This window comes from Cervus canadensis, chromosome 21, assembly GCF_019320065.1.
Source record: "Cervus canadensis isolate Bull #8, Minnesota chromosome 21, ASM1932006v1, whole genome shotgun sequence".
In the NCBI taxonomy this organism is placed as follows: Eukaryota; Metazoa; Chordata; class Mammalia; order Artiodactyla; family Cervidae; genus Cervus; species Cervus canadensis.
Window position 1 is genome coordinate 48,057,536 of NC_057406.1, and position 144,179 is coordinate 48,201,714.

The window sequence follows — 144,179 nt, forward strand, 5'->3', positions numbered from 1 at the left end:
GAAGCTGGACAAGAAACATGGCCCTGCCAACACCTTGACTGCACTTTTCTAACCTCCAGAACTCTGAGACAATACATTTCTGTTATTTTAAAGTACTAAGTTTATGGTACTTTGTTACAAAATTCCTATTTTAAACTAATATACCAGGTTAAACTATATATGGTCAGATAATGACATTATGATAAAAGGTATTAAATGGCAAAATGATAAAATCATCCCCATGTATACTCTCTGAATTAATTCCCTGGTCTTTCTCTTACTTTATTGTACTTAGCTAAACAATAAACACTGATTAAATTCCATTTTCAGCTTTCTTCATGACTACACTACACTTGCACAGTAAAGCCTGGTTTAAGAAAAATACACAATATTGACTGATCTTACTTAAAATACATGGTTATTAAATGCAATTGGACTCAAATGGTGCTTGGCAATTATACTGTATTTCTCTACTCCACTCATTTCTCCTTTCTCCTATTTCATATATTTAATATTTTTATATTTTATATTCCATATTTTATATATTTTCATATATTTCACATATTTCATGTATTTCATATATTTCATATTTTAATATATTTAATATATTTCACATATTTCCATATATTTCATTTTTCATATATTTTCATATATTTCATATTTTCATATATTTTCATATTTTTCATATATTTCTTATTTTTCATATATTTCATATATTTTCATATATTTCATATTTTTCACATATTTCCATATTTTTAATATATTTTTATATACTTCATATATTTTATATATTTTCATATATTTCATATTTTTTCATATATTTTCCTATATTTCATATATTTCCCTATATTTCATTTTTCATATATTTCATATATTTCTTATAGTATCATATATTTCATATTTTCATATATTTTCATATATGAAATATTTTCATATATTTCATATATTTCCTATTTCATATATTCTCATATATTTCATATATTTCATTTTTTCATATATTTCATATTTCATATATCTCTCTCTTAAAATCTCCAAAAACTCTTCCCTAATCCGTATAGTAATTGTCCTACTTCGATAACCTTTCTAAAAAAATTTCCACAAGCTCCCAGGAGATCATTTTATCTAAAAGTCCTCATGTTATCTACATGTCCATCATCTTATCTACAGGTCCTCATGTTCTTTGCCTTCCACCTGTGTTCTTAGCCCTCCCCTTTACACAATACACTATCCCCTCTTCTCTACCCAAAGAAATTGCTCTAAAAATGTCCTTTCCTTCCTCCACCATAAAACTTTCCTTCCCTACCAGATCATTTCTCCAATTATTTCTCCCTTCTTAAAAAAAACAAAGCAAAACAAATCAACACTTTGTCTTCCACTTCACTTCCAGCCATAGCCCTCTCTTCTTTTCTTCATAAAATAACATCTACTTCAGTTTACCATGACAGTTGCAGTTTATATTTTATTATTAACAATGCCCTTTTCAAATGCATTCCAGTTTGGATTGTAAATTACATAGCTAGCTTACCTTTTGGTGTAAAACTCCCTAAAACTGTTGTATGTATTCATTCTCTCCAATGTTTCACCTTTTAATCTCTCTTGTGCTCCAACACAAACAGATCTTGCCCCCACAATCCCATTGCAACTTTCTCAAGGTCAACAGCCATGTTCTTATTGTTAGATCTGTCAGTTTTCACTCATCTTTTTTACCTCTGAGCAGCATTTAACAGTCAACCATTCCCTTCTTCTTAAACAATGTCATTAGGCTAAATTTTAGGGCACCACTGTCTGATTTTCCTTCCATCACCACTTTATGGCCTCCTGTCCTAATTTTTCCTCACCTTTCTGGCCTCTGAACACTGGATTGGCAAAGAGCTCATTCTTTAAACTTCTGCTTTCTATCTATATCCATTCTCTCCTTACTATTCTCCCAAGCTATTTAGGGATGGAACTAAAATCCATCATACCTCCCCAACAACACACACTCAGAGTAAAGAGATGCTAAAACAACAATAGATGGTTCTTAGTTTTGTCTAAGGAAGAGAGTTATCTTCAAGGATTTTGCTTTGCTGAAGATGGGTGTACATCACAGCTTAGTGGTTCAGATGCAAAGGCTGAACATTCTACTAGGCATTTCAGTAAGTTGCTCAGGTTAGTAACCATGGATTGAGAGAGTCATTTCCTAGGCAGGTTTATAAGAAGTCTAGGGATCCCCAAGGAGAGAGGTCTGGAATTCTCAAGGAGGAAGAAAGGACAAACTTTTTTTTTCCCCTCTACATTCCTTAGGATTATATAACAATAATGTATCCTGCCTGAGGACAGTCTCTGGATTAACCTTTTAGCTAATCCTGTTATCTTAAAATGTAAATTATGGGAGTAGGTCTGGTCTTTACAAGGATTATATAACAATAATGTATCCTGCCTGAGGACAGTCTCTGGATTAAACCTTCTGGCTAATCCTGCTGTCTTAAAATTAAATTATGGGAGTAGGTCTGGTGAGGGCTTTACAACCTCCAGACATTCTTTGGATTCACTGGAGAGTATATAACTCCATTGCTAACACTAGCAAGCGGATACTCTGTCTACCCCCTTCTGATGTCTATGTCAGAAGCTTTCTCTATCTCTTTTATACTTTAATAAAACTTTATTACACAAAAGCTCTGAGCGATCAAGCCTCGTCTCTGGCCCCAAATTGAATTCTTTTCCTCTGGAGGCCAAGAATCCGTCTTTTCATCTTTTCGAGGTTCAGCAACAACCTTTCAGGATCAACCCGAGACTCTTAGCTTTCATACACCATGTCCAAACTAACAGCAAATTCCCTACAGCTGCACCTTCAAAATGTATCTAGGCTCCAACCACTTCTTACCACTTCTGTTCCTTTAATACCTTTGATCCTGTATCTTTCAGGTGCTAATGTCACACAAAATTAACATCATTATACACTGTGTCCAAAAACAAAACCTAATAATTTTTTAATGCATTCTCAAACTATACAGAAAATAAAATCTGGAGTTACAAACCAAATTTACAATACTAGCTATTGGACTAATACTTTTTTTTAACGTATTAGTCTCTTAAATCTTGTATAAAACAAAGAGTGGAGTTACACACCATTGTTACAATCATACTAGCTTTTATAACTGTCTGTATGTTTACTTTTACTGAAACTTTCATGCCTTCATATGACTTCTAGTTACTATCTAATGTCCTTTCATCTCAAACTTTGTATCCTTTGCTTTTAATGATGACAGTCTCTACTGGTGAGAGTGCTTCTGAGGATTCAAACTTTGTTCAAGCCTTTTGGAAAGTAGTTTCTATCTTGGAAAATTCATGGTCTTTGATGCAGTTATTCCACTTTTGGAAATCTATCCTAAGAAAATAATCCCAAAATACAGGCAATCTTTTAGAACAAAAATGTTCGTTAGAGTTACTTACATTAGTGAAACACTGGGGAAGACCCAAATGATTAATAATAGAGCAATTGTTACATAAATTTAGTATATATACTCAGTAAGTCTTATATAATAATAAAATTATATCTATAAAGCATTCAAAGTGACATGGGGAAATGGTTCATTGTATGTTAAGAAGAAAAACTATTGCATGATTACACAAATGTAAATGCCAGGCAATTTGTGTAATTACAAAATAAAATAATGAGATGTAACATTGATGAAAACATACTTAGTATACTCATAAGATATTATTAAGATACTTTAGAAGTGGACAATCCAAGCAATTATGCTAAAAAAAAATACAATGAGGTTGTGATAGGTAGAATAATGCCCCCTCCCCCACCAAATTCATCTCCCTAGAACTTTTTGTTGTTTTACATGCAAAAGGAACTTTGCAAATATAATTTAGACTTTCAAACATGGAGATTATTCTGGATTATCCAAGTAGCTAAGATCTAATCACATGAGGAGTCCTTAAAAGCTGTGAATGTTTTCTAGGTAGAAACAGAAGAGATGAGACAGAACGGGAAGGTCAGAGAGATGTGAAGTGTGAAAAGGACTCAACCTACTGTTGCTCACTTGGAAGATGGCAGAAGGAAGTCTCAAGCTAAAGGATATGGGTGGGCCTTGGATGCCAAGAACAATTTCCAGTTAGGAATGACAACCAGCAAAGAAATGGAACCTCCAAACCGCAAGGAACTGACGTTGGCCAACTGAATGACTTCAAAGCATTCACCGAGAGCCTCCAGAAAAGAAGGCAACCCGACTAACACCTTGATTTCAGATTCTTGTGACTCTCAGAAGTGTGAACTCCCAACTAAACCACACTGTACCTACTGAACTGTGAAATAACGTGTAGCTTCTTATGGCAACAGTGGGAAACTAATGCAGAGGGTGAAACAGAAGGTCAGCGTAATAACAGACGACATCAGCAAACTATAAAGAGGAAAGGAGTACATAACTTTCACTTTTTTTTTTGCCATGCCACACAGTATACGGGATCTTAAGTTCCCTGACCAGGGATCCAACCTGTGCCCCCTGCAGTGAAATGCAGAGTCTTAACTACTGAACCACCAGACAAGTCCCAGCTTTCATATATTTTTGATCATGGAGACAACATGCGTACTATAAAAGGAAGCTTAATAGTATTCCTGGATGGACTGAGAGAGTATTGTGCTTAATAAAATATGATAAAATAAGTAAAACAAAGAAAAATACTTTGTTATTGCTAATATGTGGAATCTAAAAAATAAATGAACATATTTTATATAACAAACAGACTCACCGATACAGAGAACAAACTAGTGGTTATCAGTTGGGAGAGGGAACGGGGTATGGAAAAGACAGGGGTATATTATAGAATACATTGTACAGCACAGCCATTATTTTATAGTAAATTTAAATGGAGTAAAATCTATAAAATTATTTAATCATTATACTGTACACCTAAAATATTGTAAATCAATTACACTTTGGTAAAAAAAAAAAAGTATTAATAGGCTATCACCAAAAAAAGGGTTAGAAAGAGAAAAAACAAAGTTGTCAAGGGTGTCAAACCACTCTAATACAGTGATTTGATAATGAAAAGATCAAACGGTCTGGTCATTCAAGGCAGTTTGGGAATTTGGGTGCAATTAAAGGTAACTAAGCAGTGGATTGTTAAATACAAATGTTGAACCAACCTGTGAGCTTGGATATTTGGAAGTAAATGTGCTGACTCTGATCAAGTCATATGTTAATAAAATAATTTAATTATACTTGATCTTAGCCAAAAGGCCGAGAAGCGGTATTAAAATCATCTAATTATAGATCCACGTTGTGTCACTCTTCTCTCAAGTCAGCACCTCTAGATGGAAGACTGACTGGGAAGACATGGAACTCATTTCCTGGTGCTGCGTTCAAGTTACCTGGGACTAGAATAACACAGGTAGTCTAGGTTTAGATAGGAACTGGCAGGCTACGGCCAACTGCCTATTTTCGTAAAGTTTTACTGAAACATTGCCCCATCCATTCCTCCTCATATCATCTGCAGCTGTTTTCACTCGGCAATGGCAGAACTGAGTACCTGTAACAGATACCACATTGTCCACAAGATACCACTTGGCCCTTTACAGGAAAAAAAAAAAAATAACCCACCTGCTGACTCCTGGACTAATGAATACAGGGCTTACATGAAGTGAGGTAAATGGAAAAATGTACACTGAGGTTTAAAAAAACAAATTACAAATATAAAGGACAGGAGAGACCTGACTCAGCAATAACACACATGCACGAAAAAGTCCTAATGGTTACAAACCAGCACGTATTATGCATGGACAGGAAGAAGTCCTTAAAAACCAAGTAGACAAGACAAAACTCTTGTGCTGTGCTGAGTCGCTTCAGCCACGTCCGACTCTTTGCGACCCCATGGACTGTAGCCGCCAGGCTCCTCTGCCCATGGGATTCTCCAGGCAAGAATACTGGAGTGGGTTGCCATGCCCTCCTCCAGGGAATCTTCCTATCCCAGGGACTGAACCCATGTCTTCTGTGTCTCCTGCATTGCAGGTGGATTCTTTACCCACTGAGCCACCTGGGAAGCCCCAAACATACCCTTAGGTTATCCCAAAAGAAACAGTATCTGGACCAGTAGTTGCAGTTCTTCTGGCATTAACCATGCTCCAATACATACTCTTCTCTCCAACCTGTTCTCTGCCAAGAACCTTATCATTCTGGTTAATGAACACATCTTTCAGACTTTAGCTTAGATATCATCTCCTCTGCAAAGCCTTTGATTCCCCAACAGTAGGTTACATGTACTTACCTATCGTGGCATTTAACTCATCATATTAAAATTGAAATTTACTTGTCTAGCTCCCTGTGTGGGAGATTTAATCCATGTGGGCAAGGACAGGTAGCTGGTATCCCAATACCAGACTCAATGCCTGCCATGTAATAGTTTTAAACATGTTTTGGGTTAATAAACCCCATTATAGTTCTCACCAGTCAGACCACATGGTATTAAGTATTCAGTTGAGTAAACTGCTGGTTCCCCACTCAAATCTACCATTTCCCGGCAGGCAGAGTCCTAATGTTAACCAGTGGTGGTTTTGACAGGAATATGATATACTTCAGCAAGAGACATGAGGGCACATCTGATGAGGAATTTCTGAAAAGGAATTTTACTTTTATAAATAAATAAAGTCATCAGTGTACATTTTTATATTATTTGTGCTTCAGTTTCTAAAATGGTCACACAAATGGCCTCTGGGCATATTAATGGAACTGCACAAAAAGTGAATCAGAACAAAATCAAAGCAGAAGCTGACTCAGCAAAATATATTAACAAGACACTGAATTCTGAAGGCAAAAAGTGGGGTAGATGACTTAATAAGCATGTAAGAACTGTGAAGTATTAACTGGACCCCCACTAAAATTATAGGAAAGGCTTACACATATGATTACAGTTACTCTTAAATATCTGTGTTAATGCAGCAAATATCTACCACTTTTAAAAGATATACTTGGCATTGGCATGTTTTTATACTTAGAACACAGCAATGCCTGAAGTTCTGTAAATTTACAGAAAAAGGAAACTAAAGAGTTGCTTAGCTTGCTTATTGTTTCCCTCTTCAGAACTCTTTTGCCTTGCCTTCATAGTTCTAATGCATCATACAGAAAACCTCTTATTCAACAGCAAGGAATGGAGAAAGTGAAAATAAACCCAAGTGAAGAAAGCACCAAATGATTATCACAATGCTACATACACTATTAAGAATTATGAAGCAAACGTACTGTATTTAAGACAAAATGCTAAGATGCCACAATATTATTGCTGTGCCAATAAAATTTCTCCAATAGCAGCAAGCTATTGGGAAAGTCCTGACTCACTTTTCCGTGGAAATTGGAATCTTAAGCTCCCTACAGATATACATTTGTGGGTAAATCATTTACAGAAGAACTGAACTTCTGTGAGTATGTGCCAATCTTCGCAGGCTGAGTTGAAGACTGTCCGTTTTCATTTTGTTCTTTAGACTTCAGTTCATATGACACACCAAGTGAATTTCTTGTCATAGATTTCTTTCTTAGTGACTGGAATTCTGTTGAACATTTTTTTTTTTCAACCATGAATCTTATTGGTCATTTATATGCCAGGTAGCAGCATCACCAAAAAAAAACAGCTGTCTCCACCTGAAAGTGCTCCCTGTCTCTTCATTTGCCTTTTTGTTTCTCTCCCAACTCTGTAGATCCACACAGACGAAGACAGCTTTACTGGCAACAGGTCTTATTCTGAAAGCGTGGCTCCAGCGACAAGCTGGGATTTTCAGTTACTTCAGTATGAAGCACTGCCAGTTAAAAAACGGGGCAACCAGGCCTTGAGGCTTGTGTTCCATCACTGTCATGACCTCTTCACTCACCAGAAAGGTCAACTTCAGTCATCCTGGAATCTTCTTCTGGCACAACCATATCTGCATCTCCATACTGGTTCTTGGTCTCTGCAAGCCACTTCTCAAAAACCTTATTCTTGCATGTAAGATCCCACCAATGGAACATTTCTGGTGGCCTCAGAAAACGTTGTTAGTTCTAATAAAGATCTCTGGTTGTACCTGAGAAATGGCAAGTACAATGGGAACTGCCTTTTCCTGAAAAGTTGCAGATCAGTTACAGCAAACAGAACGGCGACCGTCAAGGAAAACTGTCACTTTGGGCTCCTTTGTGACCACAGCAGCTATATGGAAGCAGCTGCAGCTTCGATAAGGGCCACCAACATTATTTCCTTACACTGAATTTGCTCCCTATGGTTACTTTTAAAACTTCTGCCCTGATTGTACTATGTATATTTTAATTGGAGTTATTTTAAGTATTGTGAAAAGAAATTTGACTTTGATCAGATCCCTAATGCATTTATTTCACCTATATCCTTCAGGGGTAATTTTGATCTGTACTTATTCTTTAGTCATGTGCCCTCTTATTTTTGCAATTCTTAAGTCTTGATAGTTGTGATTCAGTATCTTGAGTTTTTTGTTACCATCAATAAAACAATTCTCCTAAGTGGCTGAAAGAAGGTTAATCACCTCACTGTATAATCCTAACCTCCAAAATGCTCAAGTATATTCCTTCACCTAAACCATCAAATATGTCTTCACATAAAAGTGAAGAATTAAAGTCAAGAATGAGAAATTTCACTTACCATTGAATAAAATGGAAAAAAAATCTAATGTATAAGTTATTTAGTATCATCTTTTTATTTAAATGGTTTCAAAATCTTTTAAAACCTATTACGCCTCTTGCTGACTCAGTGATACTTTTTCTTCTAAGACCAAAAAACTATCACATTATACAAATGGGAAAAAAAGACATTTAGTTGATTTCATATTAATATTTCTTAAAATTATTCTCCTAAAAGAGTTTCAAATTCTCAGACCTACCAAAACTACACAGGAGTGTTGGCAACACTTATGCCGAATTTTAATGCTGTGACAACGTGAATTTCCCTCCACTGTACAATGATCCATTGGATAATACCTAACGGTTTCTAAAAACCACCACACATACATTTTTGCTTCATATTACCTTAATTTGTGTACTTCTCAAAAAAGCAGCAGAATTTTTTCAAATGTCAAGTATCATAATTTAATGAAATTGGTGTTTCAAAAACACTACTGCTTTAGTATTTCTATGCATCCTGTATGATCCCAACTTTTCATATTTTACCCTAAAAGGAAATTGAAATATAGCTCAAAATTTACTCTCTTCAGTATCCCTGGGTGCAAGGTCAAATGAGACTGTTCCTACCTTAAGAAATAAGGCACAACTGATCTTAGGTAACAATTTCTAAAAACTGAAAACTATTTCAGCCACTACTCTTTTGGCCTTACTTCCATTCTGTTTAGCTAACAGGACTGGCAGATCTCAACAGCCACAACACCATAGGCTACAATCAAAGCCAAGTGACATCCTGGCACTGGCAGCTGTATGAAGTGATGATGCGCTAATTTTCAGTTCTGTGATGATTTGTGATAAATTAAGTAGAATTTCAGATACTCAAAACTCAGAAGGGCGTAAAAGAGCAAACTTCTCCATTCTCCATCTTTTTTCTTCTCTATGGACACAAGGAGTCTGCCACTTTTAATAACTACCACCTCCTACTCTTATGCCTAATGTTTCCTCTCCCCTCAATCCAACTGAGAGGAAGAACTCAATACCTGAAAAACATCCTCGATACCTCATCCATTATTTTATTATTTCAACAAGTTTATTGAGAACGACCACGTGCAGGGCACTGCATGAGGGACAAAGAATACAAAGCTGAACAACGACACAAACACACAATTCCTGTCTGCATGGAGTTTACAGTCTAGAGCGTCTACGTCAACCAAACAAATGCATATAAAGTTACAAAGGTGTTCAACATTAAGTAGAGGTCACATGATAATGCAATTTTTTTCTTACTCTGAAAAAAATTAGGGAATGCTTCCCTGAGGAAGTGATGAATGAGCTGAGATCTGAAAGACAAATAGTAGTTAACTAAGTGATGAAGGTATTTCAAGAAGAGAAGAAAAAAAAAAAAGAAAAAAAAAAAAAGAAGAGAAGAGCATGAACAAAGGTTCCTTTGGTGGAAGAAGCGCTTTAATTCTCACCAATTTCAGATATTTAAAGTGCAATAAGAGTCAAATACAAAGTAAGTGAAACAAGGAGCTCAATGAACCTAAGAAGTAGTAGTAACTAACCTCTCTTAAATGCTTTTAAGGTGATGTGCCAGTCACTGCTTTAATGTTTTTGAGATACTCACTCTTTCAATGTTCAGAATTATAAACAGCAGCCCTAATAACTGATCTCATAGGTAACATAAAATATTTTTGTTTCCATCTAGGGTTAGGTGAGTTACCTTGACTAAAACTGCACTTAAAAAAAAAAGAGAGAGAACTCTGCCTGCAGTATAAAAATGAATCAGAAAGGTCAGAGTAACTTAGGAAGACCAATTAGGAGGCTACCGAAGTAACTACAGGCAAAGAATGCTAATGTTAGCTTAGATTAGAAAGGTGGTAAATGAAGAGAAGTAGACAAATTTACTAGGTAAAATGAAAGGATGTGGTAATGAATTGATTGGGGGGGCTGGTTAAAGAGAGGAAGTTCTAGGTTACTAACTTGGGAACCACTATGATGGTGGAACCTTAGATTGGATACATTAATAAAAACAAAGAGGAATATTTAACCCTTGTATTGACAAGTACTGAATAAAAATAACTACAATAAAAACCCAAAAGAAGTTTCTGATTAATTTTGTCACATATATTTGCCTGCAATCATATAAAGCTATTCTTACATGGCTTAAATAATGTTTCATTACAACTAGTGTCACATGGTGATCTTTTGAACTCTATAATGAGAAAAGATAAAAATACAATACCAAGAATATGTTTTTTGCATATATGAAATTTAAAAGAAAAACACTAATATAATTTTCTTCCCCTGATTACTAACATCTCTGCTAGGGATTTAGCAAAGACAAGGCAACTTTAATTTTAATTTATGGTCATTTAAAAACTCTGATAAGGCGGGGAGGGCCAGCGCCACCCGGCCGGCTCCGGAGGACCGGCGCTCTCCGCCTAAAAAAAAAAAAAAAAAACTCTGATAAGTTTATTACAGGTTGATTCTTATATTTCTCATACAGCAAAAAAGATTGAGACTAACTTAAACAAAATTCTCCCCTTATTTTTCAAGTAGTTTTTATATACACACACATCTTTTAAAAGCATTATATTCATCTTAAAAAGATAAATGACCAATAAGTGATTCCTTTCCCTACCTCTGGAAAAATATGTGAAATAAGGAATAAGGTAAAATAAAAACATATAATTGGGATTTCAGTGAAAAGAGCAGGTTATTAATTGTGATTTCAGTCAAGTCATTTGTTCTTTCTGAGCCATAAGATCTTTATTAAACTTTTAAAATGTAAATGACACCTACCTCCCAGGCTTGTTGTGGGAATTATACAATGTTTTTGGAAATGATTTATGAATTTTAAATCTCTATAAAAATAGTAATCACTATAAATTTTAAAAAATCTAACAAAGCATATAGAATATTCAGCTTCATATTAATTATTATCTCTACCGTTTATATGATTTTCTTGAGATGGCCAAATAAATTGAAAATAAGAAAAACATTCAGGATCTATAACAGTAAGTAATTATAATACATCATAAATTTAAAGTTCACATGGAGCAAATATGTCAAATCTGAAAAACACTGCAAGTTCTGGAGAAGTTCATGTACCATCAATCCTGCTTTTCTATAATAGAGACTGCTTTTGTTGAATATATACCTGTAGATCAAAAGTACTCTACTAAGGATATAAACTATACATTCAAAATATTTAATTAGACCTTTGCTTTTAATCTAAAACTATACAACAGTCTTAGATTAAAATGGTTTAACATGATTTCTAAAATACTCTGAGGTAAAATAATAACAATTTAACTTGTTCTTTGCTATATCCTTAGCTCCCAAAGCATGGCCTGTATTTTTAAACAATGTTAAAGAAAATGGACATTAAAGAGAAAAAAAAAAAAGCCAGTACCATTTTCAATAAAATCTAAAATCACTCTCACTTAACATAAAATGAAACATGTTTCCAAGTATTTAGATACAGGGATGGCTATATAAGTCATGCCGAACAAGCAAAGCACCATGAAGTACCCTAATGTGGCTGAAAACCTGAACATTTTCAAGTAACTTAAATAAAGAGCAGTACAGCTGTTTCAGTTCTATCTTGAATATATTTATGTTTAAGAATGTGAATTTTAAAATAGACCCCACTTAGTTTAATTCTACCAGAAATATATTTTAAATTGTTAAAAGCCTCTGTTTCTTAAATACTCATAAACTTTTATTTCATAATGCATGATTGAGACTCTCTCTCATGTTGGTTTCAACCTTAACAATCCCTAGAAAACAGAATTCAAAATTTACCAGTTATTCTTATTTCAATATATAAGTTAATCAAAACTAGCACTATAAATTTGACATGTGCAAACAACCACCTGTTAAGATACTGTAGGAATGGTATGAAATCATTTTATGTATGTGAAAAGAAAGTTCTCTGAAAACATTCCCCTCCTTAAATAGAGGAAAGATGAAGATAAAGAATAATATAAATAGTATTAATTAAAATTCTTATAGTTACAAATGCTGCCAAATTTAGCAGGATAGTTAAATTACTCTTTGACTTCTAACAATACATGTTTAAAGGAATGTACAAGTAATGTTTTTTAAATCAGTTGGCCATATACGCTAGTGCTTTGCTTTTTCACAGTTTGTGCTTTTTATTTTAACATTTGTGCCATCTTCTTTGTTGAAAACTATAGCTTCAACTTATACAGCTTACCCATCACTTAAAATGATTCTTTTTCACATTTTAAAGTTACCGCCTGTGTTCCGTAGGGTGATGATTTTCCAGAATTTTCAAACCCAGCAATTAGATAATTTATTAATTTGATTGGACTGTTTTTTTACAGTAACAGATGTAGCTTTAAGTACATAATTTTAGTAATACTTAAAATGTAAGCCTCCTTTTATTTTACATTAGCCCTAAAAGCATCTGAATCTCTAAATAATAGCAAATTATTAATAAAGTGATAAATAAATTCAGCAATCTGTGAGAACACAATAGATTTTCATTTTTCTTTTTAAAAAATGTCTATAATGTAATATCAAAATTAGGAAATGACATGAGGCATAGAATTATCTTAACAGTAAGCACTGACTTCCCCTATATCACACCAGTTTAAAAGAGGGTTAAACCCTAAAACACAAAACAACCAACAGATTGTAATGCCTGTACCTAGTATTTTCTAAACTGGTTTTGGAATAGTCACCACTTCATCACATTCTATTTCATTTTATTGTCTTTTCATGAAAAGGAAAGTTTCCCATTAATTGGTAACATCACATTATAAATATAACCTCCACACTCCAAAGCTATAACTTGAGTTTCTGGCTGCCACTCCTGATATTCAACTGATGGAGAAGAGCATCTTTTTCTAAGTGAGCCTCTGCAAGAGCCGTTTTAGCTTTAGCCAATTCTTGTTTAAGTGATTCATTCTCTTCCATGAGCTGAAATGATAAATTTGGAAAAATAAGAAAATGTAACCATTTTCAGGAAATACAGACTATTTATACAGTATCTAAAAGTGCAACCCACAAGTCAGCAACATTATTCAATGCTAGTGAGGGTGCACTTAAGCTGAAAATTGCTCTGAGAAGTTATTAGGAAACACAAACCAAGAACTCACAAATGTCTGTACGTTTTGACCCAGCAATTTAAAACACGAATTAACTCCTAAGTTCCAAATCTAATAGTGATTTTGTTTAATTTCAATTTCCCTTAAGATGCTGCTAACCTCACTCCTCCTTGCTAAGCCTCTCTCCTCTTTCACCTTTTATGTCACAGAAATTTCTTGTTTATCCCGCTCTACCTATGGACTTTTCATCTTTCCCTCTGATGCTTAAGAACTCTTTAAATTTTTTGCATTCTATTAAAATCCATAATTGGCTGTCTTCTCTTATCACTTGAGTCACTCTCTTAGATGTTCTCTTCTACTCCTGCGGCTCCAACAATTATGTATAGTCTGATATAGGGCAAGCCTCTCTTGAGCTCCAGACCCACATTCTGAAGATCTCACTGGACATTTTCATCTAGATGTCAATAGATCTTCTCTCATTAAGACTCAGTTCAATCCTCTTAGAACCATTCCCTAATCCCTAATCAGGAAAATGTGATAAAACGTTCTCCACAGGAAAAAGTATTCACACAGATACATTAAAATATATGCATTAAACTTCAAAGAGTTCTCAGATTTCTTGTAGCTGCAGCTTAAGAATGCCTGCCTCACAGACCAAATTTTACCATACTTCCCTAAACTCTAGTCCATATAACACATGTATGCTGTGACTACTGTTTACACACTTCTACTTTCCCATTCAATTTTGAGTTTCTCAATAGATAGGGAGTGGTATTCTCTTCCAATTCTATATCCTTAGCTTAAAGCTGACATCTAACAAATCCTGCTAAATAGATGAATAAACTCTTTCTGTAGTTTCATCATAGAGGATTAAAATTCTGCTGGATAGAATTATATAACAGCAAAAAATAAGAAGCAGCTCAAATATTAACAAATATTAAGCTGTGACTATACTTCAATAAATATAAAATAAAATAGACGAAGCATACGCAGCAATATGAAAAACATTCGTTAAACAACGTTAAGCAAAAAGTACAGTATAAATAAGTGTGAAAGTGTTAGTCCATCAGTCGTATCAGACTCTGCGACCCCATGGACTATAGCCCGCCAGGCTCCTCTATCCATGGAGCTCTCCAGGCAAGAATACTGCAGTGGGTTGTTATTTCCTTCTCCAGGGGATCTTCCCAACCCAGGGATTAAACCTGGGTCTCCCCCACTGCATGCAGATTCTCTACCGTCTGAGTCACCAGGGAAGCCCCACAGTATATATACTAGGATAGCAACTGTTTAGAAAAATTATGGAAAGAGACTGAGAGGAAAAATCTAAAAAAATCCTTATAGCACTATAGGAGGTTACAATCTGTCAGAGCTGTTTTAAAATATTTTTCCAAAGTTCTGAAATATTACAATACTTTTGTAACTTAAAAATAAGACATCAAGATGTACATATCCTCCAGTTAGCCTTCGCAGATGCCAGAAATGGCACTCTCCCACTTTCCCTCCTTTATCTCCTATTAGACAACATCTGCGAAGGCTGGGAATGGCCACACCTTGCTCGACACTATATCAACTAACTGCCTAGTACATAACAAGCACTCAACAGTGATTTAAACAAGTAAATAAATAATGCCTAATAATTATGTTAATTGCTGGACTGAGTATGAACTAGGTCTCCCATTACCTGTTCCCTAGTAAAGTCAAAGGAGCACTCGGGAAAGCTGGCTGACTGCGAAGGCCAAGGAGCTCCTGGGCTCGTCTGAGTGGCTTGAGTGACACTGTGATGTTTCTTCAGATCGCACTCTCCACTGGTGAGCAGCATGGAATCACTTTTGACACTTTCTTTCAAATCATTTCTAGTGTTAAGCATCTGAGAATCTAATCAAACAAATAAAATATTCAGATAACATTTCTAAATACTTGATAAATCTTAAGTTCTCTTGTGAAAACCTTATTTAAAATGAGTATGTCATATAGTATGAAGACACTATTATGAAACAAAAAACAATGAAGTCAAATAAAGAAAAACCTCATTCATGGGAGAGATTAACAAACCCCAAATCAAAAGCTCATCTGTTGAAAAGAAGAATAAAATTGAAAAAAACCTTAGTTATATAGACCAAAAAATAAAAGATATAAAAAGAAAAAAATTACTAGAATCAGAAATGAAAGAAGGGACATTACTATTGTCCCTTTCACAGAAATAAAAATAATTATATAGGAATACTGTGAAGAATTGTATACCAATAAATTAGATAACTTAGATGAGGTAGAAAAACTTCTACACAGACACAAACTACCCAAACAGACTCAATAAGAAACAGACTAAATCAGTAATCAAAAACAAAACAAAAAACTATTCACAGAAAAGCCCAGGCCCAGATATGGCTTCAACAGTGAATTATACCAAACATTAAAAGAATTAATACCAAATCTTTACAAACTCTTCCAAAAAATAGAAGAGGAGGAGCATTTTTCAACTCACTCTATAAAACCAGTATTACCCTGATTCAAAAAAAAAAAAGTAAACTAAAATCAATATACTTATACAAATGAATATAAAAACCCTCAATAAACATTAGCAAACTGAACCCAGCAATATAATAAAAATAATTATAGGTCATGGCCAGGTGAGATTTACCCCAGAAGTGCAAGATTGATTTAACATTCAAGAAATAAATTAATGTAGTACATCACATCAACAAAACAGAATAAAACAAAAGCCACATGGTCATTTCAATAGATGCAGAAAGAAATTTTTGACAAAATCCAGTACTTTCTCATGATAAAAAGAGCAAACCAGGAATAGAAGTTCCTCAATCTGTTAAAGGAAATTTTCAAAAGTTCCACAGCTAATATCACACTTAATGGTAAAAGACCGGATGTCTTTCCCCTAATATTGAGAATAAGACAAGGACGTTTGCTCTCAATACTTTTACTCGACACTGTCCCAGAGGTCCCAGGCAAGGTAATTAGGCAAGAAAAGGAAATAAAAGGCATCCAGGTTAGCAAGGAAGAAGTAAAACTATCTCCATTCACAGATGACATGATCTTGTACATAGGAAAAAAAAAAATTGAGAATCCACTAAAAACTTGCAGAGCTAAAGAACAAGCTTAGCAAATCTGCAGGATATATGATCAATATACAAAAATCAATTGTTTTTCTAAGCACTTGCAATGAATAATTCAAAATTAAGAAAACAGTTCCATTTAAAATGTTATCCAAAAGATGAAATATTTTTACAAATCAACATTTTTTTCTAACTTTTTGGATCACAGAGAGTCAGAGCATTTAGGCTGCAAGTGAACAGAAGCCCGAGTCAAACTTGTTTTTAAACAAGGAAACGTATTTGTTTCCATAATAGCAGAGTCAAAGTGACGGTGCTTCAGGTATGGACAGACATTGGAATTCATCTGATGTTCCCAGGAGTGCCATTTTAGGACCCTGACTCTATCTACTTCTCAGATCCCCTTCTCTCTTCTGTGTTAGTCCCGTCATATGATGGCAAAGGTAACCTCTGGTGACCAAACAAGTAAGTTTTACGCCTGCGACCCCTTTGTGCTCAGTGTCATTTTCAATTCACACACAGAAGACTCAGAATGCTTAGTTCACAGTCCATTCATGTTATCGTTCAGTGTCCCAAGGGCTGAAATCTTCTGACTGGCCCACCTGGGTCCCTTCCCCACTTTAGTGATAGGGTCATATGATAGTCAGGTTCAACAAAAACCACACTGAACTGTCATGACGGAGAGGGAGTTCATCAAACCAAATCATATTAAGAAGACAGCAGAGTAATATCTGTTCAACATAATTTTTCCCCTTAAAAACATTCCCAGAAGGTGTCAGCTAGGTCAAAGAACAAAAATACTTTTTAAAGCTTTTGTTCATATTGCCAAATTACCTTTCATTATGACTCTAATAATTTTACCCCAATTTTTTATGTATCAAAATAGTTTTATCTACATGGGTAAATGTCACTGAATTGAGTTTTGGTCTGTTCTTGAAGTCTCAACTCAGAAACTACTTGTTACAATATTGTCCTGTACTGATTATGTTTTTAGTAATATTAGTTAGAAAAAATACACAAGAACTGTTATACTGGGTCAGACTAGCATACCATTCAGCTTGGTAGAGACTGTAAGGGAAATCCTAAAATACTACGCCATGGAAAAGTCAAATCCTCTACTCTTTCAAACTCAAAAAACTAGTAACACCCCTAAAATTTGACTTGATTATGAGTTTATCATATACTTTTGGCTTTCAAACTCAGAAGAGCAAGACCCTTCTTTTAAATGAAATGTGATATAGAATGCTAATATAAAGTAAAAACAAAACACACAAAAAAGCTGTTACATAGACTGTAGCGAGGAAAACAGGGTCCAGAGCCCATTCTATTTAGCTTATGTATCTCACCACTCACAGGATCCTAAGAATAATGAAAAACCACTGACCAAAACAACTCTCAAATCCATTTTATTTCAAACATTGGGAGGTGAAATGAGGAGAGAAAAGGGGAGGGGAGAGAAAGAAGAGAAGAGGAAGAAATATGGAAAGAGGAAAAAAAATGAGATGGAGAAAAAGGGAGGAGAGATTTAGAGAGTGGAGAAGAAAGAACGAGCATGGGGAAAAAAGAGAGGGAGGCAGATGTAACTGGAGATAAAAAGGGAGAGTTAACTGTGACTGTTTCTGTTCTGCACATCCACTCACTTGTAGTACCATTTAGGTTCCACATGTAAGTTAAATCAGATAGTATTTCTTTTTCTCTGACTTACTTCACTAAGCTTAATATTCTCCAAGTCCATCCATGTGGCTGCAGATAGCAAAATTCATTCATGGGTATCTGAAATCACCTGTTTGCTAAATTCAAATTTATACTTACATATATATATGTGTGTGTATATATAGATATTGGATTGACTAAAAAGTTCATTCAGGTTTTTCCATAACATCTTACACACACAGAGAGAGAGAGAGAGGTATGTTAAAGTTTCTCTATGACAGTAGTATCTCGATATGCTATGATTCCATTTCTCTTTATTTCAAACAGCTTTCTTTTATACATTTTCAGTTATGCTGTTACATGGATATATACATTTCTTATGACTACGCTACGTTTTGGGAGATCTTTTATCAATATAAAATTTCTCTCTGAGGTCAATGACTTTAACAGGCACCTCACAAAAGAAAATAAACAGATGGCAAATCAGCATATGAAAAGATGCTGTACATAATCTGTCATCAGGGAAATGCAAATCAAAACAACAGCATACCACTACACACCTATTTAGAATGGCCAAAATACAGAACATTGACAACACCAAATGTAAACACAGACACAGAGCAACAAGAATTCTCATTTACTGCTGGTGAGAATGTAAAATGGTACAGTCACTTTCTTCCAAAACTAAACATACTTTTGACCATGAGACCCAGCAATCACACTCCTTTGTATTTAGCCATAAGGTGCTGAAAACTTATGTCCACACAATTCTTTACAGCAATTTTATTCTGATTGCCAAAATAAGGAAGCAACCAAGATGTCCTACAGTAGGTGAAATAAATTGTTCTACATCAGACAATGGAATATTATTCAGCAGTAAGAGGAAATGAGCTAGTGAGGCTCAAAAAGACATGGAGAAACCTTAAATCATCTTACTCAGTAAAAGAAGCCAATCTGAGAAGGCAATATACCGTATGACTCAGATCTGACTCTGGGTGTCTCTTGAAGGCAGAGCTGATAAGATTTTAGGTAACCTATTATTTTTTACTTCAAAGATGAGGTTTTTAATTTTTAATGATTTCTAAGTAGTTATTTTCCATAAAAGCTTGTTCCTGTTTTGAGTTCAAAATCCTATCATCTCTCTGAGGATATTAATTATATTTCTTTAAAAGCCTCAACTTTTCTTCAGTACTCTGAAGTACTAAAACACTTTGTTTTGCTTTCTTACAAGATAAGACTTGAAGTTTGGAGATCTTAAAGCATCTGGGACCAACAGCCATACAGCAAGCCGATCTTCTCACACCGAAGCTATCTTTGCCTGAGCTTTTATCAGTAATGACGCTGCCATTTTGATCTTTTTTGGTCTGACTTCTATATTTGCTGTAGCTGTTCCCCAACTCCAGAGAGGAAGACTCTTCAATCAAGAGTTCCCCACAAACTGATTCCACCTCAGCAATAGTTCTCTCATGGTTTCTGGCTACAGAGTTTTCTAGTTTGCCGTTTTTCAGTCCCTCACATTTCACCCTCAATTAATAAAGTGAAACTTAGAACACCTAAGTCTACCAACTCAAGCTCTTTCCACACTACGTCATAAGACATAGTCCTGACATTAGAGACCCAAAATCCTATTAGGACGGAGATACAAAAGTTAAGCAGAACTAAATACACAGCAATATACTATAAAGTAACTAATGTATGGCAAATCAGTACTCAAGAGTTTTAAGAAGTCACATTAGGATATGTGGAAGGGTTCACTGAAAAGTAGAAGCGTGAATTAACCCAGGAAGGATTTCATTCAAAACACATTTGTAGAATAGATACTAAATCAATTGTAGATGTGTTATTTCTGAGGTAGAGGTTCATACATGGATGATATTTTATCACAAGGTACTAAGGGTCCCTCAATCATCTACTACTACATATGTACATAAATATAAAATAGTATATAAAAAGTATGAGTTCAAAAAATAATCAGCATGTAAATAATTTCAAATTTCAGTAGGTGTTCACTTAAACTGTTTTTGTATATACCTCTGATATGAAAAGAGCCATCATCATTTCTCTCTACCACAAGATGATCAATATGAACAGTCACAGGAGCTGGTTCAAGGGATATTGTACTACTACGAGGACTGTCATCCTACGGGAAAGAGAAATAGTATTGGCATGTTGCTGTTGAAGTAAAAGATAAAATCAATCATTTTCAATTAATCATTTTCTTAAATACTACTTCTGCCAAAAATATTTTTAATGAGTTAGAAATATATCTTTAATATGCTTTAGTTGATACAGTGAGAAAACTGCTCATTCTATTTTGATATTTTCTAATGTCTAAGAAGAATCTCTATACCATCACCACAAGGACCAACAAGTTCATATTGTTAGGCATGAATTGAAGTCCAGTAGGTTAAATGAACAGTTATAAAATGAAAATATAAAAATATTTGTTAACATACTTTTAAATTTATTTTTGTGTTAGAAACTTGTATTTTCATTGGCATCACTGTTGCGACTGTTTCATCTTCCAAAAAATGCTGAATATTCATAAGAGAAGACACAAGAAACTCAGTGCTAAAGTTGTCTATATGGCATTGCAGAAATCCATTCTTTTCTGCAAGCAAAGAGTGTATTACAGCACCAGGCCCACTTTCAAATCTCAGAGTAATCTCAGGAGAGGATTTAGAATGAACTACAGCTTTATGATCCGAACCTACGAAAAAAGAACAAATAAAAATTGTAACTTTGTATTACAACTCAAAAGTCACTCTCAATTATTTGTCATTAAGAGGCCACTGTCACTTTGAATAGCATTAAAGCAATAATAGATTAAAATTTTAATATGTATTTTTAAATTATATTTACAGTTCACACGTAACACATGGCTTCCCAGGTCACTGAGTGCTAAAGACTCCACCTGCCAATGCAGGAGCCATAGGAGATGAGAGTTAGATCCCTGGAAGGGATCAAGAAGATCCCCTGGAAAAGAACATGGCAACCCCTACCAACATTCTTGCTGGGATAATTCCATGAACAGAGGAGTCTGGCAGGTTACAGTCCATTTGGGTTGCAAAGAGTTGGACATAACTGAGTAATATAACACATATTCAACCCTAGTTTCCCTAATTTCCATTTTTATAGACAATCTTCTACTGCAATAATGCTGTCTATATTTTTTATTTGTTTGTAAATACAAAACATACAAAAACATGCCACAGTATAAATCTGACATGATTCACAACTCAGGTATTTTGAGTGTGTTTGAGTGTGTACATATCTATACATTTATAATATAACAGACAACTGCTATGGAGAAATAGTCATGGCATTTAAAGTGATCCAAACCACTTTTCAAGAAGTGATAAAAGTCTGAAGTTTTGTTTGTTCTTTATTATAATTGAGCCCTTAAATAACTGGAAAGAAAAATAGAGAAGACCTCATTAAAATGTTACTGTTGAATTACAATCTTAAAACTACAATTATACCAAAGGAAATACAGATATGTTTATGTTTATATTTATATTTACTTATGCCTTGCCCTTTTTCCCAAAAAGAATTTGAGGTGGTTTACAGAGCTATAAGGACTCAAGTTCAAAAAGTGCTGTTTACAAGCATCACCCTCAATGGTGAAAAATTGAAAGCATTTCCCCTGAAATCAGGAACAAGACAAGGGTGCCCACTCTCACCACTACTATTCAACATAGTGCTGGAAGTTTTGGCCACAGCAATCAGAGCAGAAAAAGAAGTAAAAGGAATCCAGATAGGAAAAGAAGAAGTGAAACTCTCACTGTTTGCAGATGACATGATCCTCTACATGGAAAACCCTAAAGACTCTACCAGAAAATTACTAGAACTAATCAATGAATATAGTAAAGTTGCAGGATATAAAATTAACACACAGAAATCCCTTGCATACCTATATACTAACAATGAAAAAACAGAAAGAGAAATTAAGGAAACAATACCATTCACCATTGCAACAAAAAGAATAAAATACTTAGGAGTATATCTACCTAAAGAAACAAAAGACCTAGACATAGAAAACTATAAAACACTGATGAAAGAAATCAAAGAGGACACAAACAGATGGAGAAACATACCGTGTTCATGGATTGGAAGAATCAATATTGTCAAAATGGCTATCTACCCAAAGCAACCTATAGATTCAGTGCAATCCCTATCAAGCTACCAACAGTATTTTTCACAGAACTAGAACAAATAATTTCACAATTTGTATGGAAATACAAAAAACCTCGAATAACCAAAGTAATCTTGAGAAAGAAGAATGGAACTGGAGGAATCAACCTGCCTGACTTCAAGCTCTACTACAAAGCCACAGTCATCAAGACAGTATGGTACTGGCACAAAGACAGAAATATAGATCAATGGAACAGAATAGAAAGCCCAGAGATAAATCCACGAACCTATGGACACCTTATCTTTGACAAAGGAGGCAAGGATATACAATGGAAAAAAGGACAACCTCTTTAACAAGTGGTGCTGGGAAAACTGGTCAACCACTTGTAAAAGAATGAAACTAGAACACTTTCTAACACCATACACAAAAATAAACTCAAAATGGATTAAAGATCTAAATGTAAGACTAGAAACTATAAACTCCTAGAGGAGAACATAGGCAAAACACTCCGACATAAATCACAGCAAGATCCTCTATGACCCACCTCCCAGAATATTGGAAATAAAAGCAAAACTAAACAAATGGACCTAATGAAACTTAAAAGCTTTTGCACAACAAAGGAAACTATAAGTAAGGTGAAAAGACAGCCCTCAGATTGGGAGAAAATAATAGCAAATGAAGAAACAGACAAAGGATTAATCTCAAAAATATACAAGCAACTCCTGAAGCTCAATTCCAGAAAAATAAATGACCCAATCAAAAAATGGGCCAAAGAACTAAACAGACATTTCTCCAAAGAAGACATACAGATGGCTAACAAACACATGAAAAGATGCTCAACATCACTCATTATTAGAGAAATGCAAATCAAAACCACAATGAGGTACCATTACACGCCAGTCAGGATGGCTGCTATCCAAAAGTCTACAAGCAATAAATGCTGGAGAGGGTGTGGAGAAAAGGGAACCCTCTTACACTGTTGGTGGGAATGCAAACTAGTACAGCCGCTATGGAAAACAGTGTGGAGATTTCTTAAAAAACTGGAAATAGAACTGCCATATGACCCAGCAATCCCACTTCTGGGCATACACACTGAGGAAACCAGATCTGAAAGAGACACGTGCACCCCCAATGTTCATCGCAGCACTGTTTATAATAGCCAGGACATGGAAGCAACCTAGATGCCCATCAGCAGATGAATGGATAGGGAAGCTGTGGTACATATACACCATGGAATATTACTCAGCCGTTAAAAAGAATTCATTTGAATCAGTCCTAATGAGATGGATGAAACTGGAGCACCTTATACAGAGTGAAGTAAGCCAGAAAGATAAAGAACATTACAGCATACTAACACATATATATGGAATTTAGAAAGATGGTAACGATAACCCTATATGCAAAACAGAAAAAGAGACACAGAAATACAGAACAGACTTTTGAACTCTGTGGGAGAAGGTGAGGGTGGGATATTTCAAAAGAACAGCATGTATACTATCTATGGTGAAACAGATCACCAGCCCAGGTGGGATGCATGAGACAAGTGCTCGGGCCTGGTGCACTGGGAAGACCCAGAGGAATCGGGTGGAGAGGGAGGTGGGAGGGGGGATTGGGATGGGAATACGTGTAAATCTATGGCTGATTCATATCAATGTATGACAAAACCCACTGAAATGTTGTGAAGTAATTAGCCTCCAACTAATAAAAAAAAAAAAAAAGTGCTGTTTAATTTCAATAAAGCACCCATAGAATAGCTTTATTTATTTATTTTTTTTCTATAGAATAGCTTTAAAAATAAAAGTTCGTAGTGGAACTTCTTAAGAGAATTGGCCCTCATGGTAAGTAAATATTTTTCTTTATTTTACATTATCCAGCTCCAAAAAGAATAAGAGGCACCAGCCACGTGGCACCATCAGAATTAAAAATAAGCAGGGAACGGAAAAGTAAGACAGGTAGTAAGGCTGTTAACTCAAAATACGTTATCTAAATTTCTGTGCCAAAGGTAGACCAAAAACAGCTTTCTAATAGCAAAGGGAAAATACAATCAGTTTCACAATTCATACAACCCATGAGATAAAAACAAACTGTTCTGGAAAGGTGAAACTATTTCATTTATTGAGATTATCTGTCCCATGGACCCTTATAAGAAGGCCCCACTAATGAAATTCATGATGAAAAGATGTTTATTTTCCCTCAGTATGTATGTGAATACTTTAGTCTTACAGAAGTCAAACGTATACATATTTATGAAAGGGAGAAGGGTGCGAGAAATTAAAGATATGTATATCTATGCACCAAGGATAGATCTCCTTACACAACACAAAGTGGAGAGTTGTTTTAAAACTTTTATTTCAGATAAAAAATGACATTTCATTAATGTTAGCACTAATTGCTAAGATTCAAAATAAATAGTATAGATATCAGAAGAATTCAAAAAGACTCCCAGGGAATTCTGGTGGTCCACTTAATAACACTTGCCAGGGGCCAGGTTCCATCCCAGATCAGAGAATATGAGCCACATGGTGTGGACAAAAAGAAAAAAATAACAAAACTTTCTAAGAATTCTTTAAACAATTAAGAAATCACGTATTTTTAATTTTTAAAAATAGAAAGTAAAAAAAAAAAAAAATAGAAAGTAAAAGAAATGGCCACAAACTCACAGTGGTTAATGTTCTTTCCTGTACCAAGAAAACCAAGAGTTAACTAACTTTTCTATTTAACAGTAAGAACAATTCAAAACAAATAACTTGGTAAGTGTGATTTTATTTTGCCTTTTATCTATCTATATTATAACTACATATGTCTATCTACACACACACACAGATATACTCACTCCAGGGCCCTGAGAGTCATAAATCATTTCGAATAAAAAGAGTATTTAGAGCAGAATTAAAACAAAATCACTTCTCCCTACTACCTCTTATGCCATGAAACTTTAAAAAGGCTTCCCATGAAAGGGATCCAAACTCTACACATTATTATAGAAAAACTGAAACAAAACCAAAAACAACTTTATAATTTTAACTGTTCATGTCAGAGTGACAGTGTATATAAACTGTAGATCAAATTACAATCTTTGTTCATATGGCTTATTAATGTCTTAAATGTTCAAGCTAAACTTTTTTTTTCTCCTTTTCCCTTTATTCTCTTTCCCTTTCCTTTCTTGTTATTTTGTTTATTTTTAAACCAAGACAGCTGTAAAAAAATATATATATATATTAAGGTATTAGACAGTACTGCCTGTATAACCCATACATACAAGGTATTTCAAAATAATTTCTACAGTTAGAAACAAGATGAAGCAAAGCAATAGGACATGGTAATAAGTGGGGTATAAAGCAAAAAACTGTGCAAAAAAGTGTCTGGTTGGGTATAGAACAGGGTTTAGCTTTTGAAATTTTACATTCCATCTTTTTTTGTTGTTTTTTCATCTACTATAAAATCTTTCCAACTACATATATTGAATACTTAGCTTCTTTCATTTTGTATGCTATTGGGATTGACATTTCCTAATACGAAATTCTTGAATTTCTTTTTAGGAGATACATTGTAAACTGCAAGGCCTACACATAGAAAAAATCAGGAGGTAACTTTCTTCTATGATGCTGGTTTGTAGACAAATACACATTTACCTGCGATTCCCAGGATGTGAGGTGATAGCATGTTTGTTTGATATCATGCAGGATTGCATGTATTTCAACATGTATTATATCAGATATAGCATTCTGTACATGTAGCAAAGAAAAATATTACAGCTAAGTGACTTTTCAAAAGATTAAAAAAACTGAACACTGTCATTTAAATTTCTCAGCATAATTATTTTAATAAATTCAGGTCTTTAAATGACTGAAAACTATGAGTGATAATTCCATATAAAGCTTGAAAAAGGAATGATTTAATGTATCATTCCTCGTCATACACGACATGTTTTTTTGCTTATATCCCTCTGTACTTAGGAGAATGTGTTGATCTTAGAATGAAAACCCAAAAGAACAGGATACATGATTTTACCAAGTATCAAGTATAACACCAGACTCAGGAAATACTTGCTTATAAGCAAGATAACGGAAAATAAAGCAAGATAATTCAACATTCAAAAAACTAAGATCATGGCATCTGGTCCCATCATTTCACGGAAAACAGATGGGGAAACAATGGAAACAGTGACAGACTTTATTTTCTTGGGTTCCAAAATCACTATGGATGGTGACTGCAGCCATGAAATTAAAAGACACTTGCTTCTTGGAAGAAAAGCTATGACAAACATAGTGCACTGAAAAGCAGACACATTACTTTGCCAACAAAGGTCCATCTAGTCAAAGCTATGGTTTTCCCAGTGGTCATGTATGGATGTGAGAGTTGGACTATAAAGAAGGCTGAGCACTGAAGAACTGATGCTTTTGAACTGTGGTGTTGGAGAAGACTCTTGAGTGTCCCTTGGACTGCGAGGAGATCCAACCAGTCCATCCTAAAGGAGATCAGTCCTGAATATTCATTGGAAGGACTATGCTGAAGTTGAAATTCCAATACTTCGGCCACTTGATGCAAAGAGCCGACTCATTAGAAAAGACCCTGTGATGCTGGGAGACATTGAAGGCAGGAGGAGAAGGGGACAACAGAGGATGAGATGGTTGGATGGCATCACCGACTCAGTGGACATGAGTTTGAGCAAGCTGCAGGAGATGGTGAAGAACAGGGAAGCCTGGCTTGCTGTAGTGCATAGGGTCACAAAGAGTCAGACGTGACCAAGCAACTTAACAACAACAAGACAATGGAATACAAAAATTGACACTTATTCTGGTGTTGAACTAACTTTGACCTTTCAGGATTACCATCCAGTGTGTTAGGGTTAGGGTTAGGGTTAGGGTTACTCTTGTCATGTAGAAAAAATCTTAGTTTTCTCAAATCTATCATTTCAAAGAATGGGAAGACTCAAAAAATTAAAGACGGAACTTAGCAGAAACAAAAAGAAATTAGAGAGTACCTCTTCAATAGATTGTGTTTCTAATAACTTAAAGTACTTTATGGAAATATGATAATCTAAAAAAATAAATCTTTTGCATCATTATAAATAAATATCATTTTCCTTGAATTTATTTACATCAAAGGTAGAAATGCTGCTGACATATATATTAAAAAAGAAAACAAGCTTAAATCACATTAAAGTCTTACCTATTGGACGATGACTAAGGTAATGCCGTAAACTGATATTGCCTAACTGATCTGGTATCACTTGGTCCACTTGAAGACAGATTTCCGTATCTTCACCTCGGATGTCAATTTCCCCATTAACACCAGTAATTTTAAATACCACAACTGACATCTAAAAAGGATTGCATAAATAATATTAGTATACCAAATAATTCAAAACAAAATTTAGGAAAAACACAGGAAACTACTATAACCTCTAAAAATACAACTGTGACTTAATAAAATAAAAATATATTTGTGACCAACAGAAAGCAGTTATTATATTACGGTTATAAACTTCCACTTCCTTTCTTTCTGCTCAGTCAAGAGAATTGTTTTGGGTCACAAAGATTAAATATATGACAGTTTTGTTATATATTTTTCATTAGCTTTTCATTAAAAGCTGAACACATTTTCTAAGGCATCTATAAGAATACTTCATTAGGTGAAGAGGGCTTGAAATAAACCAGTAACATTTCTTTTGTAGACAGCCCCTCATAAGGACTGACTACCATCCTTACTATCAAACTTTTTCACAGTAGATTTAATCAAATTAAAATAAAGGTCAAAACACAAAGAATGGAAAAAAGATAGAATCTTTCCTCTTCAACACAATTTTTTAAAAAAATTTAGAAAAATGAAATTCAGAGAATAACAATTCAGTAAGAGTGAAGGAAAAATGTCAAGAGGAGGAAGAACAAAGTAAATTACCCACAATCTCAGTCAATTATTTTTACATATCAGTGCCCATAAATGGGTACACATTGAATATGAGATAAAGTTGGTGGCAGTTCTCTTCATAGAATGTCTCTGAAAAGATTACCAGGTCATCATGACTTTCTTGAACACCCTCTGAATTTGTACTGATGGCATCTGGAGAGGTTTCACCGTAATTCTGTAGGTTTGCACTGGCATTTGTCTGATCTGCTGGGCTCGGGTAATTTGTAGTTGAATTCTTTTTAATACCTGAAATAAGATAAAAATAAACTGATAAATTAAAATCAGTTTATACATGATCCAATAATGTTACATTTATCTAACCAAAATGGACTGTTCCTTCAACTCTTTCTTAAGCATAGTCTTATTTAAGAAGACAAGAAGCAAAGAAAAATTAAATTGCAGTTAGTCAGCAAAAAGTAAGAAATAACTTTCCACAATAAGGTGTTAGAGATATTAAACCCTAAACTTAGTATTAAAGAAGTCCACCGCAGCTAGCCAGTCTGTGTTCTTCCCACTGCAGGGGTGGTGCTGGCGTTACTGGCCGCTCCTGGTCAGCCAGCTTTGCCTCCTCTGTTCTATCCAACATTCAGTGATCCCAGTCTGCCCATTTCATTTCCCTTTTCAGTACCCTACAGTTCTTCTACATGAAGTTAATACTACTATTGTCAATGTGATTGTTTTCCATCCTTACCAACCTGCCTTAATTCCTCAATGAGCTCTTTTTTAATATATCTCAAACTCCCTATGGTAAAAGATAATTTTTAAAAATTTGTGTTCATAACAGATCAACACTTTTTAGAAATACCATAAAAAAGAAATATTGAAATGAAAATGAATCTAGAAAAATGAGACGGGCCAAAGACACAAAACAAAGCCTCTTTTTTTTTTTTCACTTCAATCATGCCTGGATTCTGACTTTATATTAAAAAAAAAAAAGAAAAGCTAGTAATTCTAAAAATGATTTCAAGGATTAATTCACTGAATGACAAAACAATCAAGTCAGTCATTCTCTAAACCCTTTTGCTTACATGACAGCATTTTACAAAGCTTTACTTTGCTGTTGTTATAAACATCTTGATCTTAAGTCTTCATAACACTTCACTAAATGCATTATAGAATGAGTATCACTTTCATTCACTGAAAGAACATTCTTCTGAATGTAGCTTGCAAGCAGCTTGTTAAAAATTTCTTTTTTTCAGATGTACATTATAATTTGACATCTGTGTACACTACAAAGTGCACCATCAAAAGACTAGTTTACTATCCATAATGATAAAATTGATCTCCTCCATCCATTTTGACCATTTCCCCATCCCCTTGCCCTCTGGTAACAACCAATCTGCTTTCTCTATCTATAAACTTGTTTTTGCTCTGTTTTCATTTTGTTCTTTAAAAAATATAACCCACAATATGAGTGAAATCATATAGTATTTGTCTTTCTTTGTAATAATTTTTTTTGGTAATAATTTTTATTATTATATTTACTACTATATATAATCAGGTTCTAATTCAGTGCCTAACAAAGCAAGTAGGTGTTCAATAAATTACCTATTGAATGGATAAATAAAATGATTTTTAGGTTGGAGAAATGCATATAAATAAAAATTGTAGTATGAATAAATTCCCACATTTCACAGGGAGTTCCTAACACTGCCAGAGGTTAAGAAAGTAATATTTAAGATAAAATAAAAAGAAAGAAAAAAGAATATTCCAGGCACAGGTACAAAGACTGAGGAAGTCTGTCCTAGTAAAGAGACTGACAGAAAGACTGACATATACTATACAGTAAATATTACGGTACAACTTAAGGGTAGTAAGCACACGGGAAACAGCAGAAATGCAAGCTGGGGCCAGGTCACACAGAGCACTGTCAGCAACATTAGGCTTCTTTTTAAATCAACAGCCTTACAGCAGTTAAAACGTATCAGGACTAAAATGGAAACTGACATGATAATACACACATTTTAAAAGAATATTCTGCCTATGAAATGAAAAAAAACTGGGGAGACTAGTTTGAAGTCTGTGGTGGGCTGGCAGTCTAGCTATAGGTTTGTTCATTTATAAATATGCATATATGTTCAAAAATACAAATTCACAATATATATGTGTATGTAAATGTGTGTGTGTGTGTGTGTGTGTGTATGTTAGTGTTCATATGTGGAAACATACATGAAAGTGAAGTGAAAGAGTTAGTCACTCAGTCATGTCCGACTTTTTGTGACGCCATGGACTGTAGCCTGCCAGGTTCCTCTGTCCATAGAATTCTCTAGGCAAGAATACTGGAGTGGTTAGCCATTCCCTTCTCCAGGGATCTTCCCAACCTAGAGATCGAACCTGGGTCTCCTACACTGAGGCAGATTCATTATCATCTGAGCCACCAGGAAGCCACGTAAACATACCAACATGTACATAAAAACACAAAGGAAAATGTCTGGAATTATATATACCAAAAGTCAACGGTAGCTATTTCCAGAATGGGGAACGGTATCAAGGGCAGAGTAACAGTGGTATTACAGTGATACCTTAAATTTTTACTCTAGATATTTCCATGACATCTGATGCTTTCTTAAGTGAGAAAGAACTCATATATTTCTTATAAAACTAAAACAAAACACAGAAAAAATAAGTCCTTTCCTAATGAGAATAATTCCTTTAACAGAAAGAAACTTATTACAGTTAAAGAGAACTATGAATACATAGTCATATGTCATTTAAGCATTACACATAAAATCAAATGCCCTTGTATTTTTCAAGATCCTAAAAACAGTCTATAGATAGAATGTATTCTAAGGCAGTTATTAGAAATAAAACTGATAAAAATTAATGAACAATGATACTAATTATAGCATCTTATAGCTGTGAAAAAAACTAAAAACAATCTAAACATCCAATATCAGGGAAACAATTAAAAGGTCAGGGTACATTCTTATGACAATTTAATAACTTAATACTGGTTAAAAAAAACAGGCTGAAAACCATATATATGGAGTGATACTATATATACATGTATGGAAATATATATATACATTTACAAGATAAATTATAATTGGTATCTCTAGATTGTGGGACTTTGGGGTTATTCTCCAAATTGTAGTAGTTTATATTTTCCAAATTTTCCACATTGAGAGGTAGTCACTTTTATTATTTAATTTTCAGAAATAAAAAAATCACTGATACTTTCTAAGAATAAATGGAGATGTTTTCTACAGGAACACTGTTTTTGAAGCATCATTTGATCACAAAACAGAAATCTTCTATTGAAGTAGAATCTTAAGCCTTGACGGGGGCAAGAGAACTAGGCAATAGAGCTATCTGAATCAAGAATACATTTCTATGACCCCTATCAGCACCTCATCTATATTTAACTGGTAAAGTATGCTGGGAAGAAGATTACTGTGAATGGCCTATAAAAGGGCTTTTTGTTTACATACAGTAACCATTTCCCAAGTCTGGGGTGCTGGCATAGCATACTGGTTGGTTAAAAGCTTAGGTTCCTGAGTCAGACCAACTGAGATCCAAATTTGCCTCTATTACTTCTTACCTGGACAGGAATTTCTCCACGCTTCAGTTTCTAAAGCTATGAGCCTTTCCTAACCTAAGCCGTTTTCAACTGTATCAACAGGCTTTTACTATTCACATGCAAAGTAATTCCTAAGACCTGGCGTGCCGCGGTTCATGGGGTCGCAAAGAGTCAGACACGACTGAGCGACTGAACTGAACTGAAACTTTAAGGTCTGTACAGGCAACTATTCTCTGGCTACAGTCCACAGTTTTATTCCTGTTCACAAAGTCCCCAATGTCTTAGTGATGGGGATGTCTAATACTAAGTCATTCCTAATGGTCTGTACTGGGGCATTCGTTGCTTCTGAATAAAATAGGGGAATCATGTAGTTCCATCATACACTATCACGTATGAAGGAGAATTCTGGTTATAGCAATCAACAGATCCGTTCTGGAAAAATTACAGTCATAGAACCACATAGACTGGAAAAATTACAGTCATAGTTGAGAATTCATCATGCAAAATTAAGCCAATCTAATCAAATTCCAGATACAGGGGCCCCTGTGATAGAGGCTAGCAGCATTAATGATCTAAATGATTTTATGATCTAAATGATTATATATAAATAACTTTATGATCTAAATGACTATATATAAATAACTGCTAAACATCGACCATAAAAAGGAAGGAGTATGTGGTCAAAAGAAGCACTAGAACAACTATTAGGAAGTTAGGTACAATGTTCTTTGTATTGTGTGTGTATGTGTGTATAAATAAATCTTTTTAGGCTATAACTGACTGCTCAGTATAACTAAAAAAACCTTAAATGCCACTTCTAGGATTTTTGTGTATATAAATTCTTAAATTGTATTGCTTTACCTTTTTCCAAAAATATATGACTATCACTTCCATCACTTTCTAATAACTGTTCTTCCAACATCATGCTGTCAAGTGAAATGGTGTCCAGGGAGGTTTGTGAGGGGCTTCTTCTCATGTTCTTACAAGAAACAGTGAGTGGAGCCAAGTTGGGTGGGCAACGGTCCTTAGGCTTTCCACTGTTAACAAACAACAACACCAGAAGAACATCACGTAAAAGGACAAGGATACTTTCTAAACAATATGTCAAACAAACAAAAAAATATATATATATAATATACACAAAGTTTTAAAATCATATTATCAAAAAAAAAAAAAAAACAAAAAAAATCATATTATCTAAGGATAAGCTCAAAGTATTTTCATGTTCTTAAAAACTTATTTTTCCATGTGCTAATTTTAACAATGCCTCATTTACCATGGTTTTCTGTCCAAAGCACATGCACATGCTTGTGTGTTGTGCGTGCATATGCACACACACACACACACACACACACACACACAATTAAATAAACTCCCAATCCAAATCCAACAGTAAGTCATTACCTTAAGGATGACTGCGATTTGAGTGTTCTGATGGTGGGTGCTTCTTCTTTACTGATTTCCACATTCTCAGACAGTGATGCTGTTTCTGGAAGCAAATCTTCAGCCTTAAAGATTGACTCTATGGTTTCACTTCTTTTACTAGTTAAACTATTTGAAAGTATGTTCTGATTACCACCATCATCAAATGACAGTATACTTGAATCCTCTCTGTAGTTTAAGACACTATTTGAATCTGTGTAAGATGAATCCTTTTTGCCATTTGTTTCTGATCCAATTTCTCCTGAGCCACTTTGGCAAACAATTCCACTACTTTCATCTTCGCTTATTTTCCCTAAATTTTTATCTGATAAATAATCCAGAAAAGAAGTATCTTTTTGCAGATTTGTATCACTAGCTGATTTAAAAAGCAAAGGATCCTTCAAAGGGCCATGGCTAAGGTCAACACTCATAGATCTGTTGTCTGACATATGATTAAGAGTTATACTTCTAATCTGATTTATTCCACTACTAACTTGTTTTCTTTTTGAAGACAAAAATTCTCCATTTTCTGCAGGCAAATAATCCGGAACCATTGGGCTCACACTTTCAGAAACAGGAGACTTAAGAGTATTTGCTTGATCCACAGGATGTAGCAAAAGAGCCACTTCTGCACTTTTAAGTAAAATTCCGATGCAAACAGATGTCTGACTAGCTGGACTACCAGTCACAGCTTCTACATCTTTCCTTAAATTCTCTGAAAGCAAAATAAGTGACTCGTGGAGGAAAAGCAAGAGCAAATACTGGTAGTGATTGATTTGCATACTGACATGTTTATGAACGTGAACCAGGACATGAATATCTGCATCTGATGATGGTGAAGAAAATCTTAAAAATGTATCTGAAGAAGGTTTCTGACCACCATTGGTCAAGGGATCAGATTCTGTACTGTAATACTCCTTCAAGAGCTTTTTTCGCTTCCATCGGCCAGTCAGGTCACTAGATTCACTTTGTGATGTATTTAGAGAGGTTTGATTACAAGTCTGCAGTGATTTTCGTGACACTGCATACCTTTTTGGTTGACAAATCCAGATGGAAAGAGGGAAGGAATCTACGAAATTGATTGGTCGTCCTTTTCCACTTTTTATCCCTTCATAATCTATCCAAAATTGAGAAAAGTACACAGCCCAAACATCCGTGGCAGCCGAGGTTTTAAGAGTGTGTTTATTCAACTTGGGGGTAACATTGCCTTTATAAACTTCATGCAGTTTGGTATCCTGTTCATGAGCATGTCTCTGGAAGATTGGATGCAGAATATTAAAATTGTCACCAGATTTGGGGAAACTGGTATATGTTTTACTGAAAAAATCACAGTCTTTGAAGTCTTGAAATAAAGCTTCTAAATCAGAATGTCGACAGTTTGGACAGTGTCTTGTATTTGTAGCAATCATTTCAGAACTCTGAATAGAAATTGCACGTGGTTGATCTTGATGGCATTCAGATTTCATTTCAGAAGGAATGACAAACTAGAAGAGAAAAAAAAAAAAACTAATCTAGGCTGACTTACAAATCCACCCAGCTTGAAGGTAAAGTAATGTGACAGCATAGAAATCCTTTTTTGACATTTCTCCCCCAAAACAGTATTTTTCTATCCTGACATAAAATATTCTCTCCCCCCAAATCTTATTAAACCAAATAAAAAAGGCTTAAATGATTAACAACTAAGAAAAGAACCAAAGGGGGAAAAAACCACAATGAAAGATGTACATAACACAGATATTTGTAGACTATCACAAAATAAAAGGGACAAAACTGAATTAAATCAAGTAAATAAATTATTAAATGTTTAGTATGCCCTGAGTGTGTGTATATATACTATGCCCTGAGTATCTAAGTGCCAAGTTTGGAAAAGAGAATTTTTTGTCATGGTATTTTAAATTCAAGTGATCTAGAGGATCACTAGATAAGTAAATGGAATGACTGGATAATTGTCATTTGAGTAATTTATTTGGGAGAAAACTATTAAGAAAATAAACATAGGAGTATAGGTCAAACTATTTACCAAAATTATTTTCTACAGATAATAAAGCCCAGTCTTCAAAATATTTACAACAAAGAGTTCAAACTATACTATTGTTTTTTTTAGCTTCCTTCCTTTAAAGTTCAAATATCCATGGAATTCTGATTATCAACTACCTGGTGGCAATAAAAAGGAACTTTCCATTACCTCTAGACGTTAATAACAGAATAAATGCAACAACTAAAGCCCAGACACAATTTAAAAACTTCACTGTATTATTTACCCTTATTAAAAAAATTTTTATCAGCTCTAGTAAGAAGCAGGGGGAAAAAATGACATTTAGGACTTCCCTGGTGGTGTGGTAGCTAAGAATCCACCTGTCAATGCAGGGTACACAGGTTCAAACCCTGGTCCAGGAAGATTCCACATGCTGCCAGGCAACTAAGCCCATGCGCCGCAAGCACTGAAGCCCACGCTGGAGAGTCTGTGAGCCACAACCACGGAGCCCACACGCTGCAACTACTGCAGCCCAGGCGCCTACAAACCACCCTCTGGACAGGAGAAGCCGCCACGCTGGGAAGCCTGCAACCTCAATAAGAGTAGGCCCCCCTCACGGCAGCTGGAGAAAGCCTGAGCACAGCAACGAAGACCCAGTGTAGTCAAAAATAAAACAAAGTACAAAGAAAAAACAACTGATCTCTACTGCTCACCTCCAAATGGATGAGCAGTGGAAAAAATAAAAAAAGAAGAAAAGCAGAGAAAGAAGGAATGGGGAAGAGAGAGGAAGCAGTCCCTTAAAGCTTCTATAATTGGAAACAGATTAAAATTAAAATTAAGATTGCAATGAAGTTGACTTATATTTGAGTACCCATCTTAAATCCTGGAAATGACAATGCTGTTAACTTTTCTTCTGTAAAAATGGTTTTATTCTCACAGCCACTTGTTTATATGGTACCTTTAGCATTAAGCCATCGATTCGAATATCAACATGCTCATCAGATTTTGAATTGTCATTCAACTTGTACACAGCCATAAATTGATTAAGACTTTGTTTTAAATCCAACACAAACTGATTTAACCATAAAATACTTCTTTCATCCACAGTAAACTGTAGTGCATTCAGCTGGCTATAAAGGTTGGGAGATGGAACTGCGGAGAAAAAAAATTTAGAAAGATTTTCAATAAACCGATAGTTCTAAATCTTCCCTGAGAACAGAAAATACATGTTTAAGCTTCATTCTTCCCACACTGACATTAAAATATTTTACAGTGTTATTTACAAAATTTAAGTGATACTATATCTGGAAGGGGATGGTAGCAAACATGTCTGGAGAGACAGGAAACCTCTTCAATGCTTCACTAATAGAAAAATATACAGTTTGATCTAAATCTGACTGCACAAATAAGAGGTATTGTTTGGATTTCTTTCCCTAATATTTTGAAGCAAACTTCAAAAATTTTACCTTCTTGCTCAAAGTATCACATCAAAGTTGTGATCCTCAGTCACGTATTTCTACAACGATTTACTACCTGACTTAATCTGAATTCTCTAAAATGAAAGAACCAAGCCTAATGACTAATTTCTTATGAAAGTGCTAAGTGAGACAGTTCTCCTTGAGGAGGGACAATTCACAAGTTCTATTCTCCACTTAATCTTAAGCCTAGAACAGTATCTGGTACCAAGTAAAAAATTAAGTATATCTTGAATAATCAAACAAATACACTCATAGATCCTCCAAAACATTGGACTCTTATGGGTTGAATAAATGCTTTAGTGCTAATTTATGTTAAACTAATATTCATAATTAGAGTGTATCACTCCCTGAAATCTGTATCTATTGCTTCATAAAAGCCATTATCATTTTCAGAGTATTTTGATGAAGATCTTTTATTCCAAAATTTCAGGCCTATTTACTTTTACCAAAGCAAACAGTATGAATATCTAGAACTTTTAAAGTATGCTAATTTAAGGAAAATAAACACACGGTGTGAGATACCAGTAGAGAAATGACATTGTAACAATGTCTTGAAGAGGATTTGTTTTCTTTCATTCATTTACTTTCTTTCAGCAGATTTAAAGAAGCCAACTACATTTACTGTATTGTATTAGGCACAAAGAATATAAAAAAGGTCACAGATCTTTCCTTTAAAAGTTCAGGGGTGATTACAAGAGACATATATGAAAGTAGAAAAATTAAAGTACAACAGAGACATCTTATCGGGGATGTGGACGTGCTTATCTTCAAGGATAGTAAGGAGGTGAGCTGCTGAGGTAATCACATTGGGGAAAAAAGAAGAGGGAATCTCAAATATAGATTAGTGATAATGGCAGTCACAGAGAGAACTAGAGAGTAAATGTAGTCCAGAAGAACAGAAGAACTCTGACCGCAGATCTGGGACAGAGGAAGAAACTCAGTACACTAAACAGTGAAAAGAGCTATATGCAGTCTCTAACAGGGCTCTGTTAGAACTAGAACTAGGTTATCACATAGCTATTAAAGATATTTAAAATAAACTTGTAGAAAACTAGGATCATTAAAGGGAAAGGTCAGAACGTAAATCAAGTATGTTAAACAAATGCATACATTCAAAAACAGGACTAACAACACTATACTTATTGTCATGGTCTGAAATGCATCCCCTCAAATAGATAAGCTGAAGTTCTAACTCCAAATACCTCAGGAATAACTGTATTTGGAGATAGGCCTTTTAAAAACTCAATTAAGGTCAAAATGAGTTTATAGGGGTGGGCCCTAGTCCAGTATGACAGGTGTGATAATGAGAGACTAGAAAATGGACACACACAGGAAAGACCATGTGTGGAGATAACCATCTAGAAGCCAAGAAGAGAGGTCTCCGAGGAAACAACCATGCCCGACACTTCGACCTAGAATTCCAGCCTCTAGAACTGTGAGGAAACAGATTTCTGTTATTTAAACCACGGTCTGTAGTATTCTATTATGGTAGCCTTAGCAAACTGATACACTTTTATTAGCAGAAGTTCTCTCTCAACTGTAGGTTCCAGGGCATTTTTTTGGGGGGGGGGGTTTCTTTATATACAATATATAATGAATGCATGTAATATTTACAATCATTAAGAAAAGATCATACATTTTTAAAGGTGGAGCACTTAACAGAAAGATGAAATGTGAGAACTGCAAACAAATCCCTGTACATAGGGATTCAATATGTCATGCTCTTTATTTCTGTATATGTTTGAAATTTTCCATAATAAAAAGTTAAAAGTAGCTAAACATAACCAACCAGTTTCACTCCTAAATATTAAGGAGCTCAGATTCAAATTGCTGTGAAGGAATTTTATATTTTTATCAAAAGAAAATGTATAGATTATAGAATATTTTAATTTCCTTGGTGCACATTAACAAAACTGATAAAAATAAACCTAGATTAGAAGTCAGAAATCTTGGAAACTATAGGCTTTACTCTGAAGAAAAATTACTAGTTCAATGAATGAGACATTATTTAAGGAAAACAATGGGGGGTGTTGGAAACAAAGGGATTATCCAATTACAGATAAATGACTGTAAACAACTGGAGGGCAGTGAAATACAATTTGGGGGTGAGGATGGGATGGGGTGGGAAGAATTTTGATTTAGAAAACCTATACTTGAGTTTCAGCTGTGCCACTTTATTCTTTATGAGGTGCTGAACAAATGCCTTAACCTATCTTAATTTTCAGTTTCTGTCAAGAAGGTAGAAGAGAAAACACATTTGAAACATACAAAAAGACCACTGAAAAGCATGAAGATGGTAAGGATTAGATCCTAGACAATTGGTACAAATGAGGATTGAAATAAAATAGTCTGATTTTTTTTTCAAAGTAATTTCCAGGCTATCTTCTTTTTTACAAAAAAGACATGAGCATCAGAAATTCCCTTTGAAACTAAAAACCTATATTAAGTGAATAGTAAACAAATGGGCTAAGTAGCCCAGAGAATTTGGAGTTCCACTTAAAAACTAACCCATTTAAAATTAAAAATAACATAAGCCATTTCATTTAAACACCTTTTTTCAACTATGATTTTCAACCAAAATAATGAAAAAGGTACTACATGAACAAAGGCAAATTTTTGTTTGAAGAATCAGATGAACTGAGACAACAGCAAAGAATACAAATGTATAGTCATAAAGTAGCTTACAAATAAAAATTCATGTAATTCAATGTTTCTAACTAAAGACAAGTGCTAAAAGTTGTCCAAGGTATACATTTGGGTATCAAAATCCAGCCTCCCAAATTCTCTATAGCTAAACGGGTAACTTCATTCAGTTTACAATGAATGATTACATTACATTATAGTTTACTATGTAATGATTACATTACAGTTTACTATATTTAGTTTTATATAAATGAAATATAAATGAGTTTTACTAAAGAAAAAACATTGATCTTATTCTACAAATAATCTAACTTTCATTCATTCTTTCATTTAACAACAGCTGCTAAGAACAAAAACTGAGTCAAACCTCAGGAATAAAATTAAGCATGAATAGTACACAGTTCTTGATATGAAGGATGCTACAAGCTAGTAAGGAAAAAGAACACAGAAACAAATAAGTATGTAAAAATGCTCTACTAGAGTTATATACAAAACACAATGATTATAAGGGTAAAGAACAATAGACTTGTTTTTCTTTTTTCACATTTATAAAACTCAAAAACTTAGCAAGGAAAAATAAAACTTCATGAGTAATGAACAAACAAAAACCAAACAGGGAATGCTCTTACTTGGAAAATCCTTCCCATCTGGATAGTAATACTCTGTGAACTCTATATAGACAGCTGACATTTCTTGTGGAAGATACAGGGATTTTTTATTGCAAGAAATCATACTTTTAGGGGAAGATCGACATTGTTCTGCTGTAGAGACCTAAAAAAAGAAATTAAGTTTATTGAAGTAACATGAAACAAAGCCCTTTCCACCAAAGGTTTATGCAACACAAACATCACTTCAAATTCTTAAAACTATTTCCAATAATTAACTGCCACTGTAATCTTTATTATATATTTAATTTCACATTAAACTGTTTTAAAATAATACAAATCAACTTGTAAAACCAAAACCTCTTTGGATTCTCATCAATTACAAACTCAATTCTGTACAAATTTCTTTGCAAATTTACTACTCTGAGGCTTACAACAAAAAATATTTCTGTAAGATAGTACAAATATATAAATGGCAGAGTCAGGACAAGATTCAAGTTTTAAAGACTAGACTACTTCCCAACTACGCATTTCATAATAATTCTTTACTATAATTCATTATTATGAAAAATAATATAACTAAATACAGACCTTTAGTTTAGAATAATAAAAAAATTATGGAGATGGACAGTGGTGATAATCACACAATAATGTGAATATACTTAATGTCAATGAACTGTACATTTAAAAATGGCTATAATGATAAATGTTATATATATTTTACCACAATAAAAATTTAAAAACAAGAGTACAACTATAAATGCACCTGTCAAACAGTCTGAGCTTTCTTCCAAAAAAACTATTAGTTTTAAGATTCACGTTACACATCTTTCACTCTCCACAAAACAGCTAATTATAATTATATCAAAAGCATGTATACAAATCTCTCCAAAGTTCAACAGATAGCATCTTATCAATTCATTTATTTATGCTTGCTTATTAGCAGACCCAGGGATGTATCTCAAAGTTTTTTTTTTTGTTGTTCATTCAACAAACATGTATATTTCTCACACAAAGTAGATACTCTTCACTGGTTTGTTTCCCTTTTATAAACTGCTAATCACAAGATGACTTTTGATTATCTGTATAGTCTTCTTAAATTTAAGTCAGTCCGTTATATTATCTAATAAGTTTTTCTATGTACTCATGGAAACAAATTCTTTTCAACTCTAGAGTGTCAAGTTATTTTAGTAGATAATAGTTTTTTTCCTTTTTAATAGTTAAAAAGTTTTCCAAACTGGGATGAACATACTATCTTATTTTCTTCCAGTTACTTTTGCTCTGTTTTGGTTCTCTGTGTATGTGGGATTTCTTTATTGTCCTTCATCCTTAATCATACAGGACTACAGGTGATCCTCCTTCCCCATTTCCATATGAACTTATTCAAATATAATGCATTACATATAGAATATTAAGAAAGGGACAATTGTACAATAAGAAAATAACTCTTACATCAATGCATCTCCAAAATGGTATCATTGATATCTGGGCCAGATAATTCTTTGCTGTGGGGGCTGTAGAATGTTCAGCAGCATCACTCTCTACCCACTAGACATCAGCAGCAACCCCCTCCAGATGTGACAACCTCCCCCCAGCTGTGACAACTGTCCTCAGACATCACCAAGTGTCCCCTGCAGGACATAACTGGCCCCAGTCAAAAATTACTAAGTAAAATGAAAACTTTTCAGATAAAGCCAAGTTTCAAAGACATAGATTTATCAAAATATACCAGAATAATTCATAAATGATAATATATACTTGAAATCCTTTATTTAAAAAAAAAAAAAGGGTCATGTCCCTATTGTGTTGGTCTCAACGATTGGGATATCAGACCATGTTGTATAATTATAGCCTGAATAAGACTGTTAGTATAAATGGGACAGAGTCCTTAGCTATAATGTTCACAGGATAGCCAATACTTAGTCTGATTAAGCAAAAACTGTATTTTAGTTTCCTCCATGAAAACCTTTGTGTAATATGGAATCCGGCCTCCAAAGAGAGGTCTGGTCTTTGTTCCTGCTCCTGGGAGCTAATTCTAAACTCTTGGAATTTCCTATTCATGGAAGACCTCTGAGACCACAACTGATAGTATATGCTTCACAAGATGACTCAGAATGGGACTGACCACACTTGATAGTCTTAGTGGTATTTAGAGGGTGAAGGCTGTGTCATCTGGAATCAAGTTCACCCATAGAGACTGTATTCAACTACATGGGCAATATGTCACGCAAATTATTAAATGTTCATCCTGGGAGGCAAGGATATTCCGAACTTGGAGCCCTCTCGAACTTCACTCTGGGCTCTCTTCCTATTGTCTAATTCATATCCCTCCCCTGTAATGAATGAGATGCTGAGCATGACTGATTTGAGTGAGTTCTGTGAGTTTTTCTAGTGAATTCTCCAATCTGTGGGCCATTCAGGGAAATCCAAAAACCTACGGTTGGTGTCAGAAGTCTTGTACAGGCTTAGCAGTATGGGAAACTGAGCACTTAACCTCACATTTTGCCCAATTCTGGGTAACCATGCAAACAAAAATTAATGAACTGGTGTTTCCTATTCTAATTTAGTCATTTCACAAAGCTGGTCAAGATATTTATAAATAAAATGGTGGCACAGTTAATAAGAGCTGCTTGCAGGAGATACTAAAGGTGTTTATCAGAAGATTTAATTTAAAAAATAAAACATACCTGGTATATATTGAAATCAGCAAGTCTAACCACAACAGAACTAGACATTAACTTCACTTTGGATTGTTGAGATAACGCTGAAGGCTTTTTGGAAGCCCCTTTCAGAGCTGAATCTTTCTCTGTGGGAAACAAAAATTCCTTTCAATTTAGAGTAAAATTATTTTTAACAGTCACTCTTTTATTGTTAATCAGCTACTAGAAATATACATGAGCCCTAACTTCTCAAACAAGATAACATATGTGGAAACACTTTACATATAAACTGATATAAGAATGTAAGTTACTATGATGATTAGTTTCTTATTTGTGAGGATTATTCTTCAAACGGGAATCATACTTATATCACACTTAAGAAACTCTCATACAATAACTTTTGGTAAAACTCCTGTTAAAAAGAGAAACCTACCTGTCACTTAAGAGTCTGTAATATTCTACAGGGGTATTACTTCTATTAGTCATATTAATTTATAAAGCGCTTCTATCTATAATCCTATGATCTGAATGAGGTACAGGTTTCTTAGACATTAATTAAACACAATACTTATTTACAGAAAATATCATATGGTGAACATACACATACATCCTCACATATACACATACACAATTAGTATTAGGGGAGTGACATAATGTTGTTAAGGTAAAATACCTGTTTGTGTGTGCTGGGGAGAGGCATGTGTTGGGGATTTAGGAGGTGAACCTACATTATGATCCTTCACAGCCTGTTTAAGCATTTCCACGTTGCACTCAAATTCATGTAATAATTCGTTGGCCCATCCATTTTTTGTTTTGGTTGCATCACTAAAACACATCCAATGATTACAACTATCTCCTGTAAAATGAATAACAAGTATTTCACTGAAAAATGCACTTTTCACATATTCCATTATAGCAAAGCTTCTGATGCTCAAGCTGAAACTCCAATACTTTGGCCACCTGATGCAAAGAACTGATCACTGGGAAAGACCCTGATGCCTGGAAAGACTCAAGGTGGGAGGGGAAGGGGATGACAGAGGATAAGATAGTTAGATAGCATCACCGACTCGATGGACATGAGTCTGAGCAAGCTCTGGGAGTTGGTGATGGAGAGGGAGCCTGGCGTGCTGCAGTCCATGGGGTCACAGAGAGTCAGACACGACTGAGCAACTGAACTGAACTGAACTGAAAGCTTCTAGTAATATATTCATTTTCTCAAGGGATTCTTTAATCTTCCAATAAATTTGAAGCTTTCACCGACTACAGACATTAATCTTCCCACAAAATATGAGTAAAATATTTAGAACTGAGGGAGAGTATCAAAAGAAAATCATCAGGGAGGATTTGTATCTAGAACCCAGGCTTAGCAGACCATCACTCAAGTTTCGATAAGCAGCAGCACTGGCGGTCAAGCTTCATTAAATGCTCACCCACCTGGCCTAACCCATTAGACAGAATCCTGGAAAATACCTCACAGAAAAAAAGGTTCTTCACCACAGACATGTGGTAAAGTAACTGCTGATATACTGGTATGTATATATCTTTGGAGGAAAAATTTTATATCAGGATTATTAAGTCTGTCTGTAGCAACTAAGAGAAGTAATATCTACGTAAAAGGGTTAAGAAAATAAAATCTACTTTATGACTACAAGTTTTACCTTGCAAATAAGAAAGATTTCTATGGTAAAAATTATATTCAATATATGTAAGTAACCAATGAATCAGGAGGACAGACAAAGTAACACAAAGTCCTTCAAACAAAACTCTAAATATCACAATCTTTAAATTCTATCAGGTACTAACACAGAAATGAACAATACTGGGAGATTGAAATTTGTGAAGAGAAAAATTTGATCATGTTTTAAAAGCCCTAGAAAACTCTTTATAGCTATCTGTTTTTCCTTATTTGTATGAATTAAAAAATAAAAGTCATATACCACCAAAATGCAAAAATGGATATAAGGTCAAATTACTTAATTTGGCCATAAACATACATGTTTTCATTTTCATTATTTGGGGAGGGGGAATACCTATCAATATTTGATTATTAAAGAATCTATTAAATCTTACCTATTGATGAAATTTAGAAAGTACAGAAAAGTTTCAAAAAAGGTACCTGGAATCCTACAACTTAACTAAAATCACTGTTACCCTTTTGCTTTCTTTCTTTTTTGATTTTTGAATATATATAATTTAAAATGCAAAACATATTAATAACTTTCTTTTGTCACAGCTAACAAAATACAATACAGTACAAATGTAGTCTTCTATATTCTCATCTTTCTCAATTTCTAACAATTATATTTGCTAATAATCTACATAAACCTCAACATAAACTACATGAATGTTTTCTATGGCAATTATATTTTCTTTATAAGATACTGGCCAGGGGAAAAAATATTGATCTCTTTTCTCCTTAAAAAATTAAATAAAAACAAATGCAATAGATTGGCTATATAATTTAAAAGCAAGAGTTATGTAATTTAAAGAAACTGTTACACAAACCTGCTTTGTGATAAGGATAGTAGTCTATAGTCAGCTGTGTAAAGGACAGCTGCATAGCCCCTCCAGTGACACGCCTGTTTGACTCTGGGGAGAAAAAAAAAAATGAAATTGAAAGAGAGAGAGAGAAAGAAGGATTAAGGAAATATCAGAAACATTTCATTTACCACACTGGCAGTCCAAGCAGTGACAACTGTCTCTGTTACCAAGGTTAATACAATAAGGATTTTAGGAAATGCATTCAATCCAGTAAATATTACTGAGTCCTTATCATATGCAAGTACTAAGCTAAAAGGTGAAGATACAAGAATAGCAGAACTTTTATATTTACAGCCCTAGCCAGATGCCAAGTACTGTTTTAAAAATTTTAAGTGTACTTATTTGTTCTTCATGACGAACCTATAAAACAGGTAACATTAATCTGTTTACTTAACAAAATTAAATAGGTCAAGGTTGTACAACCAGTAAGTGCAGAGCTGGTTTTGAAACCAGGAAATCTTAACCACTACATTACACCATCTTGCCTCCTACTGAAGAAGCAACTGAATCTCCTAGTTTAGGTGAATTATCTAAAGTCACATGGCTACATTAAGATTGGAAGTATCTAAAACTGTTTCTATTTTGTTATGTCTGTTCATGTATTTTGTGTTTTAGATTCCACATGTACATTAGTAATAGACAGGGTAAGGGAGAACAGGATAAAGGCAGTCAAAAGGTATAAACTTCCATAGTTATCAGATAAGTACTAGGAATATAATGTACAACATGATACATATAATTAACACTGCTGTATGTTCTATATGAAAGTTGTTAAGAAAATAAATCCTACGAGTTCTCATCACAAGGAAAAATTTTTTAAATTTCTTTAATTTTGTGTCTATATGAGATGACGGATGGGCACTACATTTACTATGATGGTCATTTCATAACGTATGTAAGTCAAATCAATATGTTGTATGCCTTAAACTTATACAGTGTTACATGACAATTATATCTTGATAAAACTAGAAGGAAAAAAATAAAAAGGTTTAAAAAAAAATCCAAAGGTAAACAGTGTAACTCCAACATAAAAATCAAATATTAAAACAGCCTGGACAGTATTTCCCTAGTGGTGCAGTAGCTAAGAATCTGTCTGCCAATGCAGGGGACAAGGGTTCGATCCCTGATCCAGGAAGATTTCACATGCTGTGGAGCAGCTGAGGCCATGAGCCACAATTATTGAGCCTATGCTCTAGAGCCCGTGGGCCACAACCATCAAGCTCATGCGCTGCAGCGACTGAAATCGTGTGCCGAGAGCGTGAGCTCTACAACAGAGGCCACTGCAGTGAGAAGTCTGGGCACCACAATGGAGACCCAGCACAGGCAAAAACAAAAGTAATAAAAAATAAAACAACCCAGCATGGACTAAACAAATACAAGTTAGTATAAAGCTATGTACATACTCTCTATATTAATTTAACTCCAATTTATCTCACCTGGCAGAATTTCTAGCACAGAACTACAATTCCTTATCTAAAACACTTGGAGCCAAGTGTTTCAGAACTGCTTCAGCTTTTTAGTAAAGTAATATGGTATGTGTGTAAAGTAATACGGTATGGTATGGTATTTAGTAAAGTAATATGGTATGTGTACAAACACACACACACCACTGCCAGCAGGTTCTGAGGCAGCACCAAGCCATGCGTGCTAAGTCGCTCAGCCACGTCCTACTCTGTGCGACCCTATAGACCACAGCCCGCCAGGCTCCTCCGTCCATGGGGTTCTCCAGGCAAGAGTACTGGAGTGGGTTACCATGTCCTCCTCCAGGAGGTCTTCCCAAACCAGGAACTGAACCCGTGTCTCTTAAGGTCTCCTGCACTGGCAGGCGGGTTCTTTTACCACTAGCACCACGTGGAAAGTCCACACAAAGTAATGAAAGACAGTAATTCTTCAGCAAAACTCAAGTATTTACACTAAATGGGTAAAATAAAGATGATAAATAGCAACATGCTCCATGGATAAACTTGTGCCAGAAAATAAACTCTTTACAAACTTATGAAAAAGAATTTCGGGCCCTTCTGGATTTTAGAAGAGCAGAGAACTGATTATAGATCTGTAGTGTGAGAAAGCTATTTTGGCAGAGGGGTTTTCTCCTTAAATAACAGCTTTTATATTATTCTATAAGGGACCAACCTAGACAGCTTATTAAAAAGCAGAGACATTACTTTGCCAACAAAGGTCCGTCTAGTCAAAGCTATGGTTTTTCCAGTGGTCATGTATGCATGTGAGAGTGGACTATAAAGAAAACTGAGTGCTGAAGAATTGATGCGTTTGAACTGTGGTGGTCAAAAAGACTCTTGGGAGCCCCATGGACTGCAAGGAGATCCAACCAGTCCATCCTAAAGGAGATCAGTCCTGGGTGTTCACTGGAAGGACTGATGCTGAGGCTGAAACTCCAATACTTTGGCCACCTGATGAGAAGAACTGACTCGTTTGAAAAGACCCTGATGCTGGGAAAGATTGAAGACAGGAGGAGATGGGGATGACAGAGGATGAGATGGTTGGATGGCATCACCCACTCAATGGACATGAGTTTGAGTGGACTCCGGGAGTTGGTGGTGGACAGGGAGGCCTGGCGTGCTGCAGTCCATGGGGTCGCAAAGTCCACGGGGTCGGACATAACTGAGCGACTGAACTGAACTGAACTGAACAGATAAGGGAATATAGAATGAGGAATGTAAAAGAGCTTAGAAAACACTTTTCTCTGTTTTTTGGCTTATCACTTAACCTTGACCCCTCATTTTGATATTTTGGTTTGTTTTTTTTTTATTTGCCTTTCAAATCACTAAAGCAGAAGATGTCACCTATAAGCTGAATGACACAAAGGTAGACAAACAAAAGACAACAAATTTCTCCAAACTTCAAATCTTCTTTAACCTTTTCTGCTCTTTATCTGGCAGCTGATATCTGGCTGCCCTGAGAAGGCAGGATAACTTCTATGGCTAAGTATCAGGGACTGGTCTCAATATTCACTCTCAACGGTTATAAAAATTCACAGCAACAAATTTCATAGACATAGTTTTTGATTCAGGTCTGAGGCCCACAGGTTAGATACCTCCATTTAAAAGAGTCTCAGCCTGGACTTCCCTGGTGGCAGAGCAGACAAGAATCCACCTGCAATGCAGAGGACACAGGTTCAATCCCCAGTCTGCGAAGACTCCACACGCTGTGAGGCAACTAAGTCCGTGTCCCACAACTGCTCAGTGTTTCAGAGCCTACAAGTCGCAACTATGAGCCCAAGTGCCACAACTTCTGAAGCTTGTGTCCTCTCAGGCCCACGAACGGCAACTGCCGAGCCCACGTGCTGCCACTCCTGAAGCCGGGGCACCTACAGCCTGTGCGCCACAAGAGAAGCCACTAAAATGAGCAGCGTGCACGATGACAGACAGCAACCCCCGCCTGCTGCAACCAGAAACAGCCACACAAAGCAACGAAGACTCGACACAGCAAAACATAAAAGAAAAACATTTAACAAATGAAAATAAATAAAAGAGTCTCAGCATGATTCTCGTGCTCATCAAGGTTTGAGAACCAATGTCTTAGAAGCAGGACACTGAAACCTTCAAACAATTATGGGCCAGGGACGCTCTGAAGGATATACAGAAATGCCTAGCACCTAGAGTACAGATTTTCAAAGTGACCAAGGGCACCTCCCTGTTAACCCATTACCTGTGTTCATTAAATAAGGAAAAATAAGAGAAGCTAAAGCTAAAAGAAAACACTTTCCTAATTGGAATTTGGCTTCCTGACCAAATTTAGGGAAGATCTGGAGTAAGGAGACAGAAAAAATTTAAACAGTCACATAGTTGTGTTTATATGCACATGGGGGTGGAAAATAGTATGTCAACTATAATGCTGAAAACATACATGTATCACTTCTCAGTCTTTGGGCTAAAATCAAGTGAAAATACATATGCAAATAATTATGACTTGAGTATGGACTAAAATTTAATTTATGAACAATTTCAAAATTATGAAAAAGCTAATTCAAAGGCAAGTCTAATTTTTCATTATCTTCTAAAGATGTCAGTCTTTTAAAAAAAAAAAAGTAATTTTACCATTAGCATTGACAGCTAACAATTAATTATGTCGAGGCACTAACTATCAAAGCAAAATAAAATTTTATACCAATATATAATCCTTAAAATTATACCTTTCATCTATGTATCTCAATGAATGATAAAATTACGACCAGTTATTTTAAGAGTACAGACTACTTATTACATATGAAAAACAATCCAGATGTGCAGTAAATTTTAGAGAAAACCAAAATAGTTTCAAATAGCAGTTTTTATTACCTTTTTCTTTAGCATGAATATCATCACATATATGTAGATCTAGATGAGAAATCACTAAATGATGGGAGGTTTCTTTAACATCAAAGTCACTGAACAGTTTCACAATTGCGTCATTTAGATCAGGAGCATTTGAAGTCTGTGGTGTCTTCGCATGCTGGGTAGATGGTGCTACCGCAGAGCTCTAAAAGATTTAAAGCTGCCTTGTCACTGCAAGTTAAATATTTGTCATTCCCCACTCAAGAAAACTTAAATATTTTTAATAATAAAGTCATAAAGTAAGCAAATACATTTTATTTTGCATCAGTAACTAAGTTTCCCCAAAATATTTTCTAAATTATGTAGGAATAAAACTAAAACCTAAAAACTAGAGAACTATAAACAATCTGAATATGAACCTAATATGTTTTAGTAAATATCTGAATAGCTATATTTACATATTTATAGCCCTCCCTGTTTGAGAAAATATACTTATTAACTATTAAAGGCAGCTTATTTAAATATTATTAGTTCTATATATAAAAAATGAAAACAAATGTAAGCCCTGTATACATTAGCTACATACACTATTATATGCCCTGAAGAAATAATTACTTTGTAAAACCACCTGTAATATTATTTAGTACCATAGGTACTCTTAAGAGGTATGGCATGTCTTCTGAACTTGAAGAAGCCAGAAAACAGCACAGGTTTATAACAGTTTGTGAGTTCACATTCTTTTCTCCCCGAAGAAAGAAAACATAGTATACTGTTGAAGTATAAAGACATCTGTGAACTTTCAATAGCTTAAAGTAACTCTACATACATAAGTATACTATGAGATGATCTGTATATCTGTTAACCATAAAACTATACATGAGACTTTGGTAACAATTAAAAGAAGACCAGACTTGTTATTTAAAATATTTTTAAACTTTCTAAGAACAATTCGTTAACAAAAGTATAGTTATTTACAGAAAATTAAAGTACTATATATACAGCTTATATACAGTATATACCTTCTTCGTAGTAAGAACTATAATCATACTGTAAAAAGAATTTCAAAGTGTACTCAGTAAATGAGAATCTCTCAATAAAAATGACTGGGGTCCACATTATTTAAAGGAAAGCAAAGATGAAACAGTTGTGAAGCCTTAAATTCCAGGGGTCCAAGTAAGCTTTTTTACTAATTATTAAACTGATTTTCATCAGAAAAATCACTTTTTCTTATGTTTTCCCCCATCCACTTTTAAAGCCTTACAGACTATTACTTATGTCTATGATGGTATTATTTTGGAAGAAAACACTCTCCTGTATTGCTTTAATTATGTTTCCTGTCTTTCATCAAGATAAATATTGATACAAATAAAAACATAAGCATTAATCTCCCTACAAACTCTTTTCTTCGTACTAAGGTACATTCAGGCTTTTGAATGCTATTTGTAGGGGGGAAAGTGGGCCACTATAAACTCTTGCCTCATGAATAATCTTTTAAAAATTCTTAATTTTCAAGTTCGTAAAGCTCGCAAGTTGTAAGGTGAGCAAAGGAACACAACTACTTCACTCTCTAATGCACACTCTTGGTACCTCAGATGACACCTAAAATAGCGATGTGACAACTACCACTGAAGGAAGACATCCCACAGCAATGTGAGTGGCTCAGTGTAACTACTATAAAACATTAAGGAGTGATAAAAAAGACTAACTAAATACTAATGGCATGGAAGAAAACTACAGCCATTTGCTACTACATCCTTTCTAAACTATGAAATAATGCAGATGCTTAGGCAAAAAAAAAATCTGTAAGGAAATACCTCAAAATGCTAACACTGGTTTTGTTATGGTAGTAGCATTATAGAATTTTGTCCTTGTTTCTCATTTCCTAACCTGTATCTTTATATAGCTTCCTAATCTATATTCTATTTTACATAAAGACATCTATCTACATATTGCATAAATAAGCTATAGTAACATCAACACTTTGTCTATTGATCTTTCAATTATCATCTCTGTTAATGACATCCTAAATTATAATACACGAATCGTCATTGTAAGCTTTAACAGGCTAGTGTTTATGATGGTAATACTGCAAAATATTACCTCCTGTACTTTCTTAATTATTTTTTTCCACTCTAAAATGGAACTCATTATTACCTTTTCTCAGCCTTACATCCCCTAATCAAACCTGCTTCCTTCTGGACTTATTCTTCTGGCTAATGGAATTACTAATTATTCAAGAAGTTTTCAACTTTTCTCTCTTCTCTATCCTCAACTGATAAAACACTCAAATATCTTTCCCCAATTTGGCTTGTTTTTTCTTCTTTCAAACTATTGCTAGAGATCCAAGTCTACCCCTTCCCTAGAGTGGCAGCCTTCCTACTCTTCAATCTACCCTCTTATAATACCACCATGTCATACTTAACTTTTGTTTCCATTGACTTCTGTATGCCCATGGGAAAAGTAAACATATAATGCCCATCATGTCTAGTGGCCAACTTTGCTTGAACTCAGGCTACTTCCCTGGGAAAACCCTATTCTATGCTATGATCCAATACTCTGTTCATCAAACTTTTAACATTAGATCCCCACACAGAATTATATACGAAGACATCTGATTGGATAAATATTAATTATTTGGTAGAATGATACAGGATTCACCATCAATTCTCTACAGGTTCACCATCAATTCTGTTTTTATAGCTTAAAGCTCTGGGAAACTTTGTTTACCTCAATAGGTAGGCTGGAACGAAGTCAATTTTGTTTTAGCAAAAGCAACATGATTCTTTGAACTCTTTCAAGTTAATGCCAGGATTCACAAACTGATCTACTGTAAAAAAAATTATTTTTAATAGTCTAGCAGCAGACATTTATTAAATCTTCCTTCAAACATGTTGAAAGCAAAGAAGTGGAAATCACCTAATGTGTTAGTTTGTCACTGGTCCTTCACATCCAACATGGACAGCAATATTTCAAATTGCCTGTCATTTCCCAGAGATTTTTGAGTCAAAACCCTCCTGCCCACCTCACCATCCACCCCTGACAAATCTATCACAGTAAGAACCAGGATGAGTAAGAAGAATGCCTTTCATTTGTAAAGTAGGATACTAGGATAGGAGTAACTACGGAACTGGAGAACCAGACTGACATCTTAACACAACAAAGAGTATACATCAAAATGGAAGATGTGAAACAATTTTCTTAAAACTTGGAAAGTTGTCACATATTCACAAGGCATGTGTACGTCACTCTCAAAAAATAATGCTCTAGTAACCCTAAGCCCCTCATCTTTATCAGAAAATACCATGCTCTCTATCACCATCATACTTTTGTAGACTCTGTTTCCTCATCTGAAACACCCTTCCTCTCACCTGTGAACTCCTACTCATTTTTCAGACTTAACTTCATTATCCTCTTTGTGAAACCTTTCCAAAGTCCATCCACAAGCAGTTGATTAAAACTTCTCTGTCCTTCTGTAATCTCCTCATCCCTCGTTTCATTGGCGGCTCTGAGTCTTCACTGCTGTGTGCGGGCTTTCTCTAGCTGCAGTGAGCAGGGGGCTGCGCACTGCTGCGGCGTCCGGGCCTCTCACTACAGGGCCTCTCCGGTGGCGGGGCCAGGCTCCAGGCACGTGTGCTGCGGTGGTTGTGGCTCACGAGCTGCGGCCGCACTGCGTGTGGAATCTTCCCAGCTGTTCTGGTTGTTGTTCAGTGGCTCAGTCGGGTCCGACTCTACAGACTGAAGTCCGCCAGGCTTCTCCAGCCATGAGATTTACCAGGCAAGAATACTAGAGTGAGCTGCCATTTCCTCCTGGACCAGGGATCAAACCCACATCTACTGCACTGGCAGGCAAATTCTTATCCACTGTACCACCAGGCAAGTCCCTCATCCCCATTTTTAATTCTGCACTCTGGCATTTATGCTGGACTGCAATGATCTGTTTTACATTTGATTCCCCATTACATTCTGAGGTCCTTGAGGGCAGGTTCAGACAATATTTATTTCTACATCAGCAGCATCTAGCCCTGCACCTGATGACAAAGCAGGCAGGCAGTAAACAATGCCGATGTGACAGTCACAGTAAAGCCTAAATTCCCACATATCAGTCAGGTTACCAACAAAGTACAGGGATTACTCTATTTCCAACGAAATAATTCAAGAAGTATGATTTCACAATATCCATTAAGTTTTTATTGGATAGATATAAAAAGTCAATCGTACTCATAAAATTATCAAAAGACAGTACACGCTGGGATTTCCAATTTCCCTTCTACAAAAATCTTCATGTTAAATTCTCAGTATTTAGTGCTAGGGAAGGTTAGAAAACTTTCTTTTTAGGAAAAAAAAACTAGTAATGCTTCTGATTTTAAGAAAGTGATCATTAAACAGCTTCCCTCATTTTTGTCCCAGCCATCAGACAATTCTAACAGCTTTGTGTTCACCTTCAGCAATTCTGGGCTTTTATGTCAATCCTTACATTCTCTCCCTTGACTATAATTACCCAGGTTTTTTCCTTTTGGACTTTAGTAATCTTTAACTTGTATTTTTATAAATTTCCTGAAAAGACGTATTTGTAACATCAGAATACTTTTATATTATCATTAAGTCTAGTGCCAAGCACAGACTTGCAAATAAGATATGTACTATATAGACAGAAATATATTCAATATATAAGAAAATTCTTGGGCTCAAAGTATTATAATCTATTTCACATAGAGAAAACAACTAACCATTCTGATTTTTAAACCACTTAAACCATGTAAAGTGAAGTGCTTTTCCTATTAGCAGTTAATAGCGTACCTGTGCAGGTTCAGGAGCCATACTCTTCCTTTGCTCTGTTGATTTTTCTATTGCTTCACTAAGAGACTTCGCATACTGTACCATAGCCTTCAACTGGGAATCCGTTAAAACCCATAGTAAGTCATCCAATATTAGAACTAACTTTGTTGCAATGACATTGCAGTCCTTTAACTGTCAGGGAAAAATGATTCATAAAATTAAGCCAAGTAATAAAACTTATAATGCACTTGTACTTTTTAAAAGTTAAAATTTTTTCAATGATTTAAATAAACGCTTCCTTTATCACCAAATATTTGATGAGTTCCTATAATATGGAAGAAATATCTCCTAGTATTGGAGATACAGTGGTAAAAAAAAGACTGACAGGTTCCTTTACCTTAACAGGTACATGTTACATAGGTATAAGCATTTGTGTAATTTAATTCTGCATTTATAGCTAAAAATCATATAATTATCAATGTTAACGCAACCCTAAGTGACCCTTGAATAATGCCGCGGTTAATGCATATAACTTATAGTTGGCCCTCTGTATCCAAGGTTCCTCCATATCCAGGGTTCCTCTGCATCCTTGGGTCCAACCAACCTGGACCATGCAGTACCGCAGTATACACTATTGAAAAAGATCCACATATAAGCGGACTCATACAGCTCAAAACTGTGTGCTTCAAGGGTCAGCTGTAATTCCAGTAGAAAAGGAGGCATTAATTAAAAACTAAAATGCTATTTTAACCACATTTCACAATATTTGTATTAAGTGTCATACTCTGAAAAATTATTTTAATTGAGCCATGTTTTTAAAAAAGTGATTACTTTCCCACATTAAATTTCATCAAAGTCTATGATGGATTTTCAAATGCTGACATCCTTGAGCAGCTACCTTCCATATTTATCTAAATATACAGTCGTATCTTAATAGCCTTCTAAAACTAGTAGTTTTGGTTACTAATAGTGAAGACTTTACTGTTTACCCACTCCTGAGGAATATTCAATAGGAGACATAAAATTATAAAATAGCTACTATTTCGTAACTGAGAAATCTATTCAATTCATCAAAAATAAAAATACTAATATTAAACCTAATGGTATCATCACACCAGATTTCTTCAAATATTGCTTGAAGCACTATATTTCCTTCTATTTTGCACTGTTTTAATATGCCAATATTTCACCTATAAATAATTTAAAATTTCTCATCAATTCCAATAGTTGCCACATGAATCAAAAGGTAACTGCTGACTTACTCTTCTTTTGAGCGTGACTCTGATCTTTGACTGGTTGGTTATTAAGCGGACAGGGGCGCACATAATTTCCAGATGTGCGCTCTGGGTGGCATCTGCCTCTATTCGGATCATCTGCCAATTTATCTCCTTAAAGGTCAACACCTAAAGGGAGAACAAGAGATTAGGTTCACAAACACAAAACGGAATAAGAAAAATGCAGATTTATAAAAACAAAAAAAAAGTTACAAAAATGTATCTTGTGGGATTTCCCTGGTGGTCCAATTGTAAGAATCCACCTTCTAATTCAGGGCACATGGGTTCGATTCCTGGTGGGGGAAGTAGGATCCCATATGCCATGAAGCAACACATGTCGCAGAGCAACTGAGCCCCTGCGCCAACCAGAGAAGCCTGGGGGCCGCAACGAGGGAAGACCCTGCGTGTCACAACTAGAGAAGAGCGCTCACGCTGCAGCCAAGACCAAGTGCAGCCAAAAAAGGAAAAGCACCTCTTCACAAATTTTCACATGATCCTCCAGATCTATTCACTACGCTTTCACTTTTAATTACACACTTTCAAATTCAGTAACACATCTCCATAATTACAATCATCATCTGTAAAGCTGTTGACACTTTTATTCCAAGTAATTTAATTTTAATATAAAACACAAAGAACATTTGAATTATGTAACCATGAAGAATTTAACAAAACATATTTTAATTTTGTAAATTTAAAATTCAATTCTGAGTAGCTTAGAAGTTAAAATAGGACTAACTCTCTAAGTTGAAAGATAACAGTAAAAACATTAAAAATGTACATTTTATAGTTAAACAAAAATAATACAGAGAAAAGTACAGTTTATGGGAAAAAGTAAATCTAGTAGTATGTGAATATAGGCAACAAAAAGTAATTATTTTAAATATACTTTAATATTAATCAATGCTAAAACATTTTTAAACAAAGAAAGAAAAACAGAATCTTTACCTCTCCTCTCTGTGGATCCTGAATACGAGTAAATCGTAAATCTCCATGTTCCCAGTTTGCATTTACACTATAGATTCTTAGCTGGGAAAGTTCAAAGGAGGCATTAAAGGCTTTTGCTCCAATGCGAATGACAATAGAATTTACAGAAACAGTAATTCCTTCAACTACTTTTTCAGCAAAGCCATATTCACTGAGAAAACAAAGCAAAATATAATGCATTAAAGCCAAAAATAAAACATTAAAAGTGAAGAAGCTTTCTGTTAATATTCTCACACAAATTGCCATATTACTCATTTTTGTTTAACAAAATGAATTTTTGTTAAAACAATCTAGTCTGGTTACATGTAAGTTACAAAAAAAAAAAGCTATTTCAAAATGCTAAAGGTTTTTATTTATTTTTTTTCAAAATGCTCAAGGTTTTTAAAATTGGCCTCTCTAAATTATTTTAATTGCCATCCAAAGTTGCTTGCTTTAAAAAGCATTAGTGCAGAGAACTGGCATCAATAAAGTAAATCAGATGGCTAAATTCTTGACACGAAGAAGGCTGCAGAGGTCAACTGGAATATAATCTCATAGTTTAGGGATAAGGCCAGAAAAAGTTCACATTATATAATTCAATTCAGTAAATATTTATGGAGCATCTACTATGTGAATAATGCTAGGACCTAAGAAAACTAAAACAGAGTTATGGCATTACAGGGCTTGAAAGTTACCAGGGGAGGAAAAAAAAAAACCACATATCCTAGTAACTGAAACATGAGGGAGTCTGTTTTTAGGTGCTTTTTTAAAAGGAATCGTTGGTACACTCGGTAGAGGAAGAAACTGTTTAGAATTAATGAGAAATATATCCAAAATAGAAAGATCAACTTTCCTCAAGGAGAGATAAGAAGGAAGGAAAATCTTAAAAGAGGGAAAAGCATGAGCAAAGACACAGAGAAACAATAAAGGTCATGTTTCAAGAATAAGTATACATGTATATATATTTAGTATATATGTATGGCTGAGTCCCTCTGCTATCCACTTGAAACTACCATAACATTGTTAGTCGGCTGTACTCCAATACAAAATAAAAAGTTTTTAAAAATGATAAGTACAGCAAGACTTAAATACAAACTAGATTATCAATACAGTTTGGCAGGAGGGTGGTGAAAGTTTTTGCAAAATTGGCACCTTACTTCAATCATGACCATTATTCCAAAATCTGTATCAGATTTCTTGCTGAAACTTCAGACTGTAAAATTCAAATATCCATCAGATAGCTCTACTTGGCTGCTTCTCACATATTTCAAAGCCAACATCCATAAAGTGAGGCCATCATTTTTACTGATCATGCACATTGCTCCTCTATACCTGCTATGCTTCTTGATTTACTATCCTAATGAATAAATAAAATTACTTATCTTTCCTAAAATTCAGATGACTTATCTTTTAAATCAGGATATACTTTGTAGCTTACATTTGGACTGTAGGAAATAAGGCATATGAAGCAAGAAGACCATCCCTGGACTCATGATACTTTAAAAGGTGTAAGTATTATTTGTAGTATTATAAATAGTAGTATTACGGTTTTATTAATACTATTGCAAGTCTATGAGCCTCAGTTTCCTTACTTGTAAAATGAAAATAATAGCTATTTCAAAATGTTGGTGTGGTCTTTAAGCAACATGTTATTTTGGAGGAGTTATTATGACCCTAAGAACAAATATTGGTCACTTAGAAATATTTCTGGAGTTGGAAGAATATTTTTATAATAATTATCTGAGAATACCCTTTGGAATATTCAAACCCATCTACTCTAATCTATGCACATTAAAAAGTTTTACAATTGTGTTGGAGGATTTACCATCAGAAGGGTAAAGGCGGAATCAGTGACTAAAGTGTACATCTTTCTGATTATATCATCCATTATAAACTAAATTTCAGTTTACAAAAATCTCTTCTGAGTTTGGTTAATCTCCACATAGACATCTATCTCCACGTGAAGTGAAAAATCAAATTCCTGAACTTACAAAGTTTACTAAACTACCAGTCTATGGGAGCACTGATGATTTACAGGTCCTACAAAGAAGAAAGGGCCAACCTATTAATTGTTAATTTCTCTCTATTTTAATCTCTTAGCTAAAAACAAAATCAAATGGATCAGTTTCTCCCTAAATTGCATGACTGTAAAGAACTGAAGATATATATTCATATTCTTGACAACCATTCTAGACCTAATGAATCATTAATTTCAAAAAAGGAGCCCAAAAAACCCTGTAGATTTTTATAAGCACCCTAAATGACTTACAATTTGACAAGTGTGGAAAACATATTTATTAACACCCAAAGCCAAAATTATAAAGCTTGTTGGTACTATAAAAACATGAATCAGGAAAAATACTGTCAACTGCTTATCATACAATAATACCTAATTTATGCCACACCTAATTAAAATAAATCATTTGTTTATAACAACTTTCCTGAACTACTTTTGCCCTTTTAATAGTCTTATAAACATCTCAGTTTTTTCTCCAGTATTTCTGACTAGCCAATTTTAAAACCAACTGCTCCTACCTGGGCTTCCCTGGTAGCTCAGCTGGTAAGCAATCCACCTGCAATGTGGGAGACCTGGGTTCAATCCCTGGGTTGGGAAAATCCCCTGGAGAAGGGAATGGCTACCCACTCTAGTATTCGGGCCTGGAGTTTTCCATGGACTGTATAGTCCATGGGGTTGCAAAGAGTTGGACACAACTGAGCGATTTTCACTTTCACCTTTTCTCCAATATTTCTGACTAGCCAATTTTAAGATCAACTGCTCCAACTTACTTTATCTAACCTGAAATCATAATCTAAACTTTAAAATCTCAAATTGCTGGAAAATACATAAACTACAAAAATGTTAATGTGAAAGCTCTTTTCCCCATCACTATTACCTATAATCCAAATATAAACTGTATATCTGATAAATCTGGCTCTCAATCAACTCTCAGCAGTGGATGGATCACCATTCTATTCCCATGTGAAACGCCACTGATTAGACTGTAGGTATTCTCACAGAATGCATTAATATAAAGATGGTTCAACCTTGGTAAAAGAGGAGGAAAATGTGAGAGAGAGTATGTGTGTGTACCTGTATGTGCACGTTCAGCCTCAAGAAGAGTTAATCCCTGGTTCTCACGCACCTAGAATACTGTAAATGTCCAGGGCTGCCACGCTGCACAACCCAAGGAGGCACTAGTCACGCTACAATCTATGTAAACTTCTTACATGAGTACCTGAACCACCCAAAAATAGTGCAGAAAATCTGTTTTGAAGAAATTGTATACATAAAACAAGATCCAAATTTACTGAATGCAAAGATAAACAGGCAAATTTTTAAATATCTATTTTTTAAGAACCACTCTAACTTCTCAAGATGGCTTTGTGAACTGCTTTCCTTTACTTTGTAAAATGCTCTCCTTCATAGGCTTCTACGTTATTAGCATCTGGTTTTTATCTATCAAAATTCAATCTGTAGAAACTGTGAGTGTTCTATATTTACTGAATTTTAGAGTAACCTAAAAGGTCTATACTTTTTTAAGGTATCAACTTAACTCTTAAGAGTCTTAAAAGGTCCACTGATGCAGAGAACAAATGTTATGCAGAGAAAGTGTTCAGAGACCAAATAAGAGACTATCTGATTTATAGAATGCCTAAGCTCTTCTTCCATTTTCTGCTGCTATTCTGCCTTTGACTGATCATTATTATTTAATATCAAGGAAAGCAAGATGAATAAAAGAGGCTAAAAATCAATTCTGCTACTCTTGCAAAATGTTTACTAAAACTATAAAATGTTTGATGGGAGAAGTGACTGAAATAGAGTTGAGGCTGGGAAATTTTATTTTATGTCCTATTACTGCAAATAACAGAGCTGACTATAGAAAAAAAATTTCCTTTGCCAATCATACATATTAACGGATAGCTTACCTTTGTCCTGAAGCAGTTGCAATTGGTGATGGGCCATTTGGGTTTCGTGGTTCTTCACATGTACTCATTTCCATTATTACTTTATCCAAGGACTAATAAAAACACATTAAACATTACATATTTTATTTTATGTATAGTATAAGGATATTATTTAAGACTACTTTCTCATTCATTTCTTTAGGAGCAAAGAAAATAAAGCACAGTCATTTTAAACGTCTCTCTAAGGGTCTAAAGACTGAGAAAATGCTCAGTCCTTTCTCAAGGCACTTATTTGCTGCTGGAAAAGCTTATTACAGGAGTACAGGAGAAAAAAACTGTAAGTAGTAGCCATATACTGCTAAGACCATCAGGTTTCACAGAAGCATAATTGCTAACCTCAGAATGTACATTACTAATTGATAGATTACTTATTTGCAAATAGGACTAAACAACTTCTGAAAGCTCCTCCCAATCTAAAACCTGAGATTTAAAACATAACTATAAAAAATATGAAAAAATAAACACTCTCATAATGAAAAAATTCCTCAGGCTAAGTTTTTCTTGAAGAAAGATCGAACGTCCTTAGTAGTCGTCACTAGCCCATCTGCAGTCATCTCTTCATTCTCTATTTAATACTGAATTTGTCTGAAACCGCCTTGCGTTGTTTACTTGTTCACTGTCAGTCTCCTTATAAAGATGTATGTTCCCTCAGGGCAGAGGGGAAGCATTCAGTAAGTATTAGCGGAATGAATGAATCAGCAAATGACCAAATAATCCATTTTCCTTAAAAAGTAAAGTACATTAAAGAACATATTATATATTAGATCAGTAAAAGCAGAAACATAGAAAATCTGGGTCAAATTTTATTAAAAGAAGAAGCCCACAGTATGTCAATAAAGAGTTAAAAGATACAGTAAAATATACTAATTTAAAATATAATATGCTAGACCTGAAGAACTTGAAAGATCCTCTCATTTTAGAGTTCAAATTTCCCATTTAAAGACTGAGAAAACTAAATATTACCAAAATAGAATGAAAGCTAACAAAGCCATAAGATTATGTTTCTAAGAAACAAAATATTAACAGAGTAGTTATACACAAATATAAACAATTATTTCTGAGGCAATTCAGAACTTACCAAACAGATGGGATGGGTTTTCAACTTTGTCCATGGTATCTATAAAAGAAAATTTTTCTTTAAAATGAATCATCAAAAAAATAATTTAAGACAGTAATCAACACAGATGACCCCTTAACACAGTGATAGACATACCAAATTATATCAGATGACTTAAACTGAACAATTCATTTATACTCTTGAAATCAGCTGCACCTATTTTATTTTAAAAAAGATTATTATTCTTATTTTCTTGGTCATCTTTTTAAATAAAAATTTCAGGTTCTACTAACATTAATATTATCTAAAAAATAATATGGTTTTTTCTCCAGTTCTGAAGATACATTTTGATTTTATAGTTTAAGAATTCCCAGCAAAGCATAATCAGTGTTTTGCTCATTTAATAATCTTTTAAATTCTAGAATTCCAGCCAATTTCCTTGTAGATATTCAAGACAAACATAAAAGTGAGACCATTAATGTTAAATGGAAGTAATAGCAAATAAATAATGTTCAAATAAATTCTATACTAAGGATAATATTTTTTGAAGACATTTGGGTTTATGGAAGATAGAACAAAAATTAAAGGTGACCATCAAAGGATACGGCAAACTTTCCACAATCTTTTCTGTGTAGCCCAATTTTAATTTTAATTTTAGCATGCAGTATTTCTACTGAGTAGGCTCTCAAACTAAGCCTAATCTTTAAGACAAAGAAGCAAAATGATATGATTAGAGTCAAAGATAATAAAAAAGCTTAAGTTTTAATAAGCAGGAATAATATTAAAAAAAACTTTAAAATTCTCAAAATAAAAAACAAATGGGGAAAAGAGACAAAATTTCAAACAAAAGTATAATGTCCAGAATAAGATAACTTATCAGTCCTTACGCCTTCATTTGAAGTAGACTCTACTTACTACAAATTTAAGCTGTCCAATTTGACAACAAATCCTATGAAGAAAACTTTAAATATGTATCAAATTTTAACAATTATTTTAATAAACTATAAATATTGCTTAAATATGAATATTAAATTTTCAATAAAATTAATAAATTAATAAATAATGCAGAAAAGAAAATATCTATTTTAAACGATAGGGATGAAATAAATAAAATGAAAACAGAAAATGCCTTGCACAGATATCAAAGTCTCACCCTAATTGACGCTTTATTACAAAAAACTTTGTTGATAGCAAGCCATGTTGGCAAATCCAACATGTTCTGGAGCACCTCTTCATCCAACTCCAAATTCTTTAGTTCACCTTCTCCTTTAAGGGTACTAAGATTTATCTTGTCAGGAGATAAATTTTTGGTAAATCTGAAAGAGAATACATATTGACATTTATTTTAGTGTTAGTTACTGTACCGCTGAGTCATTCTTGCAAATATACAGAGCATTAAGAATGTCATAGTGGATTTCGCTGGTGTCCAGTGATTAAGAATCTGTCTGCCAATGAAGGGGGTGCAGGTTCCATCACTGATGCAGGGCAACCAAGCCTGCGCGCCACAACCGCCGGGCCCTCCCTCCGGAGCCCGCGCGGCGCACCCACCGAAGCCTGCACACCCAGGCCTGCGCTCTGCAGCGAGAGAGGCCGGCACAGCACAGTGAAGAGCAGATCCTGCTCGCCGCAACTAAAGACAGCCTGTGAACAACAACCAAGACCCAGCGCAGACCAAAATAAGTAAACAGTAAGAAAGAAGAATGTAATAACAACATGGGCTTCCCTGGTGGGTCAGCAATAAAGAATCTGCCTGCAGTGCTGGAGACCTGGGTTCAATCAATGCACTGGGAAGATTCCCAGGAGAAGGAAATGGCAACCCACTCCAGTATTCTTGCCTGGGAAATCCCATGGACAAAGCAGACTGGCAGGCTACAGACTCCCGGGTCACAAGGGCAGGACTTAGTGACTAAACCACCACCATACATTTAAATATCTTAGAACCAGATACATTCAAGCTCTAGTTCTTAATATCTTTCAAACTTATGACTACTTAGTACCTACTATTTTTCATGTATTATGCAAGGATTTGAGCCAGCCTCTACTACATTTTACTTTGCTATAGATAACATCACAGAAGTGAATATTCTTATTTTACTAACCAATCCACAAGTGAGGTAAGGAAACGCTGTTGTTGTTCAGTCACTAAGTCCAACTCTTTGCAACCCCATGGACTGCAGCACACCAGGCTTCCCTGTCCTTCACTATCTTCCAGAGTTTGCTCAAACTCATGTCCATCGAGTCGGTGATGCCATCCAACCAACTCATGCTCTGTCACCCCCTTCTCCTCTTGCCCTCAGTCTTTCCCAGCATCAGGGTCTCTTCAAATAATTCAGCCCTTCGCATCAGGTGGCCAAATTATCAGAGCTTCAGCTTCAGAATCAGTCTTTCCAATGAATATTCAAGGTTGCTTTCCTTTAGGACTGATTGGTTTAAACTCCTTGCTGTCCGGCAATCTTGATTCTAGCTTGTGAGTCATCTAGTCCAGCATTTTGCATGATATACTCCATATAAGTTAAATAAGCAGGGTGACAATATACAGCCTCGACCTACTCCTTTCCCAATTTTGAACCAGTCCGTTGTTTCATGTCTAACTATTGCTTCCTGTCCTGCATATAGGCTTCTCAGGGACATGTAAGGTGGTCTGGTGTTACCATCTCTTTAAGAATTTTCCACAGTTTGTTGTAATCCACACGGTCAAAGGCTTTAGCGTAGTCAGTGGAGCAAAAGTAGAAAACTGACCTTTTCCAGTCATGTGGCCACTGCTGTGTTTTCCAAATTTGCTGGCATATTGAGTACAGCACTTTTAACAGCATCATCTTTTAGGATTTGAAATAGCTCAGCTGGAATTCCATCACAAAGGAAATGAGATATAACTCTTTAGAAGTAGAAGCAGCAGCAGATGCCAACACTGCCATTCATCATGCTAAGTATTTAATGAAAGTGCCAAAGTCACATTAAAGATTTGACTCTGAATTCTAATTAAACAATGCAGATTCTCTATAATGATTTTAAAAGGAAAGTTCTTAAACTTAAAAGAAGAGACTGAAAATAATAACAGAAAAACAGCAAACATTTTCCAAGGGTTTACTGGTAGGTAACAGGCTCTTCTCTTTGAGTGCATGCATTACTGATTCTCACGATAACCCATTAGAGTCAATACTACTTTTATTCCCACTTTTTACAAGAGTAAATATAATGAGAAACCAACTTGTTTGCCCAATATCACAACCAATAAAGATGATAATAGTAATAACAATAAATTACACATGCACTTTAAATACTTTCATATGTATTAATTCTTAACACAACCCTGAAAGATTAAAAAATTGCTAACTTTACCCAGCTTTACTTTTTCAAAAGTGAAACTATTGACAAAGTTAACTACTAGCTAACAAAAAAGTTATCAGCCAGTCTTCTACCCTTTTTTGATATTAAATATTAAAGTAACAAAATGAACTAGGTTATTTACATGCCCTACACACCAATAAGAATCAATATGCACATTCTTCTGCATTGACTCTAAACCAGAATTTCTTGAGTCAGATCTTATCTGGATTCATATCTTCTCACAAGATGTCAACACATTGATTTAGTCAATACAAAGTTCATATTTAACTCAGAGTTGATCAATAATGCCAAGTCATTTCAAACTTACCACCAATCATGTTTGATTTGAAAATACAGTTTCCTGATAGGCTGCCATTTCTAAGCACATAGGAATGACCTATCACTGCCTCAAGGCAGAGTATCAGCACTTGAAGGGAGCTAATTTAGTAAGTATTGGGTTGGCCAAACAAAAAAATCTGAACGAACTTTTTGGCCAACTCAACACTTACTGAGGATTCACTATCCAGACACATACACTGGCAGGCAGCATACTCAAGGTTCTGGCCTTTGTGAAGTGCTCAGTTTAGTTGGTGAGAGAGATCAAAGAGCGTGACTAAGAGTGAATACAGCAGGGGTCTTAATCCAGAGGTTCTTTGAAATAGGGACTTCTGAGCTGATATCTAAAGGATGAGCAGTAGAAGTTAACTAGGCCAGAAAAAGAAGGGGGAAGGAAAGAGTTTTCCAAGTAGAGGGAATAAAACATACAAAGGTTCTGAGGCAGGAGAGAGTATAAAGTAGAATAGGAGAGAGATCAGCAACTGGAATGTAGCAAGAAGAATGGATAACTCTTGAAGGACAAAGAGAGGGCTGAATTCATTCATTCAATAAATTTTAACCAATATCTACAAAGTTAAATATATAACAAGTCAGAGTCTGATAACTATGGAGGAAAAAAAAAGCAAAAATAACATAGGAGGTGCAAGCAAAGGATCTTTTCATTTTTAAAAGAGTGGACAGGAAACGCCTCATTAAAAAGGTAACATGGGCAAAGATCTGAAGAAAACCAAGGAGCTAGCTATGCAAATATCTAGAGGAAGAATACTCTAGGCAGAGTTAAAACTAAGGACAAAAAGTTGAGGAAAGAACACAGAGGTCTGAGGAATAGCAAAAAGGCCACTGTAGCTGTAGGAAATGAACAAGGGCAAAAATGAAAAGAGATGAAGTCAGAGAAATAACAGGGGCCAGATCATGTGGGGCCTTTTAAGCCACTCTAAGGACTTTGGCTTTTACTCTGAGTGAAAATGAGAATGACTGGAGATGGTTTTGACTAGAATAGGATAAGAGAACAGTTTTTTAAGGATCACTCTGTTGAGAAGAGATGAAAGAAGTACATGGACAGAAACAGTGAGCCCAGACAGGAAACTGTTACAATAATACAGGTAACAGAGATGTTGCCTGGGATCAAGTTGGTAGAGTAGGAAGTGGTAAGAAGGAAACAATTCAGGACATACTCTGAAGTTAAAACAACAGGATTTGATAATACAGACTGAAGGCAAGGATGGCTCCAAGGTTTTTGGTCTGAGCAAAGAGAAGGATAGAGTCACCAATTACTGGGTTAAAGAGAGAGAGGGAGAAGTAAGTTTGGGATAAAGGATCAGAATTTAGGCTTAGAGTAGTTTAATTAAGAGATGCTTATCAGATATCCAAGAGAAGATACCAATTAGGTTAGATATTGAAATCTTATTCAGTAGCTACAGATACAAATTTAATAATCACCAATGTTATATATGTATGTTTACAAGATAGAGACCAAAAAAATGAAATGGCTCAAAGACTGTGGTCAAAGACCACTAAGAGGTCAAGGAACCCTAAGAAGGAAGGGCCAGTGAGGTAGGAGAGAAATCAGTTTTGCTTTTTTAGGTGGGAGAAAATTCAGCAGTCCTGTATGTGGACAACAATGATGCAGAAAAGAGAAAACTACTGATGGGCAGACAACTGATATAACAAAATCCTTGATTAGAAGACAGCAGATGGAGTACACAAGACAAGCTGGCTTTGAAAAGTTTTGATTTTTGAAAAGCATGTTAATATTCTACATATGTAAAAAATAAAATAAGAAGGAATGTGAAGAGGAAAGCACCTAAAACTGAAAGTAACTTGAAAAAAATGAACCTAACTGTATTAAAAAAGAAAAATATTGTAACCATACTGAAGGGGAAGATAGGAAGAAAGGACAAATGGACAGATGAACAAAAATTAATCTGAGTAACTCATAAATACCAACATCTGACTATCTATCTTTAGTGTTGGGCAGGGAGGAGTCGTTAGTGGAGAAATCAGGCAACATCTTAACTGGCTATGGTACAGGAAGGTTCACCTCAATGGTATTTACAAAAGGAAAAAAGCACCTAAATGTTCATAACAATCCCTTTAATTGTGATATATTATGCCTACATATATACCAAGGTGTGTGTGTGTGCACGCACGCACATGTGCGCAGCTCTGCCATGTCCCACTCTTTGCACCCCATGGACAATACAGCCCACCTGGCTCTTCTGTCTGTGGAATTTCCCAGGCAAGAAAACTGGAACGGGTTGCCATTTCCTACTCCAGGGTTCCTTCCGACTCAGGAATCAAACCCATGTATCTTGTGTCTCTTTCACTGGCAGGCAGATTCTGTACTACTAGCACCATCTGGGAAGGTGGTATCAAGTAATACATGTTGACAATTATATAAAGAAGTGGTTACACTATACTGCCTGATGAAAATTCAAGGTTCAAAATTATATACTGTGATTTCAATTGTATAAAAAATGCATTATAAAATCTCAAATCAATAGTACCTATGATTGGGGAGATTTTAGATTTCTTCATCTTTATACTTTTCTGTATGGTTTAGTATTTTATAAGGAGTATATATAACTTTGATAAAGACAAAACTTCAATAGAAACCCAAAAAGATAAGACAAGCAAAAGTGGTAGATGGAATGATTAAAACATGTTATTCACAAGAAATCCAATTTCCAATTTAGTTTACACCAAAGGGACAACACATGCAAAGAGCGCAGACCTTGAAGTCAGACAAACAGATGTGAACTCTAGTTAGGCTACCTGCTGTGATACCTCTCTGCCTCAATTTGCTCATCTGTAAAGTGGAGAAAATAATACCAACCTCAAAAGAGTTTAGTGAGGATTAAAGATAATATATAAAGTATTGGGGACAAAACAGACATGAATTAAGTCTTCTCCCTTCTGCCCTGCTCTTCACTGAGGTGAAATTACAAAGGCACGGAAGTTCTCTGGTGGCCCAGTGGTTAAGAATTTGCCTGCCAATGCAATGCAGGGGACACGGGTTTGACTCCTGGTCTGGGAAGATTCCACGTGCTGTGGGGCAACAAAGCCCATGTGCCACAATTACTGAGCTCTAGAGCTCACGCTCTGCAACAAGAGAAATCACTCCAATGAGAAACCCGAGCACTGCAACTAGAGAGTAGCCCCTACTCACTGCAACTAGAGAAAGCCCGGGCACAGCAAGGGAGATCATGCACAGCCATGAATTAATTTTAAAAATTTGTTTAAATAAAAAAACTTATGAAGGCACTGTTATAGCTTTTTAACTGGAGCAATAACGAAGGTTCAAGCTTACGAACTTCCTGGTGGTTCAGTGGTTAGGGTTATGCACCTTCAGTGCTGAGGACATAAGAATTAGATCCCCAGTCAGGGAACTACTATCCCACAAGCAACAGGGCCAAAAAATAAAGTTCAAGTTTATCCAAATAGTACCTTAAACATGTCAATATTGCTCATATATTAAAATATTTTAAAGAGGAAGCTGAAAATATAATGCTAACTGTCACATCCACAGCTATTAGAAAGTTGGTTTCTTATACTAGGTAGGCCACAGACACATCAAATTATTTCTCTATTATTCATATGCAAGGCTTTAATTTACATATGTTTCCATTTTAAACAAATGTTTCCCAATCATTTGTTAATATAATTATGTTCCTTCTAAAAAGAGAGACAGGAGAATGGTTCCTCAGTCACATTTCTTATAACTAATTGATAGAGGAAAAATACACTTTAAGTGTATGCTAGGCAAACAAAGGAACAAAAACCCACAAAATAACATCAAGGCATGGGAGAGCTATGCCTCTACCTACGCTTTGTCCAAGTGTTGCTATAAGCTCTTCGGACTAAATTGCCCTGTGAAGTCTCCAGATAATTGTATTATTCTACTAAATATTATAATTGAGCAGGGTTATAATACAGGGCCTGATCCTAAAGAGAATCAATTATTATCTGAAATAAACCTCTTTAGTTCACTAAAGACTCATTTAAATCTCTAAAAGGTATATAAACATTTTAAACCAAACATTTTAAAAAATGGTAAATCTCTAAGTCAATGAACTAAATTTCTGAATAACTAGTTATTTGGTAGAGATGAGGGAGAGAGGTGGGAGATTAGAAGCACGAAATCTATATAAAACCAAAGTAGATACATTACAGACTTAAAGTGAAGATAAAAAAGAAAACTGACCTAAAAATGTCAAAATCATAACAAACGCAGAGAAGAAAGTCAAACATAATAAAGATAAAACTGACACAATTCTTACTGATTTTATTTTTAAAATTAGGAACACAGCAGTATGTCCCATTACTATGTATATTATGCCATGTAAAGAGATTTATTTTAAAATAAGCATATGTTATTTTAACATTGGTATTATATGAAATAAAATTTAAAGGTGAATGTATATATTTTACTGGTTAATTTTATATTTTTAACAATGTACCAATTTTAAAGCTAACTTAATACATGTAAGCTAGCTTCTATTTCATTCAAAATCTTCTTTAATTACATATATTACATGAAAATAAACTTACTATTTTTTTCATTATTAACAACAAAATAGCTAAGTAAAGGAATAAAATTTCCAGGCAAATGGAAAGAATAGGTTTGATTTATATTATACATTTTACAATTAATACACAATGAGAGTTTAAATTATGTATAAAGCACTGTGCAAGGTAAATATTTAGGACAAAACAGAGGTATAAATTTTATATCTAATGTTACTGTAAATTTTAGTCATGATTTATTTGAAATTTCATCAGATCCATTTCATAGCTATACTTAAAAAAAAGATTATAAATTATTTTATTTGCTAAAGCAATCTGAAACAGATTTATGGAATGAACTATCTCTAGGTTAACTATAGTATTTGGGGGTAGAATCATAAAATTTTACTGTTAAAAACAATCTTAGAGCATAGTTTATAAAGCCTTCTCTGAACTACTTACCTTCTTCCACAGTTACCTCTTCACATTCAGATAACAAATCCTAGGACATTCTTTTAAAACTTCATCACCTAATACACATTTCTTGAATTATTCACCTTGTCCTGAAAGTTTCTATGGTTCCTATTATAGTACATGTTATTAGAGATTTACATCAATGCCTACTATTTTTCTAAACTTAGGAAGCAGCTATGCTACTTAATAATATTTTTCTCAAATACAGCTATAATTAGAAATAATCGTTTTAATTCTGGTATTCCATGAGTGAAAAACTAGATTTTACAGGTAATTTAACAACGCATGTTGAATTGTATAATTTAAAAGTTTTAAGCAGGCTAACTGAAGTTCTTGGATAGGCTTCAAGGGGGTTTTTGAACAAAATGGCGAAGAACCATTGCTTTAAAGCAACAGGATTAATTTTAACCATCCAGAAAATAAATTACTTCAATACCATTGCGTTTGATTTAGTTAACTTATTTTTAAATTAACTTATTAATAATAAATACCTCCTAGGGTGCCTGCCCAGTTACCAGTGATTCCACTCAAAGGCTATAAAGACAGGGAAAACATACAGATCTAAGACATGTTAACATACATCCTTGGTCACAGCTGATTTGATCTAGAGAATGACAAGGCATTTAGATTCTTTAATCATATTTCTTCCTTCAGAGATTTAAAACTAAAACACTACATTAGAACCAAGCTGACAAAATAATAAAGATGATGACTGAGAAACACAAATCCAACATTTTAAAACTTAAAAGATACCATAAAGATTCCTCCCCCATCATTATTCTAGTCTCTCCAATTGGGCCCAGCTAGAATCCTGAAACAAACCAGTAACTGAAATCACTAACTAGTATCTCAAGACTGTGTGTCCCTACAAAAATTACATTCTCAGTGCATATGAAAAGATATTATAAGAATCAAAATCTTTATGTAAGCAAATCTAACAATAGCTTCTGCCTGACTTTATTAAAAATAGTATTTCTAGAAGAGTACCTTAAGACCATATGGTAAAGTTGTACGAGACAGCATGCTATTGGAGCATGCTCCCAAAATCTGATAGTCTGCCAAGTCCTTTGGCTGAGATCATTAAGTTGTGAATCTTCACCTAATTACATCCTTTCACAGACCATGGGCTTCAGGAGGCAGCCATAAAGATTTCTCCAATTGGGATTTCCACGGTGGTCCAGTAGCTAAGACTCCACACTCCCAACGCAGGGGGCCTGGGTTCAATTCCTGGTTGGAAAACTAGTTCCTACATGATGCAACTAAAGATACTGCATGCTGCGACGAAGGTCAAAGATCATGTGTGCCGCAACTAAGATCCGGCACAGGCAAATGAATAAACAGAAATATTTTTAAAAAGATTTCTCTAATCAAAACTAAGAAATAAATGAGGCTTTTCTAAAGAAACCCCTATTCCATTTCTGCCTTGTGTGCATGCCAAGTCGCTTCAGTCTTGTCCAACTCTTTGCAAACCTCTGGACTGCATCCCACACCAGGCTGCTCCATCCCTGGGATTCTCCATCAAGAATACTAGAGCGTGTCAGCATGCCCTCCTCCAGGGGTCTTCCCAACCCAGGGATCAAACCCACATTTCTTATGTCTCCTGCACTGGCAGGCAGGTTCTTTGCCACCAGTGCCACCTACCTTCCCTAATACCATCTTCCCACCCCAGCTGTACCCCCTTTAACCAGGCACCCTCCTCTTAAGGCTAGTTGCCTTCTTGCCCCACTTTTGGCTCATCTTCAGGCTCAATAAGTGAATTAGTTGATTTCAAAATTTTGGATATGAACTATAGTACATACACATACAAAACAAATTATTTCTCGAAGTAAAGTTTAATATAGTCTGAAATTTTCCACTCTATTTCCTTCTTTTACAATGGCCATCAACAACACTGACTGCGCAAGGCAAACTATGACCCACAGTGAACCAAACCATGTGTAAGGAGGCTATGCATCATGACCAGGCAGTCGTGCCAGTAGTGAAGACTGGTTTAACACTCAAATCAATCAACACAATCCACCACATGGAAAGTGAGACTACAGGATGATCTCAGTAGAGGCATAGAAAAGCATTTGACAAAGTTAACACCACGAATGGACATATAACTCTCAATAAACGAGGAACTGAACAGAACTTCCCTAAAACTACAAAGAACTTGTACAAAAACCCTACCTAGAGTTATAATCATACTTTATGATGAGAGACTAAAATGCTTTTCCCCTAAGACAGAGACAAGACAAGGAGGTCTGCTCTCAGTACTTTTATTCAACACTGTATTTGAGGTTCTAGCTGATATAGGAAGGCAAAAAATAAAAACAAAAAATAATTTTAAAATAATAAAAATAAAAGGCATTCAGTTTAGAAATAAAACTATTTTTTCCCAGATGACATTATTATCTATATAGAAAATCCTACGAATCTTAGGACAAAAACAAACCCAAACTACCAGAACTAATAAATGAGTTTGGCAAGATGTGTAGAAAAGGGAACCTTCATGGACTGTTAGTGGGGCTGTAAATGGGTACAGCCACAGTGGAAAACAGTAGGGAGGCTCCTCCAAAAATTAAAAACAGAGTCGCTCAATCGTGTCTGACTTTTTGCAACCCACGGACTGTAGATGACCAGTTTCCTCTGTCCATGGAATTCTATAGGCAAGAATATTAGAATGGGCTGCCATTCCCTCCTCCAGGGGGTCTTCCCAACCCAGGGATAGAATCCAAGTCTCCTGCATAGTTGGCAATCTCTCTACCATCTGAGTCACCAGGAGCTATCACACAATCCAGCAATTCCACTCCTGGATATTTATCCAAAGGAAACTGAAACACTATTTAGAAAAGATATACGTACCCCTATGTTCACTGCAGCATTATTTACAAGAGCCAAGATATGGAAGCAATCTACATGTTTATCAAAGGAATATTACTCAGCCATAAAACAGATACAGAGAATGAACAAGTGGTTGCCAGAAGGGAGAGGGAGAGAAGAAGACGGAAAATAGGTGAGGGAGATTAAGCAGTACAAACTTCCATTTGTAAAATGAATGAGTCATGGGTATGAAATCTACAGTGTGGGAAATACAGTCAATAATTATGTAATATTATCGTATGGGAAAAGACAGTTAACTAGACTTATCGTCGTGATCATTAAGAAATATATAGAAATGCTGAATCACTATATTGTGTAACAGGAACTAACATAGTGCTGTAGGTCCATTACACTTCAAAAACAACTCACAAAAAAGAGATGAGATTTGTGGTTACCAGAGGGCAGAGGGAGGGGTAACTAGATGAAGGCAGTCTAAAGGTATAAAAGGAAAGTTATGACCAACCCAGACAGCATATTAAAAAGCAGAGACATCAAAGGTCCGTCTAGTCAAGGCATGGTTTTTCTAGTAGTCATGTATGGGTGTGAGAGTTGGACTATAAAGAAAGCTGAGCGCAGAAGAATCGATGGTTTTGAACTGTGTTGTTGGAGAAGACTCTTGAGAGTCCCTTGGACTGCAAGGAGATCCAACCAGTCCATCCTAAATGAGATCAGTCCTGGGTGTTCATTGGAAGGACTGATGCTGAAGCTGAAACTCCAATACTCTGGCCACCTGATGCAAAGAGCTGACTCATTGGAAAAGACCCTAATGCTGGGAAAGACTGAGGGCAAGAGGAGAAGGGGACGACAGAGGATGAGATGGTTGGATGGCATCACCAACTCGATGGACATGAGTTTGGGTAAATTCCGGGAGTTGGTGACGGACAGGGAGGCCTGACATGCTGCGGTTCATGGGGTTGCAAAGAGTCAGACATGACTGAGCGACTGAATTTGACTGAAAGGTACAAACTTCTAGTAATAAGGTAAGTAATACTAAGGATGCAATATAAAACATGATAAATATAATTAACACTGCTGGATATTAATATGAACATTAAGAGAGTAAATCCTAAAAGTTCTCATCACAAACAAAGTTGTTTGTGTCTCAAACAAAAGAAGGCGTACAGATAGTGTATAAGCACACTGAAAGATGTACATCATCAGTCAACAGGAAACTGCAAATTAAAACCCACAGATACCGCTACTTATCCACTAAACTGGGCAAAATTAAAAGACTAAATGGAATGCTAGTGAAGAACAGAGCAAGTGGAACTGTCACACAATTGCTGGTGTGAATATAAATAAAAATAGACTTTGGAACACAGTTATTCAAGAGAAGTGAAAAGTATATGTCCTCACAAGGATTTAAACATGAATGTTCACAGGAGCTTTATCTGTTAACAGCCCAGACTAGAAAGAACCCAAATGACGATTAACAGGTGAGTGGATAAACAATTCCATTGTGGAACTGTGGCATACACACAATGGAATATACTCAGCAATACGACATAACGCATAAAACAACATAGGTTAATTGCAAAATAATTATGCTGAGGGGAAAAGGGCAGGAAAGAAGTATACTAAATGATTATATGAAATCCTGGGAAATACAAACTAATGTAAGTGAAATAAAGTATATCCATAATAATAACAGATAAGGCAGGAAGACAGGATGAAGAAGATCACAAAGGAGTATAAAGAAATGTTTTAGAGCATAAATCAAAATTTCAACAAATTGTACACCTTTAATATGTGCAATTTATTGCACAAAATAATTATATTTCAATAGAGGTGTTTAAATCAGATATTTATATAAGTAATTATATATACCCATATATAAATATATATATATATATGGCTTCCCTTGTGACTCAGCTGGTACAGAATCCGCACGCAATGTGGGAGACCTCAGTTTGATCCCTGGGTTGGGAAGATCCCCTGGAGAAGGGAAAGGCTACCCAACTCCAGTATTCCAGCCTGGAAAATTCCATGGACTGTATAGTCCATGGGGTTGCAAAGAGTCAGACATGACTGAGCGACTTTCACTTCACTTCACTTCATATATATATATAAAAAACTGGCTATACGAGGGAGGTGGGAAGGGGGATCGGGAGGGGGAATACATGTAAATCCATGGCTGATTCATGTCAATGTATGACAAAACCCATGAAATGTTGTGAAGTAATTAGCCTCCAACTAAAAAAAAAATTAAATTAAAAAAAAAAACTGGTTATACTGGATTAGTTGATTTTAATTGTATATTACAAAAACAATCAAGCCAAACAAACTGTAGAGCAAATATGTGTGGGTGTGTATCTCTTAATAAAAAAGAAAGGACTAGCTAACTTAATAAAATATAAGGAAATGAGAATTACTAAGGTCCTTGAACCATGGCTTTTTGAAAACCACACCACTGCTGTTGTCATCTAGAAGTGATTTAGAGCCAAGTAAAATAACTTAGTAGAGCCATAGCAAGTATTTATACAAGCAAAGAATACAAAACAATTTTATAATTTTAGTGCCTGAAAAGTTTCTCTAATTCAAAGTCCTCATTTTACAGCAGAGAATGTGAAGCCTAGAGAGGTTAAGTTCATAGTTCAAGGTCACCCTAAGGCAGACCCAAGTCTATAATCAAATTTGTACAATTTTAACTTAAAAGGTACTTTAGGATCAATTACCATTCCATTCCTCTTCATGGATCACAGTGGCAAAGTGGCTTGCATAACTCAATGAAGCTGTAAGCCATGCCATGCAGGGCCAGCCAAAACAGACGGGTCATAGTGGAGAGTTCTGACCAAACACGGCCCACTGGAGAAGTGAACGGCAAATCACTCCAGTATTTTTGCCCCAAGAATCTCATGAACAGTACAAAAAGGTAAAATGATACAATGCGAGATGAGCCCCCCAGGTCGGAAGGCGCCCAACATGCTACTGTGAAAGAGTAAAGAGTAGAGAAATAGCTCCAGAAGCAATGAAGAGGCTGGGCCAAAGTGGAAATGACACTAGGTTGTGGATGTATCTGAAAGTATAGTCAGATGTGGTGAAAGTAAAGCCTGATGCTGTAAACTGAACAACATTGCATAGGAACTGTTAGGTTCCTAAATCAAGGTAAATTGGACATAGTAACGCAGGAAAAGGTCAGTTTTCATTCCAATCCCAAAGAAGGGCAATGCCAAAGAGTGTGCAAACTACCACACCACTGCACTCATTCCACATCCAAGCAAGATTATGCTCAAAATCCTTCAAGCTAGGCTTCAGCAGTAATGTGAACCAAGAACTTCCAGATGTATTAGCTGGGTTTAGAAAAGGCAAAGGAGGAACCAGAAATCAAATTGCCAATATCCGCTGGGTCATAGAGAAAGCAAAGGAATTCCAGAAAAACATCTATTTCTGTTTCATCAACTATGTGAAAGCCTTTGACTGTGTGAAGGATCACAACAAACTGTGGGAAATTCTTAAAGAGATGGGAATATCAGATGGCCTTACTTGTCTCCTGAGAAACCTGTATGCAGGTCAAGAAGCAACAGTTAGAAACAGACATGGAACAACAGACTGGTTCCAAATTGGGAAAGGAGTATTCACCCTGCTTATTTAAAATTATATGCAGAACACATCATATGAAATGCTGGGCTGAATGAATCACAAGCTGGAATCAAGATTGCTAGGAGAAATATCAACAACCTCAGATACGCAGATGATACCACTCTAATGAAAGTGAAGAGAAACTAAAGAGCCTCTTGATGAAGGTAAAAGAGAAAAGTGAAAAAGCTGGCTTAAAACTCAACATTCAAAAAACTAAGAAGATGGCATCCAGTCCCATCATTTCATGGCAAATAGATGGGGAAAAGTGGAAACTGACAAATTTTATTTTCTTGGGCTACAAAATCACTGCAGCCACAAAATTAAAAGACACTTGCTCCTTGGAAGAAAAGCTATGACAAACCTAGACAGCATATTAAACAGCAGAGATATCACTTGGCAGACCAAGGTCTGTACAGTCAAAACTATGGCTTTCCCAGGATATATGGATGTGAGAGTTGGACCATCAAGAAGGCTGAGCACTAAAGAATTGATGCTTTTGAATTGTGGTGTTGGAGAAGACTCTTGAGAGTCCCTTGGACTGCAGGAGATCAAATCAGCCAATCCTAAAGGAAATTAACCCTGAATATTCATTGGCAGGACTGTTGCTAAAGCTCCAATATTTTGGCCACCTGATGTGAAGAACTGACTCACTGGAAAAGACCCTGATGCTGGGAAAGACTGAGGGCAGGAGGAGGAGGATTGGGGTGACAAAGGATGAGATGGTTGGATGGCATCACCCATTCAGTGGACATGAACTTGGGCAAACTTCAGGGAAGGCCGGCGTGCTGCAGTCCATAGGGTTGCAAAGAGTTGGACACGACTTGGTGACTGAACAACAAATTTTTTCTAAAGAATTACAAGGATGGGACAAGGATTAAGATATGCTCATAATAAATTCCTCTTTTTTTTTTTTTTTTTTGAGCATTCACAATTTGCAGAGTTTATTTGGCTTGATTATTTTTGTAATATGTATGTAAGGAAAATCAACCAATCCTGTCTAACTAGCTTTTGCACAGAAACATTCACAGAATGGAGAGGCTGCAGACTGGCAGCATGAGCTGTGTTTTGCCCACAGACATGCTTTGTCTGGCCTGCGCCGTGTTTCTAACAACCAAAACATGTGGCTAACATTTAAAATGGGTAGATGTTGCATTAAAACCTGGGTTTCTAAATTTCGTTGAAATGTCAGAAAACCTGACACAATTAGGTATACATTCTTCAAGGCAAAAACTGAGCTCTGATTAAGCTCTTGGGTAACTTAGACAAATGGGACAAAATTACTGCTTTCAAAGACCTCATGATTTACTATTAGAAGCAATCACAGAAAGAAATTATTGTAGTGTTTTACAGTCATACTATGTGCCAGGCAATGCGTGACGGATATTATAATAAAAATGAGAGTAGTTTAAGATGGAGGAGGAAAGAGGTCATCAACTTTGTTCAAAAGCCTACTGCTTTGGAAAGGCTTCATGGAGAAGGCAGCATTGCAGCCACTTCTTTGAGAGTAAGTTTTTGCTAGGTGACCAGGGCAGAGGAGGACATTTCATGACATTTCAGCATGCTCAAGGTTACAGGATTATATGCAGCCAGCACAGATGAAGCACAAGGCTAACAATAAGGTAGTTTGAAAGGAAATGATATGCTTTGAATGCATAGCAGCAGCTAGATCATGAAGAACTCTTGTATCTCATGCCAAGGAATGCAAGTTTCATCCTACACATCAGTATTATTCCCACAGTGCCCCTGAGGAGACTGCTCATGATTCAACCTAGATGGAACAGAAATAAAAAGGGTAAAAATATGCCAGCTGAACCCCACCCCCAATTCCTGTTTCAACAAGATTGAGTCCTACTACTATTCTACACAGTAAAGTTCTATTTCTATTTCTTTGGACTAAAAAATTATGTTATAAACCAAAAAAAAAAAGAGAGAAGAAGAAAAAGTTTAGTTTGAACATGAGCTACTGAAACATATTTACCAAGTAATTAAATAAGATTAGTATTTTGTCAAGATCTCTCTGGTAACAGTTCCAAGAATGGAATAAAGAAGAATGAGAAGGGCTTCCCTGGTGGTCCAGTGGTTAAGAATCCGCCTTGCGATGCAGGGGATACCAGTTCGACTTCTGGTCCCTGAAGATCCCACATGCTTCAGGGCAGCAAAGCCCGTGCCCCAGAACTTTGCCTGCAGTTTGGAGGCCGCAAACCGCAACCACTGAGCCCGTGTGCCCAAACCGCTGAAGCCGGGTGCCAAGAGCCCGCGCTCCACAACGAGAGAAGCTACTGCAAGGAGCAAAGTGCGCACGCAGCAATGAAGACCAAGAGCAGCCAATAATAAATAAAGCAATATTTTTTTAAAAAAGAAGCATGAGAAATGAGAATACTTAACTTCAACTGATCCAAGAAATTATGATTTAAATCTGGGTAGTGACAGTAGAGATATTCAAATTTTACTGATATCTACTTTGTAGCAAGTAATCTGCTATATGCTATGTTCAGGATAAAAAAGATAAATTCAAGAGTTATTTAAATAAAAAGGGACAATGACTGATTAAAATGAGAAGGTTAAGAAGAAAAAGGAATTAAGCTTTGTAGGTGACTTGAATAAATGCACAGACAAAGGTGATTTAAGCTTAGAAGAAAATCACTATACCTCACCTTCAATAAGCTAAGCACAAATCAGACCAAAAAAGAAACATTAAGGAGGTGTAATCTAGGCAAACCAAAATTTACAGTCATGACTATACTTCCGAAGCAAAGGTCTCAGAGGATTTGCTAGAGGCATACACAAAATCAGAACTCTCTCAAAGGTTTTTCTAACCGTCTACTGAAAGATAAACCTTGGCATTCTGCCTTGACAATTTGGTTAAGATCCAGATAACCAAATGATGATGGAATCAAGAATATTGGAAAGCAAACAAGAATACTGGAAAATAATATTTAAGTCATCACACCTATACGACTGCCAGCTAATATATGGTCAGCAAGTTTATCAACTGCTCCATTACACCAAGGCTAAGTATGTAATGAGTGGCTCAATTCTGCTCATGACTACTCTTCAACTATGAATTTCTTAGTAGACTTTTAGAGGTCCAAAGTATTTAAGTGTATAAATTTCTCAAGCATGAGAAGCGTTCAAATAGAAGTTTCTAGGTTTTTCATTGAGTCCTAGACTGAAAAATTTAGTGCTATTTCCATGAATCTGATTTTATAGCATAACTGTTTCCCCTGATTTTTAAAGGGCAGTAGGAGAGAAAAGAAAAGATTGGGGTGGGAGCCCTTACATTCTTCAAAATGAATCCTATTTTCACAGCCGTTCATGAGAGTTATTGCAATGTCTTTCATAAAAATTACAACCAACATTAAATACACAAAACTTTTAAGTTCTTCAGTGAATTGGTCAAAACATTCTCTTTATGAAAAGAGCCTTCATACCTCATTAATTACATTAGACTACAATGCCTAACCCATTAAAGAGTAGATAATGTTAATCACTATTTCCAAGTAGCTGACAATAAGTTATAAAACTCACTCATGAAACATCAGAAAGACCTGGTTATAACTTTAAGTGCATTGCCAAATCTTATATATTAGAAGACATTCTAAGAGAATTGCATGGGCCTGTAGCTACATAGTTTAAAAACAAAAAACAAAAAACCATGAAATTGGTGTCTGACTAAAACAAGAAAGAATTAGAAAATATTCTCAAAGTAACTTTATGTGGGCACAGGAAGTGCTTGAATTTACAGAGAGAAAAGAAAAAAAAAAAAAATGGGGAATAGAAGAATTACCTGAGGGCAGGAAATTCAGACAAAAGGTCCCTACTCCTGGTGAAAGCAAGTAGTCAGTTGCCAGGGTTTCTTAGACTCCTCTGGGACTCATTTGGGTGATTATGAAATTCACAGCACACCAATCTCCACCACAGCCAGCAGGGATCGCTGCAGGGAATGGGTATACAGGGGACACAGAAGGGAGCAAGTTTAAGGGAAAGAAGAGGAAAGGAATGATATGATAAAAATATTTAGCTGTGAGTCACTTTAAAGAAAATACAGTTGTATTGCACACTGGATTAACTATAAGCAAATGCTGCTTAAAATCTAATATAAGTTAATCATTTGTGATTTTCTTCCTTCTCTCCACCACTGGTAGCCCTACTACTCTATTAAATCAATATGTTTAAATTTTTATATTAAAAATAATATTTAACAAAAACGAGATAGCTATGCTATACAAAAGTTACACAAAGACTGAACTAAATAATTCAATATTAAATGAAACCAATTAGGACAAGCACTCCAAAAGACAAGTAACCTACAAATTGTCAAAATTTTAACTGCCAGAAGGCCTAGTTAAAACTATAATCCCCATTTCATTTCATAAAGAATACTAAAGAGTAAAGTCACCTATGAAAAATAACCCACAAACATCAAGATTGTAATATTGCTAAAAATGTATCCAACTTTATAAATACATGTATTTATGATCTATGTGTTCTATGATGGCCGATGTATAAATTTACAATAGTATAAATCTATTTCTCCAGTCAGCTAAAATGTTTCTGAACAACTACCATAAACCACAGTACTGTGGCAGATGCTAAAGATACAATGGTGAGCCACAGAAACACAGTCACTGCCCTCAGAATTCAAAGTCTATCAGGGTTATTCTGCCCTTAGAGAGATGACAGTCTATGGAACTAATAAACAAGAAGCTTTTGTTCTAAAATAAATAAACAACAGTAGAGGAAAACACCACAATGTTATAATAACAGTGGCAGAAAAGAAGTCACAGATTCCTCTCTTAATGGTACTTTTGGGTAGAAAAAAAGAGTATATTATACATACAATTGTCTTAAAAGATGGACTAATATAGAGGTTCAAAATTTATATACAACATTCTTTTTGGCTGGGAGAAGTCTCAAAATAAGTCAGTGAATTATGAGACAGACCAATAACAAGTATAATGCCTTAAAAAAAAAAAAACACATCCTGGATCATATTTTCTCAGCTTTTAATTTTGTTTTAATAATTTGGTCTTGATAACTGCTCATATTTCACTCATGGAAATGGTGTCATAAAACTTGTGAAGTGAAGTGAAGTAAAAGTTGCTCAGTCATGTCCCACTCTTTGCGACCCCATAGACTATACAGTCCATGGAATTCTCCAGGACAGAATACTGGAGTGGGTAGCCGTTCCCTTCTCCAGGGGATCTTCCCAACCCAGGGATCAAACCTAGGTCTCCCGCATTGCAGACAGATTCTTTACCAGCTGAGCCACAAGGGAAGCCCCATAAAGCTTGTAACTTACATTCAATCTGAGCTAATATCAACTTGTAAATATCAATATTTAATAGAAATATTAAATTACTCATCTTAAGTAACATAGTATGCAAACTTTAAAACATAAACTGCTAAGAGATCAACTTACTGAGGAAACATTTAGACTGGAAACTGCAGTATTAAGGCAAAGTGTAATATTGCAAAATAATTATGCAAGTAAAAAGAAATGAATGGAGAAACTGTCCTTCCCCAACTTTAAAGAACTGCTGAGTCAGAAGATTATGTTTTCCAAGCTTCAAAGGATGGTAAAGTCAAATGATTCCCAAGTAATAAACGAATCTCCTAAGGGATATTGCAACAGGACAATAAAATACCATAAAGGAGTAATACGGGAAGTGCTGAAAACTCAAAGAAAAGCGAACTGTTAGGTGAAAACCACAGCCTCAACAGGCAGCATAGAATAATCAAATTATGAAGGTGCTGGATCAGTGACTTAACTACTCAACACTACCTGCTAAATCTTAGGAAAGTCTAAAACCTCAATGTTTTAATAACTTCCTTCTAGGAGACAGGAACAAATACCTTCTGATTCTAGGATAACAGTATTACAATATCCAATAAACCACACATTCAATCTCCTTTTAACCTGAAGTTTTCAAATCAATCTCCTGAAAGTAACTTTTCTAAGAATCAGTATCTGGTTGTAGTTGTAAATTAACGTGAAAGAAACAGGCACCTTGCTCAATTTTAGATGCTTCTATGAAGTGTACTTAATAGAAAAAAAGAAAAAATTAGGGGGTGGATTCACCCCCTAAAATTCAACTCACAATTCACTTTTCTGTAATCTTCTATTGGCTAAGTCAAAGGATGGCCACACAGAAAACACACTGACATCACTGTTGCCAAACTATAAGAGGCACAGTCTAAATTAGCTTACAAATAAAGGGACTGCCATTTATTTTGCTTAACAGACAACCAAATTAACGTATCCAGAGCCAAACTCCAGATCTTTTTCCATAAACATGCGTCTTCTGCATATCTTCTCCAGCTTAATTAACAGCAACTCCATCTTCTCAGTTGCTTATGTCAAAGTCATCCATGACTCTTCTCCTTCTCAATCCACATCTTATCTATTGGCAAAACCTGTGGCTCTGCCTTCAAAATACGTCTAAAGCCTGACTATGTATCTCAACAACTTCACTGCACCCACCTAGCTCCGTGCCAGTATTTTTTCTCATCTGGATAGTTAACACGTTTCACTGGGCTCCTGCTTCTTCTCCTGCCCTTCAATTATTTATTTCCCACTTGGCTGCAGAGTGATCAAAGGTTCAAAGCCTTCCAGTGGCTGCCAGTCTCACTTAGGGTAAAAGCCAAAGTCACTACAAGGTCCCACAAGATCTGGTCCTGGATTTCTCTTTGATCTTATCTTCCGCTACTCACCTCAGTCCTCATTCCACTTCACCTACATTGGAGGCATTAATGTATGTGCCTAAAAATGACAAGTAAGCTTCCTCTTCTGGATTTTTGCATTTGTTCGCACTCCCAATTTCAGGTCTCTCCTCAGATAACACCTTCTCAATCAAGCCTTCTCCATCACTGGATTTAAAATTGCAAACTTTGTCCCCCAACCTCCGTGCACTTCCTACTCCCTTTCTCTGTTATTTTTTTCAATAGCCATGTACTTCATATTTAATTTAAATGTGAAGGTTTATTAATCTAATTACTCTCAGCCTTCTCTGATTAAAATGTAAGCTCCACTGAGGGCAGGGAGTTTCCCCAACATTATAGACTAGTACCTGGTACAGAGAAGCACTCTGTAAATATACTGTGAGGCACTCTAATCTCCCTTCACTTTGCCATTCAGTCACAAGATCCTGCAAGCACTCAACCTTTCCTAATTTCCTTAAAAAATATTCCAAATAGTTAATCTTCTCAGGCCACTCTCCCTTCCTACTTTATTTCTTCCACTTTGTTTAGGGAGTATGTCTTATTGAGACTGTCAAGAAGTTTCTCTTACCTCAATCCTTGGAGCTGGCCTGCATCCAGGCCTTTCCCAAGTCTGTTCCTCTAACCTTCTCATAAATTCTGTGGAATATTGATATCTTTCTACATTATTTTTCTACTTAATCTAATCAGAGCACCTCTATAGACTCTATGTTTCCACCCCAGAGAAATGTTCCTGAACCTTGGACTGCAAATCAAACTCATAACCTTGTACCTTTCTTTAGTGATCATGTCCCTCTTTAATCAGAGATTCTTTATTAGCAGTCACCTCCTGGGATGAAGTTCAATTTCAATTTCCCTAACACAGCAAATGAGGCCCTCCAAAACCTAATTTAGTTTGGTGCCTATTAAAGACACCAAATGGAGCAGCAAGTCTGACTCTAAACAGTTCTCCCCATGACCACATCTTTGCTGCACAACCCTTTACCATTGCTAATTGACCCATGGATACACAGAACTGGGTCAAACAGATTCTCACTCCCTGAAATCCAAAACTTCAGCAGGAAAGACCAGACCAGGAGTTGTGAAAGATGGGACAGCACCCTAAAGTAGTGCTTCTCAACTGACAGAAGCTGTGCCTTCCAGGGGACATCTGGCAACATCTGGAGACGTGCTCTCATGGTCAAGACCGCAGGAGTGCTACCGGCATCTAGCGGGTGGAGACCAGGGGTGCTGCTCAACACCCTACAAAGTGCAGAGCAGCCTTCCACAAAGGAGAATTGTCTGGTTCAAATGCCAATAGTGCTGAGGTTCAAGCACTCTTCCAACCAGGCCCTAGGCATTGGCTTGTTCCAGATTCTGAGACCCACACTAACAACTTTCTATTACATTTCCTCTTTTAGCCTAAGTGAAACAGAGCAGGTTTTTGTTGTTTGCAGACAATACAATCTTTTTTTAACAGTTTTTCTAACTGCAGTATAATTGTTTTACAATGTTGTGTTAGTTTCTGTTGACCAATGAAGTGAATCAGCTATGCATGGGTGCTAACTTGCTTCAGCCGAGCCTGACTCTTTGTGACCCCATGGCCTGCAGCCCTCCTGGCTTCCCTGTCCATGGGATTCTCCAAGCAAGAATACTCCTCCAGGGGATCGTCCCCACCCAGGGATCAAACCCTCACCTCTTACCTCTCCTGCATTGGCAGGTGGGCTCTTCACCACCAGCACTACCTGGGAATCAGTTACATATATATATATATCCCCTCCCTCTGGAAACTTCCTCCCACCCACCCATCCCACCCCTCCTGGTCACTACTTGAGCACCAAGCGAAGCTCCCTTTGCCATGTTGTAGGTTCCCACTAGCTATCTATTTAACACACGGTAGTATATTTATGACAGACAAGATAATCTCAATTAGCCCAGTATCCTAGTCCAATAATCTGACACACATGTGTATACTTTAAATCAGTTTCTCAACCTCAAAACTACTGACATGTAGGTCAAATAATTCTTTTTGTGAGAGACCGTGCTGTCCACTGTAGGATGTTTAGCAGCATCCTTGGCCTCTACCTGCTAGGTACAACCCCAAGACCCAACTCTGCCGAGTCATGACAATCAGAAATGTCTCCAGACATTGCCAAATATCCTCCGAGGGGTCAAACACCCACCCATGTTTCATAACCACTGCTTAAAACTATACAAAGACTGTATTCAGGTACAGTGTATGGCTTTGCAACGCCCACTTGTACCCCCAGCATAACATGCCTTGAGCCAAAGGGGGAGTGGGGGAGCAGTTGTATCTGAGTCTTCTCCATCTCTTTTTACGTCCTGGCTTAAATGTACCCCATCTTCAAGCTTTTACTCCCTGCCTTTCACCTTTGCTGGAGCACATGTGTACACATACCACAGTAACAGGTAATGAGGACTTGAGCTGGAAGGTAAGCTCCTGATTTTATTTTCTTTCTTATAATTGTTCTAACTTTTCTTTAGAGCTTTCCATTTCCTTGTGAAAAAATACTCTCCTAGAGAACTCTCCAAAACATATTCTGTGACAGTTATAGTATGAAAGATCAGGGTAAAATCACCTTCAAAAGCTTTTCCTGTTTCACTTCTATTAAAATGTAACTACTCTGTAACTAATCTGCACACATGTGTGCACGTGCACACACACATACTCACTCACTCATTCACTCACTCACTCACTTGTCCTCTTCAGTTTCAGATCTGTTTCAAGTATACAAACTTTTTATTAACAATGAAAGAGATGCTTGGAATACAAACTAAACAACTAGATAGGGAATAAGTATATAGATTTACACTTCTCAAATAGTTCATCATTTGCTTTAAGCATATGTTAATCTCTAAAGAATAATTCTCTTATCAGTTCAGCTCAGTCACTCAGTCATGTCCGACTCTTTGCAACCCCAAGGACTGCAGCATGTCAGGGTTCCCTGTCCATCACCAACTCCTGGATCTTGCTCAAACTCACATGCATAGAGTCGGTGATGCCATCCAACCATCTCATCCTCTGTTGTCCCCTTCTCCTCCTGCCTTCAATCTTTCCCAGTACCAGGGTCTTTTCCAAGGAGTCAGTTCTTTGCATCAGGTGGCCAAATTACAGCTTCAACTTCAGCATCAGTCCTTCCAACGAATATTCAGGACTGATTTCCTTTAGGATTGACTGGTTTGATATCCTTGCTGTCCAAGGGACTCTCAAGAGTCTTCTCCAATACCACAGTTCAAAAGCATCAATTCTTCAGTTCTCAGCTTTCTTAAGCCCTTGTATCTGAATAACATTCATTTTAATCTTACAATTTCACCACACTTCAACCTCCAAGCTCCGAGTAAGCACTTTTTCTCCTGTTTGTTCCTATATTGTCTTCTTTACTGGGAACCTCTTAGATAAAGTATCATTTTCCTAGTCCTTTCTTTCCAGGATACCAAAGGTACCATATTTATTCAATCATTCAATTGTCCATTATTTCCTAAAACCACAGGAAAATTGGCCATGCCCAAGATCTGTGATAATATTGGTGGCTTCTAGTCTTACCTCAGTTTAAAAAAAAATAGCAATGTTTTGTTGCCATTCATTGTTGCCATTCATGCATTCATTCAAAAAATAGTCATTGAGTACCTACATTATTCTAGACTCAAGAAAACAAAAAAAACTGCCCTCATGGAGTTTACATTCAGTACAGAAGACAAATGAACTGCAAATAAATAAGTACATCTTACTAAAGATGAGTGCTATAGAGAAAAGAATGGTCAGGTAAGCCCTCCATTAAGAAGCTATCATGAGTTCCACTCACTAGTCGTAAGAAATGTCTATTATTGGAAGATAGCATGTTCTGAGTATTTCCTATCAAACTGTGTTCCGGATGGTTAGATCAGTATAGTGACATCTTTATTACTGAATAATCTATAAAATTAAGCTTGACCTAGATAATTTCATAAATTCATTACTACCTGAGCCAACAAAGGTCCGTCTAGTCAAGGCTATGGTTTTTCCAGTGGCCATGTATGGATGTGAAAGTTGGACTGTGAAGAAAGCTGAGCACCGAAGAATTAATGCTTTTGAATTGTGGTATTGGAGAAGACTCTGGAGAGTCCCTTGGATTGCAAGGAGATCCAACCAGTCCATCCTAAAGGAAATCAGTCCTGGGTGTTCACTGGAAGGACTGATGCTGAAGCTGAAACTCCAGTACTCTGGCCACCTCATGCAAAGAGTTGACTCGTTGGAAAAGACCCTGATGCTGGGAGGGACTGGGGGCAGGAGGAGAAGGGGACGACAGAGGATGAGATGGCTGGATGGCATCACCGACTCGATGGGCATGAGTCTGAGTAAACTCCGGGAGTTGGTGATGGACAGGGAGGCCTGGCGTGCTGCAATTCACGGGGTCGCAAAGAGTCGGACACGACTGAGCGACTGAACTGAACTGAACAATAAATTATCACAACACCCACCTTGTTTCTTCTATTGTCATCCTTTATATTTATAAATAACTGTATTTTTCTTAGGAGATGACAGTAACAGCAGTAAGGTTAATATCTTAACCAAGAGGATGAATTAGATACTCTTCAGTCACTTGACTTAAGGAAGTTTTGAAACATGAATTAACTGAAAAGTGCCACAAAAACTCATCTCAAAAAAATCATCAGTTTACAACGCAGTTACTAGAAATCATACAGACTTAAAAAGTAATCCTTTATGTGTATAACTGATCCACTATGCTGTGTACCCGAAACTAACGCATGGTAAATCTACACTCTATTATAAAAAAAAAAAAGAGTAATTCTCAAGATTCAGTTCTGAATGTGTCTGTTTTGTGAAGTAAGCCATTACCCTTACAACTAATTTGTAAGAGTCCTTCTCAACGGTAGTTCTATAAGAGAATGAAACTCTAATATCCTAAGGTTCTTAATGACTGAACAAACTTTTCTCCTGTGCATCTAAAATGGAACTAGCTATGTAAATACTGTCATCCTCCAGGGAGTGAGAAAATAGAAATTCAAATCATTTTCTGTAGGTGTAAATTTTCTTGTGAACTGAGTATGAGAAAGGCTGGAGGACACCTGACAAGTCAGATCTTACTTAAACCATACAAAATAATGATAAAATCTTCTTCCAAAACGAAGTAATTCGTTATTGGATCATATGGACAATTTCAAAAGAAACTTTCCAATTAGTGATACTATTAAGAAATGTATAATCATCAGTGCTTCTATACTTTGTTACTTTAAAAAAAAATACCTTTATCTTATTCAATGTTATGAGGAAAATATTTGCTGAATCACAGAAATAATAATTTTGTTCTCCAACATACAACCTGTGGTATACAATGATTTGGACAATCAAGAGCTCTCTTTACGACGGAAGTCTATCATCACACCCAAGTGTTTTCCTAAAATCAGTTAAAAGTAATCATTAACTTACAAATAACAGAGTAAAGGGTCATAATCAAGCATTCTGAATTCTCTGTTAACAACTTGGAAAGAAGATCCTACATTTAGCCTGTGTTTTGAGACAAATATGGAAAAGTCAGGGGCAGTAGCAAACTGCCAGCTTTACTGAGTCATGACTCTGACTAAAACCGCGTTATGAAATGGAAAGGATGACACGTCTTGGGTTTGTTACCATAGATGTTGACTCCCTGAATTTATGGATCTCAGACTAAAAAAAATAATAATAAACTCTGTACGAATGATGTGGGGCTAACACGACTCTAGAAAAAACTTGCCAAAGCTGGTAACTCTGATTATTTACCTAAAACAAATCCTAACTGTGCAAACAGGCACAACCTCTAATGCACAGACTGGGGACGGCGAGGCAGGGTGAATTCAGAACAATAACAAGGTTAACATCTCAGTGAGAAGCCAGGCTCAGCCCTAAGAGTCCACACTGCGCTAGACGCCCTGGGTTAACGAAACCGGTTATCTCCGAATGGAGGCGAGCAGACACCGAGCACCTGGGCAACGCCAGACCGTCTCCATGGTCCGCGCAGGACCGCCCGAGAGGGTCCTCCCGACACCCCCCAGACGCCGCGTCGGGGACGGTCCCAGCCAGCAGCCTCTCCCTGCCACCCAACACGCTCCTCCGCGAGCCGATCGGGGGAGAGAATCCATCTAGGGGCACCGTCCAGGGGCGAACCTGTCTGTGGGCGACCCCGACCGGGGGCGACCCCGTCCAGGCGCTGACTCGCCAGGCCAGCCCTGAGTGCAGGGGCGAAGGGAGGTCCGGGGCCGCGACCTCTGCCCCTCTGGAGCAGGGAGTCCAAGGGTCGCCTCCCGCTCGGCTGCCAGTCCCCGCCGCCCCTGAAGCCGCGGGCTGCCTCTGGTACCCGCTAGGGCGGAGGCGGTCTTGTGCCCACGCTCGAGGCTCTGACTAACCTGGAAAGGTGCTTCAGGATCTGTTTCTTGATGAGCCCAGCCATGGTGCCGAGGCGGGAGGCGCCGCGCGCTCTCTCCGTTCTTCACTGCCTCCTCTCTTCGAGGCCGTCTCCTCTTTGTCCGGATTCACCCGGCCGGAGGAGAGGCTCCTGAGCACTCACGCCCGGGACAGACCCGAGGCCCCGGCCGAGGCCACAGCCGCCACCGCTGCCGCCGAGGACCCGGAGCATTGCGCTCAGGCAGCCGCGGCCGCCGCCGGCGCCATCTTGGCTGCAGCATCACCTAAGAGACCTGGGGGAGGGCCGGGGAGCGGCGGGCGGGAGGCGGGGCGGGGCCGGCGCGGGCGGGGTGGGGCCGGCGCGGGGCGGGGCGGGGCCGGGCGGCGCGGGGCGGGGCGGGGCCGGCGCGAGGCGGGCCGGCGTGGGGCGGGGCGGGGCCGGCGCGGGGCGGGGCGGGGCCGGGCGGCGCGGGGCGGGGCCGGCGCGGGGCGGGGCAGCGCAGACTCGGGAGGTTTGCTGTCCCGCTTCCCTTGCAGGGTCTCGGGTCCGGGGTCCTACCTGTCCATGACACTCTTGAATGGTTTGACTCCCATCCCCAGAACCTTCTGGGTTTTAGACCGCCATCCTCAGGCTCTAGTGTCCTCCACTGAGTGCTTCGCCCATATCTCACTTTTCTTTTTCATTTCCCTGTCAGAATTGACTCCACAAAGTGCTTTGATTGCTTGGCTTTCTTTACTCACTCAGTCTTCTTCATATTCTTCTTTGCTTAGATAACCTGCGTTCCCCTGGTCAAATGCTATAATTTGATGTTTCCTCTAGAAATTCTAAGGAAAGTGAAAGTTGTTACGGTGTGTTAATAGAGTCCAGGACCTGGAAATTAGAAAGCCTAAATTCTAGTTTTGGCTCTAGTATTTTTCTAGTTACATTAACCTGGAGAAAATAATTTCTTACTTTTAGCCTCAGTTTAATTATCTGTGCAATAGGTTAATAATATCAGCCTTACCCAACTCACTAGGTTGTTGTAGCTAAAGAAATAAAGATGTGAAATTTCATTTAAAAATTTCTATGAAAAGGAAGGAAATAGTTGAAATCACGGAGAGCTATTACAGCTCTGCACCTTCACCCGACCCAGCCCCAAACCAACACTTTAGAGAGATGAAAATGGCCATCCAGTGACATCTGAAAAGGGGGGGAAATTACACTACCTCTGAGGGATGTATCAGAAAAGTCTGTGGGAGTGTATGGTAATGGCAAGGGGATAGTTTACGTATAGTCTGATACCTGACCCTTTTAAAGCAAGGGAAAAGCAGATATTTGTGGATTGACTATTTACTCAATTCACTCATTTATAACGCACTATAAATGAGAGACTATTCAAGTAACTAGGTATCCAAAACGAAAACAAACTTTTCCTGTCATCAAGAAGTTAATTAACAGCCTCAGATGAAAGATAAATTCCTATGCTAAGACCTTCAGCTCTGTAATTAGATTCCTGTTCAAAGGCTGACTTGGCCACTTTGTAGGCAGAGTGTAAACTTGGGCAACTTATTTCAATCTCAGCCTCAGTACCTCATCTATTGGAGATAAAAGTATCTCACAATTTTGTGAGGATTAAACGCATATATAGTGTTCAACAAATTACCTAACATATGTCAAGCTCTTAATGCTATTATTATCCTTGGCATAATTGGAAACAGAAGAAAAGGGTCATGAGAACACAAAGGATGGAGTGATTCTATCTTGTTTAGTCAGAGATGGCATTTTAGTGGAGATATTATTTCAAGGGTGAGAATGTCAGCTTAATGTTAAATGAACTGGCTCCAAAGTCAGACTTGGATTTGAAACTTCACTCTATCAGCTGAGCCACAAGGGAAGCCCAAGAATACTGGAGTGGGTAGCCTTTCCCTTCTCCAGTGGATCTTCCCAACCCAGGAATCAAACCAGGGTCTCCTGCATTGCAGGTAGATTCTTCACCAACTGAGATGTCAGGAAGCCCTAACATTAAATGACTTGGCTCCAAAGTCAGCCTTGGATTTAAAACTTCACTCTGGATTTTTCACTTTGTAATGGTAGGGAAAGTACTGGACCTCTCCAGCCTGTGATGTTATTTTCCTTCATGAGGCTGTTGTGAGGATTAACTAAGCTAATGCACGTTAGGTGCTTAGAGAGTGCCAGCCACAACAGAATGATGGCTAACATCACTAACTCACTAGGTGGAAAAGGATGTTTCAAGCAGGTGGAACACAATTATGAAAAAAGAAGTGTTAAAGCCATGACTTCTAAATGGCAAGTAGTCTAATGTGCTGGAACAACATGAGAATTCCTTTTCAAAGTAATAACTGTTAAAGAATAATTCAGGTTAATAAGTGTAGTTACAATATCTTTTTCTTTAGAAAACACATGGCAGAGGGGGAGGAGCCAAGATGGCGGAGGAATAGGACAGGGAGACCACTTTCTCCCCTACAAATTCATCGAAAGAACATTTGAACGCTGAGCAAACTTCACAAAACAACTTCTGACCGCTAGCAGAAGACATCAGGCGCCCAGAAAAGCAGCCCATCATCTTCGAAAGGAGGTAGGACAAAATATAAAAAATAAAAAGAGAGACAAAAGAGCTAGGGATGGAGACCAGTCCCAGGAAGGGAGTCGTAATAGAGGAACTTTCCAAACACCAGGAACCCCTCTCACTGGCGGGTCTGGGGGAAGTTTTCGAATCTCAGAGGGCAACCTAACTGGGAGGAAAAATAAATAAAACCCACAGATTACATGCCTAAAAGCAACTCCCAGCAGAAAAGTACCCCAGACGCCCGCATCCGCCACCAGCAAGTGGGGGCAGAACGGAGAGGAGCAGGCGGCATTGCTTAGGGTAAGGACTGGGCCTGAGTGCCCTGAGGACAATCGGAGGGAGCTAACGTGAGATAGCAACTTAAAATGTAGATAGCAAGAGAGAGAGAAAATTAACCTGCCCAAACACACTGCCGGCTGTTCGCAGAACAAAGGGACTGAGCAATTCGGGAGAAGAGCTAGCCGCAGGCGGACCGGCCCAGCCCCACCGGAGGCAGGAGGCAGGAGGCAGGGGAAAGGGGCAAACTCAGCCCCAGAGACAGCGCCCCCTAACGCACTGCAAACAGGCCTCCAGTTTCTAACCAAAGACTTCCTGAGATTCTGGATGGTCGACATCTGCCGGGAGGGTCGCGGCTCGAGGCCAGCTCCCGAGAATAGACACAAGCCGCACGCACCCGACTGGCGCGCGAGGAAGCTAAGGCTGGGACCGTGGAGGGGAGAGGGCGCACTGCACCCGGGGAGAGTGCGCCCGTCAAGCTCCTGGCTGCCTGGGCTGCTCGGGCCAGGGAAGGCACAAGACGCAGGCCCAACTGAGTCTGTGCTTTTGTGGAATACCCGAAAACTGGGACCACACGCAACGCAGGGCCCGCTCCATATAGAGCAGCCGGGAGCCTGAGCAGTGTAGACGGGGAGAGCACACACCCGTGAGCGGGGGCAAACCCAGTGTGGCCGGAACACCGCGAGTGCTCCCCACACACAGCGATATCTGCCTGCAGCGCCCCTCCCCTCCCCGCAGCAGGACTGAACCAGCGAACCTGGACAAGAGGCCATCTCCGCCCGCCTGTGTCAGGGCGGGAATTAGACACTGAAGAGACCGGCAAACAGAAGCCAAATAAACAAAGGGAACCGCTTCAGAAGGGACCGGTGCAACTGATTAAAATCCCTGTAGATAACACCGACTACACCGGAAGGGGCCTATAGATATCAAGAAGTGTAAGCTGGAACGAGGAGCTATCTGAAACTGAACCGAACCCACATTGACCACAACAGCTCCAGAGAAATTCCTAAATATATTTTTATGCTTTTTTTTTTAATTAAAAAATAAAATTTTTTTCTTCTCCTTTTTTTATTTTTTCTCTTTTATTTTCTTTTAAAATTCCCTATTACTCCCCCATTATTCCTTAACTTTCATTTTCATTTTCATATATTTTTACTATTTTTTTAACTAGGAAAAAAAATTTTTTTCTTGTATTTTTTCTCTTATTTTCTTTTAAAGTCCTCTATTACTCCTCTGTTACTCCTTAACTTTCATTTTCATTTTCATATATTTTTACTATTTTTTTAATTAGGAAAAATTTTTTTTTCTTGTTTTATTTTTTCTCTTATTTTCTTTTAAAGTCCTCAATTACTCCTTAATTTTCATTTCACTATAACCTTGCAAAAAAAAAGAAGCCCTATTTTTAAACTGAACTTCATATATATTTCTAAAATTTTTTGTGTTTTTGTTTTTAATATTGTATTTTTAAGAATCTAACCTCTACTCTAGATTTTTAATCTTTGTTTTTCAGTATTTGATGTCAATTTTGGACATTTAAGAATCCAATATTCAGTACCCATTTTTACTCAGGAGGGTGTTGATAACTCTCTCCCACTTTTGACTCTCTGTTTTCTACCTCAGAACACCTCTGTTTCCTCCCTTCCCCTTCTCTTCCCAATCCAATTCTGTGAATCTTGGTGGGTGTCTGGGCTACGGAGAACACTTTGGGAACAGAGAACTGCGTAGATCTCTCTCCTCTTGAGTCCCCTTTTTTCTCCTCCTGCTCGTCTCTATCTCCCTCCCCCCTCTCCTCTTCTTCATGTAACTCTGTGAACCTCTCTGGGTGTCCTTCACGGTGGAGAATCTTTTCACCATTAACCTAGAAGTTTTATTATCAGTACTGTAGAGCTGGAGAAGTCTTGAGACTACTGGAAGAATAAAACTGAAATCCAGAGGCAGGAGACTTAAGCCCAAAACCTGAGAACACCAGAAAACTCCTGACTACATGGAACATGAAGTAAGAAGAGACCATCCAAAAGCCTCCTTACCTACATTGAAACCAACCACCACCCAAGAGCCAATAAATTTTAGAGCAAGACATACCATGCAAATTCTCCAGCAACGCAGGAACATAGCCCTGAGCGTCAACATACAGGCTGCCCAAAGTCACACCTAACACATAGACCCATCTCAAAACTCATTACTGGACACTCCAATGCACTCCAGAGAGAAGAAATCCAGTTCCACGAACCAGAACACCGACACAAGCTTCCCTAACCAGGAAACCTTGACAAGTCAGCCGTCCAACCCCACCCACTGGGTGAAACCTCCACAATAAAAAGGAATCACAGACCTCCAGAATACAGAAAGCCCACTCCAGACACAGCAATCTAAACAAGATGAAAAGGCAGAGAAATACCCAACAGGTAAAGAAACATGAAAAATGCCCACCAAGTCAAACAAAAGAGGAGGAGATAGGGAATCTACCTGAAAAAGAATTTAGAATAATGATAATAAAAATGATCCAAAATCTTGAAAACAAAATGGAGTTACAGATAAATAGCCTGGAGACAAAGACTGAGAAGATGCAAGAAATGTTTAATAAGGACCTAGAAGAAATAAAAAAGAGTCAATTAAAAATGAATAATGCAATAAATGAGATCAAAAACACTCTGGAGGGAAACAACAGTAGAATAACGGAGACAGAAGATAGGATAAGTGAGGTTGAAGATAAAATGGTGGAAATAAATGAAGCAGAGAGGAAAAAAGAAAAAAGAATCAAAAGAAATGAGGACAACCTCAGGGACCTCTGGGACAATGTGAAACGCCCCAACATTCTAATCAAAGGAGTCCCAGAAGAAGAAGACAAAAAGAAAGGCCATGAGAAAATACTCGAGGAGATAATAGCTGAAAACTTTCCTAAAATGGGGAAGGAAATAGTTATACAGGTCCAAGAAACCCAGAGAGTCCCAAACAGGATAAACCCAAGAAAAAACACCCCAAGACACATATTAATCAAATTAACAAAGATCAAACACAAAAAACAAATATTAAAAGCAGCAAGGGAGACAACAAATAACAACAACAAAAAACAACAAATAACACAGAAAGGGATTCCCATAAGGATAACAGCTGATCTATCAATAGAAACCCTTCAGGCCAGAAGGAAATGGCAGGACATACTTAAAGTAATGAAAGAGAATAACCTACAACCTAGATTACTGTTCCCAGCAAGGATCTCATTCAGATATGAAGGAGAATTCAAAAGCTTTACAGACAAGCAAAAGCTGAGAGAATTCAGCACCACCAAACCAGCTCTTCAACAAATGCTAAAGGATCTTCTCTAGACAGGAAACACAGAAAGGTTGTATAAACACGAACCCAAAACAACAAAGTAAATGGCAACGGGACCATACCTATCAATAACTACCTTAAATGTAAATGGGTTGAATGCCCCAACCAAAAGACAAAGACTGGCTGAATGGATACAAAAACAAGACCCCTATATATGCTGTTATAAGAGACCCACCTCAAAACAAGAGACACATACAGACCAAAAGTGAAGGGCTGGAAAAAAATATTTCACGCAAATGGAGACCGAAAGAAAGCAGGAGTCGCAATACTCATATCAGATAAAATAGACTTTAAAATAAAGACCGTGAAAAGAGACAAAGAAGGACACTACACAATGATGAAAGGATCAATCCAAGAAGACGATATAACAATTATAAAGCACCGCAATATGTAAGGCAAATGCTAACGAGTATGAAAGAGGAAATTAATAGTAACACAATAATAGTGGGAGACTTTAATACCCCACTCACAACTATGGATAGATCAACTAAACAGAAAATTAACAAGGAAACACAAACTTTAAATGACATAATGGACCAGTTAGACCTATGTGATATCTATAGGACATTTCACCCCAAAACAATCAACTTCACCTTTTTCTCAAGTGCACACGGAACCTTCTCCAGAATAGATCACATCCTTGGCCATAAATCTAGCCTTGGTAAATTCAAAAAAATTGAAATCATTCCAGTCATCTTTTCTGACCACAGTGCAGTAAGATTAGATCTCAATTATAGGAAAAAAATTATTAAAAATTCAAACATATGGAGGCTAAATAACACACTTCTGAATAACCAACAAATCATAGAAGAAATCAAAAATGAAATCAAAATATGCATAGAAATGAATGAAAATGAAAACACAACAACCCAAAACCTATGGGACACTGTAAAAGCAGTGCTAAGGGGAAGGTTCATAGCATTACAGGCTTACATCAAGAAACAAGAAAAAAGCCAAATAAATAACCTAACTCTACACCTAAAGCGACTAGAGAAGGAAGAAATCAAGAACCCCAGGGTTAGTAGAAGGACAGAAATCTTAAAAATTAGGGCAGAAATAAATGCAAAAGAAACTAAAGAGACCATAGCAAAAATCAACAAAGCTAAAAGCTGGTTTTTTGAAAAAATAAACAAAAGTGACAAACCATTAGCAAGACTCATTAAGAAACAAAGGGAGAAGAACCAAATTAACAAAATTAAAAAATGAAAATGGAGAGATCACAACAGACAACACTGAAATACAAAGGATCATAAGAGACTACTACCAGCAGCTCTATGCCAATAAAATGGACAACTTGGAAGAACTGGACAAATTCTTAGAAAAGTATAATTTCCCAAAACTGAACCAGAAAGAAATAGAAGATTTTAACGGACCTATCACAAGCAAGGAAATCGAAACTGTAATCAGAAATCCTCCAGGAAACAAAAGCCCAGGACCAGATGGCTTCACAGCTGAATTCTACCAAAAATTTAGAGAAGAGCTAACACCTATCTTACTCAAACTCTTCCAGAAAATTGAAGAAGAAGGTAAACTTCCAAACTCATTCTATGAGGCCACTATCACCCTAATTCCAAAACCAGACAAAGATGCCACAAAAAAAGAAAACTACAGGCCAATATCACTGATGAACTTAGATGCAAAAAACCTTAACAAAATTCTAGCAAACAGAATCCAACAACATATTAAAAAAAATCATACATCATGACCAAGTGGGCTTTATCCCAGGAATGCAAGGATTCTTTAATATCTGCAAATCAATGAATGTAATACACCACATTAACAAATTAAAAGATAAAAACCATATGATTATCTCAATAGATGCAGAAAAAGCCTTTGACAAAATTCAACATCCATTTATGATTAAAACTCTCCAGAAAGCAGGATAGAAGGAACATACCTCAACATAATAAAAGCTATATATGACAAACCCACATCAAGCATTACCCTCAATCGTGAAAAATTGAAAGCATTTCCCCTAAAATCAGGAACAAGACAAGGGTGCCCACTCTCACCACTACTATTCAACATAGTGCTGGAAGTTTTGGCCACAGCAATCACAGCAGAAAAAGAAGTAAAAGGAATCCAGATAGGAAAAGAAGAAGTGAAACTCTCACTGTTTGCAGATGACATGATCCTCTACATAGAAAACCCTAAAGACTCTACCAGAAAATTACTAGAGCTAATCAACGAATATAGTAAAGTTGCAGGATATAAAATTAACACACAGAAATCCCTTGCATTCCTATACACTAACAATGAGAAAACAGAAAGAGAAATTAAAGAAAGAGCATATTTTAAGAGACGAGAGGTGAATACAAATGGTGACCACTCTATGATGTAAGATTAATAAAATATTTTTTACATGAGGGAGCCTATCAATTTAATATTGTTAGAAAATTGATTACTAAAATTGGATGTAACTAAATTTGAAGTTTCAGTGACTTTTTGTTACAAAGAATTATAGACACCAGTAGAGTGCCTGACTTTGAGAAGTTTGTCATGGCAAAGGCAACAGAATGATCATACAAGAAAAGCATGAGGATGGCGATGACAATGATGATAAGTACTACCAGGTACTTGACTTTTATCATTTACTCTTCATAAAACAATTCTGCAAGGGGAAATTATTATAGTACTCCATTTTATAGATGAGGAAACTAAGGTGTAGAGAGGTTAACTAACCGGTCCATCACATGCAGTGGCAGAGTCAGGATTTGACCCAGGAGTTTGAAAGAAGAAACAGCACTCTTAACTACTATCTTTGATTTCAGTAATAGTACCTACTTCAAAAATTGTAAAGATTAAATTAAGAAATACACCCAAAACCCAACATTTAACCACACGCATTAAGTGCTGTGTAAGTATTAACCCTTATCTTCATCACCCAAGATTACACAGCCATTTTGTGGCAGGGTCCGGATTCCAATTTAAAATTCATTCTCTTAACCATTACGATACTGTGGAGTGAGCCCGAGTCATCACGGGAACACACAGGAGGAATGCCTAATTTTAGGAACGGGAACGGAGAGGGAGTGTGTCAGGTGTCAAGAAGCTTTTTTAGATAAGACACAAAGCTCGGTCCACAAGAGCAAGCGGACGGGGAAGAGTGAGTAAAACAGCGAGGCGGTTGACGGAACAGCGTACTTGTAACAAGGTGATTGGATCCAACATTCGGGTGAGCAGTGGCGCATGATGAAGCTTAAGAGTCTTCATACCCAATTCCATGCTGCGTATGGTTTTGCAATGTATTCTTCAAAAGACGTCACTGGATAATACTATTCGAACACACAATCTTTCCTCCCAACCCTCCCACAGAGATGGTTCGTTACAGACGCTATAAGAAACTTCCAAGAGCAACTCAAATCTGCAAAAGTAAAGAACAATCACGCATTGAAAGAAAGAAAAACTTTAGCATTTTCTCTCTTATTGAATCTGGCCAAGAAGTAAAAAGGATAGAAAGTACGGTATGACTCTTGCGAGCAGATAGGGCGGCAGTGCAATCTCTGGTTTCCGGCGTCCTCGGTTGCTAAGGGAGGCCGGAAACGCCCTTGTGCTCGGTGGATGCAACCATAGAGTGCCGGAAGCAGTAACCATAGAGTGCTGGGAAAAGCGTGAGCAGAGGGGTCGGAGAAGACGGCTGCAGAGACTTGGTTTCCGCTGAAATGACAACGTTAGTGCTGGATAACGGAGCTTACAACGCCAAAATCGGTTACAGCCATGAAACTGTCTCGTAAGTGTTCGCTGCCCGCGAGAGACAAAGCATATATGCCTAGTAGTTACATGTGCTACGCTTCATTTTGGGACGTCTGTAAACTGCAAACGCCCCGGCGCGGCTCTTACTCTGTTGGACGGATTCTCGGCTTGGAACTGGGTAGCTGGGAAGCTTTGAAGTGGGACTTGGATTACTGATTTTGGATTTTGTGGCCCCGGAAACATTTTGTGTGTTTCGTTTCGTAACAGGAAATAGGAAAGTAGGCTTCTAAAGAAGAGGCTCCCAAATGAGGGGCCTGTACACAAGGTTCCTGAACCGTCTGGAATGGTGGGCAACATTTTGCGTGTATTGCGTTTTTGCTGGGAAGCAGTTATGGCTTCCGTCAAATCCTCCACGGGTTCAGTGGCCCCCCCACAGTGTAAAAACCACTGTGTCAGGGACTGAAGACTTTGAAGTCTTTGTGTTCAGGCCCTTCTAAGTGCTCTCTGACTGACCTGGTTAATTTAGACTCGGTAGAACTGGCGTGCTGCGATTCATGGGGTAGCAAAGAGTTGGACACGACTGAGCGACTGAACTGAACTGAACTGAAACAAATAATACACTGGCATTCATAAACTGTTTACCTTTGAGTAAAGACTCAGATCAGTTCAGTCGCTCAGTCCTGTTCGACTCTTTGCGACCCCGTGAGCCGCAGCACGCCAGGCCTCCCTGTCCATCACCAAATCCCTGAATCCACCCACACCCATGACCACTGAGTAGGTGATGCCATCCAACTATCTCATCCTCTGTCGACCTCTTCTCCTCCTGCTCTCAATCTTTCCCAGCATCAGGGTCTTTTCCAATGAGTCAGCTCTTCGCACGAGGTGGCCAAAGTATTGGAGTTTCAGCTTCAACATCAGTCCTTCCAATGAACACCCAGGACTGATCCCCTTTAGGATGGACTGGTTGGATGTCCTTGCAGTCCAAGGGACTCTCAAGAGTCTTCTCTAACACCGCAGTTCAAAAGCATCAATTCTTCGGCGCTCAGCTTTCTTTATAGTCCAACTCTCACATCCATACATGACCACTGGAAAAACCATAGCTTTGACTGGACGAACCTTTATTGGCAAAGTGATGTCTCTGCTTTTTAATATGCTGTCTAGGTTGATCATAACTTTCCTTCCAAAGAGTAGGTGTCCTTTAGTTTCATGGCTGCAATCACCATCTGCAGTAATTTTGGAGCCCAGAAAAATAAAGTCAGCCACTGTTTCCATTGTTTCCCCATCTATTTGCCATGAAGTGATGGGACTGGATGCCAAGATCTTAGTTTTCTGAATGTTGAGCTTTAAGCCAACTTTTTCACTCTCCTCTTTCACTTTCTTCAAGAGGCTCTTTAGTTCTTCTTCACTTTCTGTCATAAGGGTGGTGTCAACTGCATATCTGAGGTTATTGATATTTCTCCCAGCAATCTTGATTCCAGCTTGTGCTTCCTCCACCCCAGCGTTTCTCATGATGTACTCTGCATATAAGCTAAGTAAGCAGGGTGACAATATACAGCCTTGACATACTCCTTTTCCTATTTGGAACCAGTCTGTTGTTCCATGTCCAGTTCTAACTGTTGCTTCCTGACCTGCATACAGGTTTCTCAAGAGGCAGGTCAGGTGGTCTGGTATTCCCATCTCTTTCAGAATTTTCCACAGTTTCTTGTGAGCCACACAGTCAAAGGCTTTGGCATAGTCAATAAAGCAGAAGTAGATGTTTTTCTGGAACTCTCTTGCTTTTTCAATGATCTAGCAAATGTTGGCAATTTGATCTCTGGTTCCTCTGCCTTTTCTAAAACCAGCTTGAACATCTGGAAGTTCACGATTCACGTATTACTGAAGCCTGGCTTGGAGAATTTTAAGCATCACTTGACTAGCATGTGAGATGAGGGCAATTGTGCGGTAGTTCGAGCATTCTTTGGCATTGCCTTTCTTTGGGATTGGAATGAAAACTGACCTTTTCCAGTCCTGTGGCCATTGCTGGGTTTTCCAAATTTGCTGGCATATTGAGTGCAGCACTTTCACAGCATCATCTTTCAGGATTTGAAATAGCTCAACTGGAATTCCATCACCTCCACTACCTTTGCTCGTAGTGATGCTTCCTAAGGCCCACTTGACTTCCCATTCCAGGATGTCTGGCTCTAGGTGAGTGATCACACCATTGTGATTATCTGGGGCATGAAGATCTTTTTTGTACTGTTATGTGCATTCTTGCCACCTCTTCTTAATATCTTCTGCTTCTGTTAGGTCCATACCATTTCTGTCCTTTATTGAGCCCATCTTTGCATGAAATGTTCCCTTGGTATCTCTAGTCTTTCCCATTCTATTGTTCTCCTCTATTTCTTTGCATTGATCACTGAGGAAGGCTTTCTTATCTCTCCTTGCTATTCTTTGGAACTCTGCATTCAAATGGGTATATCTTTCCTTTTCTCCTTTGCTTTTCGCTTCTCTTCTTTCAACAGCTATTTGTAAGGCCTCCTCAGACAGCCATTTTGCTTTTTTGCATTTCTTTTTCTCAGGGATGGTCTTGATTCCTGTCTCCTGTACAGTGTCACGAACCTCCATCCATAGTTCATCAGGCACTCTGTCTATAAGATCTAGTCCCCTAAATCTATTTCTCACTTCCACTGTATAGTCATAAGGGATTTGATTTAGGTCATACCTGAATGATCTAGTGGTGTTCTCCACTTGCTTCAATTTCAGTCTGAATTTAGCAATAAGAAGTTCATGATCTGAGCCACAGTCAACTCCTGGTCTTGTTTTTGCTGACTGTATAGAGCTTCTCCATGTTTGGCTGCAAAGAATATAATCAATCTGATTTCGGCGTTGACCATCTGATGATGTCCATGTGTAGAGTCCATGAGTAAAGACTAAGCAAATTTAAAGACTCGCTTTTCCTGTAGCGTATTCACAGGGGACCCGGGGACTTTTTTTTACTTCCTCCTTTCCTTTTTTTTTTTTAAGAGAACAGTCAAACTGAGTAAAACTGTAAATTGTTGCAGTCTTATTTTGGCAGTGTGTATTATTGTTCTTATCTTTTAACAGCAAGTCTCTTATCATTTACTTAAGGACTAATTTAAAAGTCTTGATAAGAGTAGGTGCAGAATACTCAGGCTTCCCTGATGGCTCAGCATCCGCCTGCAATGAGGGAGACCTGGGTTGGATCCCTGAGTCAGGAAGATCCCCTGGAGAAGGAAATGGCAACCCACTGCAGTACTCTTGCCTGGAAAATCCCATGGACCGAGGAGCCTCGGTATAGTGACAAAAGGGGTGGGGGAAGGAGCAAGCTCATTAATTAAGGATAGTACATTGACTAGAATAATAATATAGCCATAAGATTAACTGGAACGCAGGGTTTAAAAATCATGTCCTGAAAGATTATGCGCTTTCACTGTATTATCTCAATTAATGCAAAGATTTTGATTGCCTTTAGTGCAAAGTGATTCTCAGGCCATAGTGGAATATTTGAGGGTGGCAAATTCTGCTCCCCCTCACTTTCTCTCTATCCCTCTTTCTCTCTATATATATATGTATATATATGTGCACACAGACGCATACAATACATATATGTATAGACATGTATGATGGATAATGGCTCTAGTTAGTCTTCCTAACCAGATTGTAAGCTCATGGTGAGTAGCAACTATATTTAAAACTACCTCCTACTTCTGTACCCTGTAGTATCTTGCAACTGAAGATATTTGACTCCATGGAAACTTAATTTTATGGTCAGAATTTTGAACTTGCTTTTTTTTTTTTTAACTAGAATGATATTAAGAGTTTTTTTCAGGAACTTTACCTCAGCCCCTCTTCACCTGTGTGCAGTGGCAGAATCAATGCCCACCTGTAGTAATATCTTGAGGATTACTTGAGGAAAATAGTGCAGTGCAGAACTTGGTATATGGTGAAAGTGAAAGTCCCTCAGTCCTGTCCGACTCTTTGCATCCCCATGAACTATACAGTCCATGGAATGACCAAAATACTGGAGTGGGTAGCTGTTTCCTTCTCCAGAGGTTCTTCCCAACCCAGGGGTCAAACCCAGGTCTTCTGCATTGCTGGTGGATTCTTGACCAGCTGAGCCACAAGGGAAGCCCAAGAATACTGGAGTGGGTAGCCTATCCCTACTCCAGAGGATCTTCCCGACCGAGGAATCGGAACCGGAGTCTCCTGCATTGCAGGCAGACTTTTTACCAACTGAGCTCTCAGGGAAGCCCTGGTATATGGTAGAACTTTTTTTTTTTTTAATCATTTTTAAATATTTTGAAGACAGAATGAGAAACACTGGTTCTGGAAATTTTCATGTTCTTTCTTTTAGAAAGTAAAAGTGGTTGTTAGGTAATTGTATTTTTGAGAACTAAGTATTTAGGGCATAATTACATTATTTGTTTCTTTGTAGAGTTATTCCAAACTGTCAGTTCCGATCAAAAACAGCACGTCTTAAAACTTTTACTGCTAACCAGATAGATGAAATAAAGGACCCTTCTGGACTCTTTTATATTCTTCCTTTTCAAAAGGTAATCCAACTTTATGACATTTCTAGCATTAAGGACCTACATTTAAAGATAATTTGAAATGTATTATAAGATTTTGTGTGTTTGGAAATATTTTTAGATCTCTGAGAAAGCATTATTTAAATTTGAATTAAGAGCCTATTAAAACCAAAAATTGAATTTAAATTGTTATGTTAAAAAATAACCATAAATAATTATACCTCTATGAAGAAGAATCAACTATACTTCAATAAATAAAAATAAATGACCATAATTTAGCTACTGATTGTGGGTACCGAATTTTACTTGTGTTAAAGCTAAATGAAATACAGACATTAAAGAAAATAAATACAGAGGGGCATCTCTACATATTGGTGTGTCTTTTGAGTCCTTTGATGTTTTGGTTATTGTTAATTTGTAATGTTTTGAATTTTTAAAAGGAGAAAAAATGCCAATGTAAAAGCTTTGAGATTCAACTATTAGACTGGTAAAGAGAGTAATTAAGAGGTAGTAATCAGTGATTTATAATGTATTGATCTGATTTTTTTAAATTCTACAAATATTTTTGATAGTTAATTCATAAAACATTTTTTAGGGCTACTTGGTGAATTGGGATGTTCAAAGACAAGTTTGGGATTACCTTTTTGGAAAAGAAATGTATCAGGTAACAAGTTGGAGTATGTATTCAGATTTCTATTTCATGTCTCATTCAAGTGAAAAATTAGAAGTTATATTTTAAGATTTATAAATTTTTGAATATTTCTGACAATATTTAAGTCACTTAATCTACTGTGCTTAGCTTTGATTTTCTAAATAAGTGCAAGTGCATAGAATTTCTATTGTGAAGTGGAATTTGAGGTTGAGAAGAGCTAATCTATATGAAACTTAAGATTAAAATTTTACTTCAGATATCTACTATTCTTAGACCACTTTATAATCTCATTTTCACAATAAAATTTTTTTGCTCATATATCTGAATGTGTGAATGATACAATGTTAGAATTTTGTGCTCTTAATATCTTTAGTATGACTTTAGGTATCCTGAGAGAATATTCAGATTTTAATGCTTCTTTAGGAGTATGTGGGAGAGAATTGTGTAAACATTAAATATCCCAAAGCTTGTCACATTTTACCTTTTATTTTATTTTTTACCTTTTAACTTTTAAAAACAAAATACCATTTCCAGTGCTTGTATCACTCATTACTTTTGCATAATTATCTTCAAACAATTTGATGGTACCGTTTTTTCAATGCTACCATTAAAAGAGTTAAATAATAGTTGAAGACCATGAATGCTGTGACCTGACTTCCCAAGTTCAGTGCTAAGTTTGTCGTTAACTAGTGGTGTGGACCTCAGGAGCTCATTCAGCTCTTTGTGTCTCAGTTTGCTCAGCTTTCAAAAGGGGATAATAGTAAGACCTGTCTTCTAGGGTTATTGTGAGCATCAAATAGATGTATGTACATAAAGCAGATGTTTATCATTATAACTACAAAGCTACAAAACTGGGAATTTCTTTCCTCTTATAGGTTGACTTTTTAGACACTAATATTATTATCACAGAACCATATTTTAACTTCACTTCAATTCAGGAATCAATGAATGAAATCTTATTTGAAGAATACCAGTTTCAAGCAGTATTAAGAGTAAATGGTGAGTTAAAGTTCTTATTGAAATTGAGTTATGTGAATATGAATAAACACTTAAAATCCAAGAATATTGAGTGACATACTTTGAGATTTGATTAAGTTTAAAAATAGATGAAGCCCTCAAGCTTATTAGTCAGACTTCTCTCGCTATATCTTTTTAATATGGTATTTCTCCCTAATGAAGTTAACTAGCAACGTATTTCTAATCTCTGAAAGTTTATTTTTTCTGAGATAGTTGTCTTTTCTATCACTGATGTGTTTGCTATTCTTATCATTGTTTGAAATGATGTTAATAACTTACCCTGCCAATATGAGGAAAAACAATCTATAAATATCATCTAAAAGTTAGTTTTTTAAATGCTAGAATTATATGACTGTACGAAAGAAGTATTCACCTATTTAGCATGTAGCATTTAAGTCTGTATAAACAACAATATACTGTAATGGTTAGGAACATAGTCTCTAGAACAGTGTTCTCAACCAAGAGTGATATTGCTCCTGGGGACATTTAACAGTGTCTGGAGACATTTCATTGTCACAACTGGGACGGTGCTTCTTGCATCTAATATGTAGAGGACCAAGATGCTGTAAAGCAACGCACAGTGAAGTCCGCAACGCTGGGGAAGCATCTGACCCACAATGTCGGTAGTTCTGAAGTTGAGAAAACCTGCGGTGGAGTCATACTGCTTATGTTTGAATCCTGGCTCTGTTACTTTCTAATCATGTGACCTTGGGCATGTTATTAACATCTCTGCTTCAGTTTCTACATCTGTAAAAATGGGATTGTTGTGAGGATTATAACACACACACTCATGGAGTTTAGAATAGTGCCCAGCATGTAATAAATGCTCAGCAAAATTATTTGCTATTAAAATATTAAAATAACTATTATAAGTTGTGAAGTGAATATTTACCTTCAAAGTTGATCACACATTTTTTATCATTTTCCAGGAAAATGGTGTGTTTTAATGTTTAAATATCTGACAGAATTAGGAATGTTATTTTAAATTAACTTTTTTTTTTACAAAGGAAAATTTCTGTCTTTCTGTTTGCTTTAGTTTGCTGCTTTTCTTTACTTATTGTTTTAAATTAGTTGTACTTTTATTCATTGTGTTTATTTTTTTCTCTGTCTTTTGTTTTCTTAATAGCTGGGGCTCTCAGTGCACATAGGTATTTCCGGGATAATCCTTCTGAGTTATGCTGTATCATTGTAGATAGTGGGTATTCCTTCACACACATAGTTCCTTACTGTCGGAGTAAGAAGAAGAAAGAAGCAATTATTCGGTGAGTTGCACTCAATTTTCATCTTATTTCTTATAATAAAACTGGATGAAATGTGTGATAAACTGAACTAAATTTGAATTCTTCCTTTTTAGGATAAATGTGGGAGGAAAACTCCTAACCAATCATCTAAAAGAAATCATATCTTATAGGTAATACTTAGCTTTGATTCTATGGGAAGATGAGATGCTGGGGGTGAAATTTTTAAAGTAATTTAAAATTATTCCTTGCCTTTAGTTCTAATTTCAGGTGACAATTCTGAATTATTGCTTTAAAGACTGTATCACATAGATACTGGGTTCCCCAAAAAGTTCATTTGGGTTTTTCTGTAACCTTATGGGAGAACTTAAATGAACTTTTTGACCTACTCAGTAAATACCAATGATGTTCAAATTAAAAAGCTTTCTGACATATGAAATGGTAGTGTCCACCAAAAAGACATTTCCAATTTCTCGGGAGTTTAATACATTAATAATATTTTAAAATTACAAATGTGCATATACCTTGTAAAACATTTTACAATGCATATGAGGAAATAAGGGTCTAAAAAGAAAATAAATCTCTACTTCCCTTTTCCATTTCTCTTGTCAGTTCTCCATACACAGTACAGTACTTGAGCTTTATTTATCTTTTATCCTTTTTTAATCTCTAAAAGCCTTAATAATGTGCACTGCCGTGTATAAAACAGTAGCTAGTAGGAACTACCGTATAGTACGGGGAGCTCAGCTCAGGGCTCTGTAATAACCCAGAGGGATGGGATGTTGGGGTGGGCGTGGGAGGGAGGTCCAAGAGGGCGGGTATATGTGTATGCATATAGCTGGTTCACTTTGTTATATAACAGAAACTAACACAACAGTGTCAAGCAGCTATACTCCCCTGCCAAAAAAATATATAGATAGATATGTTTCTGGATTAGCCAATATTAGTTGACTGTCCACTATTGTTTGTTTGTTGTTTTTTTTTTGAAGGGTTTTTTTGTTTGTTTGTTTACTGTCCACTATTAAAAGGTTAGGAATTAGTGTACTTAATCACCTCCCAAGGAGGGCCTAGCAACCCACCCTAGTATTCTTGCCTGGAGAATCCCCATGGACAGAGGAGCTTGGCAGGCTGCCGTCCATGGACTTGCAAAGAGTCAGATATGACTGAGTGACTAAGCACAACTTCAATAAGATAATGGAATGGGTATTCCATAAAGTTAAAAATATTTTACACATTCAAAAATTTAGTATTTTTTAAAGATCAGTTACCTGGAGATTTAATTCCAGAAAAATACTTTCAATGGTAAGTTGCATTTAACTTTTTTTCATTTCACATTACCATTTTTATTTCTGTTTAGGCAGTTACACGTTATGGATGAAACACATGTGATTAATCAAGTGAAAGAAGATGTATGCTATGTGTCTCAGGATTTTTACAGAGACATGGATATCGCCAAGTATGTATAATGATAGCTAAGAATTGGAAAGTTGATTCTTGGCTAATGTTAAACATAGTTAAAATACTTCATAAGTCTCTATTTTGTTTTCCAGGTTGAAAGGAGAAGAAAACACAGTAATGGTAGACTATGTTTTGCCTGACTTTAGTACAATTAAAAAGGGCTTTTGTAAGGTAATTTTTAAAACATTTTATTTTGTATTAGCATGAAGTTAATTTATAATGTATTAGTTTCAGGTGCGTAATAAGTGATCCAGTTATACATTATTCTTTTTCAAGTGTTTTCTCTCTGTTGTTACAGAATATTAAGTAGAGTTCCCTGTGCTATACAGTAGGTTCTTATTGATTATTTATTTTATGTATATTGTGCATGGATGCACGCTAAGTTGCTTCAGTTGTGTCCAACTCGTTGCGGCCCCAGGACTGTAGCCCGCCAGGTTCCTCTGTCCTTGGGATTCTCCAGGCAAGAATACTCAGATGGGTAGCCATTATCTTTTCCAAGGGATTTTCCCGACCCAGTGATTGAACCCAAGTCTCCTGCATTGCAGATAGATTCTACACTATCTAAGCCACCAGGGAATCCCGTAGTAACTCCATGGACTGTAGCCCGCCGAGCTCCTCTGTTCATGGAATTTTCTAGGCAAGATTATTGGAGTGGGTAGCCATTCCCTTCTCCAGGGGATCTTCCTGACCCAGGGATTGAACCTGAATCTTGCATTGCAGGCGGATTCTTGACCATCTGAGCCATCCGTATAGAAGTGTATGTTAATCCTAATGTCCTAATTTATCCTTCTCCCCACCTTTCTCTTCTGACAACCGTAAGTTTGTTTTCTAAATCTGTGATGTAAGGTAATTTTAAGTTTTTCTTCAAGCGACTACTCAGGTTTGAAAAGCATCTAGCTGGGATTGATGGAATGTCAGAGTTGTTGATGATAGCCTTCTTGCCTGTTGGCCATTTCTGTAGACACCAGAGTATGAATGATTGATTAATATCTGTATTAAGTTTATTTAGAAAAAGAACTATCCATTGTGATAGTTTATGGGACAAATCTGGAGATGCTGCTGCTGCTGCTAAGTCACTTCAGTCGTGTCCAACTCTGTGCGACCCCATAGACAGCAGCGCACCAGGCTCCCCTGTCCCTGGGATTCTCCAGGCAAGAACACTGGAGTGGGTTGCCATTTCCTTCTCCAATGCATGAAAGTGAAAAATGAAAGTGAAGTCGCTCAGTCATATCCGACTCTTAGCGACCCCATGGACTGCAGCCTACCAGGCTCCTCCGTCCATGGGATTTTCCAGGCAAGAGTACTGGAGTGGGGTGCCATTGCCTTCTCCAAAATCTGGAGATAAACAGTAACTTTACCTATATTATGGTTTACCCATTTTTGTTTTCTTAAGAATTAGTGTAAGTCCAGTTAGAAGTAGATTATTTGCCTGTTGTGAATGTTATTGACACAGCAGACCCAGGGCTGTGGTATCAGGTTGTAGTTGAAAAGGGCAAAATCCAGTGTACTTTGAAAATGTTGAGAAGAGTTTATCTTGGATGTCAGATCAATATAATTTCTCCTTATCTTTGATCAGCTCAGTTTTATGTTTGGGTAAATGTGAAGTTTGCCCTTACAGTTACTGACTTGGTGAGGACTTTTAGAAGTTAAAAGTCTTTGGTCAGAAACCTAAGCAGACAGAGAGAGTTTCACAAGGAGACATTTATGGTGACGTTCACTGCAGTGTACATTGAGTGAAAAATTGGGAAGAGCCTAAATACTCACTAATGGAAGAAGAATAAATTTTGATTTATTCATGTTATAAAATAAGCAGTAAAAGTATAGTAGAGATAGATGATCATCATGGATAAATCTCAGAAATGTATTTCTGTTTAAAAGACTATATACCATTTCAGGATATGTAGAATAATTCTTTATATGTGGACATTTATAAAAATGAAGTAAAAGTATAAAAACTGTGTATATAAACCACATTTAAAATGAGAGTGTTATCTGTGAAGTTACGTTACACTGACTGATGGATACATGGGTTTTATATAATTATTTATACTTGTTTTTATACCTGAAATTAAAAAAATTTTTTTGGACCAGATTTTTAAGGTGAAATACAAATCAGAATTCAGAGAAGGCTACCCAAGTCCTTATAAAATCAGTATGGTCCTATAATATCCTTAGAAATAGATCCTTGTGGAAGGACCGAGGCTGACTTTAAGAAGTGAGAATTATGACAGATTATGGAATCAGGTTGTCTGGACATGAACCAGGGAGAGGAACTGGAAGCCGGAATCCCACATAGAATATGGAAGATGTATTTTTTTCTTTACAAGACAAGGAAAACTGCCCCAAACATATAGATACTAGGCCTCTTTCTTACCAGGCACGTTTGATCACCCTCGTACAGGTATAGCTGTTTAAAGCAGTCAGTGATATAAACACCTTGTAGAGAATTTACAACACTCCGAACTTACGGTGATAAGGTAATCTGTATTTCTACCAGGATGGACCCTGAATGATGGGCCCTATGTCTCTAAACCTGACTGAAAATCACCTGGGCCACTTGAAGAACAATTGATGTCCATGTTCTTTGTTCCTGTCCCTGGAAAGATTTAGTACCTAAGTTTGGAAACTTAATCTCTAAAAGAGAAGAAAATCTCTTCCAGGTGATTGGACTATTAGCTAGGTTTGGAAGTCTTCCTCTTTTTGTAAAACGTAGTTCTCTCCTGCCTTGCAAATGACAAGTTACCAGTTTATTGGACATTATCTGCTGAACTCTGCCAGTTTCCTTCCCAAATCATAAGCCTGATTTCTCGGCCCTGCACCGTACATAGTGAGCTAGTAGAGGTGTGGTTGTTCCATCAATTAACTATTATATTGTTTCTCATCAGAGAAGAAAGGCAAAAGCCACATTATATTGTTTGCAGCTCTTTCATTGACTTTGGCCTGGTGATCAGAATCTTGGTGTGACTGCACTTCTAGGGACTCCTTGTTACCTGTACACTTCAATATCAATTGAGTGGACATAGTTGGACTGGACTTTTACCAGATGATGGATTGTTACCTCAAATGTCTGTTTAAAAAATAACGCTTTCAATTTCTACTTTGCCAGTTAATATTAAAATTTATATTTCAGTACATGTTACATTGTGTACATCGTAATAATTTTTTTAAGGTTTAGAAATGACTATATTTTATATATGTTAGGATTACTCCTAAAATGTATCTTTTTAAATTTAATACTTGATTAACTTGTTTTCATTGTTGCCTGATAATCAAAATCTTTGATGAGAGCTGATAAAATATGTTTTGAAATTAGAAAAACCATACTGCGTAAAATGAAAGAGAATTTGTTTCAGAGTCTTTATACTTAGAATATTGCTAAAACTTGGACCTTTATTGTTTACTCAAGAATATTTTAAAAAAATAAAAAAAAACAGAAAGAAAAGAATGTTTTTAAATACTCAGGAATAAGTTACAACCTTGATTTTCTAGTATTGATGACAGCAATAATGATGAGGTCTGTAATATTGTTACTGATTACAGCTGATAGAAATTCCAGTTTTATTCTTTAACAGAAAGAGAATGCCTACTAAAGTGTAATGAATGCTTTACTGACCTTAATTGGGAAAATTAAGTTAACAATTATTTAATAGTTACCAGTTGTCATTTTTAAACATTTTTTTCATGCTACCAGAATGAAATTTATGAGGACTTTACAGTCAGTTATGGCCTGCATTAACTAAAATAGCAACTCCTAGCAGCCCTTTTAAATTTCTTTATCTGTGTCTAAAACAAAAATCATTTTGGAATTGTACTCTTAGAAACTGCTTGTAGTTCCAGATTACATACTAACAATGACTTCAGAACTAATAGTCAGCTATGATTTCTACTTATGGCTCTTTCCCCCAGTTAGATATTGGACCCTGGGTCAGTCACTTGATCTTCTGTAAAATTAGGGGTGTAGACTAGAAAACTTCTTTTTTGTCAAATGAAATTCTCCATATCTGTATCTGTCTCAAGTTATTTTGAGTGTTGACAAGATGAGTTATATCCTGTACCCTCAAAGCAATATCATTTTTAAATGAATTTGTAAATTTATAGGAAGTATTTTCCATTCTTCTTGAGAAGGAAGAGTACGTTATCTGTGAAGAAATGATATTCTTCTCTTTGCCAGCGCAGCAGTAGTTTAACTGGGTAAAAAGTGATGTGTAGTTTTCCTTGTTCTTCCTAGAGTATTGTGAATTTATTGTAGTTTTTAGGATATTTTTATTTAGAAACAATGTTTCAAGTGAGAAACTTCCAAATGATAGCAGTCAGAATCGTTCACATCCAGGTTAGGAGTAGCAATGTAGTACATGCATGCTAAGGTGCTTCAGTTGTGTCAGACTCTTTGCAAACCCATGAACTGTATGTAGCCCGCCAGGCTCCTCTGTCCATGGGGTTCTTTAGGCAAGAATTCTGGAGTGGGTTGCCACGCCGTCCTCCAGGAGATCTTCCTGACCCAGGGATCGAACCTGTGTCTCCTGTGGAATGTAGTAGGAGGAAATACTGTCTGTTTCGGGTTATTAGCTGAATGATCTCGAGCAAGTCACATAACCTTGCCTAGTTCATTGGATCATTAATAAAAGGAAAATACGCCTGCTTTAGTGGGTTATATGAGAATTCAGAGTGATAATGTATGTAATCCGCCTAAAGAAAATTCCACATTGTTGTCTTGCATGCTGTACTGGGTAGCGGATTTGTGATGGTGAACAATATGGACAACAAAGGATAACAGGATGATTTCTGGAAGGACCTTTTGTTTGGGAGTCAGAAAAAGCCTCTCTGAGGAAGCTGAATCCTGAACAGAGAATGGATGACTGATTACATTGAGGAATCTGTTATAGTCTTTATATACTTTACTGTCTAACAACAAATTAGTATTTCTTTTCATACATTTTAAATAATTTTATATTTATATAAAGGATTTGGATATAGTCAGTTACAGGTAAAAATGCATATATGAGTCAAATGAAGTTTATGTCTTTAAAGACCATCTAGAAGAGCTGATGATTCTTAGTACAGTTGAGAGGAACCATTATTTTAATGATGTAGAATGTTATAGAAGGAAATTATTTTTTTCCTGGGCCCTTCAGGAATTACAGCTCACAGAGTTGAATGGGTTAGCAGAAAATAAATAACAGAAGAATTTCAGTGATAAAGTCCATTTATTTGCCTAAATCATTTGGTAACTGATTTTTGAATAGAGATTGAATGCATAATAAAAAAAATTTTAGAGTATGTTCTTTGTTCTTTAGAAAGTGGATTCACTCTGCTATTATAGATAGATTATGAAACTCCTTCTGCTCTATTATCCTTCTCTTTGTTTGTTTTAAAATGTGTGGAATAAAGCCAGCTCATCTTTGGGGGAATAGCTGCATTAAGAGTAAATAATCACTTAATTGTGTGGTTTAGGTAACAGGAGAGAAGACCACGTTTTTCTAACTTTTGAGAATCCTGAGACTCCAAGAACATGGTTAATATATTGGTATTTCACAGTATTAAGATTACTAAATGTTATTTGTTATATGAGCTAGATAATGTAGCATACTTTTCATCTTATTTTTCTTTAAGCCAAGAGAAGAGATGGTGTTAAGTGGAAAATACAAATCTGGGGAACAGATTCTTCGTTTGGCCAATGAGAGATTTGCTGTTCCAGAAATACTCTTCAATCCTTCTGATATAGGCATTCAAGAAATGGGGATTCCAGAAGCTATTGTCTATTCAATTCAGAACTTACCTGAAGGTACATTAATAAATTAATGAGGAATAATGATATCCTTGTTGCTCAGCTGGTAAAGAATCCGCCTGCAGTGCGGGAGACCTGGGTTCGATCCCTGGGTTGGGAAGATGCCCTGGAGAAGGGAAGGGCTACCCACTCCAGTATTGTGGCCTAGAGAATTCCACGGACTGTGTAGTCTATGGGGTTGCAAAGAGTCAGACACAACTGAGCGACTTTCGCACAATGATATTTTTAAAAAATTGTAAGCTCTCTGAATCTTAAGAAGTCAACTGTTTCTTCTGAATAATTCAAACAAATGGCTACTTTATTTGCAGAGACTTCCAGATCCAGTAATGCACTTGAATGATTCTTTATTTGTCCCAGATTATAAACTTGATATAAGTAATTATGGTCTATTTAAACTTAAAGTAATTCATCTCTTTATGAGTATTAAATTGCTATATCCTTTTTAGAAAAGTTTTAAGCCAAATTTGCACAGAATAGAAATTTATAATTTAACAATTTAATGGTTTTTAGTTGTTGATGAGAGTGGTTTATTCCTTCTGTTATATTTAGATTAATATACTGGAAGTTAGGGTTTTTTTTTTTTTTTGGAAGTTAGTTTTATTGAAGTTAAAGTACGGTGCTTCACAGGGTTGTCTGGGTTCTCTTGAAGCATGATTTAATGAGATGATGTTCTAGAGTTTTGGACTTTTCCTTGAAAATGTCTCCCTTCTTCTTAAGGAACAGTTTAGGCATTGTAGAAAATCTTGCACATGCAATGCCCTTTCCTCTCATTAAAAAAAAAGAAGAAGAAAAAGATAATACCATCACCTTAATATAGCTTCTCCAGAATATCTTTCCAACCCAGGGATCAAACCCAGGTCCCCCACATTGCAGGCAGATTTTTTACATCTGAGCCATAACTAGGCAGTTGTTTTACTACAGCTGTTTTACAGCTATTTTCACATTAATATTTCATGTTGATTTCTCATTTTATATAGCCAGTATTTTTCACTATCATTTGTAAGTACTACACAGTTAGTATGTGTCTCAGTGAGATAACATGGAAACTTGAATTCTCAAGTTAAAAATGGACCTCCTTTTTATCTTTACACCAGCTGACCATCTCAGCCTACATAAAGACCTCTTCCATTTTATGGAAGAACAGTTGTAATTTTCATATGTCTGGTACTAGAATTTTACTCATTTACATATAGCTTATGTGTATATGTAATAAATTGCTAGTAGTTCAACCCCTTCACTTTTGCCTTTCTTTTAAAGATTTACGAGGTCATATTTCTGTTTATTTATTTGTATAAGTGATAATCTCATTACAACATCTTATAATTTATATGGTTGTTAAAAAAGATAAATGGTTTCCCAACTAGTAACTTGAATTCCTAATTGCTTTTACCTAAGCCCACCTCCCTATTTCTCCAGAAAGATAAGTAAACAGATTTTCTAATGTCTCTTTTCTCTCTCTTTTTTATCTCTTTTAAAAGAAATGCAGCCACATTTTTTTAAGAACATCGTTTTGACAGGAGGAAATTCCCTTTTCCCAGGATTTAGGGATCGAGTTTACTCGGAAGTTCGATGTCTCACTCCAACAGATTACGATGTTTCTGTTGTGCTGCCTGAAAAGTAAGTCTTGGCTTCCATGGAAGTTAGTTTGTAAATAAAAGAGGTCTATAGGGGGACTTGAGTTTAAAGCCTAGTTCTGCCGTGTTGGCAGGTTTATTTCACCTTTGGGATGCTCATTTTTCTTTTCTCGAAAATTGAAATGACAAACCTTACATTTAAGTGGATTAAAATGGGGTGAAATATGTAAAGTACTGACCATCATGTTTAGTAAGTAACAGGTGCTCAGTTAATATAAGATCACTTCCCTTAGTGAATCAGTCCTCATTCCTAAGAAATTTTTACAGACAAAGCAGTTAGGTTATTATCTATTTGATTTCTCTGAGCTGTCATTTTTTGAGAGTTCCTATCAAGAATACAAATATGAGGATTCAACCAATAAGATAAATTATGTCAACTGATAAGTTTTAAGATAGTTTAAAATATTTAACATCAACTTTTATGTTTAAGTAGTCTTTTTTTTTTAAAAAAACTTCAAAGCTATTTCACATGTACCCTCTATCCTGTTTTATGAGAAAAAGCAGATAATTAAGGTAGAATTTTAGAGCTGTCAGAAAGGCTTACAGATCTGTCTAGTCCTTTGTACTTACTTTCTAAATAAGCAAGGGCTGGTTAGTTAACAAAGGCCTTTTGGTAAGTTAATTGCAATAACCAGACTAAAATTTAGCTCTCTTTAGTTGGAGGCAGGAGTTCTCACCAAATTCCGGTAATCCCCCATCACTGCTCCACTGTAGCAGAGCTGAAAACAAGACCCCACACACCTGATGCGGGCCGCAAGGCACGTGGGGGTCTCAGTTCTCCAACCAGGGATTGAACCCACATCCCTGCATCGGAAGTGCAGAGAATCTTAACCTCTGGACCACCAGGGAAGTCCCCCACATACCTGATTTTTAATTTTAGAAATTAAAATTTTATTTTAAAACTAAAATGGAGTTTTTTAAAATCAATATCAGTTAATAGAAGGCCCTCATCTGGTCACTTAATTTGATAGCCATCAGGTAGAAGAGTAAACAACCATTAGATGTTGGAATGATTTTTATCAGCATTAATGTTCATATACTCATTTGAATATGAAGTATATTGAATTTTTATCCTGAATTTTAAAATGCAAGTCATGAACACACATGGGTATGAAAAGAGAAATAGTTTTTATTCTTTTACCCATCAGATCTTTTTTTGCACACCTTTACAGATAGATCTAGATACAGGTTTAGTTTTTTTAAGGTTAGAAATGCAGTAAATAGAGGAGGAGCCAAGATGGCGGAGGAGTAGGACGGGGAGACCACTTTCTCTCCTACAAATTCATCAAAAGAATAACTGAACGCAGAGCAAACTTTGCAAAACAACTTCTGATCGCTAGCTGAGTTCATCAGGCGCCCAGAAAAGCAGCCCATTGTCTTCGAAAGGAGGTAGGACAAAATATAAAAGATAAAAAGTGAGACAAAAGAGCTAAGGACGGAGATCCGTCCCGGGAAGGGAGTCTTAGGCGGCATTGCTTGGGGTAGGCTCCGGGCCTGAGTGCCCTGAGGACAATCGGAGGGAGCTTCTGTGAGTTGCCAACTTGAACTGTGGGAGACCAAAAGAAAGAGAAAATTAACCGGCCCGAACACACTGCCGGCCGTTTGCAGAAGAGACCGAGAAAGTCCAGAGAAGAGCTCGCAGGCTGCGGACCGGCCCAGCCCCGCCGGAGGCAGGAGGCAGGGGGGAGGGGAAGGTCGCGTTGAGACACAGGGCGCAGGCACCCCACCGGCGCGGGCGGGGACTGGGGCTGGGGACGCAGAGGGCGGAAGGCACACGCACCGGACTGGCGCCAGCGGAAACTGAGACTAGGTCCGCGGAAGGGAGTGAGTGCGCCACACCTGGGGAGAGTGCGCCCACCAAGCCCCTGGCTGCCTGGACCGCTCTGACGGGGAAGGCACAGAGAGTGGGCGCAGCTTTTCCTTCTGCGCTTTTGTGGAACACCCGAGGGCTGGAACCTCGCGCAGCGCGGGGCGCGCTCCATATAGAACAGCCGGGAGCCTGAGCAGCGCAGACAGAGAAAGCGGCGTCGGCCCCTTCCGGCAGCGCCAGACCGTCCCCGTGGCGCAAGCCCCTCCCCGCAGCGCCAGCCCCTCCCCGCAGCGTCAGCCCCTCCCAGCAGCGCAACGGAACTAGCTACCTGAATAAGAGTCCACCTCCGCCCGCCTGTGTCAGGGCGGAAATGAGGCTCTGAAGAGACCGGCAAACAGAAGCCAAATAAAGGGAACCGCTTCAGAAGGAACCGGTGCAACAGATTAAAATCCCTGTAGAAAACACCGACTTCACCGGAAGGGCCTTGTAGATATCGAGAAGTGTAAGCTGGAACGAGGAGCTATCTGAAACTGAGCCGAACCCACAGTGACCGCAACAGCTCCAGAGAAATTCCTAGATATATTTTTACTTTTTTTTTTCATTTTTCTTTTTTATTTTTTCTCTTTTATTTTCCTTTAAAATTCCCTATTACTCCCCCATTACTCCTTAACTTTCATTTTCATAGATTTTTACGATTTTTTTAATTAGGGAAAAAAAAATTTTTTTTTCCTTTTTTTTTTCTTTTTCTTTTTTTTTTCTTTTTTCTTCTTTTTTTTCTTTCCTTTTTCTCTTCTGTTTTCTATTTTTCTTTTTCTCTTATTTCTTTTAAAGTCCTCTAGTACTCCTCTACTACTCCTTAATTTTCATTTTCAATACACTATAACCTTACAAAAAAAAAAAGAAGAGAAGCCCTATTTTTAAACCAAAGATTATTCTCTCCCAATCTTGACTCTGTTTTCTACCTCAGAACACCTCTATTTCCTCCTTTCCCCTTCTCTTCCCAATCCAATTCTGTGAATCTTGGTGGGTGTCTGGGCTACGGAGAACACTTTGGGAACAGACAGCTGCGTAGATCTGTCTCTCTCCTCTTGAGTCCCCCTTTTTCTCCTGCTCATCTCTGTCTCCCTCCTCCCTCTCCTCTTCTTCATGTAACTCTGTGAACCTCTCTGGGTGTCCCTAATGGGGGAGAATCTTTTCGCCATTAACCTAGAAGTTTTATTATCAGTGCTGTATAGTTGGAGAAGTCCTGAGACTACAGGAAGAATAAAACTGAAATCCAGAGGCAGGAGACTTAAGCCCAAAACCTGAGAACACCAGAAAACTCCTGACTACATGGAACTTTAAGTAATAAGTGACCGTCCAAAAGCCTCCATACCCACACTGAAACCAACCACCACCCAAGAGCCAATAAGTTTTAGAGCAAGACATACCACGCAAATTCTCCAGCAACGCAGGAACATAGCCCTGAACGTCAACATACAGGCTGCCCAAGGTCACACCTAACACATAGACCCATCTCAAAACTCATTACTGGGCACTCCATTGCTCTCCAAAGAGAGAGCACCAGAACACTTGCACCAGAACACTGACGCAAGCTTCCCTAACCAGGAAACCTTGACAAGCCAATCGTCTAACCCCACCCACTGGGTAAATCCTCCACAATAAAAAGGAACAACAGACCTCCAGAATACACAAATGCAATAAATACAATAGGGAAATTTTGTGTATCATTTCTCAGATTTACAGTTGAACTGGGGGAGAGGAATAGAATCACCCAGTCTAACCAGTGTAACCTTGGTTGTGCATGAACTAAAGTCTGATGTGCCCAGGTTACCTGGGGCCCTTTCCTGCCGTGTGACAGGTCTGTCATGCCCTGTGCGTCCTTTCTCCTTCCTTTCATGACCCCTCCCCTGCCCTGCACTGTGTTCCTAAGTGTCTCATTTGTCAGAGGGAACAGAGTGTAGGAGCAAAAGTGCAGACTGTGAAAACTACTCCAGGTTGAAGCCTAGTTTCAGTCCTAGGCTCTTTGAACCTCATTTTCCAGATATATAAAGTGAGTTTATAATAGCAGTTTTGTCGGTTGTAGGGTGAGTTGATGAGATGATGTGTCTTTGCTGCATACAAAAGTTAGACTCAGATATATTCCAGTTTTTCTCTTTATGCATTTTTGATCTTTAGTTTGTATTCTTGATTTTTCTTAGAAGATCCATAAATTCAGAGCACAGGGAAAAAGTAAAGAAGATCTATTTGTAGTGGTAACCAAGTTTCCTTTCTTTTTGAGTTTCTTTACTTCTTTGAAAGTGAAAACTGAAAGTTAATCACTGTTAGAAACCCGATGGAACTATAGCCCTCCAAGCTCCCCTGTTCACGGAATTTTCCAGGCAAGAGTACTGGAGTGGGTTGCTGTTTCCTTCTCCAGGGGATTTTCTTCTCCAAGAGATTGGACTGAACCCAATCTCCTGCATTGCAGGCAGATTCTTTACCATTTGAGCCACCAGGGAAGCCCCTTCTCTGAAGTTTATACTTATTTTCACCCTTGAAATGATTTTCTGTTAAATGAAGTTGGGTAGAGATTGCCACATTTTAGTTATTAATTAATGTTTCTGGCATTTCTGTTCTGTAAAATCATCTGGGTTCATTTATTTTACCTTTATTTTTAGCCCTATTACTTACGCCTGGGAAGGCGGAAAATTGATATCAGAGAATGATGATTTTGAAGATATGGTGGTAACCAGAGAAGATTATGAAGAAAATGGACATAGCATCTGTGAAGAGAAATTTGATATTTAAGAAACATTTCTGAAAGTTATGACTTACTATGACAAAGGTTTAATTTTTCAGCGTTCTTTTTAAAGGAAGTTAAGGACCTGTGTTAGCTTTCATCCTAAGATAACATCTTGAACTTATGTAAATACTCTGCCCCATGGCTAATTTTCAAAGGTTTCTTAGCTAGGTGGTAAGTAAACTGTAACTCACCCCGTATTTTCATTTAGGAGCTAGACTTATTCTAACAATGCTTACGCTGTTTCTGAGAGTAAGTTATCTTTCATTAAAAGATGAAAGAGTGAGTGTAATTTAAGTTTAATTCTTTACAGCCAAAAACACAAACTTAACTGTCTCATTGATCAGGTTTCCTTAGAAGGTAGTTTTGTGTGACTGACTCAGAATTGACTAGTGTGTGTTCATCATTTCCCTTCCCCAGTGGAGATACAATTTCTCTCTTTTAGAACTAAGTATTTTATTTTTAAATTGTCATTTTTATTTATATATACTAAAGTTGGAAAAACTGATCTATGTTTGTATCATGTTTATTTTTTACTTGGCGTAAGTGTGAAAAGATGACAATCTAAACCGATTTAGTCAACTGTTTTTGATCACTACCGTGTTTCAGAAGTGTATTATTTCACTCATAAAAACACTATACCATTTTTTGTTTATTTTTCTTATACACCATTTTTTAGGATGAAATTCTTACGTCATTGGGCTCATGAATCAAATTCCTACCAGTCTCTTCACCTTGGCTAGAATCTTGTGCCTACCCCATGGCTTCGGGGATTTTAACAGCCTAGAGTGAAAGAAGGTAGTTTTCCAAAGGAAAATTAAGATAAAGAAACAGATGCTGGGCAGGGTGAAAGAACTGCCCACTACAATTACATTTGGATTATATGGATGGTCCCTGACTTAACAGTGGTTCCTCTTAATGATTTTTTGACTCTACAATGGTGTGAAAGCAGTATGCATTTAGTAGAGACTGTTTTTCAAATTTTGAAGATTGATTTATTTATTCTTGGCTGTACTGGGTCTTTGTTGCTTTGTGTGGGCTTTCCCTGATTGTGGCGAGCAGGGGCTACTCTTCATTGCAGTGCATGGACTTCTGATTGCTGTGGCTTCTCTTGTTGCAGAGCAGAGGCTCTAGGCGCACGGGCTACAGAAGTGTGACGCTTGGACTCAGTGGTTGTGGCACTCAGCTTCAGTTGCTCTGCACATGTGGGATCTCTCTGGGCCAGGGATTGGATCTGTGCCCTCTGCATTAGCATATGGGTTCTTAATCACTAGACCACCAGGGAAGCCCTGTTCTTGGAATTTTGAATTTTGATCTTTTCCCGACCTAGTGATGTTACTTTCTTGTGATGCCAGGCCGCGTTTGGGCACATGGGTATTCGTTATATTAGAATCTTATCTCATGGTATTCAAGTCTCTGATCCACTAGTTCAAACTTGAGCTGTCACCGCCAGCCATATCTTCATACAAATTGAACAACCAGAAATGCCGCTGTTAGTTCTGCCCTGGCATCATTTCCGTCCCCCAGCGCAGGTTAGACTTGTTCAGCGGCATGCCGTGTCAAGGGGAAGTGCTCTATACAAGACTGGACTCAGGATGGAAAGTTAATCACAAGAGCTCACACTTAGGGCATTTATTCTTACCACACTGTTTACCTTTCTCTCAACCCACATCTGACCAAAGAGAAAGCATTCAGGCCTAGTTTATGAGTGGATTCTGCATGACATGGCTGGCAGTAGCCAGAAGTGGAGTGCTGGTGAAGATTAAAAGTTGAACTATCACACCCATAAATAAAGAGTTGCCTCATAGTATCACTGGTCACTGAGTTAAGTGACAGAGTTCATCTGCAACAGCAGCCTTTTGGTTTTTATGTTCAAAAACCTTTTTAGCACATAAGCAATTACACAGAAAAGAGGTCTCAAGAGTGGCTTTCACATTAAAAAAGAATGAAATGCCATTTGCAGCAACATGTATGAACCTAGAGATTGTCATACTGAGTTGAACTAAGTTGGACAGAGAAGAAGAAATACAGTGTGACATCCTTTATATGTGGAATCTAAAAAGAAATGATACAAATGAACTCACAAAGCAAGCAGACTCAGAGAAGGAACTTACAGTTGCGGAGGTGGGGGAAGGGATGGTTCGAGAGTTTGGGATGGACATGTACACACTGCTATATATACAATGGATAATCAACAGAGACCTACTGTATAGCGCAGGGAGCTCTTCTCAGTGGTACGTGGCAGCCTGGATGGGAGGAGAGTTTGGGGGAGAGTGGATACATGGACATATATGGCCGAGTCCCTTCGCTATTCACCTGAAACTATCACATTGTTAATCAGCTATACACTAATACAAAATGAAAAGTAAAAAAAATTAGAAAAGATTGGTTTTCAGTCTTGAACATTGTTTTTAATTAATTACTTTTTTATTTTTGGCTGTGCTGGGGCTTTATTGCTGCACGTGGGCTTTCTCTAGTTGTGGCAAGCAGGGGCTACTCTCTCGTTGCAGTGTGAACTTCTCACTGTGGTGGCTTCTCTTTTCTTTTTCTATTTTATTTTAAATTGGTAGATAACTGCTTTACAAAGCTTCTCTTGCTGCAGAACACAAACTGTACGGTGCATGGGCTTCAGTAGTTGTGGTTCACAGGCTAAACTGCCTCACCACATGTGGAATCTTCGCAGACCAGGGATCAGAACCATGTCCCCTACATTGGCAGGCAGATTCTTGACTGCTGGACTGCCAGGGAAGTCCACTGAACATTCTTTATGTATGTAAATTATATGAGATAGAATTTTTAGCTCAACATTTATTTCTCCAAGTTAAATAATATTTACCTGAATAGGACCTAAAAATGTGAATAAGTCTAAGAAGTGTTAAGCAGGATGAATCATGATGCTAATTGTCATGAACATAATTTACTGAATATTCTAATAGGAGATAAGCTTTTCAGTGATTGGGAATGGATTTTATTTATACAGGGAAGAAAAACTTTGTCCCTACATTGCTCAAAAATGTTTAGCCTAAAATTGAAGGACAGTACCCTTGGGAATGAGTTTGAGTAAGCTCCGGGAGTTGGTGATGGACAGGGAGGCCTGGCGTGCTGTGATTCATGGGGTTGCAAAGAGTCGGACACGACTGAGCGACTGAACTGAACAGAACTGACCCTTGGCAATTTGCTTTAATCCTAATAAACTGTATGGAGCTGACACTAGGTGGAGTAGCTCTGCTGGGATAGGAATTTCTCTTTAGAAATTAATGCCCCAGAACCTTCAAAACCATTCAGTAAAAACCATTTTACTTTGTAAACAAGTTTAATTGAACAGTAGTATATTCAAAATAGTCTCCATTAGGGAATGCTATAGGATATGTCATTCAAATTAAACATTTCAAGCACTAGTGATTCTGCTGTTTCTAAATTGGATTTTATCAACCCAGGGTTCTCACTTGCTAACATTTTCCCTTAGGAACCCAGGTAGGTCAGGTTACTAGATCCAGATCTCTGACCCCAGAGCTCAGACCCTTGTTCCCTACCACACTGTCTCTCAGACCTTTGATATTTCTGGTCCAGTCTTATAAACAATTTATGCATGTATATTTTTATTCTAGAGATTAAAAACAAAATGAGGCTCAGAAGGAAGATATCTGTTCAAGGTTATAAATAATCTGAGCAGCAGATCCAAGGACACATATCCTTAACACATTTCTCAAAGTGCCATCCATTCTTAGTGATAGCTAGCAATTCTCTACCTGATTCACACGCAACATTAAAATGGAGACTCCTCATAAGGAGATGTTCCCTTGCACCCTGACTACTGATGAGGGTTGGGCTTCGTGTTTCCACTTCTTTCCTGTCTAGAATCACCCTCTCAGCTCTTCCACTGGAGGTATACTAATTTCCTCCCCAATTCAAAATAACCATATACGTGAGGACACTTAACATCTTCTAATGTCAGAATCATCCTGCTTTGTTTTTGTTTTTCTTTTCAAGCCACAGGAATTTAGAATTCATCTAGCTAATGCTCTTATTTTAACGTAACACTTTAACATTTCCGTCAACAGTTTATCCACAAAGTAAAAGCAAAATTTGTATTCTCGAAGACAAAAAAATGATTCTCTAACCCAATGGTTCTTAATGTGCTTCACTTATAATTCCCTTGGAGAATCTGGTGGAAAGCTATGAATCTTCTTCCTAGAAAAATAAGCACATACACACACAAAGTTGCATACATTCCCAGAAAGTACACTGTACTTCAGCACCCTGAAACCTGTTCATAGACTCTTAGTTGAGAACATTGACCAAGCATTCAAATTCAACCCAACTGGTACAGATTTTACACAAAAAGATAAAACTGATGACATTAGTTATATATGTTTCAAGTACTTAACGATATACACTTCTCTTCCCTGTGATCAAGGCATAAATTAAGACCACAGAAGAATGTACTTTAATCTGCAACAGAGACAATCTTCAACCTGTGTCACATTGAGAGAATGATCCCATAAAGTAATCAATTTAAAAACAGAGGGAGAAAAGAAAACCAAACTTGATGGGCTAGAAAAGAATCAGAAGGCAAAATCATGGTTTTAGACATTCATGACAAACCCACAGCAAGCATCACCCTCAATGGTGAAAAATTGAAAGCATTTCCCCTGAAATCAGGAACAAGACAAGGGTGCCCACTCTCACCACTACTATTCAACATAGTTTTGGAAGTTTTGGCCACAGCAATCAGAGCAGAAAAAGAAGTAAAAGGAATCCAGATAGGAAAAGAAGAAGTGAAACTCTCGCTGTTTGCAGATGACATGATCCTCTACATAGAAAACCCTAAAGACTCTTCCAGAAAACTACTAGAGCTAATCAATGAATATAGTAAAGTTGCAGGATATAAAATTAACACACAGAAATCCCTTGCATTCCTATATACTAACAATGAAAAAAACAGAAAGGGAAATTAAGGAAACAATACCATTCACATTGCAACAAAAAGAATAAAATACTTAGGAGTATATCTACCTAAAGAAACAAAAGACCTAGAACATAGAAAACTATAAAACACTGATGAAAGAAATCAAAGAGGACACAAACAGATGGAGAAACATACCGTGTTCATGGATTGGAAGAATCAATATTGTCAAAATGGCTATTCTACCCAAAGCAATCTGTAGATTCAATGCAATCCCTATCAAGCTACCAACGGTATTTTTCACAGAACTAGAACAAATAATTTCACAATTTGTATGGAAATACAAAAAACCTCGAATAGCCAAAGTAATCTTGAGAAAGAAGAATGGAACTGGAGGAATCAACCTGCCTGACTTCAGACTCTACTACAAAGCCACAGTCATCAAGACAGTATGGTACTGGCACAAAGACAGAAATATAGATCAATGGAACAGAATAGAAAGCCCAGAGATAAATCCACGAACCTATGGACACCTTATCTTTGACAAAGGAGGCAAGGATATACAATGGAAAAAAGACAACCTCTTTAACAAGTGGTGCTGGGAAAACTGGTCAACCACTTGTAAAAGAATGAAACTAGAACACTTTCTAACACCATACACAAAAATAAACTCAAAATGGATTAAAGATCTAAATGTAAGACCAGAAACTATAAAACTCCTAGAGGAGAACATAGACATTCATGAATTTTAAATTTGTGGCTTTTAGTCTTCTGCTTAATAAGTCTTTTCCTTCTTAGATGATTCACAGCATTTAAGTTACAGTAGCCTAAAGGGGTAGCTTAAAAGTAGTATGTACTAAGGAAAATACATGCTTGCTTTGGAGAACTCACATATGAAATGTTGTTTTTCTGTGGAAAAAAAAATTGTAAGGAAATTAACTGTATCAGATCTCTGATAATAGCACCACATTTAATAAGCAGCACAGTAATTAAATGAATCAGCATACAAGAATTTAACTTACATTCTCTCTTAAAGATAAAAAAACATCCTTTACAGTTTTTTAAAGATCTACTCTCTTAGCAACTTCCAAATACTAAATAGAGTATTGTTAACTATAGTTGCTATGCTATACATGACATCCCAGGACTAATGTATTTTATGACTGGACATGAGTACCTTTTGACTCTTCCTTAACATATATTTTAAGCATAGTTACACTTAAAATGCTTATAGGCTATCCTTTCTCTGTAGTATGGGTATTGGCAGCTTGCAAAAACTACCAGAGGAGTTCTTCATATTAACAAATTATAGTTTCTTCTCCCAGAAACGTTAGTGCAAAACTTCTGGATGGTGTTTTGGGAATTCTTTAATTTATTTTTTGATTTCAAAGAGATACTAGAGTTACTGTTAACCTCAAAAGCCAACTGGTGAAGATATTGGCTTGTCCTTTGCTTTTGTTTTTCAAACTCCTTGTATGTCAAGCATTGGCAAGATGTGCAACCTAAAAAAAAAAAAAAAAAAGTACAATTGGAAAAGCAAGTTCAAAAAAGAAAATCATGAAAATGTACCTATTCAAACTGGTGTTATGCTGGACTTTTTTTCCCCTCAAATATGGTAGATGACATTACTTATATTTTCTTTGCTTCAGAGTAATACTGTTTCTTTACATGTGCTCTATACTTTAACAAAACATACCTTGTCTCATTTTACATACATTATTTGATTTTATTTCCAAAATAAGTCCATGATGTAGGAGGACCAATGTACTACTATTCTAGTTTCAAGTGGAATACAGTGGAATTTAAGTGACATGACTCACAAATTAAAGGTGAAGGGGAGGAAAAAGTTTTCCTTGACTTTCTTAGGGTCCCTGGCTAGGTCTGAGAAGTAAACTGATAAATACAAAGACAGGAGGAAAAGCATACAAATGTATTTAATAAGTTTTATGTGACATGGGAGCCTTCATAAGGAGACGAAGACTCAAAGAAACAGACCTATATACTTTATGCTAGGTTTGATGAAGAACTGGAGAAGGAAATGGCAACCCACTCCTATACTCTTGCCCTGGAAAATCCCATGGCCACAGTCCATGGGGTCTTTGCGACCATGGGGTCGCAAAGAGTCAGACACGACTGAGCGACTTCACTTTCCTTTCTTTGATGAAGAACACACAGTCCTGGAAGAATGTGACAAGGTAAGGTATGAGGTAATTGTAATAAACTGGGAAAAGTTAGCAAAGCCTGTTTGTTCAGATTCTTCTTGACTTCACTTTGCTTTGGGAGATAAGGCTAGTCCTTTGCTCCCAGTGTGGAGAGGGCGTCTTTCATATCAAGGTGTTACAGCCTATTTCAGGGAGACATGGCAAGAGGGGACTAGATCAGAGCAACCCTCCTGCTTCTGCCATTTTCTCAAACGCTTTCAGCTTAAAATATTCCATGTCATGTGCCATGTTTTGGGGTAGTGTGTCCTGAACCCCCGTCAGAAGCATGTACAAAACATGAACAAAGAATTTAATGAACGTGAGCAGTCTTTCATGGCTCTGTGAGCTGTCTTAGCATGTACAGTCAACTAAGCCTCTCTACGCTGATCTACAGATGGGGACACCTGAGTCTCCAGACACAGCAAAGCAATTCTCAATTATGGTGACTTCTGAAACCCTACAGCCCATTAATATTAGGCTTTGTGGGGGTTTTTTTTGTTTTGTTTTTTCTATTTTCACTATAATGGTCTTTGCTTAAACACACATGGTGACACCCTGGAATAACATTGCCTCTGAAAACTTAAAATCCTGCACCTAACTCTCTGTTCACAATCTACTGCCCTTCAAATAATAATATAATAATAGCTTACAGTGAATGTTTACATATATCAAACCTTTTGTACTTTTTCTCACTAAATCTTCAATGTTCTAAGGTGTAGAGTTGTTGGCATTATTATTATCAGCCCTGCCTTACCAATTAAGAAACAGAAACGTGGGCCACATGGCTGAGCTAGGGTCTGAACCTGGGATTGCCCCACTCCCAGGGTTTGAAGTCTCTATACCATACCATACTGCCTTTAGCCCTGTCACAACTCACATGAATCTCAGAACACGAAGACCTGCCATGCCGTTTTTCTTTGTTCATCATCTTTTTTCCATCCTTAGTCAGACACGTATCTGATCATCTGAACCACTTTCTCAGTCAGTTGATTTTAAATGTTTCTGATATCAAATATTTATCCTTGTCTTTATAATCAAGACAGCACAGGTAAAGCCCTATAATAGGAAAAAGCTTGGCTTGTTTGAGATTTCCTATTATAAATACCCCCATCTGGAAGCAGCAATGAGATACAGAAAGTATTTACCTTTTTAGAAGAAAGGTAATCAAACAGGGCTGCCAAAAAGAACTAGAGAAGAACTTACTCTAGAGATATTAAAAAACAACCTTAATGTAACCACCTTTTTTAGCATTATACATTTGTTACCTATTCACCGTTGGTTCCCTTCCAACTTATGCGACTGTAACAGTCACTCAATGATATAGAAAGAGTAAGTCTGAGTCAATACCTGATATGGCATCTGGATCTTCTCCATGCAGAAGCTTCTTAAGTTTCTTACTAACCAGATCCAATAAAGTAACTGGTGTCTACATAAAAACAGATATTTTCAAGTTTTTAATATGAATTTTTCTAGCCAGCAATCTAATATAGGGGGCTTCCCTGGTGGCTCAGATGATAAAGAATCAGCCTGCAATGCAAGAGACCCGGGTTTGATCCTTGAGTCGGGAGGGAGAAGGGAATGGCAAAAAAATCTCAGTTTTTTTGACCAATGTATAGGGGAAGAGGATTACAGATGGGGAAAGGGGGCGGGTAGCAGAAGGCCTCTGAATTATAAAGGGTATATAAGTGAAAATTTTTTTAGAATTCTTAAAATTCTATTTTCTACTTCCACATATGTGGTATATCTGAAACTAGGTTAACCAATCATTAGTACAGTGTTCTACAATAATAAAAATTATTTGTACTTCCATATACCAGCACTAGTCTAGATAATCTTGCACTGTTATCATATGATCTATATGTAAACAGTAGCTCTAAAATACATAATAACATCATTCTCTTTAAATAGATATATACTCCTTTTCCAGTCTTAGTTATTACACAAAGGAAATACCAGATTACAACATGTATCTGGGGAAAATAATTCCTCAGCTAACATTGTTACAGAGGGTAGACCTACCAACGTTGAGCCTCATATTCACATAGCTCCTTCAATCTGAGCCACAAGGTAGGTACCTTTCCATTAGCTTCTATTGTCCTGAAAATTTACAAACATGAAGCCATCCCCATCAATTCATTCTGTCATGCAACAAAAATTTAGTGATTTCTATGTGCCAGGACAGTTCTAGGTGATAAATAAGCACATCAAGTCTGAACTCATGGAATTTGCATTCTCAGGTGTGACAGCACGTGAGATAAAGACAATTTCAAAAATCAGCAAATATATGATTTCAGGTAGTGATAAGTGCCATTAAGAAAGCATAAAGCAGGATATAAAGCTAGAGTGAAGAAGATGGGTAGCTATCTTAGTTAGCGAACATAGAAAGATAACCCTTTTAGTTACTGAGAGGCTCTCATTTTGAGCAGAGGCCTGAAGTGATGTGAAAGAGTGAGGCCATAAAAAGACCGGAGAGAAAATGTCCCAGACATACCCAAGACAGCACAGGTAAAACCCTGTAACAGGGAAAAGCTTGGCTTGCTTGAGATCCCATATAAATACAAATACCCCCATCTCAATTTCCCTGAAATGCTTCATCCCCTAATCTCCAGAAACCAGTCCTTGGAGTCACTTCCTGCTTCCTGAATTCCACACCAGCACATCCTCCAGCCCAGGTCAAGTTCCTTCTCCTTTTCAGTCCTGCTACAAAGTGTGAACCAGTATCTTTCTTTATGACATTGCTAGTTCTGACATGAGGGGGAGGCAAAAAATTCTTTCTAACTTCTCAATCACATGTAGGAAAGAGGAGAATTCATTTACCTAGAGGAGGAGGCAGAGTGAGAAAGAAGAAAGTGGAGATGCTAAGTGGTAAGGAAGAGGAGGAGAGAAAACATTCTTTTCTAAATTCCTGGTTGGATCTTTTTATAAGTAAGGAATAAACATGAATTTTGGCTTAGTGACTGTAGAATTAAACATTTATGTAACCACTGCCCTAATCTCTATTTATTATATTTTATGATGACAAATGAGGAGCAGAGTAACAACTGATTTTTAAATGAGCTTTAGAATATATTTCATTCAAAAGTCATAAAAGAGGGACTGCTTCTATTGTATATACTTAGTACCACCTTTTTCTCTGAAATAATGGAAAAGAAACTTCAGTTAAGGGTGAGAGAACTGCTACAAAATTCAAACCAATGTGTTTCTAATGACATGAGATAAATTTTTTACACACAAAAAATTGAGAAGGGAACAATTTTTTTTTTTTAATATATCCACACTCCCCCAAACTCCCCTCCCATCCAGTTGAGAAGGAAATATTTCTTTATAAAGACTTTGGAGAAATAATGCCACTAAAAGTACCAGTGCCTGGAACTAAAATATAATAGGCTAAAAGGTAATCTTTTTCTAAGATTACCTTAGAAAAAGGTAATCTTTTTTCTTATGTTAGGAAAAAAATTTTTTTCTAAGAGCTTTTTCAAAATATATCAGAAATTTGACAATGTCTCACTAACTCTTGCTACTCCTTTGTTTCAAGTCGCCACATTTCTTGCCCAGATTGTTACAATAGCCTCCTAAAAGATTTTTCTGCTTCTTTCCTTCCCCCTTTATAATCTGTCCGCAACACAAAAGCCAGTTATCTGCATAAATGTCAGTCAGATGTGTTGTGTCAGTCAGCACTGTTGTGCTCAAAACCTCTTATGATTCCCCACTTTATTCCAAGGACAGGCAAGGTCTCTCCAATGGTCTAGAAGGGCCACCTCCTCTCTGACCTCATCTCACACTACTCTCCCCTCTGCTGACCGCTTCCTTGCTCATGTTCCTCAGCACCCAGGCAAGCATCACCTCCAAAGCCTCTGCTCTAGGAACCATTTTTTCTACCCCAAACCAACCCCCTCAACCCTCATGGCCATTTAGTTGATGCTCCTCGTTCCACTCTCTGCTCAAATCTCACTTTCTCAGTGAGCCCAGCCTTGGCCACACCATTTAATACCATAAGCTCCTACTAACCCCCACCCTAGCACCTCAAAATTCCCTTAAACTGCTCTTTTTTTTTTTTTTTTCTATTGCATTTGTTGCTTTGATCAAACTATATGATGATAACTTACTGCATGTGTTTTTAATTTTTGTCTGTGCCACGCAGCCTGTGGAATCCTGTTTCCCCGACCAGGGATCAAACCTGGGTCCATGAAGCAAAAGTGGAAAAGGGCCTGCATCTTTGTGTTTTGTTTGCTAATGTATTCCAAGTACCTAAGACAGTGTCTGGCACATAGTAATGCGCCAGAAATAGGTTGAAGAAATTAATCAATATACTTGTAAATATCAGCTAAATACCAAGGTTGTTTTGAATCTGCTTCCTTCTCTTTAGTGGGTGTGGGAAGAGAGCATTCCTTCAATCTTTGCCCATTATAGGTACTCAGTAAATCATTTATTAAGTGAATGCTTTGCTTTTTCATCTGACACAAATAGCTTAGTAATAACTGTGTCCAGGAAAAATGCCAGACATAGCTTGAAGAGCTCATAGTGGATCTCCAGTAGGAACAAGACTAGTTGTCCTGCCTGTACTTTTAATAATGACTTGGATTGCAGAACTGCTTTGGCAAGAGTTTTCAGGACCACCATTTTGTTATCAAACTGTAAACAGGACGATTCATTAGCTTGAATTGGTTTTAAATGAAATAAATAGAAGGTTTTAAAACTGTTGTTGCAATTTTTTTCACCTTTTTTTGTAATTTGTTGGCATTAGCTTCTGATGCAATTGCCATGAAAGTAAGTAGCCACCATAATTCTTCTCTAATGTTGGACAACAATCTTAGATATAGCAGTGTTGCTTCAAGTGCTGCTGTTCTTTTATCATTTTCTGTTACATGGGTTTACAAAGAAGACAAAGCAAGGGGAAAAAAATAAATGCAGATTATAGTACTTAGCAGTCAATTAAAATGCTGTGATGCTGTATTTGGTTTGCAGATTCATTTCTACATTTGAAAAGTTTTTATTATAAAATATTTCAAACATATAGGAAATTATCTATATAATATGCCAAACACATGTATAATTATATCCAGCACTGTCAAACATTAATTTCTATTTTTTTTTTGGTTGCATGCCACAGCCTGTGGGATCTTAGTTCCCCGACCAAGAATCAAACCCGCACCCTCTGCACTGGACCACCAGTGAAGTCCCCTTAATTTGTTTTTAATGTGAAATTATATGGTCACCTACATAGCTAAAAAAAAGACATGATGTGTCACTCAATTTTTATTTTACTAAAAGGTCACCAAATTAGTACATCAGAAATTAATATTTACAGACACCTCAATTCTCTAGTCCTGTGAAAGTGAAAAGTGAAAGTGAAAGTCGCTCAGTCATGTCCAAGTCTTTGCAACTGTACAGTCCATGGAAGTCTCCAGGCCAGAATACTGGAGTTGGGTAGCCTTTCCCTTCTCCAGGGGATCTCCCCAATCCCAGGAATCCCCTCTCTGGTCCTGTAGTGTATCAAAATATTTCTTAGAGTGTCCCTATGATAGAATTACCTTAGATCTAATTCCTATACTACATTATTACATTTGACATTACAATGTACATGACAGGCAAAAAGTAGTGAAAAAAAAGTGAGAAAAGAACTGTATGAGGGAGTCTGCTGGTGATCTAGTTGTTAGGACTCGGAGCTTTCACTGACAGGTCCCTTGGTGTCCTCTGTGTTGGGGGAACTAAAATTCCATACGCCATGGTCTTTGGCCAAAAAACAAAAAAAGACTCCATGAGGTAATTTGACACCATAGAAAAAAATATTAAAATGCAACATTCAGGGAATTCCATGGTGGTCCAGTGGTTAGAAATCCTTGCTTACACTTCAGGGGGCATGGGTTCAATCCCTTCTTGGGGAACTAAGACCCTACCTGCTGCACAGCACAGCCAAAACAGCAATGCTAACATAATTCATGTAATTTTCCAAAACTCAATCCTCAGGTTTTATTATTATGCAAGAAAACTGAAGTTTAAACATCTCTTCGACTTTGAGGAGACAGGTCTCATTTGAGGCCACCCCGAGGCTTTGTGGCTTGAGTCTCCTAGAGGGGGGAAGGCGCCTCGCCCCTCTGGAAGGATTCTGCTTCTCAACGCCTGGACCTTTCACGTCAGCAGGTAGTGGACGGCAGCAGGGGAACTGAGCGCTCAGTTAAAGTTGCAGGTATTGTCCCTTGATCCATCACACCAGAGCGAAGAAGACATACCACGCTGACCCGGAGGACGCCGAGTGGACCACCCAGAAGGACCCCACCGACCCACGGGAAACCAAGATCATTCTGAGGAGGAAGAAGAAAACTAGGTCCCAGACGAGCCCTCTACAGGATGGAGCTGGGTAAACGACTCCTGCTGCTCGGCCTCACCAATGCAATTTTGAACTTGGGTATGTGGGGCTATGCCCCTGTCAGTAATAGACAGACTCCCCTGGTGGGTATCGTCACTCCGTTATGGGGACTTTAACAACAGAAAGGAACTTTCCTCTCTCTCACCAACCATAACCTTTCTTTGCCCTCTGGTGTTAGAAGAAGCCATCAATGGGCCAGGGACATAGGGTTACATTTAACATGAACACCAGCCTTACGGAGATAACAAAGGCTTATACCTCATATATGAGAATTAAAGAGGAAAAGGGCTCCCTTACAAAAGGGGGACAGGCCTCCCGGTGCCTTGAGCAATACTACCAGGTCTGGGATGAATATTTCTGGATGACTCCTGAGAAAGGACAGTTGATTGCCCCTGCTACTATTTGCTGGGAACAAAAAGAACAGAAAGTTGGATTTGGAGACCATCCCCTAGACCCAAAAGAATTGTTATTTGTCCCCTGAACAAAGTAAACAAATCTTGGAAGTTACCTATCACCCCAATCAGTCTGCTCAGTGGCCCGGTTCCGACTGGAAATATAATCCTGGAATCCGCTGGGTAGCCCCCAATGGGACCCAGTGGCTCTGTGGGCTTAACTTATGGCCATGGTTACCAGTTGGCTGGGTGGGGCGTTGCACATTAGGATTTGTTTTCGCCCATGGCAGAGTTAAGCCTAGCCTACACCAGCCTCCAGTAAACCTGCCTTATCTGCATGCAAGATGGACACGATCTGTGTTCCAATGGTATGACTATCTTGCTGCCTTGTTTATACCCTCTGTAGGGACAACGGATATCATGGTTAACTAATTTGAATGGGAATATCCAGTGGGGAGCACGGATATCATGGTTAACTAGAGGCCTTAACTAATTTCATTAAACAGGCCCTCTTAGACAGTACTAAAGCCATTCAAGCTTTGAACGAAGAACAGATTCAGATGAGGAAGGCAGTAATTCAAAATAGGATGGCATTAGACATACTCACAGCAGCCCAAGGAGGGACTTTGGCGAATGGTGTGTACATCCCTGACCTGTCTGAAGATGTATCTGCTGCCTTGGAGGATATGCAAAATCAAGTGAAAGCCATGTCTAATGAACTGTTGTTATAGTAATCTTGATCATACTGCTTTGTGGGCCCTGCTTCCTACAATGCCTTGTGAATTTTGTAACCCAGAGGTTGATAGCATTCTCTCATGTGGGTGGCAGGAGGGCTAAGGTACAATATATCTCAATAAATGATGCTCGTTATGGAAACTAAGAGCATCAAGAGGGGGGAATGAAGAAGGAATTCATAGGGCCTGGACTCCATCTCATGCCTGTCTGTGCTGATCGTGCGCGGCCACCTCTCCAGTGAACTCTGAACTCTGTGCTTAGCGCCTGTGGGAATGACAATGGAAGGATAAGACCCCCTCTGGGCAGGGGAATCTTGAAGAACAGACACTAATCACCCCTGCCTCCGGACACTATCTATCAGAATGTAAGCACAGGCTTATCAGTTATTAACTATTTGGAATGTAACTGCGGGCTTATTGATTATTGACTGTTTGAACACATAACACGTGAATGATGGGGTTATTGTAGTTGTATTTACCCTTCCTTTGTTTATGTAAGTCTCAAGGGAATTGGGGTAGTGGGTTTGGACACATGGGGTATAAAAGATTTTCACAAATGCTGGTCGGGGTCCTTGGCTAAGAGGAGACTCTGCCTTGGGCCCGCCGGTGTAATAAACTGCACTCCACTAAAAAAAAAATAAATAAATAAACATCTCTTCACTAAAAGTTCAATAATTCCTGAATAAATACCAATATACTCATCAGTTAATAAGCAGCTTCTCTCCTAATCTAGAAAACTCAGCAGTGGCCACAGGACTGGAAAAGGTCAGTTCTCATTCCAATCCCAAAGAAAGGCAATCCCAAAGAATGCTCAAACTACCGCACAATTGCACTCATCTCACATGCTAGTAAAGTAATGCTCAAAATTCTCTATGCCAGGCTTCAGCAATACGTGAACCGTGAACTTCCAGATGTTCAAGCTGGTTTTAGAAAAGGCAGAGGAACCAGAGATCAAATTGCCAACATTTGCTAGATCATTGAAAAAGCAAGAGAGTTCCAGAAAAACATCTACTTCTGCTTTATTGACTATGCCAAAGCCTTTGACTGTGTGGCTCACAAGAAACTGTGGAAAATTCTGAAAGAGATGGGAATACCAGACCACCTGACCTGCCTCTTGAGAAACCTGTATGCAGGTCAGGAAGCAACAGTTAGAACTGGACATGGAACAACAGACTGGTTCCAAATAGGAAAAGGAGTATGTCAAGGCTGTATATTGTCACCCTGCTTACTTAGCTTATATGCAGAGTACATCATGAGAAACGCTGGGGTGGAGGAAGCACAAGCTGGAATCAAGATTGCTGGGAGAAATATCAATAACCTCAGATATGCAGATGACACCACCCTTATGACAGAAAGTGAAGAAGAACTAAAGAGCCTCTTGATGAAAGGGAAAGAGGAGAGTGAAAAAGTTGGCTTAAAGCTCAACATTCAGAAAACTAAGATCATGACATCCAGTCCCATCACTTCATGGCAAATAGATGGGGAAACAGGGGAAACAGTGGCTGACTATTTCTTGGGGCTCCAAAATTACTGCAGATGGTGACTGCAGCCATGAAATTAAAAGACGCTTACTCCTTGGAAGGAAAGTTATGACCAACCTAGACAGCATATTAAAGAGCAGAGACATTACTTTGTCAACAAAGGTCCGTCTAGTCAAGGCTATGGTTTTTCCAGTGGTCATGTATGGATGTGAGAGTTGGACTATAAAGAAAGTTGAGTGCCAAAGAATTGATGCTTTTGAACTGTGGTGTTGGAGAAGACTCTTGAGAGTCCCTTGGACTGTGAGGAGATCCAACCAGTCCATCCTAAAGGAAATCAGTCCTGGGTGTTCATTGGAAGGACTGATGTTGAAGCTGAAACTCCAGTACTTTGGCCACCTGATGCGAAGAGCTGACTCATTTGAAAAAAACCCTGATGCTGGGAAAGATTGAGAGCAGGAGGAGAAGGGGACAACAGAGGATGAGATAGTTGGATGGCATCACCAATTCGATGGACATGGGTTTGGGTGGACTCCGGGAGTTGGTGATGGACAGGGAGGCCTGGTGTGCTGTGGTTCATGGGGTTGCAAAGAGTCGGTCACGACTGATCAACTGAAATGAACTGAACTGAACTCCTGATTATAATATTTTATTATGACATCAAAGAGTAACTTCTTCTGTGTATTCAGTTTTGTCTCTTCATTTCTGTGTTGTACTAACTCCTGGCCAACAGTAACTATTAACTGACCAGGGAAATATTCCAAGCATTTAATTGCTGCATCAAGCCAGTTATCAATCCTGGAGGTAAAAAACAAAATAAATCAATGGTTGACATTTCCATTTAATTGCCTAAAACATTATTTGATAAAGCATAATGAAATCTAGCTTATAATTAACAATCTAAGAAAAAACAACTAGAAAATCTTTTCAGTAATATTTGCTGGATGACTGAGTAAATGAGAAGGAATAGAATTTTCCTTGCTAGATACCACCATACTTTTTTCTACCTTGACTTTCAGGGAATTATAATATCTGGGGCCACTGTTTCATTATTTGTTCTACCTGTGTTAGATTTTGTGGAGAAGAGTTCATCTGTACTGTTCTATTCCATTGGTGGGTCCTCTGTCATTTCCTGCTCTGATCATTAGGTGCGTAGGGTTGTATTATTATTTGAAAATGATACTAAATGCTTTCCCATCAAGATGCACTGTTTAAATCCCACTGCACACTCTTTTCCCCTTTATATCTCCCAACTCCAATAGATAAGAAATTTAGGGGACTTCAGTGATGGTCCAGTGGCTAAGATTCTTCGCTTGCAATGCAGGGGGGACTGCTTTTGATCCCTGGTCAGGGAGCTAGATCCCATATGCTGCAACTAAAGATCCTGCATGCTGCAAGAAATATCAAGCATCCCTTGTGCTGCAACTAAGATCCTGCACAGCCATATATATGTATTTAAAAGCCTCTGAAATCAGTATTTCTTTATAAAAGAAATTTAAGATTCTTTCACTCCTCCCTCCCTTCAGTGATGACTTTGGAAGGCCTATAATTCCCCTTTCTCCTCATCTGCCACCTTCCCAACCCCAGATTTTGCTGAGATAGATTAGTATTTATTATAATTTCCCTTAACACTATGTACCTTCTTTGTTGACATCATATTTAGCACTTACACTTTGTACATTCTCACACAGTTTTACCTTATCAACTTGGAATTTATGTGTGTGTGTGTGTCTATATGCATGCATGTATGTTTGTACCCATGCATGTATGTTTCTATGCATGCACATATGGGTACAAAATTAGGGAGAAAAGAAAATAGAATACACAGACCAAAGTTCATTGCTTACCAATATTTCCTTCCTCTTCACCTGTCTCCATCTTGGGGTTCTGGCTATTTCTTTGTAAACGCATTAAAATGTATCTTCGAATATTTTCTTAGGATGGGGTTCTTAAGTGATTCTTGCTATGAATTCTGGATGATCCTGAAATATCTTTCCTTCTTCTCTTCACTTCCTTTTCCTTCCTTCCTTCTCTTCCCTCCCCTCTACCCCCCAGGTAAATGGAACATATTGCTTAAATGTGTAGCTCATTATTTTTCGGCTCCTAGTGTTGCAGGTGAAAAGATTAAGGGCAGTGGGTTGCATTTTTCTTGCAGGTAACCTACCCTTTCTGCCTAGAAGCTCATAAAGGCTGACTGGCTGCTGTCTGGTTCCTGCAGAGGCTTCTAAAGAAATCATGTTTCTTTGTTGGTGTCCCTATACTCTCTCTGACTCAGGGGCTGGGGAAGTCTCAGCCACTTGTTGGGTTGTTCTTGGCCTATTGTAAATTAGGAGCAAGCATGTCATGTGCAAAGGGCTTCCTCGGTAGTACTAGTGGTAAAGAGCCTGCCTGCCTGTAGAGGAGATATAAGAGACACAAGTTTGATCCCTGGGTCAGGGAGATCCCCTGGAGGAGGGCACGGCAACCCACTCCAATATTCTTGCCAGGAATTCTCCTTGGACAGAGAAGACTGGTGGCCCATGGTCCATAGGGTCACAAAGAACCGGACACAACTGAAGTGACTTAGCACACACACATACGCATGCATGTTATGTGCAAACAGGACCATGGTTGATTAAGATGGTTCACAGGTCTCTGATCACCAAGCTCTTCCTAGGATCTGAAGCTTTCTGGTTCCCAGGTCTGAAGTCTGATGTTCTTTTCTTGTTTGGCCCACGTGGGAGAAAGCATCATATCAGTTCTCTCTGCCTGAAGTACCCAAGGTCATATACCTATGGTTCCCAGCAACTGGTTTACCAGGAGTGACAAATACCTTGGAGTTGGGAGTGAAAGAGAAGGGACCTCATTCAGGTTACAGGGGTCCTCGAACATCTTCACAAATGAGGCTGCTTTTATGAGAGGTCTTATTTCATTGTACTGTAATGCTGTAAATCTCCCCTACTAGACTGTGGCTTCTTTTAAAGCAGGGATGAATAAACCAGTAAAAACCATCATGGTTGTTATTTTATGGTTATAAAATGAAAATAATAGAACTGTGGAAAAGCACTCAGGGCTGGTGCAGGGAAAGAAGATTGACAAATCATGACTGAGCTGAAATGAATGAAACCACTAAGATATCCAGTCATCTTCTCACAGGTCATAACCAGGGACTTTCTATTTTAGATCAAAGGAGAATTCAGTGATTAATTTCTGAATCAAAGATGGTGTTTGCTTATATATACAAATATGTTCTCATACATTTAAAGAAACAAGGGCAAAAGATGAGAAAGAACATTTTACTTATAAATTGACAATAAAAATGGTCACTTAAAACTAAAATCATGGCATCTGGTCCCATCACTTCATGGCAAATAGATGGGGAAACAGTGGAAACAGTGGCTGACTTTATTTTTCTGGGCTCCAAAATCACTGCAGATGGTGATTGCAGCCATGAAATTAAAAGACGCTTACTCCTTGGAAGGAAAGTTATGACCAACCTAGACAGCATATTAAAGAGCAGAGACATTACTTTGCCAACAAAGGTCCGTCTAGTCAAGGCTATGGTTTTTCCAGTGGTCATGTATGGATGTGAGAGTTGGACTATAAAGAAAGTTGAGTGCCGAAGAATTGATGCTTTTGAACTGTGGTGTTGGAGAAGACTCTTGAGAGTCCCTTGGACTGCAAGGAAATCCAACCAGTCCATACTAAAGGAGATCAGTCCTGGGTGTTCATTGGAAGGACTGATGTTGAAGCTGAAACTCCAGTACTTTGGCCACCTGATGCGAAGAGCTGACTCCTTTGAAAAGACCTTGATGCTGGGAAAGATTGAGAGCAGGAAGAGAAGGGGATGACAGAGGATGAGGTGGTTGGATGGCAACACTGACTCGATGGACATGGGTTTGGGTGGACTCCGGGAGTTGGTGATGGACAGGGAGGGAGGCCTGGCCTTCTGCGGTTCATGGGGTCGCAAAGAGTCAGACATGACTGAGCGACTGAACTGAACTGACTCAGGTAGACGTAAGTTTGGAATCATCTTTCTGTCTAGGCAAGTATTAGCGATAACAAGATCTTCCTCTCTAATTGAAGAATTTGTGTTTTAACTAGAGGTTCCAAAATACTTTCCAAGAATGGAAGGTGAATCAATTGAAGAATACATAACAATATTTGTTGTTTCCAACATCTTCCACAGCTTAGAAAGAAAAATAATACAACTATCGGACTAATAAATAAGATACACACATTCAACCAGTATTATAAAATTCTATAATACAATACAAAAGTATTAACATAAAATAATGGATGAATTTAATGCTGGATAATTAAATTGGCTAAATTACAGTTTTTCTTTTCAAGATTGACCTTTAAATAGACATCAGGGTTATGAGTCATATTACTTTTATTTTCTGGTTATGTTAATTATAAAGTTATATTATCTAGCTTTTAAGGGGTATTATCAATAGGTTAATTTCAGATATAAAAAGCTATTGGTCCTGCTTATAAATTATTTTGCACATCTGAGAGAATGAGATTACTAATTATTTACAATTTTATTCAAAGCAGGGATAGTTGTAGTTAAATTGTTTTTAAATTCAAATATAGTATTAGGTTAATTTTAACTTGGGTTTCCGATCATTTATGTTAAGAGTTAGTAAAGTTTTTTTTTATTCTAAGCATTGGATCATCATTTATGTTTTTCTTTAAATGAAAGAAAATTACAGACGCTAAAGCTACAGTAAATCTCTTGCAGAGCTTTACTGCCAATCATCGTTGTTCAGTCACTAAGTCATGTCTGACTCTTTGTGACCCCATGGTTGCCCTCTGTTCTTCCCAGTAGCATACTGGACATCTCCCAACCTGGGGGATTCATCTTCCAGTGCCATATCTTTTTGCCTTTTCATACTGTTCATGGTGTTCTTGTGGCAAGAATACTGGAGTGGTTTGCCATTTCCTCCTCCACTGGACCGTGTTTCGTCAGAACTCTTCACTATGACCTGTCCATCCTGAGTGGCTCTGCATGGCATGGCTCATAGCTTCATTGAGTTATGTAAGCCCCTTCGCCATGACAAGGCTGTTATCTATAAAGGGGTACTGCCAATAGCCTATGCATTAAATCTGGATCATGGCCAAGATTTGTCTGGTTATTTTGAATAGTATTTTGAATAGAATTACCTTGTTTTAAAATGGGAAATTTCATATAAAAGTCTCGGTTTCTAGCTTCTCTTTAAAAGTATCATAAGATCTCATAACACAGGGCTTGAATTAACGCCTGACCAAAGTTAGCTGATATGTTAGTGGCTACCCTCTTTGCACTGACATGTCATTTCCAGCTCACCACAAACCCCACCAATTTCCTACTGTACCCCAAACAGTGAAGTTGACTGTCAGCTACCATTTTCATGGTATCATGCTATTGGCTTTGCTACAGTAGAAATTAATTTCCCTAGAGTTATATCTCTGTCTTAAGCAGGAAAAGGAAAAACAGCCAATGGGGCCACTGCTTGGCAAATCCCATGGACAGGGGAGCCTGGCGGAGTTGCAAAAGAGTCAGACACAACTTAGAGACTAAACAACAAGGGCCAGGCATTTCAAGCAAAATGACAGTATATATTTTTCCTACATGTTTGAAAATGAAATACTCACATGCTCTCTGATTTTTCTGGCTCCTAAAGGTATCTGAGTTTGCTACTGCTGAGTTACTGACCAAAAACAAATCAACAATCTTTTAGTAAAGACCTAAGATCATTTGTTATTGTTCAGTCTGTAAGTCGTATCTGACACTTTGTGACCCCATGAACTGTAGCACGCCAGGCTTCCCTGTCCTTCACTATCTCCCAGAGTTTGCTCAAACTTATGCCCACTGAATCAGTGATGCCATCCAACCATCTCATCTTCTGTTGCCACCTTCTCCTCTTGCCTTCAGTCTTTCCCAGTATCAGGGTCTTTTCCAGTGAGTCAGCTTTTCGCATCAGGCGGCCAAAGTATTGGCACTTCAGCTTCAGCAACTGTCCTTCCAGTGAATATTCAAAGTTTGATTTCCTTTAGAATGGACTGGTTTGATCTCCTTGCTCTCAAGACTCTCAAGAGTCTTCTCCAGCACCACAGTTTGAAAGTGTCGATTTGTCAGCGCTCAGCCGTCTTTATGATGCAACTCTCACATCCATACATGACTACTGGAAAAACCATAATTTTGACTAGACGGACCTTTGTCAGCAAAATGATGTCTCTGCTTTTTAATAGTGTCTGGGTTTGTCATAGCTATTCTTCCAAGGAGCAAGCATCTTTTAATTTCGTGGCTATAGTCACTGTCCCCATTGATTTTGGAGCCTAAAAGAATGAAAATTGACACTGTTTCCACAATTTCCCCATCTACTTACCATGAAGTGATAGAAACAGATGCCGTGATCTTAGTTTTTTTGAATGTTGAGTTTCAAGCCAGCTTTTTCACTCTCCTCTTTCCCCTTCATCAAGAGGCTCTTTAGTTCCTCTTCACTTTTTGCCATTAAAGTGGTATTATCTGCATATCTCAGGTTGTTGATATTTCTTCTGGCAATCTTGAGTGCAGCTTATGATTCATCCAGCCCAGCATTTCACATGATGTACTCTGCATATAAGTTAAGTAAGCAGGGTGACAATATACAGCCTTGATGTACTCCTTTCCCAATTTTGAACCAGTCTGATGTTCCATGTCTAGTTCTAACTGCTGCTTCTTGTCCTACATACAGGTTTCTCAGGGAAAAAATAGCCTCTAGTCAATCAGTCCATATTTGTTAATACCAACCTTTGGGCATAGCACTGAATCAAGTGCTAGAAAAAAATATATATAATGACCCTTCAGCAGCCATCCATAGGTGAAGAGGAAAGGATAGCCACACATGAAATGGATGAAGGCAAATTTTATCAAGTCACCAAGAAGCATGAATAGATTCTTACGAATAAACCCAAAAGTAGAAAAAAGACTATTTGGCAATAGCATCAAGACAGAATATTCATTTACTCAACAAACATTTTGAGACCTATTTTGTATTAGACACTGTTCTAGGTTCCAGGGACATAGTGGTAACCAAAACAGGCAAAATTCTTGCCTTAATGGAGCTTATAGTCTATGGGGAAGAGGGAGGCAGACAGTAAATAACAAAAAGTGAAGTATGTCTGTGTCAGTTTGTAGTTAGTTCTCTGGAGAGAAATGAAGGAAAAAAGGAGATCAGACTACACTATGGAGTTAGTGTTGTGATTTTAAATAAGATGTGTGGGAATTATCATTAGGAAGATGATATTTGAGTCAAGACCCAAAGGAGAGGGAGCAGAGAAATGTGCATGTCTAGATATACTAGCCAAGTGCAGAGCTGATAAACAGAATAGTTAGTGCCATGTGAGGAAATTAAGACTCAAGAAGGACATTGTGGCAACACATACAGTCACCACCGTATTCTTTTTCTTTTTTTCCATTTATTTTTATTAGTTGGAGGCGAATTACTTTACAATATTGTAGTGGTTTTTGCCATACATTGACATCAATCCGCCATGGATTTATATGTATTCCCCATCCTGATCCCCCCTCCCACCTCCCTCTCCACCCAATCCCTCTGGG

At 37.2% G+C, this 144,179-nt stretch overlaps 2 protein-coding genes and 1 non-coding gene across 5 annotated transcripts; 1 reads left to right on the forward strand and 2 right to left on the reverse strand.

Annotated features, from left to right (window-relative positions):
* Nucleotides 1-8,038: 8,038 nt before the first annotated feature.
* LOC122424117 lies at nt 8,039-8,173 on the reverse strand. Its single transcript, XR_006264312.1, has one exon. It is a non-coding gene; the product is annotated as a small nucleolar RNA SNORA16B/SNORA16A family (small nucleolar RNA).
* A 3,150-nt stretch (nt 8,174-11,323) lies between these two features.
* On the reverse strand, nt 11,324-90,053 carry UHRF1BP1L (UHRF1 binding protein 1 like). 2 transcript variants are annotated; one of them, XM_043440081.1, is made up of 22 exons: nt 89,763-90,052; nt 80,449-80,595; nt 62,728-62,890; nt 61,596-61,634; nt 60,479-60,570; nt 56,534-56,723; nt 55,574-55,714; nt 54,333-54,503; nt 49,560-49,740; nt 45,226-45,309; nt 43,394-43,576; nt 42,748-42,866; nt 40,085-40,226; nt 36,293-36,486; nt 33,342-34,843; nt 32,799-32,974; nt 28,521-28,663; nt 27,680-27,830; nt 20,829-21,082; nt 20,404-20,512; nt 15,336-15,529; nt 11,324-13,526 (listed from the first exon to the last, which is right to left on the reverse strand). In XM_043440081.1, the coding sequence occupies exons 3-22, from the start codon at nt 62,788-62,790 to the stop codon at nt 13,392-13,394; spliced, it is 4,263 nt and encodes a 1,420-aa protein (XP_043296016.1). In that variant the 5' UTR covers nt 62,791-62,890; nt 80,449-80,595; nt 89,763-90,052; the 3' UTR covers nt 11,324-13,391. The 2 variants fall into 2 exon arrangements, with proteins under 2 accessions (XP_043296016.1, XP_043296015.1); XM_043440080.1 differs by lacking the exon at nt 80,449-80,595 and having other exon boundaries at nt 89,763-90,053.
* Nucleotides 90,054-99,518: 9,465 nt separating this feature from the next.
* Nucleotides 99,519-121,132, forward strand: ACTR6 (actin related protein 6). Of its 2 annotated transcripts, XM_043441171.1 has the most exons (11): nt 99,519-99,666; nt 104,065-104,182; nt 104,754-104,822; nt 105,686-105,809; nt 106,954-107,089; nt 107,182-107,238; nt 108,423-108,521; nt 108,616-108,694; nt 114,134-114,305; nt 115,787-115,925; nt 120,413-121,132. In XM_043441171.1, exons 1-11 carry the CDS (start codon nt 99,599-99,601, stop codon nt 120,540-120,542), a joined length of 1,191 nt encoding a protein of 396 aa, XP_043297106.1. In that variant the 5' UTR covers nt 99,519-99,598; the 3' UTR covers nt 120,543-121,132. The 2 variants fall into 2 exon arrangements, with proteins under 2 accessions (XP_043297106.1, XP_043297107.1); XM_043441172.1 differs by lacking the exon at nt 104,754-104,822.
* The last annotated feature ends 23,047 nt before the right edge of the window (nt 121,133-144,179 follow it).

What these genes read in the sequence shown, in the direction of transcription:
- ACTR6 (XM_043441171.1), top strand. Translation starts at nt 99,599, where the DNA reads ATGACAACGTTAGTGCTGGATAACGGAGCTTACAACGCCAAAATCGGT. An exon ending in TACAGCCATGAAACTGTCTC is followed by an intron (nt 99,667 to 104,064) that starts GTAAGTGTTCGC and finishes GTTTCTTTGTAG; the next exon opens with AGTTATTCCAAACTGTCAGT. An exon ending in AATTCAGAACTTACCTGAAG is followed by an intron (nt 114,306 to 115,786) that starts GTACATTAATAA and finishes CTCTTTTAAAAG; the next exon opens with AAATGCAGCCACATTTTTTT.
- UHRF1BP1L (XM_043440080.1), bottom strand. Translation starts at nt 89,806, where the DNA reads ATGGCTGGGCTCATCAAGAAACAGATCCTGAAGCACCTTTCCAG. An exon ending in TCCCCAGCACACACAAACAG is followed by an intron (nt 42,867 to 43,393) that starts GTATTTTACCTT and finishes TGTTTCCCACAG; the next exon opens with AGAAAGATTCAGCTCTGAAA. An exon ending in TCGATGGCTTAATGCTAAAG is followed by an intron (nt 34,844 to 36,292) that starts GTACCATATAAA and finishes TTTCTCTTCTAG; the next exon opens with TTTGTCATTCCTTCTGAAAT.